Source organism: Marmota monax, unplaced genomic scaffold (assembly GCF_021218885.2).
Source record: "Marmota monax isolate L192 unplaced genomic scaffold, Marmota_monax_Labrador192_F-V1.1 WCK01_AAM20220418_F8-fsc00001, whole genome shotgun sequence".
NCBI classification, from domain to species: Eukaryota; Metazoa; Chordata; class Mammalia; order Rodentia; family Sciuridae; genus Marmota; species Marmota monax.
Genome location: NW_026693777.1, coordinates 16880856 through 17025034, shown reverse-complemented (window position 1 = coordinate 17025034; position 144179 = coordinate 16880856). Strand labels below are relative to the sequence as shown.

The 144179-nt window shown below is 42.9% G+C and overlaps 1 protein-coding gene and 1 pseudogene across 5 annotated transcripts; one reads left to right on the top strand and one right to left on the bottom strand.

Annotated features, from left to right (window-relative positions):
- The first annotated feature begins 26766 nt into the window (after positions 1-26766).
- On the top strand, positions 26767-134090 carry Susd6 (sushi domain containing 6). Of its 5 annotated transcripts, none has more exons than XM_046461145.2 (6): positions 26767-26786; positions 79006-79207; positions 122867-123064; positions 124099-124237; positions 127663-128090; positions 130011-134090. In XM_046461145.2, the coding sequence occupies exons 2-6, from the start codon at positions 79087-79089 to the stop codon at positions 130034-130036; spliced, it is 912 nt and encodes a 303-aa protein (XP_046317101.1). In that variant the 5' UTR covers positions 26767-26786; positions 79006-79086; the 3' UTR covers positions 130037-134090. The 5 variants fall into 5 exon arrangements, with proteins under 5 accessions (XP_046317101.1, XP_046317100.1, XP_058440521.1 ...); XM_046461144.2 differs by lacking the exon at positions 26767-26786 and adding an exon at positions 28249-28503; XM_058584538.1 differs by lacking the exon at positions 26767-26786 and adding an exon at positions 55220-55238.
- On the bottom strand, positions 75014-76831 carry LOC124104606 (cyclic GMP-AMP synthase-like; annotated as a pseudogene).
- Positions 134091-144179: the final 10089 nt, after the last annotated feature.

The window sequence follows — 144179 nt, the reverse complement described above, 5'->3', positions numbered from 1 at the left end:
TCAGTCATTCAAATTTATTTGAGTGCCTGCTGTATGCCAATCCCTGGGCTTATAGTGGTGGAGCCCTAACTATCATCATGGAGTTTATAATGGGTAGGGGGAGTCTATTATAAATCATTCCCACAAATTCTGGGAAGCACGGGGACTGCTGAAATCTAACCAGGTACGAGTTGGCCATGGTCTTAGGCTGTGACAGTGAGGAAAGAGAACATAGGAAAAAGTAAAGATATTTATGAGAGAGAGAGAGTCAACACAATTGATGAGTGAGTGAGCGTGGTATCAAAATCCTAGGTTTCTGGCTTGGGCAACTGAATGGGGGTGCCAGGGCAGGTAGCATCACATGTTGAGATGGCAAATGGAGGAGAAAGAGGGCAAAGATGATCAGCTTCACTTCCAACCTGCTGAATGGCTATATCCATCAGGTATCTAACCTAATGCTTAAGAGCACGAGTTTTAGAGTCTATAAACCAGAGTTCAAGCCCCAGCTTGTCCATTTCCTGGCTGTGTGATTCAGAGAGAGTTCCTTAATTTCTCTGAACTGCCATTTTTTCAGTATAACTGGGCAGGGTACATCTCCCTTACAAGGTTATTGCTGAGCATTAAATGATATGAAACATGTTCAGCACATAGCACTGCGGACCCATGGATCTGGCACAACAATGGAAGGTTATTAATATTGTTACTAAATATGGGTGAAATGCTGAGCAAATCCAAGCTTTCTTCTGGTTGGGTTTCTTTGCGCTTATAGATCCTGTCTCTAAACTGCGGTTTCAGTTGCACTGCTCCATTTGCAAAAACTTCCTTTTGTTTTTCCTTTCGTCCTGCAAATCGCAGGGTTTACCTGATGCTCAGCTCTTGGATAAAACTCAGTTAAGAGGCAAGATTTCCTGAAGTCAAATTTTGAAAAGGGAACTCAGTACTCATTCTACACTCTCGCCGGCAGGTGGCGCCCCCCTCCGCGCATCTACTGGTAGTTCTGGAGTCCGTCCTCCGCGGCGAAGGACCGTCTCGAAACTCCTAATCCAAATCTCCTCCGGGAAGGAGGAGTGCGGAATGCACCCGCGGGCCGTCTCGGAAAAGGACTGGCTTCCTCCTTCTAGACACAGGAATTGACTTGAACTTAGGATTCTCTAAAGAGACCATGTTGCCTCATGCGTCGGTGTCCCCAGGCGCCATTTGCAGGCACTTCGGTCCCAGGCTACTTAACCTAACTCGTGCTCTGTCAAATTCAGCTCAGGTGTCGCCTCCTCAGTGAAACCTTTCTAGATTGGCTTTTCAGTCCAGGCTGGAAATCTCTCCTGTGCTTCTACCACGTCCAGTGCATAGCACTTGGGTGGAGGTACCATACATAGGTTTTAATATTTTATCATAGATAACTTTAAACATTTTTTAAAATGGAATAAGCCAGGCATGGTGGTACCAGCAACTTGGGAGACTGAGGCAGAAGGATTGCAAGTTCAAGACAAGTCTCAGCAACTTAGTGAGACCATCTCAAAAAAAAAAAAAAAGGACTAGGGATATAGCTCAGTGGTAAACACCCCTGGGTTCAATCCCCAGCTACCCCTCAACAGATCTAATACTCATTCACCATGTCAGCCTTGCCAAAAACTTAATTTTTTGTTTTGTTTTGTTTTCTTTCCTGGTTCACTCATTAGAGAGTGGCCTCCATGAGAAGAGGACTTGTATCTTATGACATTTCATTTCCAGCCCCTGGGCCTGACATGGATACTCATTAACGGTTTGAGGAACAAGTGGAAGTTTACCCATTTCTCTATTCCTACTCTTCTTCTGTCCTCCATTTTGGGAGGTTCTCTCCACCTATGCCTCAGTCTTTGAGAGACAAGCAGGGACACAGCTATGGACACTCCCAGAAGCACTGAGGACAAAGGGTAGCTTGCCATGACCCCCACCCCACCCCCACCAAACCTTGGAATGTTAGAAACAGTGTAGGACTACACACACACACACACACACACACACACGTAGTCAGATTTTTACTTCCTTCCTGCCTGCCCGCCTGGCTTCCTTCCTTCCTTCCTTCCTTCCTTCCTTCCTTTTTTCCTTTTTTCCCTTTTCTATGAATTTGGCAAGTTACGAGTCTCATTTACATTATTTGTAAAAATAGAAATTATATTTGCAGATTGGTCGTGCAGACACCTGATGTTTGGTACATAGATGGTGTGCAATAGAGGGTGCTTTCCTTTCCTGGAGTTTTATGTTGATTTTAGGCACATGACTTCATCTCTGTGGAAGAAAGGCTATTATTCAGTATGCAGCTGGAACAATGCCAACATGGATCTTTGGAAAACATGAGCTTTCCCTGCCCAGGCGGAGGAAATGGAATGTCAGTTTTTTCCATGTCCAAGCCCTCTGTATGCAACAAGAGAGGATAGATCATCAGGGCAAAGTGAGAAGGAACTGCAGTGCCCCTGCCCTAGCCCTCCCAGTCTGTTTATCCTTCTTCCATTCATTTGTCCATTTGTGCCATCCTGTATATACTCAGGTGCCCACTGTGTGCAGGCATGGGGTCAGGTGCTGGGACTCCGTGGTGAACAAACAGGCTGGGCTGCTGCCCTTGCAGAGCGTGCAGTGTTGTTCGAGAATGGGGATGGAGGGAGAGACAGATGTATGTTGTAACAGCCCTAACTGTAATTTCAGGAAGAGCTATGAATAAAAGTGTGGGCCATGAAAGGGAGACTGGAGGGCTTCCTGAGGAATTGACATTGAATCTGAGATATAAGGGCAAATGAGAGTCAGCTAGGCAAGTGTGAAGGAAGAACAAAACCCTGGCATTATCCCACTCCTTGCTTTTCCTCTTTGCCCATCAACTTGTAGGGTGCTCATGTGGGTGCCAGACCCAGAGCTCCCTGCCACGGACTTCTATGGAGCCTCACCTCCCAAACCTTCAGCCCAGCCCCTCTAGGGATGAACCATTCCTTCTCAAATGGATGCAGGAATGAATCTTCTCACCCAAGAAAGTTGCTCAAAATGACAGTGGAGAAATGTGGTTCCTTCAAGGAGCACTTGCTGTTATGGTTTGGATGTGAGATGTCCCTCAAGAACTCATGTGAGACAATTCAAGAAGGTTTAGATGAACAACCAACAATAAAAATTTTTAAAAAAAATTTAAAAATTTAAAAAACAGAAGGTTTAGAGGAGAAATGATCGGGTTGTGAGAGTCTTAACCCAATCAATGAATTACTCTCCTGATGGGATTAATTGAAGACGGGTGGGGTGTGACTGGAGGAGGTGGGCATTGGGGGCCTGGCTTTGGGGTATACATTTGTATTTGGCATGTGGAGATCTCTCTCTCTCTCTCTCTCTCTCTCTCTCTCTCCCTCCTTACTGATCATCATGTGAGCGGCCTCCCTCGCCGCACTCTTCCACCATGACGTTCAGCCTCACCTCAAGCCCTGAGGGAATGGGGCCTGCTGTCTGTGGATTGAGACCTCTGAAACTGTGAGCCCCCAAATAAACTTTTCCTCCTCTACAGTTGTTCTGGCCAAGTCTTTTAGTGAAACAGCTGACTAAAACACTTGCCTTCTACTCAAGGTGTGTAGAGACAAACTATCTCCAAAGAACAGATTCTAGACACTGAGAATCTCGGGTGCTTTCTGGCTAATGTTTTGCTGGCTCAACAGTCTTCTCAGCACAACCTTCTGCCCTGTGCTGTGATTTTTCTTCTCTTCCCATATCACGGCACTCCTTAGCCTCTCCCCACCAGAGATATCAGGCCACAGTCTGAGCCTGCTCTTCCTGCTTTGGCATGGCCAGAGGTCAGGGCCCCGATCAGGGAGGACACACAGGTATTCTATTGCTGGGCAATAGACCCAGCCCAGCCAAGGGCAAAGGATGAACCTGTTGTCATCCCTGGGTGTGGTCAGCCAGTAGATGGTCTGTGGTTCTCAAAAGGAAAATAAGGGACCGCCAAGAATAGAGCCAGGCTGCTTTTATTTTGTCCTCTTTGCTCATCTGGCAGATCAGAGCAATCACAGGCAAGAGCCCGGATCCCCTTCATGGATGGTATGGGAGAGCATGTGCCCAGTCAGACTGTCGCCATATGGTGTTGCATCTAGTGACAGAGCTGTCCCAAATGCTATGCTGTTTAGGAGTTTTTATCACAACTTGGTTAAAGATAAGGTGATCAGAGATGACACTAGTCTGGGCAGAGAGATAAAAATAATTTTACCTAGCATCTATATGTCAGGCACTCTTCACTTTGCCATAAGCTTTTTAAAAATTTAATTCTTATGATATCACCCTAAGAAGTAGGAAAGATTATAGTCTCTGATTAACAGAAGAGTAAACAGAGGAGTTAAGCAACATGCCCAATGTCACATAGCTAGTAAGTAGTGAGAAGGGCTTGGAAAACCACCTATAGCTATTCACTTACACTGACAAACTCCATGCACCCACCCACCCATCTACTCATTCACCCACTCATTGCCTTATCTACCCACCTTCCATCCATCCATCCATCCATCCATCCATCAATCCATCCATCATCCACCAATCTAACTATCATCCCCTACTCACCCATCCATCCACTCATCTATCCACCTATCCATCCATTCATCAGGGCCAGCAGTCTCTGAGGTAGAATAGACAAGGTCCTGCTCTCATGGAACTTACATCCAAGTGAGGAAAATGAGAAGAATGAAGTCAAAAAATTAAAAAGATGATTTTGTGGAAATGTTATAAAGAATAAAGTGGGATAACACAAGAAGGCACTTCACTAAATGGCCAGGGAGATGTCTCTCAGGAATTGATCCTATAGCCTCAAGGAGCCTTGTTGGGGCAGATCTGGGGAAGGCCCTTAGACAAGATCAGCATTGGCATCTTTGAGAGACAAAGGACTAAGGGATTTAAAGTTTAAGGGGTTCTGAGTGACCTGGGTCTCTACGCGGAGTCCTAAGAAATTGAGATCAATATTAAGTCATGCTTAGACTCAGAGCCACAATGGACTTAGCAAGGGACTCTGTGGATTTGCCTAAACTGGGAATGCAAGAGAGACTAGAGCTCATCAGGCCAACGCACCATGACTTTAACTTGCTCTGACAAAGCAGCATCTGTAATGGAGAAGGAGATGGCTCTCTGCTCTTCCTGCTAGTCAGCCCTCACCTGGATATAGGTGCTTGCTCTGGGCACTTCCAACAGACAAGTTATACAGTTACACCTAAAGAATTGCCACCATGTGAAGAGCAGGAGGGCCCGAGAAAACACTTATTCCAGACGGAGAGGTGGGCAGCATGACAGCTGCCTCCAGAAGGACTTAGAGGGGATCATATTTCTTTATTTTTATTCTTTTGATAAGATAAATATGGGCAGACAATTCCTAAAATAGGAAAAACATGTATAAGAAAGAGAAATGTCTTTTAATTCCATTATTCAGAGATAATCCCTGACAACTTGGCAGAATTTCTTCCAATACTTTTTCTAGGCTTTTTAAAAAATGTCGCAAAATCGTTTTGTGCATATATATAGTTGTGTTGGGGTGTGTGTGTGTGTGCATGCACACCTGCACATACATTCACATCTATAAAAGCAGTGGAAGAGAATGGTCAGAAGTAGGCTCTAGAGCATCTGACCTGGGCTTCAGTCCTGATTCTACCTGTTGTTACCCGCATGACCCGAGAAAGGACCCTGTCTCTCATCTCTCTGTCCCCTTGTGGATACTGTTGGTGTCTACTGGGAGTAAATGCACTAATAGTAATTGTAAACATAAAAACAGAGCCTGCACAAACCTAAGTTATGTAATATTTGATAAATAAGTAAATACTATCATATATATGTGTATATATATATATATTTTGTGGGAAGGAGGGTGGTAGAGGGGACATTGGGGATTGAACTCAGGGGCACTTAGCCACTGAGCCACGTTCCCAGTTCTCTTCTTATTTTTTATTTTGAGACAGAATCTTGCTAAGTTGCTGAGCAATCCTCAAAAGACATCTCCCTGGCCATTCAGTGAAGTGCCCTCTTCTATGATCCCATTTATTGTTTATAACATTTCCACGAAATCATCTTTTTAAGGATTTGAACTTGCAGTCCTCCTGCCTCAGCCTTCAGAGTTGCTGGGATTACAGATGTGAGCTACCAAACCTGGTTTAATACCATTCTCTTCTAATATTATATCATAAGCATTTCATATTAATAGGATATCATTATGTAATTCAATCATATAGTTTTAACATAGTTTATTTAAATGTTCCCCTGATATGAGACATCACTTATATGTAATGGTTCACTGTTTATGACTGGTGATCATCCCATGCCAATCATTTGGTCTATATTTCCAAATGCTGTATTCAGATAAAACCACAAGAATGGAATTACTGGCTTAAAGGATATAAAAATCCATGTTCTATGGATTTTTATTTTACTTTTTACATTAAAAGGATTTTTATCCAGGAATAGTGGCATATGCCTGTAATCTTAATAACTAGGGAGGCTGAGGCAGGAGGATCACAAGTTTGAGGCCAGCCTCAGCAACTTAACAAGACCTTGTCTCAAAGTAAAAGAATAAAAAAGACTGGGGATATAGCTCAGTGGTAAAGCACTCTTTGGTTTAATCTCCAGTACGAAAATATAAATATAAATACACACACACACACTCACACGCACACACACACACACACACATATATATATATACACACCAGGGATTGAACCCAGGGATACTTAACCACTGAGCCACATCCCATCCTTTTTTACTTTTTAGTTTGAGACACAGTCTCGCTAAGTTGCTTAGGGCTTGCTATTGCTGAGGCTGGCTTTAAATTTGTAATCCTCCTGCCTCAGTTACTAAACTGCTGGGATTACAGGTTGTGCCACCACACCCAGCCCAACAGTATTGTCTTGATGGTGCTTTTAGAGATAATCAATGCAAACAGCAGATAAATGTATATACAACCCACACTTTTTTGGGGGGCTGGAACTGGGCATGGAGCGCTGAGCCCCATCCCCAGCCCTATTTTGTATTTTATTTAGAGACAGGGTCTTGCTAAGTTTGTTTGTACCTCGCCATTGCTGAGGCTGGCTTTGAACTTTCGATCTTCCTGCCTCAGGCTCCCAAGCTGCTGGGATTATAGGCGTGCGCCACAGTGCCTGGCACAACCCCGTTTTTAAAAATCAAAAATTGATATAGTTTCAACACACATCTTTTCCTTTTCAGCTAATAAATATTAGAGACATTTCCTATTATTATGCAAAGAGCTTTTTCATGATATTCTCATGCATAGTATTTCTTGTTAAGGAAAGACAATTTAACTGTTTTAGAGATGCGTGTAACATACCAATGATTCTGTTTAACAGAACTGTGCTCTGGTTTACACCTACCCTTTTATAACCCAGCTGATCAGTGAAACCAGAATTAAAATCCAGATCAGCTCAAAGCCATGTTATTTCTGCCATGATGTAAAACGACTAGGTAACAGTGGTTGTCCCTGGAGAGGGGACCAGTTGCAAGAGAATAGCCCTCAGACCGTGCTGAGAAGATCTGACAGAAAAGGACCTGGGCCAGCTGGTGAGGAAGTTTTTAAATTGTATCCTCCAAACTGGTTCTTGGAAATGTGGGAGGAGTCCTCCAGGCAGAGCGGAGGTAACCTTGGTGGGTGGGGAGGGGCTCGCTCTCCCTAAGGACAGTGCTTAGTGAGGTAAGGACAGGGCTTACCTCAGTGCTGGGCCAACACCGGGCTGAGAGCCCAAGGCAGAATAGAGATCACCTGAAGAGCAACCTGCATGCATGTGACTGGCTGGGAGATGACACAGTCTCCACGGGCTCCCGGGGCCCCTGGGGCCTCTGGTATTCCTTCCAAAGGCTGCTTGTTGCAAGTCCTATGGGGTGTGGCATGGAAAGGAAGCAGTGCCACACCAAGTGATGTAGGAGTTACAGGACACCTATGAAGGCCTTCCTGAGGTACAGAGATCGTCTTTGTCCCAGCCGGGGTTGCCTTCAGGAGCCCCAGGCCTGTGCAGTTTCATGGGACTCTGAGTTTAATATACCTCTGAGCTTAATTTAATGTTCTGTTTTTCCATCTTGAACTTTTCTTTTCTTTCTTTCTTTCTCTCTCTTTTTTTTTTTTTTTTTTTGGTGCTGAGGATTGAACCCAGGGGTGCTCTACCGCTGAACTACATCCCAGTCATTATTATTATTTTTCATTTGTTCTTTTTAGATATACATGAGAGTAGAGTGCATTTTTTATTTTGAGACAGGATCTCGCTAAGTTGCTAAGGGTCTTGCCAAGGTCCTGAGGATGGCCTCAAACTTGTGATCCTCCTGCCTCAGCTTCCTGAGTTGCTGGGATTATAAGTGTGCATCACCATGCCTGGCTTCATCTTGAAATTCTTAATAATTTTTTAACAAAGACCCCATAGTTTTATTTTTTTACTGGACTCTGCAACTATGTAGCAGGTCTTGTTCCTGTACTTTACAGGAGAGTGGTAACAAGGGTTATTTTGGCCATAACCTTTACAGGCAAGGCCTTGAATCTGCCTGGGAGCCTCCTAGATTGTTTCCAAGAGCAGATGTGGGCCCAAGAGTTCTTTGCCTACAGAATAAGGGGGAAGGGCAGGAGGAGGTAGACCAGAACTCTGGGAAGCCTTTGAGATCTCCCCACCCTGATTTCTCACCTACTTTCTGCCCCACTGCACAAAGATCCTCAGGGGAAATGTGGTCAGCAGCCAGCATGCTCTGGTGCACACAGAGCAGGAGCCAAGAGATTCTAGGCTAGTTTCACAAGGTGAATACTCAGTGTTTCTAGAAAGGCCTCAGGGGCCCACTGGGAGACGAGTATAAAGGTTTTTGAGGGCTGGGAGTAGGGGAAAGGGTCTGGAGGTCCAGCGGTTGGGTTCTGAGGCCAGAGCAACCCAGAGGGAACTTGGGTCCTTGAGTTTGATAAATTGTTCCATGGGGCCTGGGAGACTTCGTCAGGTGTTCTTTGCTTGCTTACTTGTTTTTGTGGTACTGGGGATTGAACTCAGGGGCACTCCACCACTGAGCCACATCCCCAGCCCTTTTCATTTTTTATTTTGAGAAAGGGTTTCACTAAATTGCCAAGGTTGGCCTTGATCTTAAGATCCTCCCCGCCCTCAGCCTCCCAAGTCACTGGGATTACAGATCAGTGCCTCTGTGCTTAGCCATTGCATTATTAATAATGTAGTTTTCTCTGCAAAATTACTATGACCTTTGTCAAATTACTTCTTTTGGGGTTTTTGTTTGTTTTCTGTGTTTTGTTTCTTTTTTTGCAGTGCTAAGGATGGAACTAAGGTCCCCTTATCCTCCAGTGTACCCTGCAAGCACTCTCCCACTGAGCCACATCCCAGCCAAATTGCTGCTTCTTTTTAAGCATCCATGTCATTAACTGTCAAAAAAGGCCTTGTCCTCTTCTGATGCACATTATAGAGCAAAACTTTAGAATAATCCATGACGAGCTCAGACTGCTGTCCTGTAGAAACAGTGTCTTTATTAATACCATCACAAAATATTTAAATGCCCCATAAGCTAGATGGAAAGGTGCATTCATAAATACTTCCTAACTCCAAAAGATAGAAAGGTGCACTTGAAGACACTCGCTCCTTAACTCCAAATTCCACAATATACTGCTAGAACTGACCACAATTTCTGCCTGAGGGTTAGTGTCAAAGTTGAATGTTAAATGTGTAAATCACGCCTGTCATCACCTCAAGGCTGTACAGAGCCTTCGGGTGCTGGGTGGAAGGTCTGGAGCGGGAGCAAGCATGTGCAGGCCTTCCTTTCTTCTCATCTGCACGCCTCCTTCCTCCATTCTTGGCCCTCCCCAGCAACATGGAGATCAAAGCTGTTCCTCAGACCATACAAAGCCATTGCTGGAAAAGCCACATAAATGCTGCAGCTCTTTGCTCACTGGGGCTGGGAGTGGTGCCAGGCCAGAGATTTTGGAAGGGAAATTTTGCAAATGCTGGATTAAGCCTCTGGAGCAGATGTTGCTGGGGATCGAAGGCATTCAAAGAGCAGGGCAAGCAGCAGGCATAGAGTGGGATTTGGGTGGCTCCAAGATCACTGAACAAAGACCTGTAGACACTGCACTGATGGATGGCTAAGGAAGGATGAGCTGTCAGGGATTTCCAGGGGATCCCACTGAGTGCCCCAGGGGACTGGGAATCACAGTGAGTCCTTTCAAGTGTTGAAGAAAGGACACAGAGCCAACTTCCTGAAGCCTCACCCATAGAATGCTTTATGCATGGTCCTCCCTCTCCCAGCTTTACACCAGCCTCCCTGTTTTCAGAAAAATCCAACTGAATGCCTGAAATTTGCAAAGACTTCAGGACTTGAGAAATGGCAGCAATAATGGAGGCCCCAGAAATGCACAGAGAGCCCAGCTATTCAGGCAGAGCTGCTCTTACTGCATCCTGGGACAGGTGATTGGAGGAACCAGAGAGGTAAGCCAACCAGAAGACATCTGTCTCCACAGGCACACCTGGAATGAACAGTGGCTAATTCCAAGCCCTGGGTAACTGAGTCAGGGCAAGGGAAAAAATGAGTGAAAATGAAAGGCCCAGGGCTGGACTCTAGCTCAGGGGTAGAGTGCTTGTGTAGCATGCTTGTGGCCCTGGGCTGGATCCCCATCACTACAAAATTTTAAAAAAGAGAGGCCAGGAGACTTAAAAGGACAAGTTGGACACAGTTGGTTGATTTCACTGTCCTGCTTAAATAAAGGTCTCTTTCGGAAGAGAACTCCTTATGCCACAGTGTGGAGAAGAGCTTTGGATTGGCAGCTAAGCAGACACGGATTTGAATCCTCACTCTGACACTTACCAGCTAGTACCTTGACCCACTTACTTGACTTTTCTGAGCACCCAGGTCCTGTCGCTAAAGTAGAGCTAGTAGTTCCTGTGTCCCATGGTTGCTCTGAATGTAAAATGTTCTTTTAACCAAGATCTTGCACACACATATCATTTATTTTTTATTTATTTTTAGAGAATTTTAATTTTTTTTTTTTTTTTAGTTTTCGGCGGTACACAACATCTTTGTTTGTATGTGGTGCTGAGGATCGAACCTGGGCTGCACGCATGGCAGGCGAGCGCGCTACCGCTCGAGCCACGTCCCCAGCCCGCACACATGTCATTTATTAGAAGCCACGGCCCCACAGTCGTCACCGACAATGTATGTCTAGGGCTGAGATGTTTCATTAGCTGAGCAAATGCTCTCAGCTGTCATTGTTCAACTCAGCTCTAGATCCTGCTTGTTCTTGGGTGGTGACTTCAGAAGCTGCAAAGACATTCCTGCAAGCTGTTGAGAGGCCAGGGGCTTGGATTTCACTGAAGGCTTCAAAAGGTATTTTTGCCTTTGGAGGCCAGTTTCCCTTTACCATGTTTTTTCCATTTATTCTTGGCCTTTGGGAGAAGGGTTTTCATCTTTCCGTTCCCCTGAAATTAATTTTTCTCTGAAAGGATTTCTTACCACCAAAGAAGATCTGGGCCTGTCCCCAAACAATCTGCGCAGGGCTGTGGCAGGCACAACTGGGGATGGTTGGGAGAGCCAGAGGAGGAAGAAGTTGGAGTGAATTCAGGAAAAGCATCAGTGAGAGAACATCAAGGACAGAGTGTGCAGGGAGCTACAGGTGACAGTAGGGGTCTGTAGCTGGCACTACCTAAGAACTGTGGGAACCAGCAGTCCCTGTGGACAGGCTTTTGGTCACAAAGAGATGCAGAGGTGCCACACAGTGGTACACACCTATAATCCCAGCAGGGGGGCTGAGGCAGGAGGATCTCAAGTTCAAAGCCAGTCTCAGCAACTTAGTGAGGTCCTAAGCAATTCAGCAAAACCCTGTCTCTAAATAAAATATTAAAAAGGGCCAGGGATGTGGCTCAGTGGTTAAAGGACTGTGGGTTCAATCCCCAGTACAAAAAAAATATATATATACAAATGGAGAGTAGGGTGCAGAGCAGCAGCCCTGTGGAACTGTGCAGGAGATACTGCCGATGTGACACTTGGCCTTTAGAGACCTCTAATCCCCCTTTCTACATGCCTTTGATCTTTTTATTTTATTTATTTATTTTTGGTGGTACTGAGATCTAACCTAGGACTTGTTACACCTAAGCTATGTCTCTAGTCCTTTTCTTTTTAAAACATGTTTTAGGGCTGGGGATGTGGCTCAAGCAGTAGCACGCTCGCCTGGCATGCGTGCGGCCCGGGGTTCGATCCTCAGCACCACATACAAACAAAGATGTTGTGTCCACAGAAAACTAAAAAATAAATATTAAAAAATTCTCTCTCTCTCCTCTCTCACTCTTTCTTTAAAAAAAAAAAAAACATTTTTAATTTGAGACAGTGTCTTGCTAAGTTGCCGAGTCTGGCCTTGAACTTGTGATCCTCCTGCCTTTGCCTCCTGAGTAGCTGGAATTACAGGCATGTACACTGAACCCAGCCACTTCCTGTCACCTCTAAGAGGCTAGGGAATACTTATGCTATCTGCTCTAGGCCCCATCTCACGTGCTGCCTATTATTCCCTAGCACCGAGCCAGCTTCCTGGGCATCTGCCCTGAGCAGTTGTAAAAGATCTTGAGTTCAGAAGGACCTTGCCAGCTCGGCTGTCTATCTCCATTTTTAAATTCTTTTATTTTTGTCATCTTGAAATTCTTAACCATTTTCTTGGAGACAGGTCAATGCAGCGGAGATAAGACATGGGATACATGCAGGGTGGGGCAGGCACCAGGAAAACAGTGCCAGGTAGCCCACACACATAGGCGTGCCTGACTGCAGTCTGAAGCACTGCTGGGCCCACATTGGGCCCTGCTACTGAGACATCAGCAGCAACCACAGGAGGGAGGCTACACAGGGGGCAGCTCTGGGACCCCAGTAGGAAGTCTGCTTCTCTGTCTCTGGCTGTATAAATAACTCAGGTCTAAGTTGCAGGAAAGGAATTGCTGTTCCTGAGGCAGTAAATGTTATTAGTGAGTTATTACAAAACAAGTGTATATGTAAACATTGCAATTCAGCATATCAGGAAATTATTAAAACTCTTCAAAGAGTTTAGAATCTTTCGTTTTGAAAAGTGCTGCAAAATTACAACAAATATTCGTAGATTTAGAAAGAGAAAGTAAATTTAAAGGTCAATGCATTCAATGGAAAAGAATATTTTCCTAAGAAATCAAAAGTACTTTCATGCAATCTGTGACTTTACATTGTTACTCATGTAAAACTATTATCCCTATCACATTTTATAAGTAGGGTTTTTTTTGTTTTGTTTTTGTTTTGATACCAGGGATTGAACCCAGGGGGACTTAACCATTGAACCACATCCCCAACCCTTTCTATGTTTTAATTTGAGACATGGTCTCACTGAGTTGCTTAGGGCCTCATAAGTTGCTCAGGCCAACTTTAAACTTGCGATCCTCCTGTCTCAACCTCCTGAGTCGGTGGGATTACAGGCATGAGCCACCATACCTGGCTAGGAAAAATATATTTTTTAAATTTTTTTTATAGTTGTAGATGGACAGAATGCCTTTATTTTATTTGTTTATTTTTATGTGGTGCTAAGGATCCAACCCAGTGCCTCATGCATGCTAGGCAGGCGGTCTACCGCTGAGCTACAGCCCCAGCCCAGGAAAAATATTTTTAAAGGCAAAAACTCTTTACATTCTAACTTAGTGGCACCATTTCCTGCTCTTTGAACAAGGGCACCACAGTTTTATTTTGTACCAGTCCCTACAAATTATGTGGTTAACCCTCCACTCTCAAAGTGCCAGGAAAACTCATAGACATCTATATTTCAGAGTTCCTCTAAAATCCTTTCAATGGCGGATTTTGCCTGTCTACTGGCTTTTTTTTTTCCCCCACAAGTAGGGCATCTGGCAGATAGAGGCCCTGGATACAGCTAAATATACTACCATGCACAGAATTGCTCCCACTAGGACTCAGCCAGTCCAAAATGTCATCAGGCCCCAATTGAGAAACTTTGCTCTAGGGTCTTGTTATACACCTGCCCCACTCGATGGTGGCATGCCTGGTAGACTGTTTAAGAAACAACCTTCAGGCTCCAGCCTAGACCTACTCCATCAGAACCTACATTTTAACAAGATCCCCAAGTGATTCCTGTGCACTAGAAACTTTGAGAAGCAGCAGGCTAGGGGATGCAAATCTCTAACGATAAATTTCGGCCATGCACCTGGTGCACACTAGTAATCCCAGTGACTCGGGAGGCTGAGGCAGGAGGATAGCAAGTTTAAAGCCAGCCTCAGCAACTTAGGGAGGCCCTAAGCAACTCATCAAGGCCCTGTCTCTAAATAAAATATTTTTAAAAAGGGGTGGGGATGTAGCTTAGTGGTAAAGTGCCCCGGATTCAAACCCTGGTACATAATAATAATAATAATAAATTTCAGACATTTGGAGGAGACCTCTTCCGCTTTTTCAGAGAGACAATGGTAGGCCAGCCCTACAGGAACCCTGAGGACCACGTGGTTCCTGCTACTTTCTTATGTTTCTTAGTCTTCTCCTCAGGCCCTCCCAGGCATAGGGTAGGCAGGCCCTGGGTATAAGGACCTGTGAACTGTGTGCCACAGCACCTCAGCCCTGGTGCCCGGATGTTGAACTCGTACTGACGTCAAGCAAGCATGCAGAGCAGAGCAGGCTGGTGTCAGAGTTGGGAACTTTTTTCTTTTTTCTTGTTCTTCTTCTTTTTTTTTTTTTTTTTTTCTTGGTACTGGAGATTGAACCCAGGGGCACTTTACCACTGAGCTACATTTCCCAATACCTTTTTTTCCTTTTCTTTCTGTTTTTTTTTTTTTTGAGACAGGGTATCTCTAATTTACTGAGAGCCTCACTAAATTGCTGAGGCTGGCTTTGAACTTGTGATCCTCCTGCCTCAGCCTCCAGAGTCACTGGGTTTTTCATGTGTATGCCACCACCCTGGGCAGAGCTGGGAACTTTCAGGCTCTGGTCTGTCTCCCTGCTGTTCCCAGGCCTCCTCCTGCTGCAGCAGGCCTGTGTGAGGAATTGGTCCTCAGGCAAGCCTCATCTTGAATGGTATGGGCCTTTAAACACTTTTCCCACCTTATTAAGCCCCACTTATCTGTTCCTCCCAAAGCTGCCGGTTTTCTCAGATTCCGTAGCTATCAGCAGACAGACCTGTAACAGGGCTCCAAGCTGTTAGGAAAAGTAGCCTAAGGTCAAGTAGGGGCTGTGGCAAACGCAGGACTCCTGACCATACAGATTCAGGCCTGCTGTTGACAAGCTTTGCGTTTTTCCAGAGAAGCAGAAAAATCTAGGTTTTTACTATATAAAATCATCTGATTTTTCAAAGACTGGCAAACAAATAAAAAAAAATTACAACAAGCCACAAAGCAGATCAAAGCCCTCTGCGGGAGGCTGGGGCCTGGGAGAGCCATTCTGCTGTCCCTGGGCTGTGTAAATACTTTTCTGTGGCATTGTTTTTAATCTGTGGACGCCTTTGTCTCCCCGCTTAGCAACTTGAGAGCAGGATAGGGAACAAAAGCAATCCTCAGCTGTTCTTGTGCATGAAGGTTTGCAGGGTTCTGCTACTGACAGTCAGCTCTGGTCATCCAGGTGTGACCAGACAGACCTTAGTGTCACCCCTACAGGTTGTTTGGACATCTGTGGGAATGTTTTTGATTGTTGATGATGTGGGCACTCTTGGCATTTAGAGGGTGGGGTCCAGGGAGATACAAAGAGTATTCCGCACTTATTTTGTGTTCACGGTGTGCTAGGCACTGATCTGAGCATTTTAATGAATGAGCTCATTTAATCTTCATGACAGCCTTACCCAGCAGGCACCCCTGCAATCCCCCTTTCACAAACGGAAGGAGGACTAGGCCTGCAGGAGACAGGTGAGCCCTACCCAGAAAAGAACCATCCTGTGTTTCAGATTTCTGCATACCCACACTGGATGTTTATGTAGAATCATCCCTCCGAACACTCTTAAGATCCAAAATACAACTACCACACATCAAAGGAAGAAAAAAAAATCATAAACGATTCGGTGTAAAAAATTAATTGGCTTTATTTTCAAGTCTAGAAACAGGCAACCCTTCATCAAATAGAATAAGGGTTCTATTTTAGAACAGAGAAAGTTGAGTTTTGAGAAGGAAAGAGCTAAAGAAAGCAGAAACAAAACAAAAAGTGAACCCATCATTTCAAAGTTGCTTTTCTGGTAAGGCAGGGGCAGGGAGACAGAAGAGAAAAATAACTGATGGGATAACATCAGGTTACTTTTGTGTGGGTCTGTCTGAGGATTAAAGCAGAAGGAACTTAATTGTCATGCCAATTGATCCCCCACCACCACCCGATGAGGATTAAAGCCCAAAGATATAAAGCATTAGCTTGAGTGACTCCATTTTTTTTAGTCTGGTCTATTGGGACCCAGTGTAGGAGCTTAGTCTAAAACAGTAGCTCCCTGTAATTTTCTTTTCTTTTCTTTTTTTGGAACCAGGGATTGAACCCAGGGGAACTTTACCACTGAGCTACATCCCCAGCCCCTTTTATTTTTTTATTTTGAGGCAAGATCTAAGTTGTTGAGACTGGCCTCAAACTTGCAATTCTCCTGTCTCAGCCTCCTCAGCCTCCCCAATCACTGGGATTAGAGGTGTGCTTCATGGAACCTGATCCCTCCCCCTGTCATTTTTTAAAAATATTTATTTTTAGTTATAGGTGGACACAATATCTTTATTTTACTTTTATGCGGTGCTGAGGATGGAACCCAATGCCTCACACATGCTAGGTGAGCGCTCTACCTCTGAGCCACAATCCCAGCCCCCTCTTCCTGTAATTTTTATCTAACACATGTAAACTGCAGAAAGTGTGCTACACTTTTAGACTTTACAGAGAACTCACTCTTTCAGAATTTTACCAAACCTGCAATGACATTGCCCAATGCAGTTTTTGTTGAATGAATAATTACATACTTTTAAAAAGTACACAAATCATAAATTTACAGCTCTTCAAACTTTTCCCCAAACAAACGTACCTCATAACTAGCACTCAGATCAAGAAGCAAAACACATGGAGTGTGGGGGCACACACCTATAATCTTGGCTATGCAGGAGGCTGAAATAGGAGGATCCCTGGAAGTCCATTTCCCAGCCACAGACCCTTCTGGAGGTAGCTACTGTCCTGACTTCTAACACCTTAACTTTGCCTACCTTTTACCTTGAGATAAATGATGACAACATAAAAATCAAAATGTTTCAGAATGGTCAAAGAGAGAGAAAAATATTCTTTTCTAAGCTGTAAAGATTTTTTTGATAGGGATAAATTGCCACATAAACCTATTGTCAGAATCTGAATCTCCCAGAGGGAACAAGTTTCTGGAACCAAATGCTTAAAACCTGTTAAATATTAGATTTGCCAGTTTGCTTCTTGATTGGGACATTTCAAGGACTTAAACCCTGGTTTCCAAACTGAACACAGCTCAGTCCTGCTTATCTTCCCCAAAGAATGCCCATTTTCATTACAGAAACTCAGGCCTATTTATCCTTTGTGGCGCACTTGCCTGTGTTCCCGATTTGCAAATCTAATCTGCACCCAAATAAAACTGTCTGCTTTTACTTTAGCCTCATATATATTTTTTGGCTTTCAATGGAAACATGTAGTACATATTTTTTTGTGTGTGTGTCTGGCTTCTTTGAGAATTCTATTTATGAGGTTCATTCATATTGTTGTGCAAATTGGAAGTTTGTTCATTCTTACCTGCTGCATACTACTTCATTGTATGGATATACCACAATCTATTTATCCACAATACCATAATGGACATTTGGGGGTATCTCCAGGTTTTAGCTGTTATGAATAACAATGCTATGACCATTCTTGTACATTCTCACTCTTTTGGTAAGCATATGCATTCATTTGTTGATTTATAAAAATTGTGTAAGCAGTTTTTATTTTATCTATGATCTTCATTTCATGGTAGTAAGAGGGATGTCATCAAATATTTGCTTCCAAAGGGAGCACAGACAGGTTCCGAGGCAATGGTTGGGACCCTATGATTTGAAGGAAGTGCTTCTGTCCATGGCCCATTTGTCTATCCCATAAGAGTTGTCCCTGTGGTCCTACACTCCGTGACTGGGCGCACTGTGGCTGTGCCCTCTGGAGGAAGAGGCTGAAGACAATCTTGCCATGGGCCTGAGAGCAGTGCCCTGCATTCTCACGCTCACCACTAGAGGTCAGGCATTCACAAGGCACTGGGACTAGCCGCTGCTTCTTCCGGGCAGGCTTCCTCCCGGGCTGGTGCACCTTCACGTCCCCTGGTATCAGGATACAACTCTATTGGGGGAAATGAGAATATAACAAAAGCCGGGCTCTGTGGGACTGGCCTGCAATCTGGCGGGGCCAGAGACTCGGGGCTGAGGCAGGAGGATCCAAAGTTTGAGGCCAACCTTGGCAATTTAGTGAGACCCTATCTCAAAACTTTAAATGAATGAATGAATGAGTGAGTGAGTGAGTGAATGAATGAATAAATAAGTAAAACCAAAAAAGGCTGGGGATGTAGCTCACTGGTTTAGTGCCTTTGGGTTCAATCCCTAGCACTGCCAAAAAAAAAAAAAAGTCTTTATACTGCATTTCAATGGTACCAATATCAAACATTTATCTTTTTCTTTGTGTGTGCATGTGTGTGTTTTCCCTTTACTGTGGTAAAATGTGTATAATATAAAATTTAACATTTTAACTATTTTAAGTGTACAGTTCAGTGGATTTACGTTTTTCACATTATTATGCAACTATCAGTATCTTTCACCTCCAAAACTTTTAATCTTCCCAAACTGATACTCGACCCATTGATCGCTAAATCCTCATTTCTGTCCTTTCAGAAATTTTATTTTTTGCAATATGATCCTTGATTGGAGTCTTTATAAATAAACTAGGTATAGAAAGCAATTAATAAATAATTAGAAAAAATATTTTTAATTGAAAATTAAGATTACATATATTTGTGGTATAAAACACTGTTTTTTATATGTTTTTACAATAAAACATAAAATTATTAAGTTAGGCCAATCAATGAATCTGTCATGTCACCTCACATATACATTTTTTATGCTGAAAATTTTAAATCTATTCTTTTAGCTATTTTTTTCTCTACATTTATCTTATTGGTGCAATATAGTTATACAGAATTGTGGGATTTGTTGTTACATATTAGTACATGTACACCATAGATCAATATAATTTGGCCAGTATCACTCCCTAGCACTTCCTTGGTTCCTTTCTTCCTCCCAACCGCTGGACCCTTTCTTCTATTCTACTGATCTTTTGCTTTTCATGAGAACCCTCCCCACCCCCTTCTTTTCCTTTTTCATCTCTAGTTTTCACATATAAAAACATCAAGACATTTCCTCTGGAGTCTGTGAACTTACCTTTCCTGTTGCATGGACAGACTGGGGGTATGGATGCCTTGGCAGGGGTGGGGAGAGGTAATCCACCAGCCCCCTACTGTTACTCATCATGACCTTGCTGATGAGTTCAGCTAGCCCAGGGCCACTGGTGCTGGGTTCACCTCTTCTACTATTCCTGCGCATGGGTTTCTGCAGAGGCACCCTGGGAAGCTTTCAGTTTCCAGTTGTAAATGTTTCATATTTCAGTTGTAAATGTTTAACAACTTGTTCTAGGGTGGAGGCTGATTTATAGCATTTGGTAGTTTCTGTGGTGTAAATACTTCTAGGCTGTCAACCTGATGTTACTGAATGTGGAGTTGGGAAGAGATGATCAGTACCATAATATTACTATCTACAGTATTCCTAGCATACAGATAAAATAGATGTAGAGCTGGGTGTGGTGGCACAAGCCTGTAATCCTTGGCTGAGGCAGGAGGATTCCAAGTTCAAGGTCAGCAACTCAACAAGACCCTAAGCAATTTAGTGAGACATTGTCCCAATATAAAAAAGAAAAAAGGACTGGCTCAGTGGTTAAGCACTCCTGGGTTCAATCCCCAGTAGAAAACAAAACAAAAAATAGATGTAGATAACTTAAAAACTTAAAAATAGATGTAACATATATAATACCACAACACAGCCATTTTTAAACCCAGACACATGGGAGGATGAAGTAGGAGGATCACAAATTCAAGGTCAGTCTACACAATTCAGTAAGACCCTGTCTCAAAATTTAAAAATAAATAAATAAATAAAAAGAGTTGGGGAACCAGGTGGTGGTGCATACTTACAATTCCAGCTGTTCTGGAGGCTAAGGCGAATTCAAGGCCAGCCTTGGTAACTTAATGAGACCCTGTCTCAAAATAAAAAATAAGGGATGGAGATGTGGCTCAGTGGTAGAGTACTTGTACGGCATGTGCAAGGCCATGGCTTCTATCCCCAGAAACACACACACACACACACACACAATGTAGTAAAATAATTAGGAAGTGATACATTTTGAGTATTTATTATTTTAAAATTAAAATTTATTTAATTTTATTTGTATACAATTTTTAAAATAATTTTATTTGTGTACAATTTTTTAAATAATTTTATTTTCAAATTTGTAGACAGGGTCTTAACTAAGTCGCTGAGGTTGGCCTCAAACTTGAGATTCTCCTGCCTCAGTCTCCCAAACAGCTGGAATTATAGGGATGAGCCATCACCTGACAACAATTTAATTTTTTAATGAAGGCTGTGTTTAACAAACAGCTCACAAAGATCTTGGAAGTTTTACAATTGGTTCTTTTAAAAAAATTTTTGGTGGTGTTGGGGATTCAACCCAGCGCCTGCTCCTGAAATATAACTCTAGCCCAACAATTGGTTCTTTTTTTTTTTTTTCCATTTTTGTGCACTGGGGATTAAACTCATGGGCACTCAACCACTGAGCCACATCCCCAGCACCTCACTTTTGCTGAGGCTGGCTTTGAATTTTCACTACTGTGCCTGGCTCCAACATCTGGTTCTTGAGAGATGGTAGAAGCAGCTTCCAAAATACTACTGCAGGTAACCTTCTGTGTTTGTTTTTTTTTAAATCACATTTGTAGGTTGGGGTGTAACTCAATAGTAGAGCATTTGTGTAGCATGCATAAAGTCCTAGGTTCAATTCCCAGGACTACAAAACAAAACACAAAAATCACATTTTTTTTTTTTTTTGCAGTGCAAATCATAGTCAGGAATGGCCCTGCTCCGCAGTAACTGTAGCCTCAATCTTATTTTTAACCTTTATACCTCAATTTCCCTATCTACAAGATGGCAAGATGGAGGTAATGGTATCAAAAACAATCATCGTTTGTTTTTTTTGTTTGCTTATTTGTTTTTTGTTTTTTTTTAAGAAAGAGAGAGAGAGAGAATTTTTTTAAATATTTATTTTTTAGTATTCGGCGGACACAACATCTTTGTTTATATGTGGTGCTGAGGATCGAACCCGGGCCGCACGCATGCCAGGCGAGTGCGCTACCGCTTGAGCCACATCTCTAGCCCCGCTTATTTGTTTTTTGATATTAGAGATTGAACCCAGGGGCACTTACCACTGAGCCCCTCTGCCCTCCGCCCATTTTTAAAATTTTTTATTTGGAGTCAACCTCAGAGTCAACTTAGGGTCTCACTATGTTGTAGAGGCTGGCTTTGAACTTGTGATCTTTCTGCCTCAGCCTTCTGAGTTGCTGGGATTACAAGCATGCACAACTGCACCTGCATGACCTATTTCATAGATTATTGCAAGAATTACATGAGATCATGTATATAAAGTCATTAGCACAGTGCCTGGCAGACAATATGTACTTAATATATTGGCATCTCTTTGTTGGGGTGCTGATTAACATGGCTGAGAATAAAGCTACACTTAGGTCTTATCATCACACCTTCAAAATACTCTGACCAGCCAAAAAGGGACCTGACCCTCCTGGGCCAGCCAACAGGTCCTGGAGCCAAGAGCCCTTGTGAGGCATGGTGGCCCCAGTTTCCTCTGATAGTCTGAAGGAGGAGGCCACCCCATTCCTCCATTCACCAGCTGCTCAGAGCTAGCAGTACCAATCATGCAGCCTTCTTCTCACCATTAAATCACAGGAAAATGAGCCATCAGGGCAACTCTGAAGAAGACAGTCACCAAGGGACTGCGGTGTCATATGCTCTGGAGCTGTGGGGTGGGTTTCTGACTGGGTCAAGAAAGGTCTCAGATCATTAGCTGCCCATAGTCCCTTCATCCTTACACCCAGGCTGTCTCCCAGAGTCCCTGCCCAGCCCTTGTGCAAAGGTAATCCGTTTGGCTGGTCCCCAGGTTCCTTTTTTTTTTTTTAACTAGGGATTGAACCCACCCAACTTTTTTTGCAGGGGTGGGGAGATAGGGTCTCCCTAAGTTGCTACCTATGTTGCTGAGGCTGACTTTGAACTTGCAGTCCTCCTGCCTCAGCCTCCCAAATCACAGGGTCTCACAGGTTCTTGACCAGCTCTAAGGATTGGTACCTTGTTGATGATGCTGGCTCGAAGATTCCGGTAACTGCCTGAGCTTAGGATCTTCCTCTTCTGGAGAGGGAGCTGCCCCTGAACTCAGGCTGACTAAGCCCCACCCGGCCCACCCATGCTGGACTCTGACTTGCTATGGTAAGGGTGGACTGAATACTTCTACCTCCCTGGGGTCAAGTGAGTTTACTTTGAGGGCTGCCCAAGAAATCTTGAACTGAAAGAGAAACTCATGCTAATTCCTGGTGAGATCACACAAGCCAGTCACCTGCTCAGTGCCTTGACTTCCTTATAGGTAAAATTGAGGGGTCATAATGTCTCCTCATTTTGGGGATAAAACAAGCAGATAGGCTAAAAAAGCACTTTCAGGGAGATCAAGAGAAACATAAGGAAAATTTGGGTTATTTTTGCGATTTTTGTTGGAAATAGGAGGGGCTATGTGGTTTATTTGAGTAAGTGTGACCTTTGGTACAGACAAACAAGAATCAATTCTGGTTTTGCAACATACCAGCTATGTGGTTTTTGATAAGGCACAAACATCTCTCTGAGCCTCCCATGTAAATTGGTGTTGATGATACTTAACATGGAGGATTTTTGCCAAAACAGAGGTTACAGAGATTAAGTTCCTACCAAGTACTTGGCACACAGTAGGTACTCTATAGATTATTATATGTAATAAGCATAGCAACAGAGGTACCACATATTTATTCTTTTCTCTCCCTCATTTCTCAAGGAATCAAACTCCTCCGTCCTGCTTGTAGGTGGTAAAGCATGCATGATCCTTATTAGATTCTCAGGGGATGAAGAAGCACACCCTGCCTCCTGACTTCCTACAGGAGGGACCAACTCATCCTAGTTTGCTGAGACTCTTTTAGTTTTGCCACTAGAAGTCCCACATCCCTAGGACCCTCTCATCCCAGTCAAATTGGGATGGTTGATTCCTCTACTTGCTCCCAGCCAGGGCTAGGCTAACTCCTCTGGTGTTCTCCTGTGCTTAGATTGTGAGCCTTCAGATTTGTATTGGGGGCTGTGGGTGTAGCTCAGTGGTAGAGGGCTTACCTAGCACTCCTGTCCACTCCTCATAGGCCCAGGGTAATCCCCAGTACTGTCAAAGAAAAAAAAATGTATCAAAGTTCAGGCATCTTAAATCCTTTCACAGTAAAGCAAAGTCTAAATAAATAAGTGCCGCAGTCCAGCTGCAGCAAACTAACCAGGGGGTGACGAACAACTTGTGTACATTGATACAGCAGGAGTGGGAGCCGTTTATTGTAGGACAGGAGGGGTATATATACATTTCACACAGCTTATCTTAATTAACATAAACTAGATACAGCAGTCAACCAATAAGGAATCTCCACACTTAATGACTCGATGGCGTTACTTCACAAACCACTCCCTCTGGCAAAATGCCAGGCGCCATCCTGACTTGTTTACAGACCCTAACATTTCCCCCTTTTGTTTAATTTAAATAACGACCATAATGGTTTTTACACAAACACCATAAGTAATCTGCTACAAGCAGAAGGGGAGGATACAAAATGCCACAATACCAAGCCAATTGATGGCTCCAAGTAAGGAGCCATCAATTGGCTTGGTAAAATTGACTTTGGAAAAATTATACCAGCAATGACACCGTTAGCAAAGATACCAAGTTACAATTTGTTGTAGATTACAGTTTGTTGTCTCAGTTCAGGTAAAGCAGTGTCTCAATAGATTAACTCACAGTCCAGGTAAATCACAGTCCAGGTAAGTTAGCAGCTAGCTTGATCTGAAGTCTCGTCTGGTTCTCAGCAACACCAGAAATTCTTCCACCCTCGTCTTTATCAGCACTGGGACGAAGGTAGGAACTCCGGCAATGCTGGCTAAAGAAAATCCTGTAGCATTCCACTAAGAAAACAACCTTCTGAACAATTTAGTACATTATTTCAAGGTTTTTTTTACATTTGAAATAAGCCTTAATAGTGCTCATTACTCATCAGCCTCCAGGTGTGGGAGAACCATTGTAGTTATTGACATTGGAAATGATCAAACTTCAGGGAGCCCCAGATGGCCCCGGGGCCAAGTCAGGTGCCATCCTGACTTGTTTACAGACCCTAACAAATAAGTAAAAATAAAAAAATTAGTTTTGGGGATGGGGTTGTGGCTCAGTGGTAGAGTGATCGCCTAGCATGTGTGAAGCACTGGGTTTGTTCCTTAGCACCACATTAAAAATGAATAAATAAAATAAAGGTATTATATGCAATGACAACTAAAAAAATTCTTAAAAATATTAGCTCTGGTCTTAAAATTCATTACTAGGTATAAGTAACAGAAAACAAAACAAAACAAACAAAAAATCAAGCAGGGTTTGGTGGTGCATGCCTGGAATCCCAGTGATGGGGAGATTGAGGCAGGAGGATCACAAGTTCAAAGTCAGCCTCAGCAATTTATTGAGATCCTAAATAATCAGGCATTACCCTGTCTCTAAATAAATAAATAAATAAATAAATAAATAAATAAATAAATAAATGGGCTGGGGATGTGGCTTGGTGTTTAAACCCCCCTGGGTTCAATCCCTAGTACCCCCTGCCAAAAATAAATTATGTAGCTACATATTGTATGGTTCAATTTATACAAAGTCTCAGAATAGGTAAATCTATAGAGATAGAAAGTAGATTATTGATTGGAATGGTAGGAAGTGGAAGGTAGAGAAAAAGAAGGAAGAACCTCCTACAGTTTCTTTTTGCAATGGTTGTACAACACTGGAAATATACTATAAACCATTGAATTGTACATTTTTCTTTGGGGAAGGGTAATTGAACCCAGGACATCACACATGCTAGGCAAGTGCTTTATATCACTGAGCTTCATCTCCAGCCCTTTCTATCTTTATTTGGAGATAGGTCTTGTTAAGTTCACAAGGCTGGCCTTGAACTTGTGAACTTTATGCCTCAGTCTCCTGAACTGCTGGGATTATAGTTGTGTGCCAAATTGTGCTGGCAAATTGTACACTGTAAATGAATAATTGTACATTTAAACTGTGGTCTGGTGGCATGTTAGTTATATTTCAGTAAAATTGTTGTGCTTTAAAAATAGTTTTAAAGATTTTAGACCATTTTTTTTAATTAAAAAAAAATCAGGGCTGGAAATGTAGCTCAGTGGTGGAGTGCTTCTTAGCTAGGTGGTAGAGCACTTGCCTAACATGCGTGAGGCCAGGGTTCTATCCCTAGCACTGTAAAAAGAGGCAAAACGACAGTTACCTCTCACTTCAGAATATCTAAATCAAATTATTCTTAACATTCACCTTGGGATATCTCTTCAATGGGATAAAAGTTATATCTATTCTGGCTCAGGAAGTACCATCCCCATTTTGCAGATGAGAAGAGCAAGGCCCCATAAGCAGAAGGGACTTTGGCTTTGGTTTATAAGGGGGCAAGTGGAACCTCAGGCAGGAGGGGCAAAGGGCAGGGAAGAGGCTGGTGTGCCAGTGTATACTGAGGGAGTAGAAACTCACCCTTTTGCTGACAAGGGAGAACAGAAGGAAATGCACACTGAAGTGTGAGGCTCAACCAAAGTACCACTCCTTTTGGTAAGTGGGGAGGGCATTCCAAGTAGAGGGGAACAGCTGGGCACAGGCTCTGAGATGTGACAACAGTGGCTTGTTAGAGACCAGTAAGTGGTGTGGGGAGGCTGGAGTCTGGGTATATGGAAAGAAGGGAGAATTTGGGCCAGATTTTGGGTAGCACTGGACTCTTGGTCCTAGCTGGGGAGTTTGTGGTACTGGGGGCACTCTCCCATTGAGCTACACCCTGACACCCTGCCCTCCCTCTATTTTTCCTAAGACAGGGTCTCACTAAGTTGCTCAAGCTGGCCTTGAACCTGTGATCCTCCTTCCTCCTGCTGGGGAGTTTGGTTTCATCCTGTGGGCCTGGGTTTCAGGGGAGGATTTTAAGTAGTGATTAACAGCTGTGTAGGGTCTCAGAAGCCATTTTGCAGGTTTTGCATGAGGTCACCTGTTAGTGGTCAAACTGACTGTGGTGCAGAGTCAGGGAATTAGCTGTTTTCCTAGATAATCTGACCTGCATGTTGATGCCTACTTTTTTCTCTTCCTTTTTTTTTTTTTCTCCTCTCCATTTGTCTTCTTCACTTATTCTTCCACCCTTTCCCCTTGTTTCCTTTGTCCTTATCCCTTTCCTGAACCTTGCATGGGCCCTGGCCCTGAGCTGTTCCAAGCCTGGGCACAGGTTTTGCTGAGCTTAATTCTGATATTTGCTTTTCAACCCCCTGATGGTCTGGGCAGTGTAGCTCCACTAGAGGGAGGAAATGAGCAGGAAAGGAGGGTGTTCATCTTGCCCAAGGAAGAGGAGGAAGAAAGAAGGCAGAGCAAGGACTGTCCTAAGAGAAAGGTAGCAACTTGCTTCAGGTTGCTGTGGGGCCCAGGTGAGGGCTCTCTTGGGAATGTGTGTGTGTGTGCTGGGGAGAGGGCACCGTGCTTGCTTTGTTTGAGCTTCTTCAAAGATTCACAGCCCTGTTGATTCACAGCCTGAAAGCCTTTCTCCAGAGGCCTTGAGGTGTTGTATTCTTGCCAAAGGGCATCTGGCAAAAGAAAAAAATACCTGGGGGTGTAGCTTAGTGGTAGAGTACTTTCAGAGCATGCGTGGAACTTTGGTTTGCATCCTCAGCACTACAAGGGGAAGAGGAAAAAGCAAACACATCTGGGAGGATAGGCCTGCCTGATCCAAGCTGCTGTAAAGGCATAAGTGTGTGGAGTTTAATGCGGCCTCTGCCACTGCTTTTCAAGGTGGAGTGCCACCTCAACATTTAAAAAAAGATTTTTTTTTTAGTTGTAGATGGACACAATACTTTTTATTTATTTATTTATTTATTTATTTTTATGTGGTGCGGAGGATCCAACCCAGTGCCTCATATACGCAAGGCAAGCGCTCTGCAACTGAGCCACAATCCCAGCCTCCACTTCGACATTTATGGAGCACCTCTGAGAGGCAAGGTTCAAGGGCCTCAGGCAAAAGATAAGTTTGTCATACTCCCTGACCTCAAGGTGCCAGGAGCCTTGTAAACACATAAACCCAAGAAGCATCTGTAGTGAGAAGTCGCCACCACATGACGTAGCCATACAGTGCACCAACTGCTCACTTAGGATTTGATGGAGTAGCCCTAGGAGGCAAGGCTCCGGAGGGGAAAAATAGCTAGGAGCGTGGTGGGGTTCTAGCCGTGGCTCTGCCAGTCTTTGCTCTAAATTTCAGTTTCCTTAACCTTGAGATCCATCCTGTGCTTTTAATATGCTTGAGAGATCACTTGCTCATTAAAAGAGAAGCCTGAGGCTGACCCCAGATTTATTGAATCAGAATAACTGGAGGTGGGGCCCCATCTGTATTTCCACACCCACCCACCCCTCGAGGCAATTTTGAGGTTAGTAGGCTGCTCACCAGAGTTTAAGGAGTACTGCTTTAATAGGGGGATAATAACCTGCTTCAGAGATTGGTCAGGCGAGCTAACAAGGCAACGTGCGTAAAAGTCTTGTAAACCGAGAGCAGCTCACTTCTTTGCAAACGATAGTAATTCAATAATCTAAAATAACACGTAAATAATAATAACAGTACAACAATTGGAGAGCGCACTGCAAACTCTGTGCAGTCCGAATAGTTACTACAGCTGATCCACACCAGCTCACTCAGAGGGGCTGTCCCTTTAAGGCACCCCCATCGCCGTCTCGCCTCTCGTGGGGCGTCAGACCCGGCTGGCGACGCGTGCGTGCGAAGCCTCTTCGCGGGTCAGTCGCGGCGGCGCGACGCCGGCGCTTGTTGCGTGCGCGCCTGGCTCCGCCCCCTCCCCGCCCCTTTCCCTCCTCCCTCCGCGGGGCCTCCCCCGCCCGCGCGGTACAGCTGGGTCAGTGACGCTGGCGCCGCCGCCGCCGCCGCCGCCGCGTTCCATTCTCCGAAGCCGGCGACCGCCTCGTTGCCTCCCTCCCTCTCGCCTGCCTCCTCCTCCCGCAGCGCCGGCCAGCGCAAACTAGACAAGGGCACGCGGGGCCTCGCCGAGACCCGAAAGGGTTGCAGGCTCGCGCAGCGACGGAGTGGATCCCGCGGCGCGGAAGCTGCGAGTGTCCCCCTCCCGGAGGTCTCCGCGCCGCTCCCGGGTGAGTTGTCACCGGGGCCGGGGCCGGCATTGTGTCGCTGGCGCGCTTGGCCGGCTGTCAGGGGCGCGGGTGGGCGCGCACCGCCCGGATGGACGCTGGTGGGAGCCCTGACCGTCTGCTCCCCGCGACGGCCTGCTGTCACCCGGTTGTGAGCGGCACCGGCGGTAGCCCCGCGCCGGCTTGGCCCGGCCCGGCCGGGTCCGGCGGGACTGCGGGGTGGCGGTGTGAGGTGTACCGGGCTGAGAGGGGACCGGACGGCTGACTGGAGGTCGGGCACTTGGTGCCCGCACTCCGGGCAGAGCCAAGAGGGCCAGCGCTCTTTATCGGGTCGGTACAGAGGGGTAGGCGGAGGCCCTCTTTTTATTACAGTTACTCTTTCCCTCCCTCCGAGTAAAGCTGCAGGTCCTGCGCTGGGCAGGGCAGACTTAGCGGAGGTGGATTTCCTGAGGAAATCGTGGAGTCGCCTGTGCGTATGCGTGAGCCTTCTGGAGCCCCTGTGCCTCTCATCCGCTCTTTAATCTAAAAAAACTTTTCTTATTATCTGGGCTGAAACTCATCAAAGCCACTTCCTGTCTTTTTTTTTTTTTTGTGGACATACATATAGACTTCCTTTTTTAGAGATTGGTTTTTAGAGACTTCAAATATTAGTGTGAGTCTGACTCTCCCGCACGATGGTGGCTGTGCAGCTGCCAAAGTGGAAAAAGTTACCTGTAACGCGATTGGGAGGGCAGATGGTAATGGGAACTGTAAGACTCAGGAGAAAAGAGGCATCAAAAACAAGTATTTGGCTGGTTCAAGGGAAATTCATCTCTCAGCAAAGAGGCCTAATGTTGCTGTTGCCACAGAATTTTTTTTTTCTCGATGGCAGGCAGCGTGCAGGGCTTTGTTGCTCTTGCTAACGGGTTGTTTGTGCTCTCTACAGAGGTGGGGAAGATTACCCAGTTCAATTTAACCACATTGAAGGTATTTACTTCCTTTTTAGATCTACAGAGTGGGGAGTTTGTCTTTCCATCCTTTTCAGTGATTAGTGCACTTCTTTACTGTTTGAATCCCTTTGGGTTAAAAAATATGTATGAACTTTTTCTGTCTTGGGAATTCCACACCCAAATTGTCACCATCTAGTGGAGGCTAGTAGAGACATGCCCTTGGCACTGAGTTCTGAGTGTTCTGAGCTTTGCATTTTTTTGTTAGATGCATATTCAACAAGAAATGAAGATTTTTCTTATAGTTGGATATTTCTCCCCCTCAGTTAAGGAGTATTTTAATAAAGCAACAATAATAGCAATAATGTGGAAAATTTTTTGACTTACTGTGTGCCAAGTTTTTTGCTGAGAGTTTCACTTTTCATTCTCATTTAATAACAAATTTTCGAGGTGACTATTGTCTCCCCATTTTTTTCGATTGAGACCAAAGCTAGACAAGTTAAATAACTTGCCCAAGGTCACTAAGAGATTTTGGAGTCTTTCTAGAACTTTCTTGCACAATTACTTCAACCCATTTCTGAGATTATGTATATCCTTAACACTCCAAGATACACATATGGTATATTTGCACAACACTTATTCATTTTCACAAGTATTTATGTGATACAGAATGTTTGCCAGACACATTCTATACTAGGTGTTGGGATACTGCAGTGAATAAGACAGAACCCAGTCATGTCCTCATGGAGCTCACTAAGTCAACTTATTTTGGTTTATGTTGTTTGCTTTCCTAATGGCCCTTTGCTGCTTAAGAAACATTTGCCCAATAAGTTAAATAGAAGACAGTATCAATATGAAGCATGTAGATGGGATTCTGGTCTATAGAGTGAGTTCTTGGATACTGTAAAAAAAAAAAAAAAAAAAAAAGGTATATGAAACATATTCTCACCTGCTACTAAAAAGTCTCAGGTCTCCAGGGGATCAGTGTTTAAACCTGAGAACAAAGCCACTATCCAATGGCAGAGTTTTACTTAATTGCAGAGGCCAGCCTTCTCAAAACCGAGAATTTATCCCACTGAAAGAAGAGGAAGATAGGTAGAATAAGGTGCTACATGCAGGCTAGCAGGTGAGGAGACCTCAGCACTTTGCTTGGTTTCCTGGCAGGTGTCCATGGTGCTGTGATTGAACTTGTGCTCTTATGTAATGGTGCATCTCCTGGCAGGGGATTTCCTCCTTGGCTGTTGCTGGGGCAGCAGTTCCTGCTGCTCCCCTCCTCCTCTGCATATACACATACATTTATTCTCCTAAGGTAATAATTCACCTGGCTTCTAAAAGTAAGACTTCTTTCAAGTTTATTGTTACTAAGCATTGTTTCACTTCTGCAAGCTTGTCCATCCCACAGATAAAAACTTGCCTTTTGTTTCAGAACTTTCCTTGTGTTCTTGATCCATATTCTTAGCTCTCCTGACAACCAGGTTACTGCTGGTATCCTCTGTGGACTCAGAGAAATACAGCAGCTTTACAAAACAAACAAAAAGGAGGAACATAATATTCCTCATTGCAGCAACAGGGGAACTGGGAGAATAAAACACTTGCTGGTAGAGAGGAAAAGCCAGAGAGCACAGGCTCTTGTCTTTCCCTTCTAGTTTCCCATTTACCAAGGGACAATTCATGAGAGACAGTGGCTGGGCCATTTGCAGATCCACTGGGCCAGGTTGCATAACTGCCATGCATAGAGCATTTTACTGAACTCCTGAGCTGACATGCAATCTCCAGGCTGAAGCTGACAAACAGGATTCATTTTCCCTTCTCTGTCTGCTTAGACTCTAGGGAATTCTTGTTTGGGGAGCATTCTCTCAAGCAGTAGGAGAATGATGAGAAGGAACAAATAGAGAAACGAATTCTGTGGCTTTTTTTTTTTTTTTTTTAACTGTTAAAGCAAACATTGCTCTCTTGCAGACATGAGTATTGAGGATTAGGACATTTGGGTTAAAGGAAGCACTTAGATAAATGCATGTGTGATGAGAAGAACACCCCTCCCCCCAGTTTCTCTTCAAATTCTATAGTCCCTTTTATGTTGGTTGCTGTAACAAAATACCTGGAGAATCAGGTAATTTATTAAGAATACAAGTTTATTTGACTCATAGTTTTGGAGACTGGGAAGTTCAAGAGCTTGATGCTGGCATTCTGCAGCATCCTAGGTTATCACATAGTGAAACAGCAATCTTGATAGCTTGGGTCTCTTCCTTTTCTTAAGCCACTAATGCCATCATGGAAGCCCCACCCTCATGACCTCATCGGCACCTAATTACCTTCAGCTACCTACACCTTCCTGTCCCACCTTCAGATAGCATTAACATATAAATTTGAGGTTTAAGATTCCAACACTTGAATTTTTAGAAGACACATTTAAACTAGAACACCTATACACCTCACTGTAGTGAAGTTTCATTTAGTGGACTAATCTTTTAAAAATTCATGTTCTTAAATTATGTTACCACATCATGGGATACTTAGAAACTAGAGCAGTGAGAAATATTGCCTGTAATGTGGGAGGGCTGTTTCTCTGTTGATGGGAGCAAACGCTGTAGCTTGAGGTTGGGGTTGGGGTTGGGGACTTTGTGATGGGTATTTGAGGCTGTTAATAGCTTTGGATCTGAGATCCAGGAAGCAATCAGGCAAGCCTCCTTCAAGCATCAAGGTCTGCTCACTGGACCCTGGCTCAAATTCAGTGTAATCATTGTTCCCTTGGATGATTGTAAATTCAGGAGTATTGTTGTGTATAAACCTTTTATGTGAGAAGGTAGAGGTTCTGGTAGGCCCTATATATTCTTCCTTCTTGTGCTCATGATTGTGTGTAAGGTTCCCTTTTTCTTTCCCTTTCATTTTATTTATTTATTTTTTTTGGCCTAGAAACCAGCAACGCTCTCATCCTGGTTCTCACTTGAGTGTGGAAGTCTCTGTGCTGTAGACCTCAGCAGCAGCACTGGGCTAGGTCACTGCATCTGTGAAAGGCCAGCTGTGCTACTGTCAAGGTTGGGGTGAGCAGTATCTCTGAAGATACTGAGTATAGTAAGCAGGAAGTGCAACTGCAGCGAGATCTGAACTGAGAACTAGAGTCTGGTGTTCTTGTGATGTATTCTCCCTCCCTGAATCTTACATCTTAAAAAAGGAAAACAGCCACCCTTAATATCTGAAGGCTGCATGCCAAGAATTCATGCAATACTCCCGAAACAGGATATTACTGAAGCATTTTCTCAAGCAGAAACAGATGTAGTTCCCTGTTACTGTGGCCATTGTTAGTAGATCCTTAAAATTACCTGAGAGTGTGTCCCCTAATGTGTACGCTCCCACGCATGGCAGTATTTCATTTAATTTTTTTTTTTTAATAGAGCCCCATTTCTTGATTTGGGTAAGTTAGCCTGGGATTCCTAATGACAGTAGTAGATTGTCAGTAGGTTTGCAGACTGCATAGGTGGTGACTGACAATTCTTTATTACTCAAAAGAGAATCTTCTACAGTGAAAAATTAAATAATTTAGGATTCTTTTCTCTTGCAATTGGAGATTGGAAACAAAATCTCAGAGAAGAGACATGAATAGGGACTCTTTCCTGGCCTCATCTTAAGTACTCTTTCTTAAGGAGGAGAAACATCTATCTAATCTTTCCAAATATAACTTAGTTGCCAGCAGTGACTTGTCTTCTCCCATAGAAGTTTAAGATCAGAGTGTGGAGCTGCTTAATTCCCCCCCCCCCCCCGCCCCCCACCGCCAGCTAGAAGGATTCAGCTTCTAACAAGGCCAGTAAAAATGGAACTGGCTTCTGGGACTGGGCTGTTTATCCTTCTTTGGGTTGTTCTTTGATCTCGATAAACTAAGTGGGTGGAAATTTGAAAAAGAACAAGATGGTTTTGCTTATTTTGCATTTTATTTATTTATTTTAATTGGTTGTTCAAAACATTACAAAGCTCTTGACATATCATATTTCATGCATTTGATTCAAGTGGGTTATGAACTCCCATTTTTACCCCGTATACAGATTGCAGAATCACATCGGTTACACATCCACGTTTTTACATATTGTCATACTAGTGACTATTGTATTCTGCTATCTTTCCTATCCTCTACTATCCCCCCTCCCCTCCCCTCCCATCTTCTCTCTCTACCCCATCTACTGTAATTCATTTCTCTCCCTTGATTTTTTTCCCTTTCCCTTCACATCCTCTTATATGTAATTTTGTATAACAATGAGGGTCTCCTTCCATTTCCATGCAATTTCCCTTCTCTCTCCCTTTCCCTCCCACTTCTCGTCCCTGTTTAATGTTAATCTTTTTCTCATGCTCTTCCTCCCTGCTCTGTTTTTAGTTGCTCTCCTTATATCAAAGAAGACATTTGGCATTTGTTTTTTTAGGGATTGGCTAGCTTCACTTAGCATAATCTGCTCTAATGCCATCCATTTCCCTGCAAATTCCACGATTTTGTCATTTTTTAGTGCTGAGTAATACTCCATTGTGTATAAATGCCGCATTTTTTAATCCATTCATCTATTGAAGGGCATCTAAGTTGGTTCCACAGTCTTGCTATTGTGAATTGTGCTGCTATGAACATCGATGTAGCAGTATCCCTATAGTACGCTCTTTTAAGGTCTTCAGGGAATAGTCCGAGAAGGGCAATAGCTGGGTCAAATGGTGGTTCCATTCCCAGCTTTCCCAGGAATCTCCATACTGCTTTCCAAATTGGCTGCACCAATTTGCAGTCCCACCAGCAATGTTCAAGTGTACCCTTTTCCCCACATCCTCGCCAGCACTTGTTATTTGACTTCATAATGGCTGCCAATCTTACTGGAGTGAGATGGTATCTTAGGGTGGTTTTGATTTGCATTTCTCTGACTGCTAGAGATGGTGAGCATTTTTTCATGTACTTGTTGATTGATTGTATATCGTCCTCTGAGAAGTGTCTGTTCAGGTCCTTGGCCCATTTGTTGATTGGGTTATTTGTTTTCTTATTGATTAATTTTTTGAGTTCTTTGTATACTCTGGATATTAGGGCTCTATCTGAAGTGTGAGGAGTAAAGATTTGTTCCCAGGGTGTAGGCTCCCTATTTACCTCTCTTATTGTTTCTCTTGCTGAGAAAAAACTTTTTAGTCTGAGTAAGTCCCATTTGTTGATTCTTGTTTTTAACTCTTGTGCTATGGGTGTCCTATTAAGGAATTTGGAGCCTGACCCCACAATATGTAGATCGGAGCCAACTTTTTCTTCTATCAGACACAGAGTCTCTGATTTGATATCAAGCTCCTTGATCCATTTTGAGTTAACTTTTGTGCATGGCGAGAGAAAGGGATTCAATTTCATTTTGTTGCATATGGATTTCCAGTTTTCCCAGCACCATTTGTTGAAGATGCTATCCTTCCTCCATTGCATGCTTTTAGCCCCTTTATCGAATATAAGATAGTTGTAATTTTGTGGATTGGTTTCTGTGTCCTCTATTCTGTACCGTTGCTCCACCCGCCTGTTTTGGTACTATTGCTCTGTAGTATAGTTTGAAATCTGGTATTGCTATACCTCCTGATTCACACACTTCCTGCTTAGAATTGCTTTTGCTATTCTGGGTCTTTTATTTTTCCATATGAATTTCATGATTGCTTTCTCTATTTCTACAAGAAATGCCGTTGGGATTTTGATTGGCATTGCATTGAACCTATAGAGAACTTTTGGTAATATCGCCATTTTGATGATGTTAGTTCTGCCTATCCATGAACAGGATATATTTTTCCATCTTCTAAGATCTTCTTCTATTTCTCTCTTTAGGGTTCTGTAGTTTTCATTGTATAAATCTTTCACCTCTTTTGTTAGGTTGATTCCCAAGTATTTTATTTTTTTTGAGGATATTGTGAATGGGGTGGTTTTCCTCATTTCCAGTTCAGAAGATTTGTCGCTGATATACAGGAATGCCTTTGATTTATGCGTGTTGATTTTATATCTTGCCACTTTGCTGAATTCATTTATTAGCTCTAGTAGTTTCTTTGTAGACCCTTTTGGGTCTTCTAGGTATAGGATCATATCATCCACAAATAATGATAGTTCTTCTTTTCCTATCTTAATGCCTTTAATTTCTTTTGTCTGTCTAATTGCTCTGGCCAGTATTTAGATAACTGTATTGAATAGAAGTGGTGAGAGAGGGCATTCCAGATTTTAGAGGGAATGCCTTCAGTTTTTCTGCATTTAGAATGATGCTAGCCTGAGGCTTAGCATATATAGCTTTTACAATGTTGAGGTAAGTTCCTGTTATCCCTAGTTTTTCTAGTGTTTTGAACATAAAGGGATGCTGTACTTTGTCGAATGCTTTTTCTGCGTCTATCGAGATGATCATATGGTTCTTTAAGTCTATTGATGTGGTGAATAACGTTTATTGATTTCCGTATATTGAACCAGCCTTGCATCCCAGGGATGAATCCTACTTGATCACGGTGCACGATCTTTTTGATATCTTTTTGTATCCGATTTGCCAGAATTTTATTGAGGATTTTTGCATCTAAATTCATTAGGGATATTGGTCTGTAGTTTTCTTTCTTTGAAGTGTCTTTATCTGGTTTGGGAATCAGGGTGATATTGGCCTCATAGAATGAATTTGGAAGTTCTCCCTCTTTTTCTATCTCCTGAAATAGATTGTAGAGTATTGGTATTAGTTCTTCTTTAAAGTTCTTGTAAAACTCTGCTGTATATCCCTCCGGTCCTGGGCTTTTCTTGGTTGGTAGTCTTTTGATGGCTTCTTCTATTTCCTCACTTGATATTGGTCTGTTTAGGTTGTTTATATCATCCTGACTCAATCTGGGTAGTTCATATGTCTTAAGGAATTTATCGATGCCGTCACTATCTTCTATTTTATTAGAGTATAGGGTTTCAAAATAATTTCTAATTATCTTCTGTATTTCTGAATTGTCTGTTGTGATGTTGCCTTTTTCATCCCGTAAGCTATTAGTTTGCGTTCTCTCTCTTCTTCTCTTTGTTAGCGTGGCTAGTGGTCTATCAATCTTATTTATTTTTTCAAAGAACCAACTTTTAGTTTTGTCAATTTTTTTGATTGTTTCTTTTGTTTCGATTTCATTGATTTCAGCTCTAATTTTAATTATTTCTTGCCTTCTACTGTATTTGCTGTGATTTGTTCTTCTTTTTCTAAGGCTTCAAGGTGTTGTGTGAGGTCATTTATTTGTTGGCTTTTCCTTCTTTTAAGGAATGAACTCCATGAAATGAATTTTCCTCTTAGTACTGCTTTCATAGTGTCCCAGAGATTTCAGTATGTTGTGTCTGAGTTTTCATTTACCTCTAAGAATTTTTTAATTTCCTCTTTGATATCTTCTGTAAACCTTTGTTCATTCAGTAGCATATTGTTTAATCTCCATGTGATGTAGGATTTTTCCTTTCTCATTTTATTATTGATTTCCAATTTCATTCCATTATGATCAGATAAAATGCATGGTAGTATCTCTACTCCTTTGTAATTGCTAAGATTTGCCCTGTGACATAATATATGGTCTATTTTTGAGAAGGATCCATGTGCTGCTGAGAAGAAAGTGTATCCACTTGATGTTGGGTGGTATATTCTGTATATATCAATTAAGTCTAAATTATTAATTGTATTATTGAGCTCTATGGTTTCTTTATTCAACTTTTGTTTGGAAGATCTGTCCAGTGGTGAGAGAAGTGTGTTAAAATCTCCCATGATTATTGTGTTGTGGTCTATTTGACTCTTGAACTTGAGAAGAGTTTGTTTGATGAATGTAGCTGCACCATTGTTTGGGGCATATATATTAATGATCGTCAAGTCTTGTTGGTGTATGGTTCCCTTGAGCAGTATGTAGTGTCCTTGTTTATCCCTTTTGATTAACTTTGGCTTGAAGTCTATTTTATTTGATACAAGTATGGACATCCCTGCTTGCTTCCGGGGTCTGTATGAGTGATATGATTTTTCCCAACCTTTCACCTTCAGTCTGTGTATGTCTTTTCCTATCAGATGATTATTTTGCATTTTAAATTGTAGTAGTCTGAGCAAACTGATTGAGGGGGATTGAATTCTCCAGTGACATTGTTTTCAAATCTTTGATGCAGAACTTTACACATCAGTGAGAACTGACAGATCTAACAGTGCCTAAATTTTGTGTACATATACTACTGCTTTAAAAAAAAGAAAAAGGATCCTCATTCTTAAGCCTCACTTCTATATCATGTCATTGTGTTTTACAGGGAACTTTACCATCCCCAATAGGAGTCTTTCTTATCAAGTGAATTTATAGTTCTTAGAAGCTTTTCCTTCCTTTGTGAAAAATTTCATGCCAGGGTTCTATGCACCTGCTTCTGCTAGTCTGGGAAGCCAACCAGCAATGTAGGGAGGAGAGAGAGACCTTAACTGCAGCGAAAATGCAGGGCTGATGGAAAATGCTCTTTAGCACAGCTTTCACAGGCTCTCACAGGTGGACCTTGGTTACACCTGAGGTTAAAAAATACAGATCAGGCTAGATACCAAGAGGAGCAGATGGTACTGCTGAGTGTGTCATTTCCTCTACAGGATCTACCCCTGAGTGATTTTATATCATACCAAACATCTAACTAGAATAATGCAGCAGTGTGTCTTCTTTTGCCCTTGTCCTAATTGGAACTAGTGTTCATGATTGAAAGCAGGTCTTCCTTTGCCTGCCTCAAGATTTCTACTAAAAGCTCTTGAAAATGTACACATGTAGGTCACCTAATTATTTTATCAGGGAGTCAAAATGGTTCTACTCTGGAGAGACATTTGGAATAGGGCACATGCCCTTTGTCCAACAAGATAGTCAAAAACAAAGAACTTGAATTATTTTTTCTGGGTTTCTGTATCTGCTACCAAGCCCAAGTATTAGTCCTTTCAGAAAGCTCCCCTGCATGTGTAAGTGTGTGTGAATGTAGTCATAATTTTACTGCCAAATTCACACTGCCCCAAATTTTGGGATTTGGAGCAGACCCTGCCTCTTAATATAACTTCTGTTCCCAAGTCCTAGGAGTTTCAAAAGGCTAAGTGAGGTGACGTGACACTCTTATCTGAAGATTCAAATTCTTGACTATAGGTATCTAGTTGCTACCAAAATTCTTGCACAACAAACCAATTATGTAAAAAGAAACACTGTAGACCCATGAGATGTTAAGAGTTGGCAGAATGAGACTCAGCGGATTGTTTTATTCTACCTTCTCATTAAAAAAAAAGAAAGAAAGAAAGAAAAATGGGCTATGAATGCTCAAAGCTGACTTGTCTGAGTGTTGAAAGGACCAATGGAAAAGCCAGGTTCCACATTCCTAGTGCTTTTTCTACCCTAGTGTGATCATCTTGTTTCTCTTTCTCTGCTGTCCCATGAAAGAGAACTGTGAACCTAACAGAGTTTGTGGTTCATATTATTTTGAACAAAATTTGTGTCTTTTCTGTGATTGTGGTTTTGAGTTGAATAGTTGAGGTACAAAGGGAACGAGTCTTTAAGGTCAGTTTGTCTCAGGGAGAACTATTCTGGCTCTTTTTCGTTGGTACTGGGGAATTAAACTCAGTACTTGAAACTTTAGAATGTGCCAGGCAAGTGCTTTACTACTGAGCCACATCCTTAACTCTTTTTTTTTTGGAACCAGGGATTGAATCCAGGGGCTCTTAATAACTGAGCCACATCCCCATCCCTTTTTATTTTTTGTTGAGTCAGGGCCTTGCTGAGGCTGTCTTTGAACTCTCAGTCCTCCTGCTCAGCCTCCTGAGCTGCTGGGATTATAGGCATAGGCCACCATGCCTGGGTCTTTTTTTAATTTTTATTTTGAGACACAGTGTGTCTTCTTTTGCCCTTGACCTAATTGGAACTAAATTGCTGAGGCTGGCCTGAGACTTGGGATCTTTCTGCCTCAGTTTCTCGAGTTGCTCAGATTACAGTTGTGTGCCACCATGTGTGGATTACTGAGAACTATTCTTAAAATGGGTGCAGTTGTACCTAGGCAGGGCCTCTTAACTATTTTATCTCTATGCTGTGCTTCTTTGCAATTCAAAGTACCACCTGACTTCAGGCCAGTGAGATATGTTCTCTGCCATTTTCCCCTTTGGGTCCCTCTGGCCCAGGTGGGACAGAGGCAAGTTCAAATGAACATCCTAGGCATAGTAGTATTGTTGAGGATTGTCTGAGAAACAACAGGAAGCCATCTGGGAGAGCTGATTCTATCCTCCACCCCCACTCTTGCCTCCACTTCACCCCACCCAGCCCCACCTAACCCCTTGAATAGAACAAAATCCTCTCAGTTGCAATTCTTACTTCCTCAGGCTTATTTTATGTGGAATCAGCCAGTCACTCAAATGCAGTGTGAATGCACATCTCTAACTGTATGTTTCTAACTACTTAGGAAGGAAACAGGTCATATATGCTGGCCTTCCTTATCCTGGAAAGCCAGTGAGCACAGTTTTATGTTCAGTGGGTGCTGCTGTTTCATTTGGCATGCTTGAGACTTTACTAGAGAATCAGTGAATGAATGTTGGCTGGTCCACTTCTTTATCAATCCTTAATTTTCCATCCCGCCTCCAGATAGAAACTCTGCCGTGGGAAGGCCATCTCCCTCCTTGTTTCAGTCCTGTGGGGATTTTGCTTGTTACCCAGGATGACAGCAAGAAAAACGAGCTGTGGGTTTCATAAGAGTTCATCTGGCCATCTTTTTTTCCCTTTTATATGCACCCTCAAGTCATGATAATTTGTGAGTTGATTATCTGGTTGGGCTCTGATGCTGGGCTGGTGGGAGGTGAGTAGATGGTTGCTGCAGAAACCAAAAGGAAGTAAATCTAGTCATTTGTTTGGCATGTCTTTAGTGAATGCCTGTTCTGGGCACTAGGTATACAGGTGTGACAAAGAACAAAATGGGCACAGTACTTGCCTGCATGGAGTTTGTGGTCTGGGGAATACCAGGGGCTAATTTGAGACGTGCTAGAGGATTCTGCTGGTGTGGTGGTGCACACCTGCTGTGTGTAGTAGACTCATAGCCTGACTGCTCTGGATTGTGCATGACTTCTGAACACTAAGCCTGCGGTCACCCTGGAAGGGACAAGGATGATTGAAGAACTATCCCCTTAGCAAACAACTTTCCATTCTCTGGAGTGAGCCAGTCTAGGAGTTTGGTCTGTCCTGAGGATTCCTGCTGTTCAGCTTTGCTTAACCAGTCAGATTTTAATCCACGAGTGCTTGGAGGCCCTGAATATATTTTTTTCTTTTTCTTTTGAATTAAGGGAGAAAAAGCAGGTGAGAACCAACAGTAAAAATTGGAAAGTAGACAGGATGAATAGCTTGAATTCTTAAGGGAATCCTTTCTCCTTCTGTTATCTCCCCCAACCTTCAGTTTTAGATATGAATATTTATTTGTGAAATCTCTTTTCCTGTTTCTTTATTTCTATGACTTTATAACTCCTTGGGGGCAGTTAAGGGCCTAAGCTCCTAATAGACATAAGTCCCCCTGTATTTTACCTTTCTGGGTAGCTATGTCTGTGGTAGGCCCAGGTTTCAGGCTGACATTGGAAGTTCCCTAAAGTCAGTGACTGTCTTGTTCACTTCTTTGTACCCATTTTTCAATTAATAGGTTGATTAATAAGTGATCAACCAGGTGTAAAGTCTGGGAGGGCAAGTTGACACTGAGGTGCTGAGTCTTGATGGCAAGGAATGAAACAGTGGTATTGTTGATAAAATTTTAAAAAGGAAAATATTTGAAGGAAGACTTGATTTGAGTGAAAAACAAATACAAACAAGGAGGTAAAAAGCTTTTGGAATTTGCCAAGTTCACTCTGGTGGCAGGAAAAGAAGACTGTTTAGGAACCATGGTGTTTGGAAGTAAAGGAAAGAGGAGATGTTAGAAATCGTCCAGAATGTTTTAACCAGATCATAGACAAACTGCAGTGCCTCTTAAGTGTCATGGTGAGAATACACCAGAGAGGCATTTCTGCTAATTTTCATGTACAGATCTTTATTTCTAAAATGTTTTAGTTTTTGTAAAAGCTTCAGGAGGTATCAGTCACTCCCTAAAACTAAGTTACACATTTGCCCCTGGAGTTTGGAGAAGTAAAATATATTTTATGTCCAGCATGAATCCACTTACAGGCAGTGAATATTAATATGGGATGGCTCCTTTCTCTCTTTGTTCTTCAGCATTGAACTCTTTTGGTGGCACTTCTGTTATTTATGGAATTATAGAATATAATTGTGTGGGTCATCATCCCCTTTGATGGCCTGTGTATGCTTTTTTAAAAGCACATCTTTGAAACAGGAGCTGTTCTGTACAAATGCTGATATGTATTTCTAAGAATTCACATGAGCAGTAGTAGAATGAAGAGCCTTTGGTGTTAGTGTCACCATCCATCAATAGACGAGATATTGATGTTATGTTAGTGTTATGTTAAGGTGACAAGGTGAAAAATTTTTCCAGCAATGCATTTGAACCTCATTTTTTAATTGAACAAGTATTTATTGAATGACCTCTACCATATAATTATCTCCCCACTGTGATTCTTTGCAGTAGACAGTTTAATACTTAATTATACATTTTTGATTTGTTCTCCAAAGTTTTGGTTAGTCTTTTCTCTTCGTAAACTTCAAACCCCTTGAGGATGATTTAAGTTTCTTCTGTGTTTAATATGCAGGCTGGATTTCTGTATTAATATCAGCAAAGATTTCTTCATATTACAAGATGCTTTCACTTAAGACATCTCACAAATAACAGGTGATCTTCTGCAACTGTGGGTTCTGAGTCTGCAGATTCAAGCAACCTTGAATTGAAAACTTTTTTGGGAAAAGGTTGTGTCTGCACTAACCAACGTGTACAGACTTTTTTGGGGGGTCATTATTCCCTAAGCAGTTTAGTGTAAAAACTATTTTATAGCATTTACATTATATTAGGCCTTATAAGTAATCTAAAGATGATTTAATATATATGGGAGGGTAAGTGTAGATCATGTGCAAATACTACACCTTTTTATATAAGGGATTTGAGCACCTGCAGATTTTTTTTTATCCATGGCGATATTGTTATCCCTGTGGATAATAAGAGGATAATTTTAGTCCCATATTTCAAATGGGAAAAAGAAGATCCAAAGTTGGCAAACAGTAGGTATTTAGCAGCTACTGTACTTGTATAGTGGGGATGCTGAGTCATCTGGGGCTCAAACACTAAATCAAACATTTGTAGCTCATACTGGGAAATGGGGAACCTCTAGGGATTGCATACATGATAAACTCACTTGCTGAGAAACAGCAATATAATAACAGTAGTTCCTTTCCTATTCCCCCACCACTATCTTAACAAAAATCAGTATGCTTTTGTGTACTTATGGGACAAAACTGAATGTCTACTAATTTTTTTTTTTTTTTTGGCACTGAGCATTGAACCCAGGAGTGCTTTACCACTGAGCTGTAGCCCCAGGTCTTTTTTTATTTTTTATTTTGAGACAGGCTCTTGGTAAGTTGCTGAGGCTAGCCTCAAACTTGGGATCCTTCTCTCAGCCTCACAAGTTTCTGGGATTACAGGTGTGAGCTGCCATTCCAGCATACATGTATAAATTTTAAATGGCGGTCTTCTTATCCTAACTGAGGAAATGTGTTCCTGTACAACATAAGAGGTCTTTATTTTTATTCTTTTGGAGGAGGAGGGAAAGACCATAGGGACAAAACCTTTTTATCCAGAAACATGTGTAGCTGACAGATTATTAGAGGATCCAGATGGAAGTAGAACAGCAGGAATTCTGAGTTCCTTGGTGCCCAAGGATTGTGCCATGGGAATTTTGAGCAGCTTTGGAAGCTTATTTTGAATCAGGCATTGTTGGAATCTTTGTCCTAATTGTTCTTCTGCAGGTGTGTTCTGACTTAAGCATCAAGGTGAGTCTAGGGCCCACTCTTGAAATGCCTCCATGCTATTTCCAGATGGAAACTGTCTTTGCATCAGAGTCTATGGGCTCCCAAAGATACTTCCTTGCTTTTGCTTTTGGCATCAGGAGCCCAGTAGCTCCTATAGGCCAGGTTCCTCTTTTTTATTGTACTGCTCTTTTTTTTCAGATCCCCAAGAAGAGCTTATGTAGACACTGAAGAAGTTAGCAATGGAGGGACTGCCTCACCCGCTGGCAGCTTGGAGCTGAAGGACTGTAAAGCAGTGCTAATGCTCTCGGGCAGGGATGTGCTTGGATGGTCTGTTTTTCCCATTTAGTTGGGAGAGTGGAGGAATAAGGCTGGCTGGGCCTTGCAGTTTACCCATTCCTATGTCCAGTGAAAATGGACAGAAGTGGGTACTTAGTTGGAGCCAGTAGCTGGTAGTGGGCTTTGAAATTAGAGTGATCCTGCTTTCAGCCTCATCTCTGCTGCTTACCAGTTATATAACCTTGAGCAAATTTAACCTCTTTGAGTCTCAGTTTCATCATTTGTAAAATAGAAATGGGGTGTTAACACTACCTATTTCTAGAAGGGTAGCTACCAAAATATTAATGATTATCTGGGTAGGGAATTCTTTGTGAAGATAAGGGGAACTATAACTGCTTAAACTTCCTTTTTGTATCATTTGAATTTTTTACCTAGGATTTGGCATACAGTAAGTGCTCAGTAAATTTTAGTGTTGTTACCTTCATGACTATGCTTGAAATGTGGTGGGAGTCTTTAAAGTTACTGAAAGTGAGGCATAACATAATTAGGTGACACTTTAGAGGTCTGATGTTGGGTTATAGCAGAAGTGGTGCTTGATACCCAGTCAGTGCATGCTTTGTCAGAGTGGAGGGTGGCAAACCCAGAAGTCCCAAAGGTGTGCATGTAGGAGTCTGGCCAGAGTTGCAGACTTGGAATGCAGCAGAGCACTGCTGATCTGCACAGAGGGGTTAACAAGGGTCAGTTTGGTGGGGTGGAGGCCAGCCTTGGACCATATCCTTACCCTGCTTTCCAGGGCAGATGGCCACATCCTGAGTGACTAAAGGGAGGGGCTTGTTTCCTCTCCTTTTTCTTCCACATCCTTCTGGTTGGTAGGTGACAGACTCCCTGCCACAGCTCTTGTTGTGATTCAGTTCTCTGAATTGTCACATTCGGGACATTCAATTCTGGCCTTCTCTGTGAGGCTGTCCCTGTTCCTGTGACACCCACATCACATTCTTTCCTTCCTTTATCCTTGCGGGCCTGCAGAAGACAAGTACAGCTTTTCTAGGGGAAGGCCTCCCTCTCCATCCACTTTGGTGCTGCCATGATGGCTGACCCACTACAGTGACCATCTGCCTGTATTTAGGGACTGAATGGTGGAGCTAAAGCCATTCTTGGTAGAAAATATGTTCTGAACTTCATTGTGGAGTTCTGTATGTTCACATTTGGAGAAGAAAAATCTTTGAGTGGTTTTTACCCAGTGTTGTTTCCAGAGAAGAGATTTTCATCCCCAAATACAGCCCTGGAGTCAGAGCCAATTAAGCCCCAGCTTCCCACTGTGGGTTTTTACAGTACACTTCTCACCCTTGCCCTTTCTGTTCTTTTCATATGAGGCATTTTCACATTTGCCCTGTTTCCTTCCTCCTTCACAGGGGTCCTGAAATACTTACCAGTTAGGGAAAATACAGACAATATAATGCCAAAAGTTTTGCCAGTCTGTGCTGTGAACTCTACGAAGGAGAGTGCAAATTTTTATAGATTCTCGCTTTTGATTTCTTTTTTTTTTTTTTGTATTGTTCATCTGTGTTTCAAGTACACCCTTTGCCAAATTTGCTAATAGCAGTGGTTAGCCAACCCTGTGGTCCATTTTTCTTTGGATTATCTTCTCGTTGTGGGTATTGGGTTCATAGTTCATTATTTCCCAGCAGGATCTAAAATGTATAGGGGTCTACCCTTGAGTCACCCACCCTTTTATACGCAGTGCTAACCAGGTGACTGTACCTCTTTAGATGAGTCTGTTCTCACTTCTGTTGGCTTGGATCTTAAAAACTTCCTGGAAGGGACCTTCTTTTTCTTAGCTAATTGTAAAATAAAAATCTTCAGGAGAGAAACCACCCACCTCTAGTGAAAGCTCCTCAAAAAGACAAGTTGTTCAATACCTTTATCATGTTTCCCTAGTATTCATCTGGGTTTTGAAGATAGTTTTGCTTGGCCTAATTCTGGTTTTAAGGGTGATGACTGAAAATTTTGGAAGAAGTGATTTTATAAAAGAATCGAGTTCTGTATTTATCTTAGAGCTAATCATGGGTTTGCAGGAGCAGCTTCAGGACACCAGGGAGAGAAGCATGGCACACTGCCTTAGAGCTGTCATTAAGGATGTCACCTTTTGGGAACCATATTGTAGGCAGTCCCTAGCCTATGTAAAGTCGTGCCTGTGTCTTATCAGAAATGAACCAGATGGTATTTCCAGTAAAATTGGCAGATGTTCTTTAAGAATTAATTTTAATTTTTTACATGTAAATGTAGAATTATGGAACTCTTGCTTTTGGGATTTTGGTCATGTTGTGGAGGGGTTGCCCTTACCTTACAGAGATGTAGTAACTCTTAACTCTGTTTTCCCATCCTTTCTGATTACTTTTTCCTCTCCAAATGGGTAATTTGTTGGAGAGAGGTACAAAGTGTCGAGTCTTTTCTTTAGTATTAGTTGAAGATTGCTGATGGGACCAGGTGCTGGCTACAGTGACTAAAGTGGCCATCATTTGGTTAAGACTTTTGGATTTAGCATGTATGATATCTAGAAAGAGTGACTGTATCTGAGTAGACCAGAAAAGGAAGAAGAAAAATCCCCTGGGAGTGGGACAACGTAGGAAGTATTGAGTGCCAAGCACTGTGCTAGGTGCTTTCCCTAGGTAGTGGTCTTTACTTTGATAGATCAGGACACCAGGCTCTGCAATATTAAGGGCTGCAATTTACTTTGTTGAAGCATGGACAAGGTTGGAGTAATTCCAAAGCTTGTGTTTCTTTCATGGCAGATAAAGTTTTTGTAGATTAGAAATTTGATATGGGGGACGAGGTGGTGAGGGAGACAGGAAAACAAATGCCTGGATAAAGGTGGGTGGTGCAGGGGGTGGGGAGCTAGTATAGGGGTGTGTGGATTGAATTGTCCTGCTGAAGGGTATGGAAAGGAAAGATCAGCAAAAACAAGCTAAATGGAAAAAGAGACGGTGAAGTGTGAGGCGTCTCTTTGAGGGGGTACAGCATTGGATGGTGGCAGTTCTTCCCTCAGGGGCACCCCGGGGTTTGCTTGAGGCTCACGACTAGATAGCTTCTGTATTTAGGCAGGTGGCAGTTGAGCCCCCACAGGAAACCTTTTAATCCCTGGTATTTATAGATTGGCTTGTGCTCTGCTGAAAGGCATCTACCATTTCAGTTACCAAGGCAGCATTATCTGCTTTTGAAATGCCTCTTTATGGATCCCCATTTGGCCCAATGGGAAGGTCTGGGGAATGCCCTGTTAAATTATCCTGATTCCCTGTTGCCCCAGAGGTCATGCCAGGACAGTTCTGACATTTCTCTCTAAGTAACCTCTGGCTGCTTCCTTTCCTCTCAGGGATGAGTTAGAGTAAGGCCTGGGAAAGGTAGCCCTCTTGTCTCTGTTCAGGTTGGCCAGGAATGCCCAGGAATGATGATTTTGGTTTGTTTACAGTTTGACCAACCCTGCAGTCAGTCAGTGGAATTATGGAGTACCTGGTAGTGTGTGTGTATATGTTGGTTGTATACAGAGAAGACCGAGACAGGTCTGTAGCAAAGAGGGAGACTGTTGTGTGATCAGCCTCTACAGCCCAGCTACTTCCTTTTCCTTGCAGAGGGAAATGTCCATAAACTTTCAGTCTTATCTAATTTACATGGTTATTTTGAGAATTGAATGTAGTCATAAGGAACTGAGACTGCTTTAGAAAATATAGAGCCCCAGATTCATACAAAAGTCTCAATCTAAGGTAGGTGGATAATAAATATGAACATGTATTGAATGCTTTTTGTGGGCCAGGCACTGTTCTTAGTGCTTTACATATATTAGTTTATTTAATCTTCACAGCAGCTTTGAAGTAGGTCATTTATTTGTACCCATTTGACAGTTAAAAGAGGATTTTAAAAGTTTGCTTAGCATGACTGGTAAGTAGCAGGGCCAGTTCGTCTGAACTCTTGACCACATGCTGCAGCCCCTGTAATAACCATGTGGAAGTCAAAAGAATTGAGGTAGGCCCACCCTGAGGGGAAGCAGCAGCCCCCGCTTACACTCAGGAACTGGAAAGGAGCAGAGGAAGGTCAGGCTGGTGCCCAGTAAACTGACAGCATTTCTGCACAACTTAATTCAATTACTGAAACTGTTTCAGGGCTTGGAGCCATCTTTCTTGGAGAGTAATAAAATTGAAATAGATAAATTAAGTCAAGGAGGAAGGACAAAATTGGTGAGCTTACTTAGAAGGACGGACATTTCCTGATGCTAACTAAAGTGCTGAGCGGCACTACCTTGGAGTGCCTGCCATCTTTAATCATTTTACAAATGAGGACAGAGACTCCAGCAACATGCTTTCGTGTTTAGACTCTTAAAAAGCACATTTCAAAAACAAAATTAAAAATTGTCTCCTCTAAGCCCTTTTCTATTGAAAATTTTCTTAAGAATATCTGAATTTGGGGCTGGGGATGTGGCTCAACTGGTAGCGGGCTCGATTCTCAGCACCACATAAAAATAAAAAAAATAAAGATGTTGTGTCCGCCGAAAACTAAAAAATAAATATTAAAAAAACTCTCTCTCTCTCTCTCTTTAAAAAAAAAAAAAGAGTATCTGAATTTGGAGCTGGGATTGTAGCTCCGAAGTAGAGAGCTCTTGCTTAGCAGCTGCAAGGTGCTGGGTTTGATCCTCAGCATCACAAAGTAAAGGTATTGTGTTCAACTACAACTAAAAAATAAACATTTTTTAAAAAGAATATCTGAATTTGACTATCAACATGCAGTGTATCCATTTTGAGCAGCTATTTTCCAGAGAAATCAAGCTTATATTTTTGAGGAGGTCTCTAGCTAGGTATTTCAGATGTGAAAGACTGAGAACAAACAAATATGCATATCATGGGAAAAGCAATCTCAGACTTATGCCTATAAAGACAGCTCTTGAGGTAATATCTTTGAATTCTTTTTTCATTTCACTCCATTCTGTCAGTGGCTTTAACATGCAGCACCTTTGACTGCAAAGTGATTATCCAGCTTGTTAGCAGTTCAGGGGAGTTACCCATCATGTAGTGACCTATATTCCCAAATCTTAGAGCTATCTCAGAAGTCTCCTAGAATGCCTTAGAGCAACTTCTCTCTAAGTGTGCTTTGGAATCATCTGGCCCATCTTATACCTTCAAATATCTGTCCCCTTGAGGGTGGGACCCAGGCTGCTTGTGTTCAACAAAATTTCCTCTGCCTGAGTTCTGAAGTAGATCTGGAGGAGGGTGGATAGCTTTAAGTGTCAGTGTGAACAATTTTCAAAACTTCCTGTTTTGTTTTTTTGTGACGGTGCCTCCTAGTTCACAATACATCCAGAATGATGGTAACATTTAAAATGAATTACATTATATGACATAGAATAAATTTGAACTTCTACCAAGATTGCATACTTTGGGGTCAGACTGCTCAGTTTGAAATTTTAGCCTTATCCCTAGGGAAGCCTAACATGAGAAATGCTTGCCATAGCAGATATTCTCAGGAAACCTCCTGGTTTTAATTTTCTGAGGTTCCTGTGTGGAAGAATATAGCATGACTATTATGGGGTTGCCAAACTCTGTCACAGGTGGGAGGAAGTACTTGTTTAGAAAATGTCAGAGAATCCATCAAGTTTTTATAACCAACAATTTGTTCTTCATTTATTTCCCCTTATGCCTGTATAATATAGTTAGGAAAGGGCCAGATTACACTTTTCTTTTGTAAAGAAGCACATCTTAAACTTGTTTTCTCTGGGAATTGATTTTTTTTTTTTTTTTTTTTTTAGAAATCTCTCTTGAAAAATATTAGGAAATGCAGGTTAATCAGAGCTGTTTCATAGATGGTCCCTGTTCACCCTGCTTTTACACTGCTTCTCTCTCTGGTCTAGGATGGTCAGGGATGGCAAAGTGGCTGACAGGGTGTTGGGCTTCCTGGTGGGTGGGGTGGACTTCATTACTAAGAGCCAGGCTGACCCTCCAAGGGCTTATAGCTTTTTGCCACCACAGCCCTATTTGAGCCAGGTACTTTAGAACATTTATGCCCCTGTGTGTCCTCTTCTTTCCCCATGGAAATCCATCTCCCTGTTTGCAGTGATGCTGTGTACTTGGAAGTGTTTTGTCCTCGTGCATGTTGACACTGACCTGATTTTGTGCTGATTTTTCACACAACCAGGCAGCAAGGGGTAAGGGATCTGGGGCTTCTCTTTTCTGTAGGGATTGGTTCCGGCTTTCAAAGTGGGTACTGAGTCTCCTCCCTTCTCCTTCACTAATCGCAGCTGGGGAGGCTGTGACTAGGATGGGAAACTCATTGCGTAAAGAGAACACTTCCCTCATGGTTTTCAAAATGTAATGCTTCCTTCCCCTTTTCTCCTCTTCCCAGAGTAAGAGCTGCCAGTAAAACTGTAGTGCAGGACTCTTGAGATGTGTTTATAAGAGTGTGATGGACAGGAATTGTCAATGCCTTCCTTCCTTATCTTTCCATCGACCTCCTTCACCCCCTGACAACTGGGAATTACAGGAAATCACGGCTAGCATTAAAAAACCACAGGCAGATGGGAAAGATGGAATGTGTTTCTGTCATTCCCAGAAATAGGCAGAATGACCGAGCTAACTGACCTTAACATTTGGTGGTCAGTGAGCCAAAGCATTGCCTGAATCTATGGTACCATCTGGGAATGAAAATCTGAGTCTTCCTGCTCGGTCTTGCACTCCTTCTGAGCCCCTCAAGTCTGGACTGTTACCAGCCCCTGCTACCTTCTGCAGGTTCTTGTTAATTGGTTCTGACTGAACCTTGCCATCCGACATGGCCTTCCAATTGCTTTAGTCTCTCTTACCAGTTAGTGTTTACCTCTGGGGGACTATGTAAGACAATAAAGCCCTCAGTATGTGGGAGGTGACGATGCTGTTCCTTTCCCTGGTGAGGTCCTCTTTGAAGGCCTTAGTAAATACTGTGGAATTGGATTAGGTTAGGTTTCCTGCCCATGAACATTATTGGTCCCTGAAACTACTGACTGAAGGCTGAATTTCTCTGCCTGTTTTTCATAGCTGTGCAAACTGGCCTTACCTTAAAAAGTCAACTGAATACTAAAAACTTTGTGTAATAACCAGAGTCTGCTAGGTGGCAGAAACTAGGAAAACCAGTAAGAATTGTTTCTTGCCCTGAAGAATTTTAGAATGGAATTTATTTTCTGCACACCTCTCCTTTTCCTACCACCCCACAATCTGGTGTACTTACTTCAATGTTTCTGCCCCAGAAAGAATGTTTGTTTGTTTGTTTGTTTATTTCTGGGAATTGAACCCAGGGGTGCTTTACCAGTGAGCCATATCCCTGGCCCTTTTTATTTTCAAACAGGGTCTCATTGGGTTGCTGAGGCTGGCATCAAATGCTTAATCCTCCTGTCTCATTCTTGCTAAGGATTATACTTGTACACTGCGGTGCCCATCTTGAAATGTTCTTTCCTAATATTTTCTCCCTCTTTTTCGGCTTTCAAAGCTTTCAGGTCCCATTTCCCTTCCTTCCTTTTTTTTTTTTTTTTTTAAGACCCTCTTTCATTATCTTGGTTTAATCAGTTTTGCTGTTCTTTATTTCTTTATTATTTTGTCAAGAACTCACAAGTAGCTGCTGCTTGTCTTTCCTTATTTTCTAATTGTTCATATCTCACAATTCAGCATTTGTTGCACTTACATAGAATACTGAAATAGATATTCATGTGTACTTGGGTGTGTTGGTTATTTTAGGACCTTGGGAACCAAGACCTGAGAAAAAATAGGGTAGGTGGGATCAGACTTGTGCCCCAAAAGGTCATCCCACCTTGAGATTGTCCTAGAATTTGACTAGAGTTCTTGGGGAATGGTGTTGGGCATCAGTCCTCTGTTTGATCCAGGTTTTTTGTGTGATGCATCACCTCAAAAGGTGGTGTGAAAGCTGGGCACAGGGAAACTTTCATAATTGAAGGGAATGGACAGTTAGAGGTAGGAGGTAGTGGATTTGTTGGGCCGAGGATTTGATTTATTTGTATTACTGGCATTTGTATTGATTTCTCTGGGAAGTTTGAAGATTTAATTATATTCTGCAATTGTAAACATTTTTCTTTACCTTTGTCATTTTGCTTATGTTGCATTTTTTTCTTTCAATAATAGAAGCTTGCACGAAATTAAAAGTAGTGCTCTCCACTTTTGACTTGGGGCAGAGTTAAGTTTGCTGACTTTACCCCCATCCTTCCATTCATTTCTCACATCCACCTAGAACTGCGGAACATGTTGGTAATCTCTGTGGGCTGGGACCAGTTTCAGCCAGCCTAATTCCTTGATATCAGTTTAAACCAGTGGGCACATCTAAATTTACTGGAATTCTAGATGACAAGTATTGTTGCAAAGGCAAAACCTATTTAATTCTAACTTGTATAAAAATAAAACCAGCTATCAGATTAAATTTTCTTCTCACAAACTTTCTCTAAGATCCATCTTAGGATCTTTTTTTTTTTTTTTATGGCAAATGGGTTTTAGGTAGCAGCCCTATTGTGACGGAGGGAGGGATAGAAGAAATCGGTGGAGTCCCTAGAATCCTGAGCTCTTAAAAATTGCCGTTGCTTTTGGAAAGTAATGAGTGCAGAGGGCCACCTGTCTCAGGTTTGTACACTCTTCTCATTCTGTTCTCAACTAGTAAATTTTGTGGTCTTAATCTGACTAAAAAGATATTGATTTAGATTTATCTGAATGTATGTAGCAGTTTAATGAAGTTCAGTCGTTTGATGATGATGGCAATGATAGACACTCAGTAACAGGTACATTGTTTGAACTGTGAATAAATGCTTTCTAAGGAACCCAAAAGAAATTTGCCAGCTCATTTTTTATGTGAGGGTCTTAGTGTCATATAGGAGATAATGCAGCCCTGAGGGTGGAGAGTGCCCAAGTGTTGCACTTTAAAGAAGTACTTTAATAAAGTTGTGTGTTTTCTATTTGAAATAGGGTGCTGCTTCTTTTGAGAAAGCCTTTACAATAGTACAATGGTTCCTCTGGAACTCATAGCAGGCTTCTTTTCCCACCCTCTCCTGTGTTTACATCTGCTTTTTTCCCCAGGGGAGCATTCATCTGTTCTAAAAAGCAGAGAGAGAAAACAAGAAGTTCTCTGAAAATCAGAACTGTATTTGCCTTTTAGGAGGGTGAGTTCAGAAAGGATTTTTGAAGAGGAGGAAGTGTGGTTGTAAGTCATCACACACACACACACACACACATATACACACACATTCATTCTCTCTTGCTCTCTCACTCCTCCACCCAGATTTTTTTGCTTCTTTTGGAAGATGTGAAGGAGTTTGGGACACAGGGTACACCTTTGACCCCTTTGTTGTACCAGACAAAACATGGCTTTTTAGCCCCTGAGAAAGTCAGTCCTTTTGGTAAGCCACTTTATTTATTTATTTATTTTTGGTGCCAGGGATTGAACTCAGGGGCACTCGACCACTGAGCCACATCCCCAGCCCTATTTTGTATTTTATTTAGAGACAGGGTCTCACTGAGTTGCTTAGCACCTCGTTTTTGCTGAGGCTGGCTTTGAACTCTTGATCCTCCTGCCTCAGCTTCCCAAGCTGCTGGGATTATAGGCGTATGCCACTGCACTCAGCTGGGAGGCCACTTTCTTGCCCTAAATATCACTGGCTGATGTTGACCTTAAGGCCAGGACCAGCCTTTGCAAAATGTCTTTTTTTTTCTTTTTTCAGTGCTGGGAGTCCATCATCCAGGGTATAGTGCATGCTAGGCAAGCACTCAGGCATGAGCAAAGGCCTGTCTTTGGTGATTGCACAGGAGTGTGCAGAGACAGCATCTGAGGATGTTTTGGACAACAAAGATTTCTGAGCACTAGGATGTTCTCATCACACCCTTGCTTCAAGGTCTTGAAGCTGAGGCTCACCAGGCAGTAATGGGTTTGTAAGTGGTTTTAACTCTAGTACCCCTTAGCTTCTTTCTGTACAGTTTTAACCAGCTAGCTGGGTGTTGACATGTATCTTTGCATTTTTATGAGCAAAGGAGAAATTCTACTTTGGCAGTTGAATAATTGCATCTTCTATTTAAATCGTATAGGCAGTTATACCCAAAGCTAATGAATGTTCTCTTCCACGCTACGCATGGCCTGATCCAGCATGTCAGTAGGCTGAGGGCTGTGGGGATTGAGGTGACAATAGGGCAGCTGGGTCCTCATGCTCCAGGGGCTTGGACCCCTGGCTGCTGGCCCACCCCAAAGAGTAGGCCAAGAGGAAGGCTGGCAGCTTCCCTGAAGTGACTGCTTTTCATAGTTAAGTTAGTGTGACCAGCCAGAGGAGGGGGTGGGCTCCTGGGAAGAAGGTGGGGGAGTCTTAATTATGCCTTCCTGGTTTGGCACACCCCAGTCTTGCCTTCTCTTCTGTACTGGCAGATAGTTTCCCTCAGCTCTCAGAATAATCATCCCTCATTTCTGAGGGGAGGCCCGTTTCTGCTAATACTGTATATATGTGCACACACAGAGCCTACCTCAGGTACTGTTGTGTGTGCCTTCTGCCTTCCTTCCAGAGAGTTGGGTAGCCACTCATTTTCTCATGAGCCACTTCTGCCACACTGATGTTACTGGAGGCCTGTGCTGCTGACCTTCTCTTCTAACAGAGGACTGGATGGGAACCATTACTTGGATGCTCAGAACAGACCTAGCAGTACTGGTGCCTCCTGTGTATCCCAGAGGGCTCTGGCAGTGGTCAAATTCTGTTTGGGAGATAGCCATAGGAACTTTGGAACTAATTATAAATAAATAAATAGATAGATAGATAGATACAGTTAGGAGAACTGGGTTCTGATTTAGCCATTCATAAGCCCTGTATCCTGGGGCAATGTTATCCCTCTCCTCTCTAGGGCACAGTTTCCTTTTTTTTTTTTTAAAGAGAGAGAGAGAATTTTTTTAAATATTTATTTTTTAGTTTTCGGCGGACACAACATCTTTTTTATTTGTATGTGGTTCTGAGGATCGAACCCAGGCCGCATGCATGCCAGGCGAGCGCGCTACCACTTGAGCCACATCCCCAGCCCATTTTTTTTTTAATATTCATTTTTTTTTTTAGTTTTGGGCAGACACAACATCTTTGTTTGTATGTGGTGCTAAGGATCGAACCCGGGCTGCACGCATGCCAGGCGAGTGCACTACCGCTTGAGCCACATCCCCAGCCCAGTTTCCTTTTCTTAAAATGGATAAGTTGGACTTTACAAGATGACCCTACAGTTCCTTTAGGCAGAAATGATTAGGATCCCATGGCAAACCAGGTGTCTGCTACTGGTGAAGGTGACCAGAGGCAGCCAAGGCTGGAACATTTTCCTTTTTTTTAATTTTTAATTTTTATTTTTTGCCTCCCAGCTTTGGCATATGTTGTTTATTCTTGCAATGTTCCCCCCCCATCCCATTCCCAATCCATCTATCCCTCCATCCATTCCTTCATTTTTCTCTCCCTCCCTTCCTTTTTTTTTTTTTTGTACTGGGGATTGAACTCAGTAGCACTTAACTACTGAGCTACATCCCCAGACTTTTTATTTTTTTATTTGAGACAGGGTCTTGCTAAGATGCTTAGGCCCTTGCTGAGTTGCTGAGGCTGGCCTTCAACTTGGAATCTTCCTGCCTCAGCCTGAGTTGCTGGGATTACAGGTATGTGCCATTGTGCTGATTTCCAGTCCCTTTCTTTACCTACCTCTTCTTTACCTGGCTAACGCTTTCCTAAAACCAGAGTTAATTTAGACTGCTGCATGCCCCCCTATTGGTGTGAGTGCTGACACATTGCCCCGTGCTCAGCACTTCCTTATAGTATAACCGAGATTAGAATTTGGGGATATGGAAAAATAAAGATATACTGACTCGGGGCTGGGGATGTGGCTCAAGCGGTAGTATGCTCGCCTGGCATGCATGGGGCCAAGGTTCGATCCTCAGCACCACATACAAACAAAGATGTTGTGTCCACTGAAAACTAAAGAATAAATTTAAAAAAAAAATTAAAAAAAAAAAAAAGATATACTGAATCTCAAAAACAAGAACCCAGAACTGGTGGAAAGCAGGAAACATCCGTGAACCTTTAAAATACAAAATAAGCTGTTAGTGAGCAACCCAGCCTATGGCCTTAACCAAAGTCTTTGGCCCTTGCCTTGACCTATGTTCTTGCCTGTCCCTGCCACAGAAAGTAACATGATCCAAGAGCAACACACATAAACTGGCACTAAATTGTGTAACTCTACTTGTATAAGTCCAGCTCCTGGTTATTGTCCCTCTGTAAATATTAATACCCCAGACCAAGGGATTGCGGTCTTTCCCTCTGGAGATGGCCCATATTCTCCCTTGAATGTGTATCTGCTTTCTTAAATAAGTGTGTTTGTGTCTTGGATTGGCACATGCTGAAATTCTTTTCTGTCGCATATGCCAAGCATCTCACTTGTTCTGAGTCAAGTCCCCCTCTCCAGGAATTCCTCTGATGACATTACCATCTGTTTCCTTGCTCATTTTGACCTTAGCATTAGCTTCCGGAGGGCCGATTGTCTGCTGTCACCAGTTTCCCTAGTAACTGGTACTGTGCCTGAAATGTGGTATATACACAGTAAATGTTAAGTGAATGTGCGACCCCTCCTGGGCCAGCACATACCAGTTCCCATTGTGGGGACTCTGCTGGATCCTCCCTCAACCCCAGCTTTCTCACTCCACTCAGTCTCTCTTTCTGAGTTGTGGGGGGGTGTTTGGGAGAACCTTGGATAATGCTGAGCATTGTTTTTAAAGTTGTGCTGGACAAAGCACTGGTCGAAGTTGCCACCCCCATCCCCAGGGCACTCAGTGGGCCTTGACTTTATCCTGCTCCTTTCTGTCTTCAGCCCTGGGGGAGGGGCCTGCTGACTTGTGCAGACTGCTGTCCCCAGCCAGCTGCCTGGGGCTGGGCCATCTGTTGCTGGTGGTGAGTGACCTTAGCAGGGGAGGGAGTGGGGATTATGCTGCAACCTCACCTCTTCCAGGGCCCTCCTCCATGGCAGGGTCCACCCCTTTCTCTCTACATTCTGCCTCCTATTCCAGTACTCTGTTATGCTCACTTCCTCCAAGTCTAGGTTTTCTTCCAGATGCTGTCCACCCCCCACCCCAGGAGAACCCTTGCTGTGTTTTTCTTTGCTCAGAGTGTGTTCTTTGCCCTTTTGCTCTAGTCCCTGAGAATCTTTATGTAATAAGACAGCAGCAGCAGGGGGAAGAAAAAAACTTTATAGATATGAAACTTTTTGGACCCCTATTGATCTTTGTTCAGATAAAAATGATGAGTCTCTTGCTGGCAGAGTTGGTACCTTTGGGTTCACCACCCTGTTTTCTGTCCCTCCTGGGGAATCTTTGAATGGCAGGGGTGGGCTGATTGACTCACTTAGAAAAGGTGTAATTCAGCTTGTGCTTCTCTAGCCTTGTGTACAGGGGGAAAGTTCGGAGATTCTCAGTGTGCGGCTTGTGGTTCCTCCCCCAGCTCATCGCGTGTGTGTGTGTGTGTGTGTGTGTGTGTGTGTATGCACGCACACACACTTGCTCAGAGAGGTAGGATTAGGGGAGAATGTAGATAGAAATAGAAGCCATCTTTTTTTTTTTTAACTAAATAACAAAGTGACAAAGCAGGAACTAGAAAGTCAGCATACCCTAAAGTAGGGCTTCCCAGACTTTAAGGTGCATATGAATCACCTGGGTAATCTTACTGAAATGCAGATTCTGATTCAGTGGACCTGGGATCAAGGTGAGGTTGAGGTTTCTAATAAGCTGCCAGGTGATGCCAATGCTGTCTTTGATGAACTACAGTGTGACTAGCAAGGCCCTGTCCTTACTCTTCCACCTCTTAATACTTGATCAAAGAGCTTGACATGAGGAATGAAGGGGAAAGACTAGTTCTGACTTTCACATTTTAAACCTGAAGGCCTGGGCTGATTATTGTCTGCAGAGCCTTTTCCTGGGTTCCTCTTACCAGAGTTCCTGTCTTCTCTGCAGTTCTTTTGATTCAGTTTGATTTCCATGATATAAGAATCTCTGTCCTCCAGAAGATGGATGTGCTAATGCACAAGACTGGATCCTGGCCCCATCACTGTGGTTCATTATAAGTAGATAAGACCATTCCTAGTAGTTAAATTTTAGAATTTTACAGGTGGAAGTATTCTTACATCATCTTTTCTAACTCCTCCAGTTAGGAGGAAAATGGTCCTTGGGAAATGGTCCCAGAAAAGTTATGTGACATGTCCACAGTCTCAGTGGCAGAGCTGGGGCCAGATGTCTTCATTCCCAAGCTCCTCTTTCTGAGAGACTGTAAGCTTGAGTTTGAGGCGAAGGATCAAAATGTTGGCTTGTGGACCTGGTAGTAGGATAGAAGGCTTTCCAGTAGTGTGAGGGAGTTGCACTCTTTGTGCATCACCAAAATAGAGCCCCGACATCCTGCAGCTCAGTATTTATTCACTTAGGTCAGGGTTCTCAGCTGCAACACTGATGACCTGTTGGGACTAGTAATTCTTTGTTTGGTGGTTGTGGTGGTGGTGGTGGTGGTGTGTGGAGGGGACACCGGGGGACTGTCCTGTGCGCAGGAGAATGTTTAGAAGCATCCCTGGCCTTACCCATTAGATACTACCCCAGCCCCCATCACGTTGTGACAACCAAAATATGCTGCTGTGTGAAGAATCCACACAAAAATTCATTTAAAAAAAATGAATCGCCACCTTTCATGGCCCCTCTAGGATGTAGAGCTCCAAGCTGAACTCTGAACTTGGGCATTTACTGAGGCAGAGATTTTGCAACCCTGGGCTGGATTACATAGCTAAGAACTGAATATTTCTCATTCACATCTGAATTATTCTTGTCTGTCACTGTCAAGGAGCATTCTTCCATTTTGACAGAAAGCTTTTGTCTGAACTTGTAGAGACCAGAAACATTGACTAACAGATGTCTGTACTTGAAGGGAAGGAGACCTACTTATACCTGACGTGGGTAGGCTACCTCATTCCTTATAAGTTTGTGTGCGTGTGTGTGTGTGCGCACGCACGCGTGTGTGTACTGGTCATTGAACCCAGGACCTTGCATATGCTGACAAGTGCTCTATAACTGAACTACATCTTAAAAATTTTAGTTTTGAGACAGTGTGCTAAGGCTGGTCTTGAACTTGGGATCCTCCTGCCTCAGCCTCCTAAGTAGCTGTAATTATAGGTGTGTGCTACCACTCTTAGTTTCGTTCTTATTTTTTATTTCTAAGTTGACTTTATTCTATGGTGAGGTAAATATTTTGTTGGACCTTTCCTGTCTCTTTATTATCACCATAAGACTGCAAAGGACGGTGAGGTCTGCACTATTGTGAGGAAATAGGTAAATTCCTTTTATGTGAGCCTAAAAAGTTTTTATCCCTTTTTATTCTTCAGCAGATACTGGACTTGCAAATATATATGTATATTTATTTATTTATTTATTCTAATTTGTTATACATGACAGCAGAATGGATTTCAATTTATAGTACACAAATGGAGCACAATTTTTCATTTCTCTGGTTGTCCACAAAGTAGACTTACACCATTCATGTCTTCATACATGTACCTAGGGTAAGATGACCATTTCATTCCACCATCTTTCCTACCCCCATGCCCTCTCCCTTCCCCTCTGTCCCCTTTGCCCTATCCAAAGTTCCTCCATTCCTCCCATGCTCCCCCTCACATCCATTATGGATCAGCATCCACTTATCAGAGAAAACATTTGGCTTTTGGTTTTTTGGGATTGGCTAACTTCACTTAGCATGATATTCTCCAACTCCATCATCCATTTACCTGCAAATGCCATGATTTTATTCTCTTTTAATGCTGAGTAATATTGTGTGTGTGTGTGTGTGTGTGTGTGTATGACATGAGGAATGAAAGAGATGTGTGTGTGTGTGTGTGTGTGTGTATCCATTCATCTGTTGAAGGGCATCTTGATTGGTTCCATAATTTAGCTATTGTGCATTGTGCTGCTATAAACATTGATATGGTTGCGTCACTGTAGTGTGCTGTTTTTAAGTCCTTTGGGTATAAACTGAGGAGGGGGATAGCTGGGTCAAATGGTGGTTCCATTGTAAGTTTTCTAAGGAATCTTCAAACTGCCTTCCAGATTGGTTGCACCAATTAGGACTTTAAGATATTTTAAAGCCACTGAGTCAGCACTAGGCCTCCTTAAAAATATTTTGGCCCACAGAAAGCATTAGGGATGGAATGGAGCCTCCATTGTCTCTTGTCTTGCATGATTTCTGATTTTAAGTCTGCTGTAGCTCTTCATTCCTCTGTGTGCCTTGTCTCTCTCTCCCATCCCATCACACTTTTAAGGTTTTTGTTCATTACTGGTTTCAACATTTTGATTGTGATGTGCCTTGTGTCTGTCTTTTGTGTTTCTTGGGGTTTGATGAGCTTCTTAGAGATCTGTGGCTTGATAGTTTTAATCAAATTTTAAAAATATTTGGCCATTTTCCCTCAAAATACTATTTCTGAGCCTTGCTACCTTTCCTTTACTCCCCCCTCCAGTCAGATTAGTTGCTTAATATTGTCCCAAGGTTCATGCCATTCTTTTTTCTTTCTTTCTTTTGATTCTCAGTTTTCTTTTTTCCTCTATGTATACCTTTTTGGACAATTTCCAATGCTATATATTCATGTTCACTAATTTTTTCTTCTGCATTGTCTAATTTTCAGTCAACTTGATCCTATATACTTTTCATTTAAGAAATTTGTATGTTTCTCTGAAGAAGTTCAGTTTGAATTTTCTTTGTCTTCCATTTCTCTCTTGAACAGGTCGAGTATATTTTATAATAGAAATTTTAATATCCTTGTCTACTAGTTCTAACATCTGTATAATTTCTTGGCGTATTCCTATTATTTGATTATCCTCCTAATTTTAGATCATGTTTTGTTTCTTTGCATGCTTGTTAATTTTTTTTTTTTAATTGGAGTCCATACAGAGTAAGTTTTACCTTGCTTATGTGCTAAAACTTTTTGTTTTCCTGTAAGTATGTACTTTGGAGCTTTGTTCTCAGCAGTTCAGTTACTTGGAATCAGATTTTTTTCAAGACTTATTTTTATGCTTTGTTGTGGCTGGTTCAGGACAGCCTTTGGTCAAGAGATAAAATGGTCCCACTTTTAAGCCAAAACTCTTCTTGAGTATTCTAACCAATTCTCTTAGGAAATTTTTCCACTCTGGCTGGTGGCAACATGAAATATATCTCTCTCTGAGCGAATTCTGGGAATTATGCACCTAATTCCTTTGGTGGTTATTTCCTCATGGGCATATCCAAGTCAATAGTAGGCCAAAAGCTTAAAGGGATCCCTCTGCCAATCTCTGAAGCTTTTCTCTTTGTAGCTTCCTCCTCTCGGTTACTGTGCCTGCAAATTCTAGCCACTTTGACCTCTCCAAATTCTCAACACACTGAGGTTACTGAACTCTTCAGGTCTCTTCCCTCTGTAGCATGGGAACTTGGGGTTGTTAGCTGGGGTACTACCTTTCCCTTTTCACTGCCTTGTGTTGCCTGTTGTCAGATGTCTGAAAATCATCATTTCCTATGTTTTACCTGGTTTTCTATTGTTCAAGAAAGGAAAGTAAATTTAGTCCCTGTTATTTTATCATGACTGGAGATAGAAGTCCCTTAGATTTTCACTTCAGACCTTGAATGTTATTTTTCTCTTGTGTTCATTTGTTGAAACATGGACTCATTCAGACAGATTTATTGAAAGTTCACCCAAGTTCAGATCATGTCAGGTTGTCCAACAGTCATTGAATATCTGCTATGTCTGAAAAAAATGGCATGGCCCAATATCTTGCTATATGTAGTATAATCTGTTACTTTACCTGTATTCTGATGCTGTATTTTCTTAGCATGAGACTGGGCTTGTGTTTCCAGATGTTATCCTGGGAAGCATGTGACATATATACACTTGGAGCCTTCTTCCTGATTGAGGTCCCATTAAACTTGGGGAGCCAACTGAACTCTTTTTTGGTCCTAATTGATGAGCAAACAGCAAGTGCTTGGCTGACTGCCTTTCCATGAGTCAGGCCCAGACAGCCCTGTGAGGGGCAGAGAAGAGAGCATTATGTCTGTATGGTGGGCCTTACTTACCTGGCCTTACTGTGTTCCCGATACAAGAGACTCTGATAGAAATTAGTCCAGAAGCCCTATCTGGAGAGAAATATCAAAATTCTTTCACGAATTTATGATGTTTCTTCCTCATTGGCTCTGCATCTACCACAACCCCTCTTAACATCTTTAGAATAATCCCTGGACTTTATGAAGTTCTTTTGGTGCTACTGCCTGAATTTTGACATATTGGGGATTACTTTTGGCATCTCTGAAGATTTAAGGGAATACCCTTTGATGTGAATTAGTTTCATTCTTCGGTTCCTGAACTAGGGCCTCAGGAACTGAGGAGGGAACTGAAAGTATGATTGGTGTTAGAACTAGAACATGTAGGATTTGGTAGAGGCACTTTGTTGTACAATTAGGAGTTATATAGGACATAGGAAGGGGTCGGGATATGGGACTAATCAAAGGGAAGGAATAATTGACAAATTCTTACTCTGGTTTTTGCCTGGGCTTCACAGTTTACCCTTAACATTCTATAACAAGATTGGGTAATTTGTAAGAAAGAGGACAGGAAGAATCATGATTTGGTTATAAATTAGGAGACTTACTGGAACTCATACAAGATGGAGAACATTTGGAGCCAGAAGATAAGATTCTTGTTTGGGTGAGTGTACATCTCATTGGGGTTGTTAAGCTTCAGTACATGGAGGTGGAGAACATGCTTCTAGACTCGTTAATTTGAACCTTAGGAGAAAATACTCAGATGACGTTTGAGTAGGAAGAAGGGAAATGGCAGAAACTAGAACCATATTTTTGGAGAACCTTAAGATCTGAGAAACACTAATGGAGTCACTAGTCACTAGAGTCACTGCTTTAACTCTGCCACTAGAGTGACTCTTTTTTATCCCACTAGTGAATCCTGCAGAAGATTTTGCAATGTTGGATAGAGAGGCCTTTTTTTGTTTTTGTTTTTGTTTTTGAACACCAAGGAAGCATTCAGCTCTCTGATAAGCACCAAGAAAGCATTTAGCCTCTCACTAGCTTTTGCTACCCAGAATGTGTGAAAACCTTAGTTCATGTTAATCTATGGGTTTTCTCTGACCTGTCTAGATAGTTCAGGAAGCCTTAACTAAAATCATTAGGTTAACTGAGAAGACACAATTGTAAGACTAAAATCCACTCTAGCAACTATCCAGTATGTTTTCTCCCTTTGTTTCTAACCCCTCCTCCTGAACAGTTTTGTTCTTATTATGTCTACTTTCTCATTTTGAATTCATGTTCAAATCAATATGATCTGCCCTCACCACTCTAATGAACCTAACTGCTCTTGATGGGGTCACCAATGATCTCCTAGTGGCCAAATCCAACAGGCCTTTTAAAGTTTTTATCTTACTGAACCTTTACTGTATTCGCCACTCATCCCCATATCCTCCTTTGAGTTTCTGCCCGTCCCTTAGCATCTGTGATGCACAAGCTCCTGGTTTCTCTGTATGTTCTGGAGTGTCTCTCATGGGTTTTCCTTCCTCTGTATTCCTCTTACAAATTATTGTTCTCCCCAGAATTCTTTTCTTGACTCTCTTTTCTTCTCACCTCTTTCCTATGTGAGCTCAACTATTTTATTTGGTTTCAACCTGAGCTGTCCCTCAAGCTGAGTGCTCTTAGGGTTTTATACTCATTCCTAATTTGTCTACTAGAACTTTCTACTGATTATCCTTCAAGTACCTCCAACTCAGCATGCTCATGAATAATCTGAACCAAGTTCATTATATTCCCTGCCCACATCTGCTTGTCCACCTGCATTCTTTTTCTTCTGTGGTAGCTTCTACCATCTAGTCAGTCACTTGAACCAGAAACTTCAGTATCTGCTGTGCTGTGGTTTGAGTGTGTCCCCTAGAATTTATGTGTTAGAATTTTAATTCTCAGAGTCATATGTTAATGGTCTTTGGAGGGGAACCTTGGGAGATAATCAGGATTAGATGAAATCATTGAGGATGAGAGCCTGTGATTGCACTGGTGGTTTTCTAAGAAGAAGAGGGACATGAGTAAGCTAGGATGTGTGTTAATGGGCTGCCTTGGGACTATATAGAGTCCTCACCAGCAAGGACTCACCAGATGTGGCCCCCTGACCTTGAACTTCCCAGCCTTCAGAACCAGGAGCTTTCTTTTTTTTGTACTGGGGATTGAACCCAAGGGCACTTTACCATTGATCTGCTTCATCCCCTGACCTTTTTATTTTTTTATTTTTTAAATTTTGAGATAGGGTCTTGCTAAATAGATGGAGATTGGCTTTGAACTTAGCTATCCTCCTTCCAAGTTACTGGGATTACATGTGTGCTCTATCACACCCCTCTTAAACCTTTATCCTTTATAAATTACTCAATTTGTGACATTCAGTTTGGCAATAGAGAATAGACTAAAACTATCCTTTATTGTTTCATTCACCCCATTTTTTTTTTTGGGGGGGGGTGTATGTGTGTGTGTGTGGCCTTTTTTTTGGGGGGGGGGTACTGGTGATCAAACCCAGGGCCTTGTGATTGATTAGAGGCAGGCACTCTGCCACTGAGCTATCTCCCCAACCCCCATCCTATTAGTTTTTGACATTTTCTATAACATGGCACATCAAGGGCACTGCATTAATGAAAAATTGAATGAATGAAACAAAACATTTATTTTTTCCCCTGAATTTAATTACAGTTTAGAACTTTGCCCTTGGTAAAACTGAATGCTCCTGGTTATACTGTAACTTTTGAGAAGGGCATTTGATCTTTGACCACATTAATGTTACATTAAGGGGCTGGGATATAGCTCAGTAGGTAAAGTGCTTGCCTTGTATGCACAAGGCCCTGGGTTCAATCTCCAGCACTACAAAAGAAAGAAAGAACGAACAACAAATAAATAAAGTTTTAAAAAAAAAGTTACATTAAGGATAAGATTTTTTTTTTTTTTTTTTGTACTGGGGATTGAACCCAAGGTACTTTACAACTGAACACATCCTCAGCCCTTTTTATTTTTTGTTGTGAGACAGGGTCTTGCTAAGTTGCTTAGGGCCTTTATAAGTTGCTGAGGCTGGCTTTCAACTTGCAATCCTCCTGCCTCAGCCTCACAAATTGCTGGGATTACCTGTGTGTGCCACTGTACCCAGCAGCTTCAAGAAGACTCTTTTTAAACCAAAAGAGTTGGTAGAGGATTAGTCATTAGAAATGGGTGGGTTGTGTTTTAGGGCTGCCCTAAGGAGCTGCTCAGAAAATCCTTTAAACGTGAGGTGGCTAAGGTCAGATTGTGGTGGCTCCACGGGTTATTGTCCTTGGTGTTTGTGGGAGCACAAACAGTTCATTGTGGGTGAACTTGCCATATACTGTGGGTTTAATGCAAGAAACAGGCAAGTCTTTTCCATTTTAGCTACTAATAGATTTCCTAATCTTATCCCAATAATTCTAACATAAAGGCTGAGGATATATGTTTAAATGTCATGCTAGTTTATCTCCCTTTTCTTGTCCCTTTAAAAAAAAAACAAAAACGACTTCAAGAATCATAGGATTTGGAGCCAGAGGAGCTCTTCAGGTAGAGATTATCTGTCTCAACCCTGTGTTTTCTTTTTTGAGCCGGAACATGTTACCCGGGGGTCTTACATACTCTAGGTAAGCATTCTACCACTGAGCTATGCTCCCAGGCCCCCCCCCCCACCACCACTTTTTTCTTCTATCATTCTTTTTTACTTAGAATATTTGAATTAAACTCAGAGGCACTCTACCACTGGGCTATACTTCTGAAACTTTTTATTTATTTTTTACCACATAGCTGAGGCTGGCTTCAAGTTTGTGATCCTCCTGTCTCAGTCCCCTTAGTAGTTGGAATTACAGGTATGTATCATTACATTTGGCTCTCACCCTATGTTTTCAGTACAATGACAATAGTAATGATGGATGTGATGACTGTAATGGTAACTACTATTTGTGATGACTCACAGTGTACCAGGCATTATGCTAAGTGTTTTGTGTACATTTCCCTTTAAAATACTTAGAAAAGCCCTGAAATAGGTTTTATTGGTACTGTTTTACAAACAAGAAAGCTAAGATCCAGAAAGGTTGGATAACTACATTGGGAGGAGTAGCCAGTTGTGGTGACTTCCGAAGACTGAGGCAGGAGGATCACTAGTTTGAGGCCAGCCTCAGCAACTTAGACCCTGTTTCAAAATAAAAAATTAAAAGGGCAGGGGATGTGACTCAGTGGTAGAGCAGCCCTGGGCTCAATCACTAGTAACTCCTGCCAAAAAATATATATATGTATACATACATACACATATGCACAAGTAGCTATTTTGCAGAGATGAAGCATCTTGCCTGCTCAAGGTCAATTTTTCTGGTTAGAAGTAAAACACAAGTAGGTTTCAAGTCTCTTGTCCTTGAACTTAGTTGGGTACATAACTTTTTTTGTTTTGACCTGAGGGTTCATTCTCTGTGGTCATTTTGTCTCATTTTTTGCTCTGCTCCTTTTAATTTCAGTGAAATTGAATGAAATAGAGGGGAAGGGTGGTTTAGAGTTGGGGTTTTTGGTGAGATTTTAAAGTTTATTTTTAAATAGGCAGCCTTCCCAGACTGACTGGGAATGTAGCAGAAGGCCTGAGAACCAGGAAGTGACACAGACCTGTTTATACCATCCCACTTGGTGGCTTTATGAAAGCCATCCACAAAGATGGTAAAAGGTAAACATAACTGCAGCAGACAGTTCCCTTGGGTATGCTATTTTTGACCTGGAGGAGGTATTTCCTACACAACTATAAGTACTTTGAACACCAAAATCTAGCTCCTAAATATACACTGAGTGAAAGTATATAGATAGATCTTTCTTTTCTCTGTCTTGTTTGTTTGATTTTGGGTGTGTGTAGGGGGATGGTGGTATTGGGGATTGAACCCAGAGATGCTCTACCACTGAGCTACGTTCCCAGCCCTTTCTATATTTTATTTTGGTACTAGGGATTGAACCCAGGGATGCTTAACCACTGAGCTATATCCCCAGTCCGTTTTTATATTTTATTTAGAGATGGGTCTTGCTAAATTACTTAGGGAATTTCTAAGTTGCTGAGGATGGTTTTGAAACTTGTGATCCTCCTGTCTCAGCCTCCTAAGCCACTGGGATTACAGGCATGTGCCACCACACCTGGCTTATTTTTTAATTTTGAGACAGGGTTTTGCTAGATTGCCCAGGCTGGCCTCAAACTTGTGATCCTCCTGCCTCAGCCTCCTAATTCTCTGGGATTACTGGCATGCACTACCACATCTGGCTGATTCTTCTTTCTTTCTTTTTTTTTTTTTTTAATCGTAGATGTACACAATATCTTTATTTTATTTATTTATTTTTTAATGTGGTGCTGAGGATCAAACCCAGTGCCTCATGCATGCGAGGCAATCGCCCAACCACTGAACTACAACCCTAGCCCCAGATTCTCATTTCTAATTACCAGACAGCAACAGTCAGTGGTTGGTTCTAGGCAGACAGAATGATTAGTTCCTGTACCCCAAATGTTTTTTGTGAATTGTTCTTCTGTTTCTTTATCTTTCAGGTAGCTCTCTACATCTAAAACACTGTCTGATAGCCCACTCTAAAGCGGGAGTTGAGGTCCGGGTCCAGTCAAAAGTTTTCCATTTCCTCTCTCCCCTGTTGCCCTCTGAAGTCTTTGTTCCTATCCCCTTTGTGTTCCCATAGCGCACTCTCTCTCTCTCTCTTTTTTTTTTTTAAAGAGAGAGAGAGAATTTTTTAATATTTATTTTATTTTTTTTTTAGTTTTCGGCGGACACAACATCTTTGTTTGTATGTGGTGCTGAGGATCGAACCTGGGCCACACGCATGTCAGGCAAGCGCGCTACTGCTTGAGCCACATCCCCAGCCTCCCATAGCACTCTCTTTTTAAAAGACTTTCTTTTGGGCTCTAGTAACAATTTGAGTACTATATAGATAAATATGTAATTCCTCTCCAGTACACTATGAATTCTTTGAGAATAAGAACTGTGTTCCACTTCATCTCTGAGATCACCCAAACTTTGCACAGAAGACAGTCAGTAAATATTTGCTGAATTGCAATGTAGTTACTGGAAACACAGAGCACTAAGAAGTCAGTTTGAGCAAGCTAGCTTCATGGTCTTTATTTGCAAAGTCAGTACTGGAGCCTGTTGATCTTGGCTCTGTTGGGAACCAAGCAGTAGGGTGTGATCACACGTAAGATCTATCTCTAGGGTTTAGAAATTGATTATAGTCACTTGTGCCACACATCTGTTGTGCTACCTAGCCAAATTTGAGGATTTATACCCTTTTTCCTCTTGTTTTATTATCTGCTGCTGCTTTGTCATCTTGTGTTTTTTATATAGATATGTCTTCTGGGTTTATCTTTTTTCCCTCCATGCAGCAAGTGTTTATTGAGCATTCTAGAGCATGGGCCTTGGAGAGAAACAGAGTTGATGGTCTCTGCAGGCGTTTTTACCTGTGAGTGTATGGCGACCAAAAGCTCAATAGCTCTGAGTGGGCTTCAGGGAGTGTATGCTTGGTTGTCCTGTTCATGGCCTGGGTGTTGATGTATGGGTTCAGAAGAGCCTCCTAGGCTATGGGCTAAAGGGACAGGTTTTCCAAGAAGAGATGGACTGGAGGTTGACCTTTTATTTGGAAAACAAAAGATCAGGGAATCCTTTTTCATAAGGAAAGCAGGAGGAGGAAAAACTTACAGATCCCTTAGATTCCATTTACCCAGAGCATAGGGATATTATCACCTATTTATTTAATGAGGGAGGAAGTTGTGTGTGTAGATATATTCCCTGTGACTCTCAGACACTGTAGTAGAGTCACAAACTGTGTTTAATTTTTGGTGGAAGAGGGATAGTGCTACAAGCTTTAAAAATATTTTGGAATTTGTTGGAAAAGAATCTGGAACTACTTGAGTGCCCATATTTTCAGACACCATCCACCATCTCATATCTGTCTCTTTTTCATCTCACAAAATCCAATGAGATGGGTACCATTTATCCAGTTTATAGATGGGAACTGAAATTAACTTGCCTAAACTACCCAGTTAATAGTATTCATCAGACCAGAGATTCTGGACTGGTCTTTCAGACTCTTTCCATGATCCCAGCCTCCTTGAGCTATTTAGTTGAACTGTTTCCTTTTTCAGATGAGGAAGCAGAGACATCGAAAATGAAGTGTTTGATATAGATAGTCAGCCTATTAGTCCATGTGAAGTTGGGCTGACGGAAGTGGTTTCCTGCTTTCAGGTCTGAAATGGATGGCAGGCTAAATTCTGCTCACAAGTGCTCAGTCTCCTCTCGTTCCTTTCTCATATTGAGCCTGTCTTCTGTCCTTCTTTTGCCTCTTGTTTTCTTTCTCCCTAGGCTCTTACAGCTCTGCTGTGATCTTTGTGTGTGTGTGTGTGTGTAGGCTGGATTTTTTGTTAGCATTTGTTATTTTTGGAAAGCACTTTAGGACACTGTGTACGGATAGCCCATACAAATGTGCTGATGGATTGATTAAACTCTAAGTGGGAAAGTGGACTCTTCCTGGGTTTGCTGCATTGCAGAGAGAGATAGATGCTAGGGATTGGTCTTACAAGATGAAAAGGGAAAGGGACACTCTTACCAAACAATGAGAATATTTTTAACATTTCTTCCTTCTAGTCAGAATTTTTGTTGACTTATTAGAGGAAATACTTTTGGGCCCCTCCTATTCCCTAGAAGACATTCCATATTCCTTAGAATGGAAAGGGCCTTTGAGGATCATCCAGGTCCACTCCTGAGAACCAAGAAGACTGGCTGACTTGCCTGAGGCCAAGCTACTGCTTAGTTGTAGAGCTGGGACCTGGTTCTGCCTCCTACTTACAGCTCTCTGTTGCAGTCATCCTGTTGTTAGGCTCTAAAAAAGAGGCGTTGGTGGAAGAGTCAACTTAGGGAGGGCATGGTAGTGGGGTCTGCCTGGAGTTCTGGGGGAATAATGTGGAGGGAAAGTGTGATGATGCCCAGAGGGTGCCGTGAATGAATCTGGGGAAGACAAGAATGCAAGGAATATCAAGCCAAGAATGTAGCTCAGTGGTGGAGCGCTTTCCTAGTGTGTGTGAAGCACTGGGTTCAATCCCCAGCACTGGGGAAAAAAACAATTCAAGAAAGTGTCTGGCACCCTACAGTGGTTTAGGGGGCTTTCGAGGAAAGCTGAGGGTAATTGAGGGTGGTTTTTTTTTTTTTTTTAAATGATTTGGAGGGTGTAAAATTTCAACAAATTTTATGCCTTTGGGACTAAGCCGGAGATTGAAAGGAAAGAGAGAAGGTTATGTTCTGTCAAAGGATCTCAAATTCCAGTAGAAGAATTTATGGCTGTTTAAACACTGAGGTGTTAATGGCACAATGGAAATAGGATAGTAAGATTGGAAGGAAGTTGGTTGCAGTGGTATGCACCTATAATCTCAGTGACTTGGGAAGCTGAAGCAGGAAGATCACAAATTTGATGCCACCCTTAGAAATAAGGTTGGATTTGAACAACCCACAATAAAAAATTAAAAAAAAAAAAAAGAAATAAGGTTGGAGATGTAACTTAGTGGAAGAGGGCCTCTAAGTTCAATCCCCAGCGCCCCCCACCCCAAGTTTGGAAGGAACCATAGATCCAGAGGGGAAGGAAAAGAAGGCATCTACAAACCTAACTTTGGTCTTTAATTTTTGTGGGGGGAGGGTAAGAGATATTTAGATTTTTTTTCCCCCCTTTAAACATGTAGCCTGATAATTTTAGGGAAAGTGAGAGAAGAGAGAAAAGACATTAAAGGGAAGAAATGGAGAGGTAAGGGAGGGTCTGGTTACACTTTGGTCTTGCTAGTTACTTCTCTTGTCATTCCCTTCTGGGGAACTTTGGACTTCTTGTCCTTATACTCTGAGAGATGTAATTAGCTGGTTAAACTTTTCATATTTCATGAACTGATCTTTGTTTTCTCCCATCACATGGTAGCATGGGGGTTGATAAAGATGGTTGATGAAAGGAATAAGCTCTCTTCTTCTAGACTGTCACCATGACTAACCACCACCCAGTTTCTGGATTAGTCTGAGGCATGAAAAGGATTTTAGTTGCTTTTGTCTTCCTAGTTTCCTCTCCCAATTAATGGATAGATGAGCCATGGGTTAGGAAGATTTGTCCTAATAATTAAATGTAGAAAGGCTAGCTTCTGCTACCATCTGCTTGGTGTGGGGATACATGCCTCTAATCCAGCAGCTCAGGAGGTAGAGGCAGGAAGATTTCAAGTTCAAAGCCAGCCTCTGCAACTTAGCAAGACCCTGTCTCAAAATGAAAAGTAAAAAGGGCTGGGGATGTGGTTCAGTGGTTAAGCACCACTGGGTTCAATTCCCAGTACTAAAATAAATAAATGGGAACTGAGGCTGGTTTTACCTGCTCAGCATGTGGGAGCCAAGCTTGACTGAATCAGACTCCACTTGTCTCCACAGAGGAGAGCTCACCTGTACCTCCAGCACTACTGTGGTATTCTCTGCAGGGATAGACTCCAAGGCAGCCAGGCACAAGGGCTGAGAACATCTGGGCCCTGGCTGCTTAGGGAACAGGGTGCCATGGTTGTTTCTTGGCTGGCACTATGCTGCTGCCACCTCCCTAAGCTAAGAGCCAGTTTTGAATGTGACTCTAGGGTACCTTAAATCTTAGGTTGTTGGGTTAACCTGGAAGCATCTGTGACAACAGCAAGCAGTAAACCATGTGAACTTTGGGCTTGAGTTGCAGGTTCTCCTTAGCACCAGAAGCCTGCCATGTTTGGCATCATTTCTCAGATAGCCCTCTCCTCTCCTGGCTTCTGGCTAAGACTATAGATAGATGCTCTGGGTCTTTCTAATTTACAGAGCATTTCCTTGCCTTTTGTCCCTTCTTTTTTTTTTTTCCTGGTCCTGGGGATTGAACTAGGACCTTATGCATGCAAGGCAAGCACTGACCTATATCCTCAGCCCTGTCTTTTGTCTCTTCTGAGCCTCACTAGAGTCTAGTATGATAGTCAAAACAAACAGTATCCTCACTTTCAAACAAGGGAACAGAGGTAGAGATGAGATAAGTGGCTTCCTAAAGGTCAGATCCATGGCTCAAGGGCAGTGTGGACTACAGGGCTCAGTCAGTCACCCAGGTTTTGCTGTTCTAGTTCACCAGTGGGAAAGGCTAGCTTCTGCTACCATCTGCTGTTGGGTCAGCAGCACTCATTCCCAAGAAAGAAACCTGTAAGGGTGAATGCAGGTTTTCCTTGTCTCCGCCTCACCTGTGTTTTGGAAGGGAAAGCCAGCTGCTCCAGGAAGCCATGGGTTACATAAAGAGAAGTGAAGAAGCCTTGGAGAATTCTGTGGCTGAAAGGCTAGAGAGCCTTTAAGACCAGCCAGCTGGCTGGTAGCAGCTGCTTTTGACCAGTGACGAGTCCTTGCTTCCCCAAAGTTGAAGTGTAACACCAGAGAAGCACGCCGAGGCAAGGTCAGAGTAGAAAGTAGAAGTTTATTAAAGGACAGCAGAAAAGACTTCTCCTGGAGGAAGAAGGGGTCCCAAGAGGTGGAATCCGAGGAAGTGCGGTTGTCTCTCCATTTTATAGTTTCTTTCAGTGATGGAATGTAGGTGGGAAGGGCCTAGGGGTGGGACACAAGTGGGCCAAAGAAGTAATCTGGTCAGGAAGGACTTCTGAGTCAGCACCCTCAAGTTTGCTGGGGGCTGTTCATTAACACTTCTTTGGGATGGGCTATCTTCATGTTTACTGGGATGGGCTCTGGCCTTGGGCTTTTTCCTGGACTTCATTAACATTCCATGAGTTGTCCTGCGTTTCCTGGAATTCATTCTCAACATGGCCTCCATTTTAGATCTTACTCGATATTAGACCTGATTTACCTAACTACTACTTAACTACGCTGACTACCTAACTTTAAATCTGGCTTCACTAGGCCCTCCTTTTTGCACATTTATAATTTAGATGTTATATTCCTGCAAAGAGTGCTAGCTTTGAAAATGAGACTTAAGTTTCCTTTTCAGTGATAACTTTTTAAAATTAGAGGATGTGGTCACTAATGTACCAAAAGAATACTGAAGTGAAATGGTTTCTTCCTTCTTTTTGAACAAAGTTTGAACCTTAGTATTTTTCTAGGGATAATGAATACCCACTCTTTATTTTCTGTGGTGCTAGGGATCAAAACTCAGGGCCTCAGGCATGCTAAGGAAGCTCTCAACCACTGGGCTACATCATCCTCCCCCCCCCCCTTATTTATTTTAAGACAGGGTCTCTAAGTTGTTCAGGCCAGCTTCAAACTTACTATCCTTCTGTCTCTGCCTCCTGAAGTAGCTAGGAATATAGCTGTGTGTCATCCCCCCCCCCCCCCCCCCCCGCCCCATATGCCTGGGCACACATGTGATTTCTAAGAACAGATTCTAGAAGAATTGATAGAGAATGTGTGCATTTTTTGACAGATGTTATTAAGTTGTCCTCCAAAGAGGTCCACATTGATTACAAAATAGAAATTTAAGACTATCATTTGGGCACCGACCTCTTTTCTCCCCACTACCACCAGTTCTCTAAAATCACTGCCAGAGTGACCTTAAATGAATTTGATCTTGTAACTTCCCTGCTTATCATCCTTGTTAGCACCATCTGGTTGTGTTTGGGGGGGTGCAGAGGGTAGCCTTAAGACTTCTCAGCTGAACTCTGTCCTTCTCCTGCCTTCTGCCAGGAATGTTGGCTCTCACAGTATTTTTTTTTTTTTTAATTTAAAACCTCGTTTACTAGAAGACATGAAAAAAGATGAAGGCAGCCCACATGGTAGAAGTTATGTTGCATAGGCAACAAAGGATAAGTACCCAAAACACATAAAAAACTACAAAACAATGAGAAAAAGGTAAAGCAGTCCACAAGATAATGTGCAAAATGCACCAACAGAAAAAGTTAATGAACATCAGTGCCTCCAGGTTGAGTGCTGCCTGAATATAGAGGAGAGTCATGTTTTTCCTCACACCTCTTCTCTGAGTTTGGTATCATATGTATTACCCTCCAGAAGCAATAGAAAAGTATTACTGAAAATAAAAATAAATAAAAGTACATAAGTTGTTTTATATTTAGCTACATGTAGTAAAATATCCTATATTTTCCTATATGATTATGTATTTCCTGAGATATGTAGAGATAATATAAAACTTATATTTTCATTTCCTTCTTTTTTATCCTAGCATATAGGACCAGTCATTGCTTCCAAATATTCTATGTGTGTATACACACACACATACACACACACGTTTTTATGTGTGGTGATAGAGATTGAACTCAGGGCCTCCTGCACACTAGGTAAGAACCACATCCCCAAAGTCATACACACACACTCTCTTTTTCTTTTCTTTCTTTCTTTGTTTCTTTTTTTTGTTGTTGTTACTCGGGATTGAACTCAGGGGCACTTAATCACTGAACCACATCCACATCCCCAGCCCTTTTTAAAATTTTATTCGGAGACGAGACAGGGTCTCACTGAGTTGCTTAGTGCCTTGCTGTTGCTGAGGCTAGCTTTGAACTCTTAATCCTCCTGCCTCAGGGTCCTGAGCTGCTAGGATTATAGGTATGCACCGCTGCCCCAAATACATACATATATTAATATTTTTTTTAGTTGTTGATAGACCTTTATTTATTTATATGAGGTGCTGAGAATCGAACCTAGTGGCTCACATATGCCAGGCAAGTGCATTACTGCTGAGCCACAGTCTCAGCCCCCCCAAATATATTTTTAAGCTTACCACTTTTATGGAAGCAGTGATCATTTCTACTATTGTCTCTCACAACCTTCCACATACCTGTGCTAGGTGAGAACTGGTATTCAGTAAGTGCTTAATGAATTTAATTGTGGAGGATATGTATTTTATCCTTTTCCCACTTTCTAATCTGGTAAAGTTTTTATTTCTTAATTTAATTTTATTATTTATTTTTTTAAAATTTGAGACAGGATCTCCCAGGTTGCCCAGGCTGGCACTGAACTCCTGGGCTCCTCCTGCCTCAGTCACCCAAGTAACTGGAATTATAGGTATGAACCACAGTGCCTGGCTTGGTAAAGTTTTTAGACTTTACCCATTTTTTAAACTAATCTCTTTTTTAGGATTGTCAATCCTTCACACTTTATCCATAATCCTTTATATTAGGGTTATGACAAACTGAGAACCGAATAGTTATTTATTTACATTCATTGTGGTCAATCATTGTTGTGATGATCCCTAATTACTCCAGTCACTTTAATTCTTGATTTTTTTCTTAAAATAATAGTTCAAGATTCATTAAAAATTGGAAATCCATTATTTCTTTCATATTTGATTTGCTTTAACAGAAATTCTTCTTTTGTCAATATGATTTGGAGAGAATAAATACAGGAATAAAATAATGCTCAAGTTGTTCTGTCCTGAGACACTCAAAAAAGAATGTCACACAGTTATCAAAGCAGAGTACTAGGTCTTTGAGGTGCCACTGACTGCCCTGTGGGTTCTGGGTATATACATGTAGGAAGGCAGTTTGCACATGAGAAGAACAGAATTTATCCAGTTCTTTTCAGTGTTCAGGCTTTTTTTTTTTTCAGCTGTCCCAAAAGGAATTTCATTAGTTTTAAACAATCTTTCCTTCAACATTTCATTCCATTAGTTTCATAACATATTTTAGTTTGCGCATGGTTTTTCAAAATATCCTTTTCAATATGCGAGAAAGATAGCTGCCATGTCTCTTCTTGAAAACCATTTTCTTTTTTTTACATGCGTGGGTATCAGGTAAAATGGCTCTTAATTTGCTCCTAACTCTTGTTCCAAGCCAGTTATTGATGGGCAGACCTTTTTGGGTGCTAGCGGGCTAGTTACTTTTTGATTCCAAAGTGAGAATTATATCCACAGATATTTCTTCAGATTCTTAATAAGAAGTGTTATAGCAGGGCTCCATTGTCTTTTCCTCTCCACAGTGACATCTATATCTTCAATGTTTTTTAAAAAATTTCTTCTTTAATGATTTTCCTAAACTTTGACAGCATCTTAGAAGCTGATAATATTTCCTCTTCTAAAACTGCTTCAGAGAATTTCCTTTGGGATTTCTTTTGAACTTCACAAAGCAGTGAGCACCACTGTTACAATATTTTTCTAGCTGAATTCTGGGAACTTTCAGTTTAAACATGACATCAAATTCATTAGGTACAGAAATCTTCACCTGCTTGTAGTAGCTCCTGGTCCCCAGCAGGATGACACTTTTGAACTCATTTTTTTGCAATCTCTGAAGTAGGTGGCCTCTGACCTTGTTCTGACATGACTGCGGCTGAGATTTCCTTGTGCCTGAGCCTCAACTTCTCCAGCACAACCTGGGGCTTCCAGCTGCACAGCACCTCCTCCCTCCTGCCCAGACTTGGGGCTCAGACCGGTGTGCAGGAACAAGACACTTCCGTGGGTTCAGGCGGGGGGTCTCTGTTGGGGAAGGAGATTGCGCCTCCCTAGCTGCAAGACCCTGCCCTGGGAGAGGGCGGACCCCGGGCAGCAGGAGACTCCAGTGTCTCAGCCAGAACACTCTCAGCTCCTCAGCTTGGCTCTACTAAAGCCTGGGGGTGGTGCACCTTTCATGCAGAGATGCCTTTTTGGAGCCGGCTCTTGGCGCACGTTCCTGCAGTGCTCTTGGTCTGTAAGCACTGCGACTCCCGGACTGAGCTGCTCTTTGCCACGTTGGGCTGGGCGGCCTGGGGAGTAGAGGACACTGGTAGGGCTCTGTCAGGGTGACCCTTGTACCTTTCTCTGAAACCTTGGGGGTGGCAGCTCCCCCTTTCGAAGTTCTCTGAGTGGCCTTATCCGAGTAGGGGGTCCATGCCTAGTGCTGTTGCTAGAAAGAAGAGTTGACTGGGGAAAAGGCCACAGGAGGAGGAACTTGTGATGACGGATAGAAATGAAACTTTAAAATGTGGCGCAAACACAGCGTCTGTGGCCTGGGAACTAGCACTTAGGGGAAACCCACACCTGGAGGTCACATGGAGCCACGTGCTCACCTGATCCACTTGTTTTTGATCCCACCTCCTCTTTTCTCCTTTTTTTTTCCCACTAGACACATCCTACACATGTAGACTCAGTATCCCCTCCTCTGAGTAGTCTTTACTGATTGCCTGCACTTATGCACCGAACACTCAACCACCACCTTGTACATGATCATCCACTCAACCCTTAAATATGTGCTGTGACGTGACATGGCACGGAAAGATAGCATTCTTGATGATCCACAGATTGTTGCCTTGAGGAGATGATGACTGTCTCAAAGGATTACCTAGTGTGACTGCATCTGAAAAGGCAACACGGTGGGGCACATTGCCAACCTGTCACTAGCCAGTTGGAGCCCTAGGCACATCTTTAACATCTTTGGACTTTGGTTTGGACATCTGTCAATAAGAAGGTGGGCTTGATGAGCTCAAACTTCCTTGCCACTCCCATCTTGTTTGTGATGTAATAAAACAGCAGCCAGGGGTTACTGAGGACTTAGAACAGGATAGGCACTTTACCAAGCACTTTGAACCTAATTCTTACATCAACCCTATGAATTCAGTATGATTTCAGTCCCCATTCCCAGATATGGAAACTGAGAATAACTGAGGTTCTGTGACTTGGGTACAAGGTCACAGTAGAGGAAACAGATTTGAATCGAAGCCTTCTGATTCTGCCATTCTAAACTACATAAATGTACACACATTCCACACATTTACACACTCATAGTTTTGTGTATTATTTGAGTCACTCACAGACTGTACCACAGATCACTTCACTAACCACCTGTCTGTAACTTTAAAGGCTCATCAAGTTGGAGTCTGGGTAAAAGCAAGAGATGAAGATGTTGTGGTTAAGTTTTCAGCAGGAATGGAAGGAGGACCAGTGGCTAGCTCAGGTTTTTTTTTGTTTTTATTTTTATTTTGTTTTGTTACCAGGGATTAAACCCAGGGGCACTTAACCATTGAGTCCTTTTTTGTATTTTATTTTGAAACAGGGTCTCACTAAGTTGCCTAGGGCCTTACTAAGTTGCTGAGACTGGATTTAAACTCATGAACCTCCTGTCTTGGCCTCCCTCACTAATGAGATCACAGGTGTGTGCCACCATGCCTGGCCAGCTCTGTTCTTAATCCCTGGCTAATGCTTATTTTGAATATGCTGATAACTGTTCTCCCCTGAACTGAGAGAACTCATGTTACTGTTTATAGTTGCCTTCCCTACAAGGAGCATAGATCTGAGTCAGGGCTTTGGGTGTGGAATTAAGACCAGGTCTGCTTCATAGCTCAGACAGCATCTCAGATGTGTCCTTTATTAGGGCTGTGAATGACAGGCTCCCTTATTTATATGCACATACAGCCTTATTACTAGAGAAGGAAATGTGTGATTTTTTTTTTAAAAGGAAGTATAATCTTATTATTTGGAGTACCTATTAAAACTAGAATATATGAGTAGCTGGCAAATGAAATTGAATATAAGTTAACTAAAATATAGTGGGCCCACATTGTAATATATCATCAACCCAGCTTCTTCCTTGAAGGAATGTAGGAAATAACCATTAAAAGTCTTTACTCTGTTTTTATTTTTTAAAGATATTGGTTTCTCCTCTTTTGGATTCTCTCTGAACCAAAGTAGGTAGCAAGGCTAATTAGCAACTATAGCCTATTTTCCACCCCGTATCACTTTCAAGGACAGCCAACAGACTGTGGTCTCTCTGGTCATAAGTGTATTAGGTGAGTCTTGATTAATTAGCCATTTTTGAGATTCATGGCTGTTGAGTCAGATCCTCAGGGGTTCCTCCTGCCTCTGGCAGGTTAGCAGACAGGTGGGGCCTTGGCTACTACTGCTGCATTCCTTCTCTAGGCGGTATATTTTTCTCTTTAAGAAGATGTGCGCGTGCGCTCCCCCTGTCTTTTCCCTTTTGATTAGTTGAACTTGTTCTGAGTCCAGGTGGCAAAGACAGAGCCTAACAGGTGTAGCCTCTCTGTGTCAACAGCTGCCTTTCTGCTGGAGTCTCAGAGGCTTGTGGTGGGGCAGGGCCCGGCAGTCTGGAAGCCACACTGTGCCTGAGGGATGTCCAGGTGAGCTGGAGCTGTCTCCTAGCCCTATCACAGGAATCTGGCTCCAGAATGGGATGTTGACAACAGTTAGTGTACAGGCCTTAGTGTTTCCAGGCATGGAAAAGCTTCTTTTATACTGTTCTCTTCAGGCAGCAGGGATTCAGTGGTTAGGATTCTTTTAGATTGTATGTGATTATTTGTATGTGATTTGTATGTGCTTGCTTCTAACTTAATGGCAGAAATTTTCACTTTATCCAAGTCCTTGTTTTTTGTTTATTTGCTATAGGTGAATTTACTCCCTGACTGGCATTAGAATTCTTCTGGAATTTTAAATTTTTTCTTTTAAAAACACTTGGACGCATAAAAGATGTGCCATGGCAGGATAGCACCAAAGAGCACCTCAGCATTTGCCGTGGCCTTCGTGGGACATGGAGTGTTCCTTCCACTGGTGATCTTTAGCACCCTGCTTGGAGACGGTCTTGCCTCTGGTAAGTTCCGACCTGCCTTCTGTGTGTGGGAGGGAAAAGACTTCATACCATTGTTTCTTATGGAACCTGGGATACTCTCTTGGCAGGCAGTTTCAGGGAGAGTAGGGAGTTGGGGGCTTTTCTTTTTTCTTTTTCTTTTTTTTCTTTACTTTTCTTGGGAGTTGTGGGCTTTTGTGCTATGGTGTATAGCAAGGAACCAGTCCTTCTTGGGGACTAGTGAACCAGCAGCAGGAGGTGGTGTGGAGAAACTGCTGGTGATAACATTACCTCCCCTCTGCCCAGCTGTTGTTATCATCAGGCAGGATAGAGGTGTAGGACCCAGGGTCTGATGTCCAGGCAAGGAGGAAATGAGCTCTTCAGAGCTCATTTCTAGCTTGCTCTGTGATGCTGAGCAAGTTGCTTTGCTGCTGTGAGCTACAAACCTCCTCAGCTATAATGGGACAATAATAGTTACTACTTCACAGTGTAGTTATAAAGATTGCTAGGATAACATAATAAGCACATAGTGATGGTTCACTCTTTTGGTTTGTTGTCTTTCTTTCCTTTTTCTTGGAGTGAGTGCATAGTTGAGGTATTGTGATTTAGTCAGAGTAGGACCTGGTAACTGACTGCAAACATTGTAATCTTGGGCAAGCCACTTAACCATTCTATGACTCAATTTCTCCATCTGTTACATGAAGGTCTCTTCTAGCTCCCACAGTCTATATTCATGATTCTAAGGACTTTCTGTTTGAAGATGGTGAGCTAGAGAGTCCCTAACAGAAGTTAGAAATATAGCAGTGAGCTCTTTTGAGTTTTTAAAAGGTCCTTGTTGCCTTTGAGGATGGTCAAAAGACCCTTCTAGCTTCTCTTTGTGTGGTCCTCCAGACTTGGCATCCTTTTCAGAGAGGACATTTTCCAGTGTGTCCAGAAGGCTTCTGGGGGATGTTCCAGAACCTTCCTCTGTATCTGTGAGTCCTAATGTTATCACTGAGCTCAGTAGTAATGGTGCCCCTAACAGACTTCCTTAGAAAGACTTATATGACTGGTTCATCAGAGTTTCCCCAGGAAAACACTAGGGATCTTGTAGATTAGGTTCTGGAATGGGTGGCAGGGCAGTTACACGTTGTATAGAGTCCCTATAGTGTACTGCTGTCTTTTCTTACCTTTCTATTAACTTCTGTCATCCATTTACCCAACACATAACAGATAATAGGGTAAGCTCATCTAAATCTTATTTTTTTTCTTCTGAATTATTTGAAGAAATATTTTTGTTGTTGTTGTTTTATTGTAGCCTTCCCATGTATACACCACACATGTATACATTTCCTTTTCTGCTGCCTCTCCTTCCACCCCATTCTGACACCAAATCCAAACCTTTAGTCTCTATCCATGAGGAACCCTGGCACAACCCCCAGGGCCATGATGGTTGGGACCCCATAGTATGGGCATCGCGGTTTCAAAGGGACATAAGACCAGACTATACTAGTGTGTAATAAAACGAAGCAGGGCCTACATTTATTGGGTTACTCCAAAGCTAGAGGAATCCTCTAATCATGGTAATTATAGAACCACAAAGTGTCTTGTACTCACTTCTATATCTCTGGAGCAGAAAAGTTAATAACTACGGACCACAGCCAAAGCTTGCCCTCCATCTGCTTTTACTGGTGGGAAAAAATAAGAATAATAGTATTTCATGACATGTAAAATTAGATGAAATTCAAATTTTAGTGTTTGTAAATAAAGTTTGGAACATAGTAATGCTCATTCATGAATACATTGTGTCTGCTTTTGTGCTACAGTGGCAAAGTAGATTAGGTGTGACAAAGACCATGTGGCCTACAAAACGTTAAGTATTCAGGCTTTAAAATATTTGGTTTTTAATAAAAGAGGTACTCCCCATCCCTAACCATCTCAGAACAAATGATGCTCAATAGATATGTGCATGAATGGAATGACTTTCAGAGCAGGAAGGACTTGACAGGGCCAAGTTGTGTTTCAGAGGTTATGCACTTGCCTAGATTCTTATAGCTCTCGGTAGGGCCATGACAGAACCTGACTTAGTGCCTGGCACACTACTGCAATCCTCCTCTTCCAGAGCTCCTCTGGGAAAACTGCCCTGGAATGTTAGGGAGCAGTATTAGTGGCAGAATGTCAGAAGTCTTCTTTAGCTTTATTAAGCCATCCCACCTACCCCTACCCTCCTTTTTATTGGCTCCATGCTTCACTTCTTCCATTTCCCACCCCATTTTCCATCTACCCACACCTTCCCACTTTCCACCCAAGGTCTGCAATCAATTATCAGGTTCCAGACTGGCTGGATAAAGGGATTATTATTCTCCAGTGTGGAAAAATGTGTGTTTGTAGTGTGGGCTCAGACCAGGATGGGAAAATAGGCTCTGTTGTTTTCTTACCCCTTCCCTATTGAAAAGAATACCCCCCTGCCCTGACACCCAAGCCCCAAGTTTTTTCTGCTCCTCAAAGCAAGGTATAGGTAGGGAGAGAGGTTTCACCATTACTTAGATCTAGTGCTTGAAGTTGCTGCCAATGTTTTCCTCTGTCTCTGGAATGACTTCTGGGGGAGGGAGGTGCCCACCCTTGGCCTAAAACTCAGAGCACAGCTGTATGACTGGGTCTGCCACAAGCAGCATGCCAAGCAAGTTTGCCAGGAAAGCAAGACTCTCAGATACTGGAAAGCCAAGGAAAAGCAGTTGCATTCAGGAAATGCCCCTTCTTCCCCTTCCTGTGTTTCTTACCTGTTCCTTTAGCTACTCTTGAATGCCCATTCTGGGAAACATTTTTTTTCCCCCTTAGTACTGGGGATTGAACCCAATAGTTTTCTACCACTGAGCTATGTCCCCAGCCCTTTTTATATTTTCAATTTTATTTTTGAGACAGGGTCTTGCCAAGTTGGCCGGGCTGGTCTTGAATTTGTGATCCTCCTGCCTCAGCCTCCTGAATAGCTGCATTAGTGTGCACAACTCCAAAAACATTTTACATGGGGTGCTTGTAAAATACTTAGCCTTCTTCCCCAGTGAGCTTTGGTAGACCCTAAATGTGCTCATGTCCATGCTCATTTTGAGAATTCCAAAGGACCATAGGTTAATGGACCTCCTCAGGGTGGCAACTTGCCCACAAGTCTCTGATCATAAATAGCACAGTCATGCTCCAGTCATGGTATTAATCTCAGGTTGAATAGAAAAGAATTATGTGTTAAGGGCATTTTGAGAGTTCTGGGGTAGAAACAGCTCATATTGCAGGACCAGTTTCCATACTATTTTGTTTTATCTACAATTTGGGATTGAGAGTTGTAGCAGAGAAGGTGTTAGAGGCATTGACCAGAGGTCCAGTTTTTCTGTTGGTCTTTCCTTTAAATGGGGAAAATTCTTGAAGATTCCTTTTTAGTGGCAAAGGAAATATATCTTATTTTTCACATCCAGTCACACCATGCAGTGGGAAGAAACAAGAATTAAAAATAGATGTATGCACATGCTACACAACTTGCCTTTCTTGGACTGGGGAGGGACTAGGATCCTAGCTGTGTAGCAGCCTCTCCCATGTCTCACAGCTCCTTTACCTGCTATAACCTTAGGTGAATCACTTGACCTTTTCATGCTTCTTACAAAATAGAAACAATGATCCATCCTTAAGAATGTTGTTGCACAGTTTAATAAAAATGATTGGAGGGTATTTGGCATGTAAAATATGCAATGTAATTCCCAAATAACAACAACAGAGTTGGTATGTGACCTATTGTTGAGTCACATCGTTCAGGAGCCTTCATGCAGATGACGTCCTTTCCTGTCATAAAAACACAACTGAGCCAGGCATGGTGGCATACGCCTGTAATCCCAGGATTACTCAGGAGGCTGAGGCAGGAGGATTGCAAGTTCAAAGCCAGTCTCAGCAACTTAGTGAGGCCTTTAGTAACTCAGTGAGACCCTGTCTCTAAATAAAATACAGAAAAGGCTAGGAATGTGGCTCAGTGTTGAGCACCCCAGGATTCACTACCCCGATACAAAAAAAAAAAAAAAAAAAACCAACCCACAACTGAATATGCAGAGTCACTATTTGGGTTGAGGGTAAGGAATTTAGGAGCAGGTGTCAGATTTGACCAGTGAGGAAAGTTGATTGTTTCAGGAATCCCCTTTGCCTTCCATAAAGCTCATGTTTGCATAGCTTGATGATCTCAATCCAGCAGGCCCGCTGACTCACATAAAAAGCTTTTGCTTTGCATTCTCTCTTTCCCAAACATATTTACTGAAAAAACTCAATATTTTCTTTGTTTCTGATTTTTCTCCCCCATTAAAATGTAGCCATGACACATTGGGCCATGTTAAATATCAAGGGAAAGCATCAGTATTCATTTCTGTACAACAAAATGAAAAGGCCAGTCACTTAGTTTTATTTGAAGATGGAAAATCATGAGAACCAGGTTCTTTGTGAGATGATGTGGTTTTCACCCTCAGCATTACCATGGCAGAGAAATACTGGTGGACATCATGGCTCTCCTCACCATCTGTGAAGGGACCTGGAGTCAGGTGATATACACTGAACTGTAGGGGCAAGACAGATGAGAAACTCACATGTGTAGCCATCACTTAGGTGTTAGGTTCTGTACTATTGCCCCGATGTAAGCTCTTAGAACACATAGGCTAGGTGGTCATGAGACATTTTACAAAAGAGAAACTGAGGCAGAGATGTTAGATTATTTACTTGGAATATCATTGTAAGTGGTAGGGCTGGCTGGGGTTTATGACCTGTATCTTACTCTGCTGCTCATTATCTTTGCTGGAACCATACTATATGTGCCGAATGGCAGGCATCTGTTTCCTGATTGAAGTGCTCAGCCCTGCCTTCAGAGGATTATTCTGACAGAGGAAAAAGACCCTGTCTGAGCTGGATGTGATAGCTCATGTCTATAATTCCAGCTACTTGGGAAACTGAGGCAGGAGGATCCATAAGTCAAGGCCAGCCTGGACAATTTAGTGAGATTGTCAGCAACTTAGTGAAACCCTGTCTCAAAGTTAAAAACAGAAAGGGCTTAGTGGTAGAGCACCCCTGGGTTCAATCCATAGTACTGCCAAAAACAAAACAAAAAAACCCCCAAATAACCAAAAAACAAAACAAACAAACAACAAGAACAACAACAACAACAAAAACCCTGCATTCTTTCCTCACGGTTAAAAAAATATATAGGAGTCATCCCTGGGTTACCATGTTTCTTTCTCTAGTTATTTCTGTTCTCATCCACAATAGCCCTTGGTTGTTTGGTTCCACTTCGGGCACAAGGTTTGCCAAGGCACTTCTATTCTTAGAAAGGAACAATAGGGACTATAGCAAAGTGTTTGCTAAATGAGGATGTAGTTCCCAAAACATCTGCAGAGCATCTTCCTGTCAGCTGCAAACCCGGCTGACCAAAGTGATGTAATCTCTTCATGGGATAATTAACCTGTGACTATAAAAAGACTTGGGGATTGTGGTAGGAGGCTGGATGTGTCATTATAGGGCTTGTTGAACCCTGATGTCTTGAAAAACATTGAGAAGTTACCTTCAGCAGACTAATTGCAGTACATTACAAGTACATGGTACTGCCCTTGACAGTAACTTTCTAACAAAAGAGCCTCAGAATCTATGAAACTCCACACTTACTTGGGTCTCATTGGGGTTAAACCCCTCATCAAACACAAATTTGGAGAAGTGGTGTTTCATTACCCTAGTCTAACCTGCCAACTTGGATATTATTCTTACCTGTCTAACTCTTCCAGCAAAAGAGATTCACTGGGTGCTGCTAATAAAAAATTAGGGTTGGTACTCTAGGTAGGTTTCCAGATGAACTCTTTGCATTAACTCTTACCACTAGAAGATTCCATTCTGCAGTGTCACTCAGAAGTGTGAGCCTAAACAGCTCTCCCATTCCAGGTGGCCCTGCACTGGTATGGCTGGTTGCCAGGACTATGGCCAGATTAGAAGTGACCTTGGCCAGTCTTATGTTTAGCTTTGGGGCCCAGAGAGACAGCAGCATTTAAAAACAAACTTTTCTTTTTTTTGTTAGAGCTTCATTGGATTAATCCTAACAAACTCATACATGCATGAAAATCAGTTTCAGCTCACGATTCCCCCATTTTCCTTCTCAGCCTCCCTCCCCTCCCCCATTCCTCTTTCTCTACTCTGCTTGACTTCTTTTTGCTCATGTATTAATTTATATTTGATGATTATTCTATTCGTTTCCCCCTTTCCTTTTTTTACTTTAGCCTTCTGCCTATGAGAAAAAAAAAAACATTCTATCTTTAAGTTTCTTGAGTTTGGCTTATTTCATTTAACGTGCCATTCTCTATTTACATCCATTTACCAGCAAATGCCATAATTTCATTCTTTTTAATGGCTGAGTAGGAATCCATTGTATATGTATACCACAGTTTTCTCCATTCATCTATTGATGGGTATCTGGGTTGATTTCCATAATTTAGCTATTGTGAATTGTGCTATTATAAACATTGATGTAGCTGTGTTGTTGTAATATGCTGATTTTAGATCTTTGGGGAAAATACCAAGGAATGGGATAGCTGGGTAATATGGTGGTTCCCTAGTTTTTTGAGGAATCTTCATACTGCTTTCCAGAGTGGTCATACTAGTCTGCAGTCCCACCAACAATATACAAATGTACATTTTTCCCAACAATCTTGCCAGCATTTATTACTGTACATATTCTTGGTCACTGCCATTTTCATTGGAGTGAGATGAACACTTAAGTTTTGATCTGCATTCCCTGATTGCTAGAGATGTTGAACATTTTTTCATATATTTGTTAGCCATTTGTGTTCCTTCTTTTGAGAAGTTTGTTTAGTTGTCTTTCCCATTTATTGATTGGATTATTATTACTTTTTGTGTGTGTGCACACATGTGTGCTAAGTTTTTTAGTTCTTATTTCCTTTTCTGTGCTGAAGTTTGATGGCATCCCACTTATTGATTCTTGGTTTTATTTCTTGCACTTGGGGATCTTGTTAAGTTCAGTGCCAGAACTTACATGATAGAGTGTTGACCCTATGTTTTATCTAATAGTTATAAAGTTTCTGGTCTAATTCCTAAGTCTTTGATCCATTTTGATTTGAGTTTTGTGCAGGGAGAGAAAGAAAGTTCTAACTTCATTTTTCTGTATCTAGGTATCCAGTTTTCCAGCATCATTTGTTATGAAGCATGTCTTTTCTCCAAGATATGTTTTTGGCACCTTTGAAAGACAATCTTTTTGGGGAGTCAGTGTGAATGAGGGGTGCTCTGGTTGTCGACCTCATTTACCTTACCCTAAGCCAGTTTAACATATGGAAATCTGAACTAATTGGAAGATGAGGGTGAAATTATTTAACTTTTTTTATAGGATTGTCCCTAGAATTTTTCTTCACATAGCTATCTCTTGCCTAGTAGAATAGGATCCAATTCATATACACTTTCAAATAAGCAAATGTCACCTACAGCTTCTGTGGAACCACTGAGATTACTAAATGTAGCTCAATATAGCTCTTATTATGCTTTACCTCCCTGCCTTGATTTTTTTTTTAAAGAGGCAGCATAGTGTGATTAAAAGCACGGGCTCCAGTTGTGCATACTGGCACATGCCTGTAATCCCAATGATTTGGGAGGCTGAGGCAGAAGTATTTCAAATTTGAGATCAGCCCTGGCAACTTAGGGAGGCCCTAGCAACTTAGCGAGACCCTGTCTCACAATGAAAAATAAAAAGGGCTGGAGATTTAGTTCAGTGGTAGAATGCCCGTGGGTTCAATCCCTAGTACCAAAAAAAAAAAAAAAGGCATGGACTCCAGAGCCAGGCTGTCTGGGTTTGAGTATTGCCTCTATTTCTTGCTACTTCTGTTAATTTGGTTAGCTTTCCTGACCACACATTGTTTCCTCAAATGGGAATGTAATAGTGCCAACTTGATAAGGGTTTTTTTTTTTTTTTTAGGATTAAATAAGATTCTTGGAACATTGCCTGGTGCACAGAGAAGTAATTTCATATTGGAAGATCAGATTCTATCTAGCATCAGATGATACTATGCTATACTTCTTGCTTTGATGATGCCACAGTTAATTGATTCAGACAAATGCAGGATTAGAAGATGCTCCTTGTTCCTTCTGTATCTCTTGGATTATCTGATTTAGTCTTCAGTACAGTACTGAGTAGAGTTAGATTGGTATTTCTGTGGCTTCCTGGATTTTCTAAATTCTCAAATTCTACATGTAGACATTCTACACATGACCACAAGTACAAAAGAGTGGGTAATGTGCCTTTGAGATATTGATGCTTTGATGTCCACTAAGTGGTCTCACAGTAAGCCATTCTCTTTTGAGAGATTTTTTTAGCATTTCAGGGCTGCTGTTGGTTAGGAACTTTGGAAATCTTCTTTCTTTTTTGAAGAACTAGGGATTGAACTCAGGACCTTGTGCATACTAGGCAAGTGCTCTACCACTGAGCTATACTTGCAGCCCTTTATTATTTTGAAACATGGGTCTAAGTGGCCCATGCTGACCTCAAACTTGCTATCCTCCTGCCTGAGCCTCCTGAGTAGCTGAGATTACAGGCTTGTACCACAGAGCTGGTGGGAGTCACTTTTTGAAACCTTAGATAATAAATTTGAGAATGCCAGGAGCCTGTTTTTTTTTTTTTTTAAGGACATTTATTTCATTAGCAAAGTGATGTGATTGGAGGATTTCATTTTTAAAGACTTGAAAACACATCTGGTAGAATACAACATTGGAATTTAAAAAGAAATCTCTTATGCTGCCTCCATTTGGCTGCACCCCTTTTTTGGTACTGGGGATTGAACCCAGGTGCACTTAACTACTGAGCCACATCCCAGCCCTTTTTTATTTTTTATTTAGAGAAAGGATCTCACTAAGTTGCTTAGGGCCTTGTTAAATTGCTGGTGCTGGCTTTGAACTTGGTCTTCCTGACTCAGCCTCCTGAGCTTCTAGGGTTACAGGTGTGTGCCACTGCATCCTTGGCTTCCCTGGTTGCCTCTTGCTACTTAGCTATAGTAATATTTCTTCTTTTAAGAGCCCTTTTCTGCCTCGATTCATTGGTATCTCCAGAAATGGAAATCTTCCTTTTGTTTGACTTGTTAGCTTTGCTAGTAGCCAAATCTTTGAAAGTACAGTTGTTTAAGCATTCAAAAATTTGGGACAATAAACAGATTCTCTTCAAGATTTCTTCTTTGCAAAGCCCTTTTTTTTTTTTTTTTTCCTTTTTAAATTCATGAAAATATTTTTGTCATTGCAACTCTCATAGGGTTGGGAGTGCAAAATGGGTTTCAGGAAGATATAGCTAAGTGCAGTCAGGATTAGAAAATAATTCTTCTGCAGCCTTTGTTATGCTGAGTAACAAGTGACATTCTATGAAATACAAAGGGCCATATCAGTTCTTCACCTGTAGTGGACATGTCTCCTCCAGAGAGGTCCAGACCTGTATGTTTATTGTCACTGGCTTTGAGTTCTGTCAGTTTGGTCTTGTTGACTCTGGAATTGTGGAAGGCACAAGAGAAACATTGAGATTGTTGCAGATTGGACTGGTGGGCATGAAAGAGCCTGTCTTGTGTTTCCCGAGTGTGGGACTAGGCCCAGAGAGATTTGTGGGCTAGCAGGAGAAAAGCCTTGGTTCTCTCTTCTTCCCAGTTGATCTTACTACTTTGGAGGGCAATTGCAAAAGATGCAGTAATGTCTTGAGCCAGTGCATTCCACCTAAAGCTCCTTGATGACTATATGCAGTCGTTCAGATGTGCTGATATGTAGCATTTGAAATTAGCTGGAGACTGCAGTGGGCTGTGTGGCTCTCTGCTTTATTATACCCCCATCCCACAGGAGATCCTTTTGGTCTCTGAGCTTCAAGGTCTTCTCTACACCCTACTCTTAGTCTTTGTTCTTGGTTCTTGCTTTTTACTTTTGGTTCTGTATAGGTTTGCCCATAAGCTCACTGAAGGCCAAAACAAAGTAGCTCCTTTGCTGCCAGGCCAGTAATCATCCCAGGTGAACCAGGCAGGCATGTCCTGAGGAAAGTGTACCATAGGTGGGGATACACCATAGAAGGAGTATGCAGAAATATGTCTCATCCTCTGTGTGAGGAGAAGCAGGACCAACCTGGGTCTGCTTGTTGATTTATGGCTCCTGATGAAATCCTGTTCCCACCCTTCTCAGAATTAAGAAGCATATGAAATGTCTTCATACTACAGGGATGAAGGAGATGGGGCTTTTCTAGGGAAAAGGAGAGGACCTAGGCAGGCTGACAGAATTTAGCACAGAGCGTGATAACTTTATCACAGAGCCTGGGTGAGGATCTTAGGACCCAGCATGGGCCCTGTTTGGTGATGAGAGAAGAAGGGCCTTTATTGCCAGTGCAGTGAAGGTCAGGTGGAGGATAGGTTAAAGCCGTGCTGGCTCTGACCATATCCTCATGTTGGAGAGGGACTGGGGAAGCAGCTGGAATAGGTTTGGCTTCACTTCCTCACCCACTGCTTTTGTAACTACAGTACCCTCTCCCTCTGTTCCTAATGGTCAAGACTAAGGGGACTCATTCCCCTTTCCTTGAACATTAGCAACTTCAAGCCTGTTCTTACCATGTTCTTCCTATAACTAGAACCCTACTTCCTCCCACTTCTTTCATACTTCTTTGTATCCTTCAGCCTATTTCTGAATCAACTCCTCTGTGAGATTCACCCCTGTCTTTAACACTGTGGTTAACAGGATTGAAGAGAGTAGGCTTCTGTTGTACTTTTTTGAATGGAATTAACAGGAAGTCCTAGTCCTGATCCTTTCTCTTGGGAGGATGTCCTAGAGGTTTTCCTGGCAGAATTCTAATGCCTAGAATCTTGACTCTTTTTGATTTGAGGGGATTGGGCAACTTGCTAAGACTTTGGGGAATTGCAGTGTTGGGAATCCTGAGTCCTTTGTCCTGCAAACCATGAAATACAAACCTTATAAACTTACTGCAAACTCTAATGACCCAGAGTTGCCAGGGTCACTGTGAGACAATTGGGTTTGGTGTTTTCATAATTAGCATTAAGTCTTTCAGCAAGTGTGTGATGACATAAGGTGAGTAGAGAGGGCAGTAGAAGGTATGTAATGACAGGGAGGGCTTTCTGGGGACAAAGTACTAGACTGGCTGTGGACAGAAATTATCACATATATATTTGCCCGCACATCCCACCTTCATCGGCCTGTGAGAGAAAGGCAGTGACAGGCGGGAGCCATGTTTTGTCTGCTTTGGAAGGAAGGCAGAGCTCATCGTGCAGCACAAGTGCTTGGTGAGCTCCTGCTGAGTGCTGAATTTGTGCTGTTGCTAGAACTATGGCGGTTCCATGTGCTACCTGCTATGGTCAGGGAAGTCATTTTCCTGTTCTGGAATAAAGGTAAGAGGGCTCTTGACTCAGATTGGGATGGTAATGAAAGGCTTTTTCAAAGGAGAGAAGTCTACACCAAGATTTGAAAGCAAGAAGGAGTTAGTGGTCAGGGGCCACAAGATGGCACAGGAAGATTAAGAATGCAGTCTTTTGGGCCAGATGGCCTGGTCTGAGTCCTAGTTCTGCCATGAGCGTGTTGTGTAATTTTAAGCTAGTCCCCCGAACTATATGTCCTCAATCTTCATATCTGTAACAGTGGGATGGTAACATATGTACCACACAGGGTTGTGGTGAAGGTCAAGTGTTGCAATATTCATCACTATTCTTGTGTGGGGCTTAGAGCAGAGAGAGGAGAGTTAGTTTAGTGACCTCTCTCCTTCCCTTGGAACTTGCCATACACTTGCGTTGAAACTTTGGGAATCTAGTATACTATATCCTCTAACTGATTTCCCCTTGCTCTGTGAATGAATGTGTGGTCTCCTCCGCTTTGGGGTGTGTGTTCAGAAGCTGGTGTTTCCAAAAAAGAAAAATGAAGTCTAGCCTTAGCCTGGGAACTCAGGGATTTAGGCTGAACATCACCAGAGGCACAGTTTGGGGAAGCATCTATAAAGGTGGGATTCTGCTAATGGGAGGCAGGTCCTCCTCACAGCTAAATTGTCAGAGTTGAGGAGGAGGAGGAAGAACAAGCTCTGCTGGAGTATCCAAGGATCAAAAGATGAAAGCAAAACAAACACTAGTTAATGAATCAAGGGGTTAAATGCATCTAAACAGGGAAGTCAAAGGTGTTAGGGGAGGATGTTAATTTTAAGTACAAGTTGTGGGAGAAGATGGGGATGCCAATAGCAGTCAGCCTCCTATTTGCTCATAGGACAGGAAATGACAGGCTGGTGAGGTGGTCCTTCCAGTGTGTTTGAGGGGAGAGGCTGGACAGGCAGCCAGAGCCCACATCTTTTGCCCAGCCAATCTGTGGGAGACATGTTTGACAAGGGCTTCTTATTTCCCTGACCCACTCTGCAGGGTCCCCTGTGGTTATTAGTTGGCGTCAGGAATTCCATGGGGAGGCTGGAGGGCATGGGAGGTTCTTAATTGATTGGGGAAGGGAGAAGAGTGGAGGAGCAGCTGGTGTCGGGGCTGTGTGGCCAGATTCCAGGGTTCATGGATCTGCTGGGGTAATTGGAGAAGGTGGGGTGATTGGAGAAACTGGAGTGAGAACTGTCTGTGATTTGATGTGTTTGGGGGTGGTGGTGCAAAGAACAGTTGTGACTTCCAACAGAGATGGGTTTCAGATTTCTTTAGAGTGGCTTTCGCAAAGGAATCCATTCTTTGCTCTGTTGTTCTCTGTATCTTGTTGTTAGGCAGTTTAGAGGCTTTGCAGTTTGACTAGTCACTTTATGGCATTCAGAGAATTGGTTGTCAGTAATGGCAGGCCTTGGCTTTGCAGGAATGGCAAAGATTGTGAATAATGGGATTAAGTGAGACAATATATATAAAAGTGTTGATTGAACAATCAGTGAAAGTATATTCCAATGGAAGGGATTATTGTAATTTTTTTAATATCAACATCTCTTTTCTGAGTTATTCAAAGCACTTAGTTAACATTAACTGATTAATCCACCATCCATTCTTGAGTGGGATGCTGGCATTCAGTTGTCCCCTTTGTATACAAGATTAGACTAAATTTTCCAGCACAGCCCCAGATCTTGAGTTTGCATCCCAAATATATGAAGTCTATATCTGGAGTTTAGATTTCTAAATGTGATGATTTCCTTATTTCTGGGAATAAAGAAGACAAGAGGAGAAAGGGAGGGATCATAAAAAGAAAATTTTCTTCATGAATAATTGGTCATGTCAGACAAGGGTGTCATAATCAGGGGTTTTAGTGACCCACCTGGAAGACTGATGTTCATTCTCCTCTGAGAAACTACAGAGATCCTATTGGGAATGAGACCTGCCATGGGCTGGAAAAGCAGAAGGCCAAGAAAAGTTGTTATGGGAAAAAGAATAGAGGAGCAAATAGGGCCCTGGCATATTTCTTAATTCTGCTCTGTTAAACTGGACATGTCAGGGGACCCAGAGCAGATTCAGTGGTGAAATCCCATGGGAATGTGTGCAGTAACCTCCCTGAGGGTCTGGTCCAAGCTAATTTTGCTGTAGAACAAGTACATAGCCCAGCTTGACAGGATGGGATTTAGGGAGAGGAACCTCATGCCAAACTTCCTAAGCCCATCAGCTTACCTGTGATTCTTCTGGAGGTTAGTCTAACTAGCCTAGAGTTAGTGGAGAGTCCTGTTTTGCTCACATAACCAGGTGAGGTCCTTTGGGGTCATCAGGACTTTCCCCTAAGCCCATGTTTTTTAGCCTCTAGTCAAGGTTTAAAGAGCAGTTCCATTGTTACCTTGAGTGCTTTCTTGAACCAGGTCTTGAAGCCTGGAAGTAGGCGGAGGATGTGCTGAGTCAGGAAGCTGTTTCTTCCTCCAGTGGCAGCTATGCGAGCTCCCAGGCTTAAAATTCTAGAGATCTGAATGAGGTTTGAATATTTACATTTCTACTGTGTTCTTCTAAAAACTCAGTAGAGAAGTCAATAGAAATGCAGCAACAGCTGTTGCAGTCTGGAGACCACACTTTAGTAACCACCAATTTACAGAATTCATGATTTACACAAACCTGTCTGACCTTTTTCAGAATAAATTTTGATAAGGTGGGACAGAGTGGTGGAATCTTAAACTCAGTGAAGAGAGAGGTGGTTCAGAATAGGAAGCTGCAAGTGGACCAACCTAATTTTAAAACTGGAAAAAGGCTAAATGATTAAGCAGGAATCTGGAAGATCAATCTCTTACCTTTTCAGGGTGATTTAGTCTTTGCAGACTATCCTAGAGAGAAGAGCCAGACATGATCAGCTCCTGGGCTAGCTAGGTCACCTTGGGCATTTCCTCCCTCCACTTACCTCTTTGGCAGCAGTGAGCTCTAAAAGACTGTATTTTAGGGAGCCTTTTCTCAGCTTTGTCTCTGTGGTATGAAGAACAGCAAGAGCCTGAGGTGGGATCCTAGGCATCAGCCCCAGCACTACCTCCAGTAAGTTCCTCACTTTGCTCAGGAGTGATGATCCTCTGGGCTCTGTAATACTAGGACGGTTTTTCCCCTCACAGGGTCAGGTTGCCTGTGACTTGCTTCTAATTTTTTAATTTTAATTTTTTCTGTGAGAACTGTTGGTAAGCAGTACCAAATCAGAATTCTATCCAAAGACTGGCTTGCCAGTTGTGAAACTACTTGTGCTGCTTTCCTAATACCTGCCTCTGTCACATCCCTGCCCCTTTATTCAAGATGATCATCACTTACTGCAAGGCTACACAGGCTGTCCAGGATGCCCAGGACCTGTTTCACAGTCTCTGCTGCCTGGCATAGTTTGGCTCTTGGTATGCCATGACAGAATAGGGGCTTGTATCCAAGTACCTCCTTTTCTTCCTGCACTACTTTCTCCCTTTGTAACTTGGTCCAGTTGTTTTCTGCTGCCTCCTCCTGTTCATCCTTACTCCCTTCTCCTTCCTCTGCACTCATCTTAATTCTTCAGCATTCTGGCAGAGCTGGCCAAGTGTGTGGAGTGTGTTAGGGATTGAGGCATGCAATCTTTGATAACCAAAGACCCCTGTATAAGCCACCGGTGTAAAGGGTCCCTCAGTCTTATTTCCCTTCTCTTTCCTGCCCACTTCATCCAGGGTAGCTGTGAGTTACAGAATGTTTTGTTCCGGGAGAGTTTCCTGTTCTGCAAGTCAAGTTTGATCCCATTTTCTGCGTTTATTTCCTGCTAGAACCTGACAGTGTTTGTACTGGCAAGCTAAAGGACTCCTCGCTTGGAGGGAATTAGCAGGCTCTGCCTCAGAACCATTGTCTGGCCTTGTCTTTCTTGCCTGTGTCTGAGGGGGCAAAAGGAAAATCTCCCAGTCATCATTAATTGTCACTTAGCCTCTCTGATCCAGCCTGGGCAGCTTTGAGGCAGCTCAAGCACTGACTAGTTTGAGATCTTTGTTGAAACAGGGAAAGACTGAGATTGTTTTTAATTCATTTTAAGTAAAAGCATGGGCCTTTTGATGATTCCATTAATTTCCTTCCTCATGAACACCCTCCTGTTAGCAGTAATTTGAAATCCTAACTGTTCTTTACTTCCCCCACCACTGTGCTTTAATCTGAGAGAGCTGGATATTGCACTCTGCTGCTTCATTTACTGCAGAATGGTTTGAAGCCGATTTTAATGTCTGGCTTCGGCAGTATTTCCAGTAGCTGAGACTGTTCCTGTGCTTAAATTCATGCCCACCTGGGTTCTCAGTCTTACTTGCCTTGCTCCTTCCTGTACTATTGCTTGGTTCTTGGTATGCTTGATAAGTGGTGACAGGGGTGTGAAAACTCTTTCTTGTTCTGTGTAGTATATGTGCAAGCTTTGCATCACCCTTTTTTGGTGGGGAGGGAGGTATTAGGGATGAAACTAGGGTTGCTCTACCACTGAGTTACAAACTCAGCCCTTTATTATTTTTTATTTTGAGTCAAGGTTTTGCTAAATTGCATGAACTTTTGATCTTCCTGCCTCTACTTCCCAAGTAGCTGAGATTGCAATGTGTGCCATTGTGCTAGCTTCACCCCCTATATTTCTCACCCAGTATTATAGATCATCCAGGGTTTCCCTGTCACTTAGTACGCTGGTACTAAGTATGCCCCTAGTACCTCCTCTGGGCCTGGGTAGGAATGCAAAGGCCTAAGCAGGTGAGCTTCCAGTAGAGCAGTAACTACACAGAGACCTGGGCCTTGTTGTCCCTGGGCTGTCTTTCTGTGGTTCATGGTTGCAACTCTTGTTTTCTTGTGTTTTTTTCCTTTCTTGACTCTAAAAAGGAATAAATAATATGAACCATCTCTTGAAGCCTGAGAAATAACAGATAATAATGGTTGTGATAGCTAACCAGTGACAACTGACAGGATGTAATTGACATTGACAGTTGACAAAACTAGAACAGGAACCTAGGTCCTTCTGTTGCAAATCAAATACTTTTGGTACTATGTTGTTCAGTTGGTTTGGTTTGTTTTTAACACTGACTTCCCATGCCATTGTCTATAGAATTGTTTCAGCCACTTAAGTGTTAAGAACTCCATTATGTATGCACTAGGCCCTTTGCCAAAAAGGAAGGACTTACAGTCTAAAGAATGGGGGGTTCAAAGACTGTACATTTTAGTACCCTGTAAGTTGGTAGGTACTGAATGACTTCTATCTAGGGAAGGCTTCCAGAAGAGCTGAGACTTAAAATTTGGGCCTGATCTGAAAAAAACAAACAAGGGAGAACTAGGAAGGAAAGTTTTGGTTAGTATTTAATTGGGTACAGAAAAGGTACTGAGGTTTGGTTCTTTTATCACACTTATAAGACCATTCTCTTTAGGGTGATGCCTCTCCATCTTGCCTTTATTTATTTTTTTAGGTACTGGCAATTGAACCCAGGGGTGCTTAACTATTGAACCATATCCCCAGCCCGTCCCCACCCCCCACACTTTTTTTGAGACTGTGTCTCACTAATTTAGGGCCTTGCTAAGTTGTTGAGGCTGGCCTCCAACTTGTGATCCTCCTACCTCAGCCTTCCCATTGCTGGGATTGTACAGGCGTGCTCTACCACACTTGCTTTACTGTGCTTTTAAAATCTGATTCTCATACCTTATGCCCATGAAGAACCATTCAGTAGATCTGGGGTACACCAGCAATCTGCATTCTTTCAAAGTTTTTTAATATTATGAAAGCCTCCTAGCACCTCAGTTCTAAGTAGAAGAAACCAGGTGTACAGATTTCATTTGTTCCTTTCAAAGGCAGAAACTGTTTGTTCAATCAACTGTTCCCATAGTTACGTGGCAGATGGTGAAGGTGGTCCATGCTGAGACACACTGTAATCCAAGGGCATTCTGGTGCCTTTCATGTTGCAGGAAGCATTAGGGATTAGGATTCGAGTTTACCACAGAAGTCCTGCTTCTGAGTCCTGATTGGGTTTATGGTGAAACCAAGGAGGAAAGCAGGAGTGGGTAATAAAGGATATATGTTAAGTTGACTGACAAGCCAGGTCAGTCTGACTGCCAACTTGACTTGAAGGTTGGTGGTGAAGCCATTGAAGCTGAGTGCCTTTGGACAAAGTTGTGGCCTGCTCAAAATTACTTATGTTATTCCAGCAGTTTAAAAAAGTGTTTTTTACAGATACTGTTTGTTGGCTTAGCTTTCAGATGAGTGTGTTTGGAGAGGGGGCAAGTGAGTGGGTAAAAACAGGTCTATCTATAACATTTAGCAGCCTTGATGAATTTCAGTTTTTCTGTCTGTATTTTGAGACCAAGTAGGATCTAGGGTGGTTGTCAAGATTAGAAAATGATTACCAAGTTACCAAATATGTTTTTTTTTTTTTAGTTGTAGTTGGACACAATATCTTTAATTTATTTATTTATTTTTATGTGGTGCTGAGGATCAAATCCAGGGCCTCGCCCATGCTAGGCAAGCACTCTACCACTGAGCCACAACTCCAGTGTAACAAATTACGTTGTTAAGAAACTATTTGCCTTAGTTTGGGGGGCATTGTAAAATAACACAGATGAAAAGAACACTTAAATGTGTAGCATAGTTTAAGTAATAATCACTTTAAATGTCACTTCAATTTCAGTTTTTTTTTTTATGAAAAACATTTTTAAAATATACAGATTAGAGTTTGGCACAGTGGCAATGCCTGTAGTCCCAGCACTAGGGAAGCTGAGGATAATTTGAGTCTAGAATATTGGGGCTAGCTGCAGCAAAAGAGCCAAGACCCTGTCTCAAAGAAAAAAAAAAAAGACAACAGGCTGGATGTAGTGGCACACACCTGTACTCCCAGTGGCTTGGGAGGCTGAGACAGGAAGATTTCGAGTTCAAAGCCAGCCTTAGCAACTTAGCAAGGCCCTAAGCAACTCAGCAAGACCCTCTCTCTAAATAAAATATAAAAAGGGCTGGGAATGTAGCTCAGTAGTTAAGTGCCCTGGGTTTAATCCCTGGTACCCCCCCAAAAAAGTCAACAGACCCATATAATCATACCTGAATATTTGCCACCCAGATTTAATATTTTGCCATATTTGTTTCAGATCTTTTCCTTCACAAATAACCAATATCCTAAGTTGATATGCATCCTTCCAATTGTGTTTCTATATTTTTGCATACTTAAAATATACATGTTTTAAAATGTAGTGACCTTCCATAGATCCTTTTCCCTCAACATTGTTTTTGAGATTTGGCCATGTTAAATGTTTATTTAACAAAGAGTGCAGCATTCCATTGATTATTTATTATATAATTATAATATTGAAACTATATTTAAGCTAGGTGCGGTGGCATATACCTGTAATCCTAGTAGCATGGGAGGCTGAGGCAGGAGGATTGCAAGTTCAAAGCCAGCCTCAGTAACTTACCTGAGCAATGTTAGCAAGACCTGTCTCAAAATTAAATATAAGAAAGGGCTGGGATGTGGCTCATAGGCTAAGCACTCCTGAGTTCAATCCCTGGTACCTCAAAAAAAAAACCCAAAAAACCTATATGCACACACACACACATACATACATACATATATTTAATTATAGTTCCTAGTTATAAATTATAACTTACAATTATATATTATGATATAATCATTCTCATTGGTGGCTATATAGGTGACTCCAGTTTTTCACCGTTACCAGAAATGCTGCAAAGAACAGGCTGTACATGTGTCATAATCATGTGTACAAAACTCCTGTGGCATATATCCTTAGCAACAGAGTTTCTGGGTTGTTGGAAATGCACAATTTCAACTTTTTTGCATTTATGCCAAATAGCTCCCCAAAGTAGTTGTACCAACTTACACTACTACTGATGTTTAAGAAATTCTTATTTCTCCACATGCTTTTTGTTGGCAGCTGGTATTATTAGATATGGATTTTTTCCTGTCTGATGGACAGGAAATGAAATCTCCATGGAGCTTTAATTTTGTATTTCATTGGTTATCTCTTCCCAATTTGTAGACTAACTTTTTTTATGACAGTGGTTCTCAGTGGTCCCTAAGATCCTTTCAAGGCATTAACAGGGTTCAGACAATTTTCTTATTGACATTAAGATGCTGTTTGCCCATTTTTTCACTTTTTCTTTTATGATTTGTTTTATTTAATTTACAGAGGCTGTATGATGTCATGATCTCTCTAATGTTAATGAATTTAAAGAGACAGTCTCGCTGAATTGTATAGGCTGACTTCGAGGTCCTGGCTCAAGCATTTCTCCTGCCTCAATCTCCCAAGTAGCTGGGACTATAGCACATACTACCACAACTGGGATATTTTTCTTTTTCTTTTTCTTCTTGGTACTAGGGATTTGATCCAGGGGTGCTTTACCACTGAGGTACATCCCCAGCCTTTTTCACTTTTTATTTTGCAACAGTGTTGCTAAATTGCTCAGACTGGCCTCGAACTTGCAATCTTCCTGTTTTAGCATTATGAGTCATTGGGATTACTAGGGTGTGTCACTGTGCCCAGTTGGCATCTATAAAAAAGATACACATAAATATTTTTTCACAGTGCTGCGAATTTATAATTTTTAATAGTTTAAAGAACCCTGAAAGGCTGGGGCTGTAGTTCAGTGTCTACCGCCTCACATGTGTGAGGCACTGGATTCAATCCTCAGTACCACATAAAAATAAGTAAAGATTAAAAAAAAAAAAAATCCTGAGAACAAAGTGTTTTTCACCACTGCTGTTTTGCATTGTTAATTTTATTAATATTTTTTTGTCTCCTTTAAAACATTCCTATCCCAAATTCATAAAGACTGGTTTTTATCTTTTCTTTCTTCTTCTTTTTTTTTTTTTTTTTTTGGTACCAGGGATTAAACCCAGAGGCACTTAACCACCACATCCCAGACCTTTTTTATTTTTTTATTTTGAGACAGGGTCTTACTAAGTTGCTGAGGCTGGCTTTGAACTTAAATCCTACTGCCTCATCCTCCCGAATTACAGATGTGTGCCACTGCCTCTGGCTTTTATATTTTTCTTGAGAAATGTTAGAATGCATTTTTTAATGGTTGGCACCTGCCATTTCTCAGGCCCTTCAGCCACTAGGAATAGTTTGTGTATGTGTGTTACTGAGGATTGATCCCGGAGCCTGCAAGCTAGGCAAGGTCTCTACCCTCTGAGTTACACCCCCAGCCCAGGAATAATTTTAAAATTTTATGCTTTCTCAAAAAAACACTCTAGAGCCTATCCTTATAATATAAATTTTCTTTTTGGTGGGGAATGGTAGTAGGGTAGGCACAGAGTTAACCATGTTCTCCAGACCATCTTTGTTTGTGAGAGTCTCCAAGCATTTTATGGAATATAGCAGTCTCTCCTTGAGATGTTGTATGCCCACAATTTGGTCCTTGGGTTCACTGATTTTGCAACTTGCTGTCCAGAGGTCTAGAACCTACCATCGACAGGGATTGCATAATCAAATCCCTTCTCCAAGGTCCCCAGTTGCCACTTCACACCCTAGTTACTGGAGAGGCATTAATACTCTTAGTGTTGGTGGTGTCTATGCTCAAGTGTGTGGGTGGGCAGGCAGACATCAACTGTTAATTGCAGACAAAGATATAAATTGATGGCCCCCTCCAAAGAAAAATAACATTGCTGATATCCAAGAGCTCGTCATCTCTCATTGGTTTTCTTGTCTCCAGTATCCTCTCCATCCCTCTCTACAAAACTGCCTTCTGTGGTGCTGCCAGAACAATTCAACATCTCAGACTTGTCATGATACAAACAAAAGAAAACATACTCAGTTCTTACTGTGAGACTTGTGGTAAGGTCTGTACTGTGTAGGAACATGATCTTAGCTGTACTTTCAGTTTTCTACCCAGGCACTTATTGTTCCCTTCCTCTACCATGGTATGTGCCCCCTGTGCTTTGCTCGTGCTGTTCCCTTCAACTCCATTGTTGCTCCCCAGTTGTCTGCTGGGGAGCTCCTTTTTGTCCCTCATATCCCACTGAACTCAACAAGTGTGAATTCTGAAAGGACGATTCCCTTAGTCTCTTCACTGACTCAGCCTTTCCAATTAAAATGAAGCCTTAGAGTTAATTTCTGTCTTTGTTTCACTTGTAGCTTTGTTAGAGGAAGAAAGCTGACACATCTCTACCCATTCCCGCAAGTTCCTTCCCCATAAATTCTATTTAAAGGACTGGCCCCTGTCATATGCAGCCCAATTCTTTAGTGGCTAAAAGAGAAGGGGATTTCTTTTTTAGTGGTCAAGGAGCTGATATACACATGGTAATAAATTGTCTCCCAGCACATCTTGCCTGCGGGGAGAGAATGCACTGAACAGACTGAGGAAAACACCTAGTCTTTTCCCTTCCCCACCACCAATTCACTTATTGCTCATTTAGAAAAATAATAAAAAGGCATCTGGCATATTTAAAAAGTGGTGGATGAGTTGTATAGACTTCAATGTTGCCTGTAGAAAGATCCTGCTCGGGGAAAGAACTCTAGATGGTGCTCGTTTTTCTCCTGTTACCCCACCCCACCTCATGTCTCCACTTTAGCAGCCTAAAAAAGCAAAACTTTATAAGCCCTGGAAATCTGTTAAGCATGCAGATTAGGCCAGTTAACTTAAATTTTTTGAAAGAGCTTTATAGCAGAAATTCACATGAAAATGGAGAAAGAAGGCTCCTGTTTGAGTGGTCACAGGCTAAGTGGCTTCAGTAAGAAGGTGGGCTAGAGAAGGGGAGGGCCCTTCAGGGGAGTTTGTGGAAGACTGTAACCTTCATTTCAAAGAAAGAATTAGCTTTTTTGAGCATCTTTTGTTAGTTCTTGAGAATGGTAACCATAATATAGGTGGGGAAAATAAGATAATGAAAGGAGGGAAAAGTTACCACTCAATGTCACTGTGATCAGGGAAAGGCAAGGATTTGATCTGTTACACTCCACCGTTTAGTCCGCTCAAAACAGTCTTGATGGAGAAGGGTATATGCCTAAGAAGTGTGGTCTGAATCTTTATGAATGCTGTGTTGCTGGGTTAAATTCTGTGTTGACTGTTATTGAAACATAGATCTTCCTGTGGACATGGACCTGAGAAAAAAATCTCCTTTATGGGTGGTGTTTTTCTTGCTTTCTGCTTGAAGAGTACTGCCAGTGTTGCTATAATATTCAGTTAGTAGTGGTTTTAAAAGTGAAATATGAGGAATAGATATGCCTTGCATTTTGAGTGGAATGCTATGAATTTTCTCCTTCTGCCCTAGTTAGCATTTGTTTCCTATTCTGAAACTCAGAAAGCTGGTACATTTCCACTCCTTCTCGTACAAGTTATTTCCCCATAAATTCTATTTAAAGGATTGACCCCTGTCATTTTGCAACCTATTTCTTTAGTAGTTACAAGAAAAGGGAATTTCTTTTTTGTGGATGTAAACATCCTAATAAACTGCCTCAGCGTATCTTGCCTGCAGGGAGGGCATGCAGGGAAGATATATGTGAGAAAACAAACCTTATAATCAAACCCAATATATGAAATATAATTACCCCTCCCCCCTTTTTTAATGAGAGTGGTTATTACAAAAGGATTTTACCATTTTCCAATGGAGTCACTACAATTGTGTTTATTTATTTATCAACTTACTTTATTTTGTGGTGCTAGGGGTTGAGCCTGGGGCCTCATGCATGCTAGGTAAGCAGTCTACCACTGAGCTACATCCCCAGCCCTATGCAGTTGTTTTTAAATAACAAGTGCTCTGGTGTATCTAAAATGATTGCATTTGCACCCAACTTTTTAGATCACATCTGTCATGAAAAATGAAGCAGGGAGCTCAACCCCCGGGGGCACCTTGGACAGTATCAAATGCAGCATTTGATGGAGCTGGAACTCTGACATCTAGAGTTCCACATCTGTCCTATGGAGCCGCCTCCATTCCCCTGCAGCCTCATCTCTCCTCACAACAATCTTTGCCAGGGATGAAGGGCCTGGATAGGAATTCCTTTCTCTGTACCCTGGCAGGGCTGTTCTGTTTGTTTTCCAAGAAGACTTTTTTGCACTTGGGGGATTTTTTTCTTTCCTCTTATGGGAAGTTGCTTCATCATTTCCCAAAAATATACTGTACCTCTTGTTTAAACAGGGTGTCCTTCAAGAGCTCTAGAGCCTGCAGCAGGGGTGGGGTGTTGTGAAATCCTTTGTTCAGTCCTTTGATGCAAGCTGGAATGTGGGCTCTGTAGGCAGAAGTCTCAGAGTTTGCCAGAACTGGATCATGAGTGGAGAGCAGGGAGAAAGGACTCCTGAGAAACAAGAGCTAAGGTCTTTTTAAGCATTTGGATTCTCCATGCTATGAAAAATTTAGCCCATTTGGATACAGTCTGCATCAGGTATTTGTCCAGCGTCTTAAATGTGCCCAGAATGGTGAAAGTGGGTGCTCTGCCTTTTTGAGGAATTTGTGGTGGCACTCTGGAGAGGTAAGACCCACTCACATTTAGAAACAGTGAGCGTAGTGTTGCACTAGATTGCTTTAGTTCTGAGATAAAGGAAATTCCTATCAAAGAGGGCACTGTGTCCATCCTTGTATTTGGGTTGTATTTGACTTGGTGGAAGAAGAAGGGGAGGATATTGAGGGAGAGGAGGAAAAGAAGAGCTGAGAAGAGCCGGAAGACTGAGCGAAGGCCAGTGGTGGTAGATTTGTGGAACTGGATGTTGAAGAAATGGAAAAAGCCAAAGTGCAGAGAGACATATCCAGCAGAAACACTGAGATCAATAAGGAAACTGACAGCCTTTACAAGATTCTGAAAAGAAAGCATCTTGAGGAAGATGTATTCTCAGGGAAGATGAGACTAGGAAGGTAAATTGGAATATGCCTCCGGGTGGGCAGCAGGAGGGAGCCCCAGCTCTGTCCATAACTTGGAAGGAAGGCATGCAGTTAGGCACTGGAAAGGTGTAGCCTTGTGGCAGGCTGCTGCTTTTGTCTTTTGTTTTGGGTGAGCATGGTCTCACAGTGGCTGTGTCAACTTCTCTGGCAGGGACCTAGCTTCCTCTGAGGCCAGAGGTTGTGCTGGCTGAGTAGGATAAGCTGTTGGGCACCACCCTCACAAAAGCTGTGACCAGGTCTGGTTCCAAGTGGAAGTGACATCTCCTGGTGGGTCCAGTGGGGTCCAGCATAATTATGTCATTGTAGAATGAGATTTGCCAGGGATTGCTGCCTACGTACATGCTAGTGATATCAGTCACCTCCAATCTAGTGAGCAGTAAGAGTGCTGTTTCCTCAAACCCTTGCCAGTGTTCAGGGGCATTACTTTCCCCTTGTGCCATGTACCACCTTGAAATTTTAAATAAGAAATTTGGGTAATTTTGCATTGTGAGTAAAATAAAAGAGAATCAGTCAAAAGTATCCTTCTTTAACAGAGTATCTCACAGTTGCTCTTGGTAAAAAATGGATATTGGGAAAATAAATTTTTATTGAGAGAGTTTATCAGTGAAAACAAATAAGTATAAACATATTATTCTTACCCCAACATCTATTAATTTCCCATAGAAGTGGTGAAAGTAAATAATGCCAGCTGGAGGCACTGCCCACAGAAAGTGAATGACAGTTTCAGTTCTGGCTCTTGTGCCTGGGCAGGGTTGCCACTCCCAACAGACCCACCCCAGGTGCCTGGCACAGACCCAAGCATGGCCTGTAGCCCTGGGAAGTGAGTGGATCCTCTTTGGGGATCAGCCCAGCTTGTTGCCAGGCTGGGGTGCAGAACAGGCCAAGGCTCTGCTGCTAGCTATTATATTCTTTGCTAAGGAGTTTGGGGCTCTCATAGTAGAAGAGATAGGTGCTAAGGAATAGCATTAACATTCACCTTATTACTGCCTTTAATGAAGACCAGGGCTTTCTTCCCCTTGTCTTAAAAGTTGCTGTTTAGATTGCTGGTAGACCATTCCAAGGTATTTGTTACCATCTAGTAACAGGGTGTCCCCCTAAAACATGCTTGACTTTTAGTGGCTTTGTCTGCATTGTGCAGAATTCCCAGTGGAACTTTTTAGTTTTCTCTTTCTGAGCCAGGAAGATTGAAGATTCTTGGGAAGTGTTGAGGGAGAAAGCCTCTGGTCCAGAGTTCAGAATCCATTGCTCTGTAGCATCCATGCCTTTGGTGGATGGCTTTCTTTGGCTTTGCAGGAGATTGACTGCAAGTACAAATGGATTGGCCCTAGAGTAGTATGGGAGGCACCTTGATTCTGTTTACTATAGGCCAAGTTGATTCTGGTTGGGAAGGAACTGTTCTGCTATTGATGTTATTCCACTGCATGATCTGGCTGGAGGCATCTGCAAAGAGTTTTTAGGGCCCTGATTGCAGGTTTGATAGATCATTTCCATCAACAGGGTATAGGGGCTAAGGAAATAGGGATGAACTGTCACCCTGAGTAAGAGGCTCATGCAGGTACCAACTAGCTTGACTTCCCTCAGTGCAGTGCTGAAAACTTCTGGGCTTTGGATACAGGCCTGGCTTCTGTGAAACATGGGTATGTGTATGAATGCCACCGATAATTTGTCTTGGACATGTTCCTCATTTGCATGTGGGCCTCTGTAAGAATATATTTCCTGTAGGGTCACCAAAATGATTCTGGGCCTTTGGGTATAGGGAAGTGAGGGGCCAAGGACCCTAAATTTAGTAACCTTGAGGCAATTCTAAGGCAGCATGGAACAGTCTACTTCTAAACATTTGTCTTAGGAACAACCTGTACTGTGGTGCATTGTAAATTGACACCCAGTCAACTTTGTATAACGAATTTGGACTTTTGTGTGGCAGCTGAGGAAAAAAAAACTCTTAAGTGGTTGTGAGGTGTGGCTGCCACCCAGCCAGTGGTACACTCTGAGCAATGCTATCTGCTCCATTTGTGTCACATCAGGGACTTGAATCATGGGACCTTTATTTTGAAAGGCTGAGTTGAAACAGAAAAATGAAATTTCTGATAGTAGTTATAAGAAGGGTAGGTCTTTTAAAGATGACATAATTGAGAGATTTTGGAATTTGTTGAGCATGGGGATATATATAGGATACTCATTGACCAGGTTACTAGCCCTACTCAGCTATGAAGAAGAAAAACACAATGAAAGAAAAATGTCAGACAGGGACTGGGGTTGTGGCTCAGCCATAGAGCGCCCACCTTGCACGGGTGAGGCCCTAGGTTCGATCCTCAGCACCACATAAAAATAAATAAATAGATAGATAGATAGATAGATAGATAGATAAAGGATATTGGGTCCAACTACAACTAAAAAATAAATATTTTAAAAAAGAAAAATGTCAGACATGCTTAGATTACAGTGTTTTAAGTGACAGGATGTAAGCTGGGCCTAGTGGCGCACACCTGTAATCTCAGTGATTTAAGGAGGCCGAAGCAGGAAGGTCGCAAGTTCAAGGCCAGCCTCAGCAACTTAGCAAGACCCTGTTTCAAAACAGTATTTTTAAAGGGATGGAGGTGTGGCTAAGTGGTAAAGTACCCCTGGTTTCAGTCCCCAGTAAACACACACACACACACACACACACGGGTGGGGGGGCAGGATATTTTAGACATTTTGTGTTTGGGGTTTTTTTCTTAGTATACAAGCTTCGTATAGTGTATAAATCTACTGTTTGACTTTGAGGGATCTTTTCAGGGTAGTGAAGAGTCTTCCTGGAACATGCTCTGTTGTGGCTAAAAGGTGTGTAAAAATAAACCCTCTTTATAAATTCAAAAGACTATTCCATAACTCTGAGTCTATTCTCTGGAATACATTACATGTTGACCTAGGATCTCCATGTATTGATGTCCCCCTCCATTGCTTCTGTTATCTTTATTCCACCTAGATACCTTTATATGTCTAAGTGGTTTTAAGCTGTGAGATGAACTTTATTTAAAAGGCTGGCCTGAGATGGGCGCAGTGGCACATGCCTATAATCCCAGGCTGAGGCAAGAAGATCAGAGGTTCAGGGCCAGCTCTGTAGCTTAATTGAGACCCTGTCTCAAAATAAAAAATAAAAAAGACTGGCAATCTAGCTCAATGTTAAAGTGCTCCTGGGTTCAATTCCTAATACCCAACCCCCGAAATAAAAAGCCTGCCTGCTCAAACATCGCTAGCCTTCTCTAACTGGTAAAGCCTCAAGTTTGGGGAGCTAAAAGAAAATCACCACCAAAAAGTAAACCAGCTGTTAAGACTATGAACTTTTTCATGTTCTCTAGTCTTAGTCCCTTACTTTTAGGTACAGAATTATTATGTATGTGCTTTAAACAACACAGATTTTAGGAAAAACGAACTGACATCCCACACCGGGATACCGTTATAATAGAAAAGAAAAAAAATCTGTAATTATAGCAGGCCTCTTTCATGCCTGGCTGGCCACTGCATGGAGTTGATAAGCATACAGAATCTTTCATATTGCTGTTACAACATGTTAATTAAGAGAATTCAGCTGTGGCACCAGCTGGGGATGTCTGGCTTTGTGGAAGATTGCAATTAGATGCTTTATTTTCTATTTTCTTTTTCCCCTTTCAACTTTGGTGGAATGCCTTTGAGTAGGGGCTTTTAGTCTCAGCAGTATAAATACTTTAATGTGCCTAATTATGTAATCATACAGTTATACTCCTCTGTGTACATACACATCATTTTATGGATTCTTATCCCTCTTCTAATACATGAAACATTTAGCCTGCTTTTTGGTTGGAGCCAGACTCCTCTGTGCATTGCAGAGGTAGTTAGTGACTTTCTCTCTGATTATGTCCTGCCCTTCTTGTCTCCAGCTCTCCTCCTAATGGGCGTCTCCTTTATCTCCCGAATAATTAGCATCTCAGTACTTTCTTAGCAAAGTCAAGGTAATTTATAAACGATTGGATTTTATAATACTCTTTCCACTAATTTGCAAATGTAGTCTTTCAAAGTGTACGGTATTATTTTTCCCAGTCCTCTATTTCAGGCAGGCATAGAGCATGAGCCTGGATGTGAGCTCTGCATGCAGGCACAATGCAACCCATTGATTTCTGGCATTCAACTTGTGCATAGAGGACCTGTGACCCCAGCTGTTAGAACCAGGACCTTGGAGCAGCTGGTTTCTGGGATCCAGTTCTCCAGGGATAGACCATCTGCTGCCATGTGAGAGAATCCTGGGAAAGAAAAGATCACAAGACCTCTTTGTGTTCCTTTACTTTGCACCAGCTCCTCCTGTTTTCTTCTTCTCCTCTCACCTAGTAGAACGTGAGAAGCAAGATGAATCAGTACTGAAGACTCACATGATTTCCCTGTTTCCCTTTCCCCACTCCACCCCACCAGCACATCCGGCTCCATTGAAAAATACTAGTTTCCAAGGTAGGCAGGCAGATTTCTATGGCTGGATTCTTCAGTAAATTAGTGCTATAGAGCAGAATTTCGTTTTATTGTGAATAACATGGCTTTGGATTTTAGGACTTAAAAATCCCAACACATTGGGGCTGGGATTGTGGCTCAGTGGTAGAGCACATGCGAGGCCCTGTGTTCAATCCTCAGCACCACATAAAAATAAATAAGTAAAATAAAGATTTTTTTTTTTAAAAAAAGTCCCAACACATGGAGAAGAAACCCAAGATTTCACATTATTTAGCCTTGTGCCCAGGGCCTTTCTTGACACCAGCTTGATTTTCTAAATCGCCATCTATTTCCTGCTAACCCTGGAAACGTGCTACTTCCCACCACAAACCATCTCTTCTTGCTTCTCTGCTTTCTTTTTGCCTTTATCTCTTACTAGTTGGTTCTTCCCGTACTCCTTCATCCTGTGGTTATAGTCCTACTTCCCCTAAGTTGGAGTTCTGATACCGTATCTTCCCTCTTCTCTGGTCTCTTCCCCATTATATTAATCTTTCTTCAAGAACCTCTAGTGGCCCATATTGATTCCTGTTATGGTCACTTACTAGACAGGAGGCTCTTAGAGAATAGAACCAGGGACGTTTTTCATCATTCCACCTGCCTCCTTCTATTGTCTGCCAACGTGCTTTGGTATTTAGTAAAATCTTGTCAAAAGAATAGATGAATAAATGTACTCCTTACATGAAATCTAGAAGATTAACAGAGCAGATGTTATGTAATTATGTAGTTAGATCATTGTAACTTGGTTGGGGCTCCTTTACTGTACCCTCAGAGACACTGAAGTCACCACAAGGATAGACTCTGTATAATTTACTTTACTGTCTTCTGGGTAAAAGTTATATCCAGTTTTTGGAGGACAAGAAATTAAGCAGTGCCAGGTGTAGTGGCACACACCTTTTAATCCCAGTGAAAAAGACAAGGTCTGTAGCCCTGGCAGCTTCAACCACCATCTCCAAACCATCAAAGTACCCACAATCTTTTATTGTCCCTTTTAGTCATTGTCTCTGTCTTATGGTACAGCCAGGCCCAACATACACCCCATAGAATGTACAAAGCTCACTGCATGCTCTGCCCTAAACCCAGTCTCATCTCTTTCTTCAAAAAAGACCAGTTGGACTTCTATGCCTCAACTACTGGTGAGTGCTTTTCAAAAACATGGTGTTTCGCAGGGTTTAGGTCACTGCCCCAGCAGATCTGTGATCCAGCCATAACTAGCTAATGTTTCATTCTTTGCAGATGTCCAGGTCTCTGTGAGTAGCAGTGGCCTCTTGAGCACCTGAGTGAAGCAAACAGTGCCTGGCTCACTGATGATACCTGGCATGGGCTGTTTATTTGGGTCTTTGGCAGAAAGGTTTCAGTGATCCTGTGTCTGGCTGGATGGCTGACCCTCTGATTCTAGGTCACATCCCAGTTCTGTATTGTCAGCCTTCTTTTCACATATTCATCTTAGAAAAATTATGTTCTCAGCTGAAAATTATTCCATGTCTTCTAATTGTATCCTTGGTATCTGTGATCTTTAAATATCTCCATTTTTTTTATAGTGAGCAGAGATTAATAAAAGAAATGGGCCTTTTCTCTCCACTTCTCTGGGAAAATGTAGTTCACTTAGACATGAACCAAGGTGTGTGTGCACAGGTAAACTCCTTAGTCCATATTCTTCTCCAGACAGGGGGAGCTTTTGTCAGTGTACCCTGCCACGTAATTTGCAGGTCTTGGGATAAATGTCCTAGTAGCTTCTTTAATCAAGGAGCTCCCCTGTGGCAGGGAGAAAGGTAAGCCCAAATTCAAATCCAGACTCTGTTACTAAGTAGCCATGAAACCTTAGACCATCACTAAAGTTTTCAGAACCTTAGTTTGGTTTTCTCATCTGAACAAATTGAGTCTTATACCACTTTCTTTGTAGTGTGGGAGAACTCATGAGTGATGATTTTGAGGTGTCAGTATAGTACCTGATGATAAATATTAATTCTCTTCCTCACTTCCACCCATTTGAAAATTTAAAGGTTCCCTTCTTAAAGACCTGCTGTGTATGCTTGGCACAAGGAATTACTATTAGATGATAGAATTGGAAATTAAACCACAACTTTGACCTTTGTACCTAGAAACCTAATCCTCGTTTAAACTCTAAACCTTCAGTTAATAGTCATCAGTTTGTAGTTACCCTCTGAGGTTGGTTGGTGCCTAAACAGATGACTGGGGTCTTCCTTCAGGTGGGGCATTCAGAAAGAACAGAGCACACAGCCGAGCACTTGGTGTAGATGATAGGGTGAAGGAGAGGAAACCAGGTAGCCATTTCTGATGAGAAAAAAATGAACTTCCTCTGCCTTCTCCTCACCCTTCTTGTACCCTTAAGAGAAGCATATAATATTTGTTAACACACATAGAATAGCCTAGCTCCCTAGTTCTGTGGTCACCCCACCTTCCTGGTGGGTAGAGGTAGGGGACAGCTGTAGGCTCTGTTTTTTAGGTCACAATATTGGGACTTTAACACTGAGTGGCCCAGGCCTGGACCTGGAGCAGCAGGATAAAGGAGGGCATCTTCCTGCCTGCCCCTTCTTTTAGCCAATCATGATAGTGGAAGGGGAGTGGGGAATCAGTCACAGCTGGCAGCCTGTTCCCCTAGGGTCCCTGAGCTGCAAAAACAAGGAGAGGTGAAAGGGTGACATGCCATATGGAGGCCATTTGTCAGCCAAGAGCAGCCTGGACTGTACAGCCAAGAAGGGAAACGGGAAGGGGCTGCTTACTGATGAGCTTGAGTAAGGGGAGAGGAAATAAAGATCTTCCTAAGTGCTCATCTTGCTCTGCATTCTGCCTACTTCCTTTCCAAATACCCAGTTATTTCTGAAACAGTCCTTTTCCTTTGTTTTGCCAAAAGCTTTTCCCTACACCATTCCAAAAATAAGAGACAAGAGTATAGTTTGCTATGTGAAAATAAATGTAAAAACTCATCAGTACTGGGCTGGGGATGTGGCTCAAGCGGTAACGCGCTCGCCTGGCATGCGCGGGGCGCTGGGTTCAATCCTTAGCACCACATAAAATAAAGATGTTGTGTCCACCAAAAACTGAAAAATAAATATTAAAAATATGTAATGAGAAAAAGAAAAAAAAAGTGTGTCACATTGGATTGGATAGAGAGAAAGGATGGGAGAGGAGGGGAGGAGTAGGGAGGATAGGAAGGGCAGCAGAATAGAATAAACAATACGATTGATATATGTACATTCCATGTATGTATTATATATCAAATGCATTCTACTGTCATGTATGACTAAAAAAAAAATAAATAATTTTTTTAAAAATTCTCTCTCTCTCTCTCTTCTCTCCCTCTCTCTCTCTCTCTCCTCTCTCTCTTAAAAAAAAAAACTCAGTACCTGTACATGCTAGGCATGATACAGTGATGTAGTTTTATTATTTTTAATTTCTAACTCCATGCTAGAGAGCAGTACCCCCATGGGTATTGCTGTTGAAGAGTAAGAGCTTTGTAATGTTTTGAACAACCAATAAAAAAAGAAAGAAAAGAAAAAAAAATGAAGAGTAAGGCTCAGAGAAGACAGGATGGTTGATAGGCTGAAGAACTGGCTCCTGGGGCCAACCAAGATTCATCTGTCTAACCCTGTGCAACCCCATCCTGTTAGGGACTGTATTTTCTTCCCCTCCCATCTTCCCTCCCTGCTTGCTTTCTTCTTGCTTTCATTCTTTCTTTCTTGGATTGAACCCAGGGGCATTTTACCACTGAGCTACATTCCCAACCCTTTTTATTTTTCATTTTGAGACAGGATTTCACTAAGTTGCTGAAGCTAGTCTTAACCTTAGGATCCTCCTGCCTCGGCCTCCCAAATGACTGAAATTGCAGACTTGCATCTGTGCATCTGACTACAGGAAGTATAATTTCATGGTTAAATACCAATTTAGAGAAAACAAGATAAAAACCCTGGAGAAGGATTCTCTTTGCTACAGGCTGTTATTGACTCATCTCAAATCAGAAACTATTGTGTCCTGTTGTAGTTAAAAACAAGACAGAATTTTCAAGTAGGCAAATTTTTGCAAGTCACAGCACTTTTCTATTAAGGATCTACTATCTTCCACATTCTGTACCAAGCACTGGAGATACAAAAATGAGCAGAACAAGGTCCTGCCCCCCTAATACAGCTTGGATGGGTTGGTAGGTGGGTGGTAGGGGAGTGGGAAGATGGCAGAAGGGCAACCCGTGAGAAATTGCAGAGACATCAATATGGTGGTAGTTTATAGAGAGGAATGAAGATGTTATGGAAACACAGAGGAAGAATAATAAAGTTACTGTTTATTGAACACTTAGTGTGTGACAGACCATTTCTAGGTACTTGACCTGTAAAATTATGGTTAATTTGCATAGCAACCTCACAAGGTAGATACCTTTTGTGTCCTCGTTTTACATACAAATGAGGAAACTGAGGAATAGAAGACCTCCTGAGACTGCACAGTGGATAACCATGAGAGCAGCACACAACCTGGCATCCCAATACTTGGGCCATGCTGGAAGGCTCTACCCTGTGCTGCTCATTAATCCTCTCTGATAATGCCTCTAGGAGGTATCCTGGAGCAGGTGGCCTATTAAGCATCTACTACTTGGAACATTGGAGTCAAGAGGAAAAGCACTTCTCTTTGAATGACCAAGGTTTTTTGTGGCTCTCTCCAGGTGACAAGAGTTTCCATGTTAGGGGCAATAAAGAAAATGGTTCCTCCTCCATGAGGTAGAGGGAGTAGGGAACCCACTCCTAAAATAAGATGGTTGGGCTTTGGGCCAGACCTACCTGTCAGTTGCTGATGTCCTAGAGCAGGGTCTAGGTTGGGCCTCTCTTAGGAAAATGACAGTGGGGACTGAGAGGAGATACAGGGCTAAGTACTTAGATAGCCTAAGCCTTGGCGGTTTCTCCCTGTGTTCTCCACCCCAGCACCAATGCCACACCCAGAAAGTCCCCCCCGCACACAGCATTTTTTATTTATTTTATTAAATTTCTGCCACTGATTTTAATTTTTTGTAGTTTTTTTATTTCAAATTGGTAAAATGACATTTTTTTCTAAAACAGACAATGAAAAGATATTAACTGCAGTCACCATATAATCCTAACTATATGCTAGACTGCTTTAATTGTTTTGCATATATTATCTCATTTTATTGCCAAAGTTCAATGATTTTTAACTCCATTTTGTGAATGAAGAAACTGAGGCATAAAGCCACTAAATTGCCTTAGACTTACACAGCCAGAAAAGAGTGCATCTGAGATTCAAAGGATGAGAAAATGAATCCAGGGTCCAAGGTCTTGAGCATCCTTGAATGCTGCCTCCCAATTATAGAAAAAAATGAACCTATCAAACATGTAGTGTTTACGGTATCTAATTCATGTGGCAACCTACAAATTTCATAGTGGCCAGATGTTAAATGCCTTACCTTCCTGTATTTAGAACATTTAGGAAAAATTAGGCATTTGGGGCAAATAATGATGCAGAGATGCATAAAGGCTTTCTATTAGATGGCATTTATAGTGTGGGTGCTCTTTGCTGTGTTCCCCACTATCCTTTTTGCCTGCATGCTTAATAGCAACAGAGGGAAAGAATTCAAATGCAGTATATTACTTTAATATATAAGAAAATGCCCACATTCTAAAGTCTTAATGTAATGCCTTATTTCACACTCCTAGTTTGTTTATTTATTTATTCATTCATTCTAATCAGTTATACATGGCAGTAGAATGCTCTTCAATTCATTGTACACTAGTGGAGCACAATTTTTCACTTCTCTGGTTGTACACAAAGTAGGGTCACACCATTCGTGCAATCATACCTAGGGTAATAAAGTCCGTCTCATTCTACCATCTTTCCTATCCCCATGCCCCCTCCCCTCCCCTCCCACCTCTTGCCCAATCCAAAGTTCCTCCACTCATCCCATGTCCCCCCATTATGGATTAGCATCCACTTATCAGAGAAAACATTTGGCCTTTGGTTTTTGGGGATTGGCTAACTTCGCTTAGTATAATATTTTCTAACTTCATCCATTTACCTGCAAATGCTATAATTTTATTCTCTTATTGTTGAGCAATATTCCATTATGTATATATATCACAGTTTCTTTATCCATTCACCTATTGAAGGGCATCTAGGTTGGTTCCACAGTTTGACTATTGTGAATTGTGCTACTATAAACATTGACACCCAGAAAGTTTTGAGATACATAGGCTATGCTTCCCTACTTCCTGCCTCCGCCCTGGGGTATGTGAGAAGTTCTGAAAAATGGGATCCTGGCTGGACAATGGGCTTCCTGTCTGATTGCTATGAAGGTTTGTCTCATACAAGGGGCAGGTTGCAAATGGCATGAGAAGTCATCTCACTTCCTTTTCACTGCAACCTGTTTTAGACTTTGGACTGTTGGACTGTAGGAAGGCAGAAGGCTGGGAAAGCTGTGGACAGAAGCAGCCCTGGACTCCTGCCTGCTTTCCTGCTCCCACTGCAAGCCTTTGGCAAGAGTCTGCCCCAGTGACGGAACTTCTGCATGAAGAGAGGTGTCTCTGGCCCCTCATGCCCTGTGCTCAGTTTGAAACCACATGACTACAATGCATTTACAGATAAGCCTCAGAGAGATGGTGAGGCCAGCCACCCAGACAACTTCTGATGGAAATGCAAACGTCAGAAGAGACCTCAGATGTGGTCTGGTTCATGGACTTCATATATTGAGACTGAAGCCCAAGGAGACAAGTGACCATAGCCATTACCCAGATTGTCCTTGTCCCTGAAATCTCCATGCTAAGCTTCCCTTGTCAGGTTTTGGATATTTGAGGAAAAGCCAGATTCCAAGACCCTCTGATGTGCCTAGTGCCATGGAGTGGGAAGCCAGCCTTCTTAGGTTCAAATCCTTTCTGTGCCACTTATTTGTTGGGTAACCATGAGCAAGTATCTTAACCTCTCTTACTTCATTTGCTCATCTATATAACAATGTAAGAGCAGGTTTCTTACAGGGCTTTTATAAAGCTTTAAGGAGTTGCACATATCAGGTCAATAAGGAGAGACTACTGATCTTTTTTTTTGACAAATAGTCCTTGGGTTCTTTTTCTTTCTTTCTTTTTCTTTTTAGACAGAGAGACACAGAGAGAGAGAGAATTTTTTTTTTTAATATTTATTTTTTAGTTTTCGGCGGACACAACATCTTTGTATGTGGTACTCAGGATCGAACCCAGGCCGCACGCATGCTAGGTGAGAGCGCTACCGCTTGAGCCACATCCCCAGCCTGACTACTGACCTTTCTAAAGGAGGCCTCAGAAGAAACCTTTTGACTAAATCAGATGGTCACTCTTTCTCCCCCTTTGTATTTGTCTGGAATGTTCTAATTCTGACTTGCCTGGGAGACGCCACCCCCCCACACCCCACTTGGAGGAGCAGAATCACCTCCCATTTGAACAAGGCAGCTCACAGCGGAGTCAGCTCACTTGCAAAGTAGTTAAGTGTTGCTAAAGCACAGGCATGGGGGCAGGGGTGGAGGGCGAACCAAAGAACCCCAGGAGGTTTTCCTGGTGTCCTGTCCTCCTCAGCAGGCCCAGCCTAACTTCATGGCCAAGATTGCAGTCTCAGAGCCATTGTGGCTGCGCATCCACCACTACCTTTTACATGTTCATCTCAACTCAGCCAGGGTTCCTTGTCCTCAGCTGTAGAATGGAGAGGCTGGAGTGCCTGCTTCATGCAGGGAAAAATTTTTTAAGAGTGCTTGGCCTGGATGGTACATTCTGTTTACAGTAACCACCATTTTCCTTGTCTCATAAATTGCACATTTGAGCACCTTTGTTCTCTTTAATCTCCTTGCCTTTTCCCTGGCTCTCTGCTCCTAATAACCCATTGAGAGTGAAACAGAAATTGGAGCTTAATATACCAAGAAAGGATCTGAGAGCAAACACATAAATAGGGCTTTTCTAAACAACCCTAAGCTTGGGGACCTCAGTGCCAGATACTGTCGTTTTTCCATATCTGCCTTCCCCCACTTCCCCTTTTTTATGGATGCACTATAGTTCCACATCTGCTTTTTAACTGCACATTTTATGCCTCATAGTGTAGTTCTAGATTCTTTCTGCTGTTTTCAGATCCCCAGACCCGTTTGCTGAGTTCTAGCCAGGAACTCCTTCATTAAAACTCTGCTGACCACTACACTGCCCTTACTAGCCCTGTATTAGGCAACTTTCTGTCACTGTGACAAAATACCTGAGAAATTCAACTTAAAAAGAGAAGACTTACTCTGACCCATGAGGTCTCACTCAGTCCATGGTCACTTGGCCCTATTGCTTTGGGCCTTTGCAAGAACTTCATGGCATGTGGTGAGCATAGCTGTTTACCTTATGGTGGTTGGAATGGAAAGAGAGAGAGAGAGAGAGCGAGAGCAAGCGCGCACAAGCGCACGCAAGCATGCACCAGGACCTAAATATCCCTTTAAAGAAAAGAACATCAGAACTTATTCATACTATCTGACTGTAAGTTAGTACTCATTTATTACTGGACCCTGGTCTGGCTCACCTTTTGAAATCTAATACTTAGACAAGAGTTGGTGGGAAGAAAAATCAGGTTTATTTAAAGACTAGCACCCTAGAAGATGGGGAGAAGCGATCACCTCTCTTTATCCCAGACCCCAGGCAAAAAACAAAACCTTGGGGACCTCAGGTATATGAAAAGGGTATTATAGAGAGGAAAAGAGGAGGTTCAGGTGCCGCTGAGCATGAAGGCTGCATACTGGGCAGGCGTATATCTCCCCACCACTTTCTCTGTTGTGAACATTGCAGTGGATCTTGACCTCCTGAGCCTAGTCTAGTCCCTGTAGTTCCTTAGGGAAACATTACTTTTCTGCAAGTTAAACTTCACAGCAATTTGCATTCTCTATGTTGGCTGATGTATAGAACTAAAGAGTAAGGAGGGACTTACATACTATTCTGATGTAATCTGAAGGTCACCAGATGTTCTATTTTATAGAAATCTCAAGAAAGGTTATTTAGCAGTTAACATCTTAATCATTTAAGTGAAGCTTCTCTAAAATAACAGCAGAGGGTGAAGGGCAAGTAATTTTATAAAAGGATAGCTTGCGAAGGATTAGCTATAACCAGCCTTTCCTCTTTTTCCCCCTCTCTTACCAGCCCCTGGTAGCCACTGTTCTGCCCTGCTTTCAATTTCTATGAGATAAGCTCTTCAAGATTGCACATATGAGTGAGCTCATATGGTATTTTTCTTTCTGTGCCTGGCTTATTTCATTTAATATAATGCTTCCAGTTCCATCCATGTTGTTCCAAATGACAGGATTTCATCATTTTTATGGCTAAAGAGTATTTGGTTGTATATGTATTCCACATTTTTTTTTATTCATTGATTAGCTGATGGACTCTTGGGTTGTTTCCTTTTCTTGGCAGTTGTAAATAGTGCTATAGCAAACATGGGAGTGGAAATGTCTCCTCAACATACTGGTTTAATTTCATTTGGACATAATTGGGGGATTGCTGGATCATATGGTAGTTCTATTTTTTTATTTTTTTGAGTGATGTTTTCAATTTACAATGGGTTTATCAGAACATGACCCTATATTAGTTTAAAGAGAATATATTATTAAAATAGATTTTACTTATTTCCTTTCACCTTTTTAATATGGCTACTGGGAAATTTAAAACAACCTCTGTGACCCACGTTATAGTTCTATGGACTGTGCTGTGCTAGGATGTGATTTCCCTCCGTTCCTTTCTCCCCCACCCACCTTAGTTTGTGCTCCTGTCTGTCTGTCTTTTTTTTCTTTTTTTAATATTTATTTTTTAGTTATCGGCGGTCACAACATCTTTGTCTGTATGTGGTGCTGAGGATCGAACCCGGGCTGCACGCATGCCAGGCGAGTGCGCTACCGCTTGAGCCACATCCCCAGCCCCTGTCTGTCTGTCTGCTTTACCCTGGGCTGTCATCCCTCCCAGTTGCTAGATAGTAAGATTGTTTGCCTGGAAGGACACCCTGGGCTAATAGAGAAGCTCACACTCAAGCACTTATGTCAAATCATTGATTTACCTTAGAGTTGGCAGTAGTGTGTGTGTGTGTGTCCCCTCTTTAGATCTTAAGCTCTTGGTGGGTATGTGGTTCTGCCACACTTAACCTGTACAGCCTTCCTAGGGTTTGGGTGGAGAAGACCCATCTTTCTTTTCTCTTCTTTCTTTCTTTTTTTTTTTTAGTTGAAGATGGATACAATATCTTTATTTATTTTTATATGGTGCTGAGGATTGAACCCAGGGCCTCACGTGCACGGTGGGCACCCTACCCCTGAGCCCCAGCCCAAGACCCACTCTTTCTTGTTTGATGGATTTAAAACCCAGCAGGGACATTTACAAATCTGCAGTTTGGGGAGTTAGGGTTTGGAAGAACTCCTTCCATGAATTCTTAGGAAAGCTTTTCTCTGGCCCTCCTTTCTTTCAGTATCTTCATTAAACACCTATTTCTCTGTGCTCCCCTGTGTCCTAAATGCTAATACACCCATGCTTTTGTCTAAAACTATGCATCTCAGACCTGTGAGTGAACACTTGACCCAATACATTTTCTGAAGTCCTCAGTTCCTGTTTAGGACTCTAGTGTTTTCTTGATGATGTCTAGCAGCCAGAAACCTCTTTTGTTGAGTCTTCTGAAAGTGCACTAGACATCAGATTTTTCAGAGGCTCTGGGAGTGCATACTCCCCACATCTTGTTTTGAAGGGACCGGAGTATTTGTTCCTTTGTTAAACTTAACACTTTGACCCCAGGGCCTTTCCTGGAGCTTGTTTTACTATGCTTGTTATGGAATGTTATAAAACTTTGTTTTGTTTGGCCTATTCCTCCTGGAAGACTGGGCCCTGAAACAACAAAAGCACAACACAGAAGGGCAGATGAGGCCTGTGAGAAGGGTGTTAGGCTGAGGTGATTCTAAGGTGGAAGTCTGGCCAGGTTATCTTGCTTCTCTCCCATCTGCATCTTCACAGTTGACTGGATGGACTCTCCCTGAATGTCTGTTGTGTGCCAGGCACCCTGAGGGATTGTCTCCCCTCTCCCTGTGCACCCAGGGGGCCCAAGTGCCTGTGGGAACAGTGAAATGCAAAGAGGAAGCTAGGAAGAGAAGTTTTTGTTGTTGTTTTTCTTTTCCCTTTTCTTTTCTCTAATACCTGGCTTTCTCCCTCTCTTTTAAAAATTATGGGCATTGCCATATCAGATGAGTTCATTGTCCTATTGGGGTCAAGGAACTTGAATTCCTTCTGTGGACTTGAGCATCAGAGAGAACCCAGTATACAGATTGTTAGCCTCCGACCCAGGATAGTGGTGGCTTTTGAAGCCGCTGATTTATTTGCTGTGTGGGTTTTGCTCTTCCTTGATGTTTTTCCCTTTTCCCTTTTCTGTTAATCCCAGGTATCACTGAAGGGGTCCACTCCAGCTAGACTCTCCCACTCTGCTCTTTGGGCAAAAGAGCCATGTGTGCTTGTGGTGTCTTAAAATGCCCTTGTCCTTGTTTATTTCTGACCTTTCTAATTTTTTTCTTCTTCCTTGAACCTGGGATAGCAAACATCTTATGACACTGGCCCTGACATGCATATTTTCTTTGTGGGACCTTCATGGATAAACATAAAAGAGTTTGCGTACTGAATTTATTTAGTATATAAGGTTTCTATACTGTAAAGAGACTCTGCTGCCTCTGGTCCACCTCATGTAGGGTTTAACACACATTTTCCCACTTCAAACTGCCACCTCTCTTCCTGATGAAATGAAAGCCTGTCTGAGGTGCCACTTCCTCCCAGAGCCACTGTGAGTTTCCCCACATGGGATGCAATCTCTTCTGCTCTCAGCTTTTCCTCTCTGGCACATGAATCACATTCTTTGACTTGTGTCAGGATAAATCTGTATGCAGAGTATCTTTGGAAGGATGCAGTAAAGTCGGTGTGATGCCTTTTAGGGAGAAGAGCTGAACAGCTAGGGCACAGACGAGGGGCTTGCTTTTGGCTATATAGCCTTTCTTTTGAATTTTATACTATGTATGTATATACACACATATATATTATACATACTTCCCATGAAATATATAAATATATATTTAGATATATTAAATATTTTATATTAATATAGTATATATTTACATATGTGTATGGATTTTCCCCAGGAATTGTTTTTTGGTAAAAGTATTATTTAAATAACAAAAACTCAATCTGTAACACATTACGAGAAAACATTGGAGGGTATGTTTTATAACCTCCGAGTAGGGAAAGTGTCCCTAACCAAGGAGAAACCCGGAAACCATGAAGAAAATGATTTTTTAAATGTATGTGTGTGCATATCTGTTATATCCCTATTTGGCTACTAGTGCCAGAAGTGCTTTTTATCCTTATTCAGAACTACAGCATACTGATCCCTATACAATAATCAATAAATATTAGCTGAATTAAAACTAAATTGAATTGCAAGTTGCTTCATTGTAGACCTCATTTTTTTTCACTTATTAAAATGAGTGCTAGATGACCTCCAGGGTCCTACTCAAGATTCTGTGGGTTTTATAGGCAGAAACACATAGCAGAGCAGAAGCGGCCCTTCCCGGTGAGAACCGCGCTTTCCCAGCATACTGGCCCTGTCTTTGAGTCTTTGCTGTTCTCAGGAAATGAGCTAATTAGACACAATCTGAGGAGAGCCAGGGAGTAAGTCTGGGAGGTCTGTGACAGCCTTGCTGCCCTTATCAAAAGAGGGAAAGTGAAGGGGTAAAGCAGTTCATGACTGCTAGCTCTCTGAACAACTTGGCTCTCCTGTCAGGACTCTGGGCCAGGTATACCATGGGGAGATCAGAGGTGTGTTTTTTAAGGGAGCTGAGTAGCTTATTTGGGCTCATCTCTTAATTTCAGAGAAACTGCCAGACTCTGGATCCTTTGGCATCTGTGCTAGCTCTGTTTGTTAACAGCTTTTTGAAAATAGTAGGTCTGGGTGGACAATTTAGTAGTAGAGTGTATGCCTAACATGTACAAGGTCCTGGGTTCAATTCCCCTGCACTACCAAGAATGAGTAAATGAAAGAAAAGAGAAAATGGCCTTCGCTCCTCATCTTCAATTATATGTAGCTTTAGCCAGTTGCAGTGGCACACACCTGTCCAGTGGCTTGGGAGGCTGAGGCAGGAAGATTGCAGGTTCAAAGCCAGTCTCAAAAATTTAGGGAGACCCTGTCTGTAAATAAAATATAAAAAAGGGCTGGGGATGTGTTTAAGTGCCCTTGGGTTCAATCCCTAGTACCAAAAAACAAAAGCAGTACAGACCAATGATTTGTAGCTTGAAGCAGAAAACTGTCACCTCTCTTTGTACCTGGAATCTACCTCCAACCCATTTGGCAGTCAGCCTGCTAATAACATTCTGGACTAGAGAAAGGTGGTACTGGGAGAGGCTATAAGGAGTTTGGGGATGGGAGCAAGCCTGCACCTTATCTTGGATAGTCAGATACTGCCATGTGACTCCCAGCCACTCTGGGCCTGTTAGAGGAAGTAAAAAAAGAGAATGACCATTCCAGTTTTCATACAGATAGATGTCTATAATATTCAGGATTGGGATGGGTTATGGTCAGTAAAAATGAATTTACTTTGGAAGAAGCTCAGTCAGTCTTGCATTTTAAGATATTTGGAAAGTTGAAATTCATGGGTGCCTGGCCATCCTGCCTTCCCACAGCCCACCCTTCCAAACATTGATCTCTTAGTGTCCTCATTGGGCCCCTCTCATTTTGTTGGCCCTAGCGTCCAATGTACTGTGTGGAGCTTCAGTTTTGCAGTCTGTCCCCAGGAGAATGAGAGATCACACTCTTCTTCCTGCAGGCTACTCAGACCTTCTAGGTCCTCTTAAGTTATTTCTACAGCTTATCTAGGCCAGGGTACCACCACAGGTAGGCTCCACTTGCCATCTCCTTAACTGACAAGTTTGAAGGGGTGAAAGGAAGGTGACCTTGACACATACCCCCCTTACACGCTACTCTGCTCCTGGGTCAAGAGTAGGATCTGCTGGTGGAAAGAACTCGGGTTCAGAATCAGAGGACCTGACTCTGCTCCCAAGTCTGCCTTCACCCTGCCTTGAGTTTGGCTAAAAGTCACTTCATTTTTGTGGGCCTTATTGTTCTTATCTTCAAAGCAGAGAAATGATATCTACTACAGTTGTGAGGCTAAACAAATAAGACAGGAGGTGAAGGTGCTTTTAAAACTAGATTGTTGTGTGGACAGAAAAATATGGGACATAACTGTGGGATAGAGACAAGTGATACCAGAGCATGGAAGATGCACAGGGCTTGGGAAGCCTACCAAGAAATTAATCAGAAATTCCCTCAGAAGCCAAAGCATTCTTCTTATTCCTCCAAGTTCTTTCTGACATTGATGTCAGAAACAAGGCTAACGTTGCCCCCTTGGGCTAACAGTATTGAATCTCCTCTCACTCTGAGTCAGAACCATGTTTCAAACTGAGAGTGGTGGCACGTGCCTGTAATCGCAGCATCTTGGGAGAATGAGGCAGGAGGGCCTCAGTTTTAAGGCTAGCCTGGGCAATATAGTGAGATAAAAAATAAAAAAGGATTGGAGCCAGACAAGGTGGTTCAGACCTGTAATCCCAGCCACTAAAGAGGCTGGTAGGTTTGAAGTCAGCCACAGAAACTTTCTGAGACCTTGTCTCAAAATAAAGAATTACAAGGACTGGGGATGTAACTCAGTGGTAAAGCACCATCTGGGTTAAATACCTAGTACAAAAAAAAAAAAGCAGTATCTCCTGTGGAGTTATGGATACAGTTCCCTGAAGACAGTGGGGAGGGAGAGGGAAATGTTGCGAACAGACAGACTTCCCTGTCAGTGGCGACCTAAATTCCAGGGTTCCTGTTGAGGCCCTCAGAGCTGTGTCATCAAGTGGAGACACCCCCTGAAAGCTTCACTGCTCTCTCTGTCTTTGCAGTGTGTCCCCTGCCCCCGGAGCCAGAGAATGGTGGCTACATATGCCACCCCCGGCCCTGCAGAGACCCGTTGACAGCAGGCAGTGTCATCGAGTACCTCTGTGCGGAAGGCTACATGTTGAAGGGTGACTACAAATACCTGACGTGTAAGAATGGCGAGTGGAAGCCGGCCATGGAGATTAGCTGCCACCTCAACGAGGGTCAGTCTGCAGAGGAGAAGGGGTATTCTGGGCCTCTGTTTTCTTTCAGCTCCTGGGAAGTGGCACCTTCTGCCTTCAGAGAGCCTTTGGCTGTGCTGCAGCACAGCTCTGCTTGATGCCCTGCAGCTTCCCTTCCTTTGGGATTTCATGTCTTTGTGGAAAACATTGGGGTTGCTGGTGCATGTCCATTAGATTCCACTGAGTCACCAGTGGGCTCCCTATCTTTACCGAGGCATCTACCCTGCTATGTAAAGCTCCTTTGATGTTTAGGATCTCTTATTTGCCTAGCCAAGTGCTGGTGACCTTTGACCATGTTCTGCTAGCACAGTGAGCGCAATGCTAACACCTTCTCCAGTGGCTCTCATTTTTCCTTGAATGGAAATGGACTGTTTTTGTTATGGAGCTATAGTCCAGCTAGATGGATGCCCCCTCTCTTCTCCTGCCTCCTTCTCTCTTGCATGACAGGAAAATTCAGCCACCTAAAGAGAAGTGAGTGTCATATGCCCATCTTTGTGTTTTATACATGGGCTTCTAGACCGGAACACATGGGGCCCATGACAAGCCAGAGAAGAGGGGGCACCAGCCTGATATTTAGAGCCAGAGCTGTGGGACCTCATGGTAGAGGCTTGTTGCAGCTCAGTTCTAAATTACCCTGCCATGGAGGGGAACATGGGTGACTCAATAAGTTGGAACATAATGCCCATTTTAGTGGTTGGTGTTCATCAACCTACTACTGAAGGCAAGATCAGAGTGGTTTATAAAAGTAAGATCTCCAGGGTTAAGTGAACTTAGCATCAGATGTATTGAAAAGGCTGGAAGTGAGGGAAATTTATTATTCAGGAAACAGAAGGAAATGTTTCCTTTCCAGTAGCACCATACATACATAGGCCATCCACATTGTCCTTTTGAAAAGGTGCAGCCACTGGATGACTCTGGATGACTTTCTGCAGGTGACATTTGACTGTATCAGCTTTGGGGCTCATGTTTTATGTGTCTGGCTACAAAATGATTCTGACAATGGCTTGTTTTCATAGACAAAGAAACCCACACATCACTCGGGGTTCCCACACTGTCTATAGTGGCTTCCACTGCCAGCTCCGTGGCGCTCATTCTCCTCCTCGTGGTGCTGTTTGTGCTGCTGCAGCCAAAGCTGAAGTCTTTCCATCACAGCAGGTGAGCCCAGCACCTCTGGTGCTGCTTTGGGGCAGGCAGCAAGCATCACCATGGGTGCTAGCCTTAACTGGCCTTGGGAGGCTGTGGTTTACCAGGTCTGTGTGTCCTAGGAAAATGGATGGGGAGGGCCCCGGTTTGCCTGGCATTGTGCTTGATGCTTTGCATATATTATCTCAGTCCTCTAGGAACATTGCAGTTGAGGGAAGAAACTGAGGCTCAGAGAGATTGAGTTGTTCGTTCAAGGTCATACCTTTAGATGAGAGCAAAGCTGATGTTGGTCCTAAATCTGTTCTGCTCCAAAGCCATGTTATTTCCCTGTCCTCAGTAGCTCTCAGAGTGTGGTTCCAGAAGTATCATCACGGGGTTGTTAGGAATGCATATTTCCAGGCCCCACTCCAGACTAACTGAATGAGACACTCTGGCGCTAAGGCCCAGGGATGGGGTTTCCAAGGCCTCCAGATGATAGTGATGCACACCCATGTTTGCCAGCTACTACTTTCTGTACTCTTGGCTTTTACTCCTGGGTGTATCTAAACCTCTCTTGCTAAACATTCTGATTTATTTGGTTTAGCATGGGACCCTGATGTACAGAAAGCTTCTCAGTAGTTTTATTGTAGTTTGAGAACCACTGCATTGCACTATATAAGAGACCAAGCAAGTAGGTTTCTTGTCTGCCTCCATCATTTTCCTTTTTCTAGTATAGTACATTATCTATAATCCGTGCCAGACTGAATGGGGGAGGTGGTTGGGGTTGGGGGCAGCCAGTGATGGGGCCCTGATGTATGTATCCCTGATGGCAGACTTTCCCCCGTGGGCTGTCGCAGCTCTCCAGGTTGCTCGTCACCCCCTGTAGGTGCCTCACTGCCTCTTGAATACATCTTTTATGTTCATTCAGTACTGCATCAGTCACTGTCATATTCACTGACAAGAAGAGCCAAGCTAAACCACAGTCTATGAAATACTCTAGGTTTGGAACTTGCAGATAACAATCTGGTTAAATTTAGTTTCTGTGTCCTGCATGTGATTTTTTCTTTCTTCTTTTTATTTTGCTTTGGAGGGAGGGGTAGCAGTTATTTTTAAAAGTTGTTTGTTTGTTTGTTTTTTGTACTGGGGATTGAACTCAGGGGCACTCAACCACTGAGCCACATCCCCAGCCCTATTTTGTATTTTATTTAGAGACAGGGTCTCACTGAGTTGTTTAGCACCTCGATTCGAACTCATGATCCTCCTGTCTCAGCCTCCCAAGCTGCTGGATTACAGGCATGTGCCACCACACCCAGATAGAATAGGGGATTTTAAGGAAACTGTTTCTTGAATGAATCAGCTATTTCCACTTGAAGTCACACTGATCTAGCATGCATTTCATTTAGGTCAAGGAATTTTCTTTTCTCTATATTTAACTACTAAGCTTATTAAAATAACCACCCTTCTTTTTTTCCTGACCTGAGTAGAAAGGAGATTTGATTTTCATTATGGACCCCATTTAAACTTTTTACTATATACATATTTCTTTTTAAACCACAAAAATTTATTTAGAATAGCAAATGACAAGCACACACCAGTATGCACGCTGCTTTCTATCCACCTTGCCATCAAAGTTTCTCTTCCTTCCAAAACCTCTGAGTACTGTTAAGGATGCCACTTCTCTCAATCCTAAGGGTGTGCATTATTTGAATTAGCATGGATTTTATCTGCAGTTTCACGTAAGAAACTTGAGAGCTACTAACAACAGTGAAGCAACACTAGTTTGGTCGATCAGCAGATTGTAGTGTGATGAGCTGAGGAGACAGAGCCTCACCTGTGTGGCAAAACTTGGCAAAAACTGGCCTGAATCCAATCTTGAAGAAATGGTTAGACACATCCAGATTATGGGACATCCCACAAGACAGCTGGCCTGTATTCTTCAAAAGATATCAATTCCATAAAAGAAAAACTGTAATGGACTATTCTAAATTAATGGAGATGAAAGGAACAGGGCTGCTAAATGGAGTGCATGATCCTTAATTGGGTCCTGAATGAAAACAAAAGGGACTGCAGCTGAAATGGATGTATTTTTGGCTAGTCTGGGGAATCTTTATTACAGCGTTACACTGATGTTAAATTTCTGGCATATGCTGTTGCAGCAGTTGCATAGGAGAAATGGTGCTGAGGAGGTACATGCTACATAATGTGCCTTACTTTCAGATGGTTCCAAAACAACGTATGTGTATGTGTATGGCAAAAGTGTCTGAATAAATTGAATTAAAGAAATCAGAGACATACCTAACACATAAATTCACCCTGTATCCCATTCATATAAGAGCAAAAATGTGCATAACTAGTGCTGAAAGATTCATAATAAAAGGTTCATATTTAGACAAATAAAACTATTAAAATAGAAAACAAAGGAGTGATTTCCAAGCAAGTCGGGATAGTGGTTATTGTGGTGGTGAAGAACAGGAGCAGCTGGGGCAGGCATGACTTGTCTAGAGTATGGCAGAGCTCTCTTCCCACCAAGGGAGGGATGTGCATTTTTGGAGCAAGCCGGTAAGTTTTGTGAAGTTTGTGAAGTTAAAAAAAAAAAAAAAAAAAGAATAGGAGTGGGGAGTGATTGAGTCAGAAGATTGTTCTTCTGATTTCCAGGCTGGTTTTTCATTTCAAGACTATAGTGCTTCTCTTTCTTTTTCTCCTCCTTTCTCCCCCCACCCCATCCTTCCCCCCTTCCCATTCCTCTTTCTAACAGCTTTATGAAGATATAATTTATATCCCATACAACAAACCTTTTTAAAGTGTACAAGGAAATGGTTTTTAGTATTTTACAACATGTGCTACCATCACTCTGTTATTTTCTTACCCTAGCTGTGCTGGCTCTATTCCTAGGTCTCTAGGCTCTTGGCTTTTGCACAAAAGTCTGGGTGCCTGTGTACCCACAGGTTAAGAACACAATCTCTGAAAGTGGGTGAAACTAGATTCAAGTCTCAGGTCTCTCTCTGACTGTTGGGCAAGATACTTAACTTCTGAGCCTCATCTGTGCCACCCCACCTTCCCCCAGTACTGGGGGTTGAACTCAGCACTCTGTGCTCACTGAGCAAGCGCTTATGACTAAGCCACATCCCCAGCCCTCTTCCGCATTCTTGGTGGACCACTACCTGAGAGCTTAAGTGAGGATCCAGTGTGGTAAAGTGGGGTTTTTTTGAGTGTTTTTGTTTTTGTTTTTGTTTTTTGGCAGTAGTGGAGATGGGCCTAGGGCCTCACACATGCTAGGCAACTGCTCTACCACTGAGCCACACCTCACCCCTGCCAAATGTCTAAAGCATATAATGCTATGTCTGGTACATAGTAAATGCTCAAAATTTGAGGTTTTTGTTGGTATTGTGGTATTTATTTACTTATCTGGGTGTTTGTTCTGATTCTCTCTCTCTCTCTTTTTTTCTCCTTCAATCCAGGCGTGACCAGGGAATATCTGGGGACCAGGTCTCCATTATGGTGGATGGAGTCCAGGTCGCACTACCTTCATATGAGGAAGCTGTGTACGGCAGTTCCGGTCATTGCATGCCACCCGCTGATCCCAGAGTGCAAATTGTGCTGTCAGAAGGGTCTGGGCCTAGTGGGAGGAATGTGCCGAGGGATCCACAGCCGCTGGGCCAAGGGGCCTGCTCCTCTGCAGGTGGAGAGGATGAGACCCCAGGCCAGTCTGGACTATGTGAAGCCTGGGGCTCCCGGGGCTCAGAGACTGTGATGGTGCATCAGGCAACCACCTCTTCTTGGGCAGCAGGCTCAGGGAGCAGCCGACTGGCACACAAAGAAGCGGCAGATTCCGAGAATAGTGACATACAAAGCCTTTTATCCCTCACATCGGAGGAGTACACAGATGGTAGGTAGTGTATGCTAAATGGGAACTATTAGCTATTTAGAGTCCTTGCTAGGAGTGAGGAAGGACTGTAGGCCTCTAATCATTGGTGTATTTTCAGCAAGGAAAGAAAATACCTAGGGCCTTAGCCTACAAAATAGGATTTCATCCTCAGAACACCAGGGAGGACTTTGAGCTTTCTGATTGGAGACATGTCACTGTTGTCTGTGAATGCTGATAGACTAGAGTCTCTGATGTTGTTGATGGGCTAAATGAAAAGGTGGATGTTCAGGGTGGGGGGCTATCCTATTGTTGTAATTTTTAAGTTCCCAAGAGGTCAGGAATGACAGGGAGACTTGGCCATTGCAGACAGTAGCTTAATTCTGAGTATTTGGGCTGGGATATAAGTAGCAAAGTGCTTGCAAAAGAAAAGACAAAAACAAAATAATCCCACAAAAAAAAAAAAAAAAAAAGAGTATGCCTGGTTCTGTGCTTCTTAGTTTCCTTGTTCTATCTCAGTTAAACCTACAGTGATTCTGAGAAGTAAATATTATTATCCCAAGTTTACAGATGGGTAAATAGGCACAAGGAGGGTAAGTCACTTGCCCATTGGTAAATGACAGTTGGGATTTGAAACCAGATGGCTCTGGCTCCAGAACTTGTGTTTCTAACACTACTATGCCATGCGGCCTCCCAGGTAACTCCCGGGTAACTCTAGCTCCTTTGTAGCAAACCATCTAGGAAGTGAAACTACTGCTTCTTTACATTTCTGCATTTGCTGGAGCCTAGAGAGTTTAACCTTGGGCTTGAGACTTTCACTTTATAAAATAACTTTGAGGGAAATCCCAATATAGTTCAGGATGCAGACTAAGCCTAGAAGTTTCCCTTTCAATGGCAATACCCTCTGTACTCATAAAGCCTTCCTCAGAGAGCCTGAGAGGAAACTTCATACCTCCTCGGTATCCTGGGTAGAGTGTCTAAAAGTTAAAAGTTTTTGATATCATGTTTGCAGTTTCCCAACTATCAATAGCTTGCATTCTTTTTTCTTGGCTGGCTAGAGAGATGGCAAGGGACTCAAATAGTTGACCCAGGTTTGGATAGGGGGACATTGACTCCCTGGACAGTCAACCACATGTCTTAGGGGATGTGTCTAAGAGCAAATTGCATCCCTTACTCTAAGGAGCCAAAGAGGTGCCCTGCTCTCTGCCCCCCTTGCAGCCTTTCTTTGTTTAGTATTGAAGAAGCATTTTTGAGAGCCCATCTTACTCTTGGTACTGGATGAGATTTCTGAAGCAACACAAAGAAATACAAAACACACTCTGTTAATGGAATGTTAGTCAGTTGGAAAATATGGTGGGGACCTGTACTAGGAAAATAATGGAACTAGGAATTTTAGGATTCTCATCGAAATGAGGGGATCAGTAAACACAACATGAAGGCTAGTGAGTTTGTGGCAGGCCAGGCCTGAGCTGTCTAGGACTGATGGTGTCAGAGGATGTCCGGAACCTCAGGCACTGGCCTGACACTGCCTCCCACTGATAATATGAGAAGACCAAAACCCAGAGAGGGGTGACTGTCCAAGGTCACACAGTTGGCAGGTGGCTTTAGGAGGAGATGAGAATTAAGCAAAACTTTGTGGAGGGAGGGTTTAGGAGAGAAATGGAAATGACTAGAGCAGCAGAGCAAAGGCAGAGAGTAGGTTCAAATTGTTGGACCCAGAAGGGATTTGAATACCAGGCTGAATGTTCAGTTTATTAGACAGTAGGAGGGATGAGCCAGAAAGGCTTATAAAAGAAGCTGGGGATTTTTGACTACCTTAAAGTGTCTGAGTAGGACATGTCTTTAAACCAGGGGCTATATGGGAGCATGGAGATGGGGTCACGAGTGCTGTGGAGAAACCCCCTTGGGATAACCACTGTCCTTCCCCTCCTTGTCTTCCTGCAGATATCCCACTGTTAAAAGAAGCATGAGGGCTACCAGCAGCCTTTCTCCTTTTCTGCAAGGGTCCTCTCTGCCCTTCTTCCCTCTCCCACTGGGTCTGAGCACCCTGTACTCTCCAGCCACCCCACCTGGACACCTGAGCTGCCACCTGTGTATCTGTGTGTCTCTGAAGGCCTGTAGGCCACCTCGCTGGAAACTCAAGGAAGATTCTCGCCATCTGCCTGGACAGCTGGAGGAGCTGGCTTTTTGCCCTGCTCAGCCTTCCCATCTGTCGGGGACATATTTGAATGTGCTGGATCGAACTCTCCCTTTTCCTAAGCTTTTGGGTCCCTTCTAGCCAGCTCTCTGGTGGCAGCCCCCACAGTCCTTGTGGGCCTGAGTGCCACCGTGTTTACTTGTGCCTTCCCTCACCCCTTCAGTTTCCTATCATGCAGGCATGTTGCTGTCTACAGGCCTTAATGGCTGCTGCCCTTGCACACAGGGCCTGGGCCTGGCATTGGTGCCCCTTGCAGGAGCAGATCCAAGAGTGAGCTCTCAAGGCAGGAGTGGCTCTCGCTGGGGCAGGAGTGTGGGTCCCTGGGCTTGCCTTGAGCTGACACTGGTGGCACATTTCCTTGACTGAAAATGGAGGATTTGGAAAATTATGCCAAAGCTGTCCCGGCACCCAGTTGTCCAGCTCAGGTGCAGCCTCCTCACTCTGTCAAGTTGAGAGTTTCCAGAAACATCCAGAAGATCTTGAGGGAGAGAAGGAAGGTGACTGATAATGATCTTCTTCCTAATATGCAAGTTCTCACTTCCTGCTTCCAGATCAACTGCTTGGGCCACTGCTTTTCTGCCTCCCTGGATAAGGGGAAGTTGCATGCTGCCTCCTGGGCTTTATCTCAGGCAGCTCTGGCTTCCTGGATGCCCACAGGGGCCTGAGGCACATCATGTCTAGGGCAGGAGAGTTGCTAAGATGCCATCAAATGCTCATCTGGTCACTGGCAGTCTGGGCAAGTTGCCCCTTTATGAGTTTGTGGTGATGGAGGGGAGGCCAGGAGGCACAGACCAAGTCCCCAGTGGCTGCAGGCAGCTCCAGCCCAATCCTGAGGATCCTCCTCACCACGGTCATGTGCCTTAGTAACTGTGCCCAGGAAGTGGCCTGTTCCTGCTGCACCACTGCTTTTCCTACTTCTGCCCTTTCCTGCACCCCTACACAAATCCTGTCTGACAAGCCACACCTTGTCTTCTCTATACCCTAGGGAAGGGCTGAGAAATGGTTCGCAGCATCCCCTGGCCTAACTGGCTAAGGTAGGCCAGCAAGTGCCCAGTTGCTTGGCTCCCAGGGCCCCTTTAGACTGAAGCCTGGGTGTAGGCCCTTGAAAATGGGGCGGTGGGGGAGTGTTCCAGCCACTGCTTCCAGGGTCCCCCTTCCCCCCATATTGAATGCTAACAAGGCTGGGCAGATGAGCTCCAACTGGCTGCTACCATCTTCAGAAGATAGATGTGGCATTAAGGAATGTTTGCTTTTGCTTTTTTTTTTTTTCCCCCTCTGAAGCACTGGGGCTGGGAAACTTTCAAGCTGACCCTGTGCTGTACCTCTGCTCCTCCCCTGACCTCTGGGGTAGTGAAAATATTAAAAGGTCCAGTGCATTTTCAGTACCTGACTTAACAGGGTTAGCTCCAGGTGTGGGTGTCCTTGAACAGAGGCACAGCTGCCTCCCAGCCCACCACCCCTCTGCCTCCACTTTCACAACGCACTTTACTCCCTGGTCGTGGTCACTCCCGGCCTCCTGCCACCCCTCGTCTTCCTTCCTCTCAGGGTTAGGGCAGTGCCTGCTGGCCACTCCCACATGTCCCCTACCCAGGAGCACCAGCTGCTGCCTAGAGTCCAGGCAAGTGTAGTCAGCTGGGAATGAGGTGGAGAAGGTGCTAGAACTAGAAGGCTGAAGCCTGAGGGAGATGAGACACACCTCCCAGGAGTTGCTGGCATGCCCCCCTTTCCCAGGGGTCCTGAGGCCCTCAGCTGCATTACAGACCCCGGCTCCCTTGCGTCCACAGTGCCGTCCTTGTCTTCTTCCAGGACAGAGCAGGGGGAAGTGAGTAGGAGGGGGCTGAAGTCTCACTGTGGAGCCTTTAGCTTTTATTTTCCACTCTTCCAAAACCTGGATTCTATTCTAGAATATTTTTTAAATAGAAGATCCTACCCTTTTCTACCTGGTTACTCTGGGTTTTTGCCCCTTGAGAGATTGCACTTTTTGTTTGGGGTTTATTCAGCCACCTAGGTGACTGGTGTGGCCCTTAGTAAAATGAACAGCCTTCCTTCTCCTAATGCCGCCTTCCCTCTCGCCATGCTTTGACACCGCTCTGGGGATCACAAGCCCAGGCTTGTCTGCCTGGTAGGAAAGTAAGAAGCCTGAACAAGTGGGCCCACCCCCTCCTCAGGTCTGAGGAGTCTCTCTCCTGAGGCTCCTGGGCTTGTGCAGGCATTGCGGCTCAGCCTGTCTTGCTGCTGATGTCTGGATCAGTTTCTTCCTACAGTTAGATTTCTCTTTCCCCCAAAGCAAATCTTAACCATCAGCCATGTGCTACTTGTTCCTGGGGCTTCTGGGCTTTGTCCCTTGTTAAGGGGGTTGGGGACTCCACAGCTGCCTTGAGGTGGGGCCTGGCTAGAAACAGGGCCAGTGTCACGTGGCAGGCTGTTAGGAAAGAGGCTGCCGAGAGCCTGGAGCAGATGGGAAGAAAGAAACAGCCACAGCCCTGCTTTCCCGAGCTCATCTCTAGGGGAGTCCTGCAGACTTGTGCAGGAGAAATGGTCAGCACCAAAGGACTTATTTTTGTTTTGTTTTGTTTGCACACTTGACTGACTCAGTGCAGGTTTTATATCCTGGTGACTTGCAGTCACATTTTAGCAACTTTCAAGAGCCAGAACATGGTGAAAATCATTTAAAATTTCCGTCCCTTCCATGCCTTAGTTTAGCAGGTAGGCTCTGTCTTTTGCCATTTCTGTATTTCGTGTGCTGTGTTCCTGTTTCACTGGATGTGAACTGTGAAATGGGCCGAGTCCTGGCCACTCTGTGAGTTTGGTTTTATAACGCATTTCAGTGTACATTCTACAAGCACTCCGTATGCAAACAGAACTTAAACGAAGATTGTCTTCCCCATTCAACTTGCCCTCCTCCTCCCAGCCCCAGCTTTAAAGTTCTGTGGAGAAACCAGACGGCAAGAAAGACAAAGGTATATGATTCCTGCTTCATGAGTGGTGGCATGGGGATAGATGGCACTTGCCCTTTTCCTCCCAATACCCACCGAGTGCTCAAACCACTTGCTTCCTACATAACAATGTTGCTTCCATTTCTGGGGAACATCCTTTCATAGAGAATGGAATATGCTGCAAACATTTCTAGATTTTTTTTTTCTCCCCCCTTCTCAAAGAGCAAAAAGGGGCTGGAAGGGAAGTGACATACAGGCTTCACAGCTGAATTCCAGGTTCACATGCCAAGGACAGCAAGGCTAAGACCTTCTTGTGAGCCTGTGGGGCCTGCTAGGCCTCCTGCAGGGCTTGCAGAATGTTTTTCTCAACAGATGTTTGGACTGAGTGGTATGGTAGCTGGTTTGCTAGAGGGAAAGGTGGCAGGCCCGGCTTTGCTGGAGAGTGACTCTTTAACTTCCATTTGGAACCCTAGTAGAATTTTGAACAAAAACCCCAGTGTTGAGCCCTCTGCCAAGCAGCAGAGTTAGCCAGAGGGGCTGCAGGGCAAAGCACTTGGATTGCCAAGCAGGGAGGCGAGATGGTTTTGGGTTGTATGGCAGTGCCCACACCTGCCCTGGCTTCTTAAGATTGTTGCGCCACTCTGGGATCCTTTGCAGAATGGTACTCTTGTAATGGTTTAAAACAACACATGCATAATCGACTCTGTGCAGGATGTCACTCAATCAGTTTGGGTTTGCTTTATTTTATTTTATATATATATTTTTTTGGTATCCTGTACATTGCAGTGGGTGTGAAGATAGTATTTTAATATTTGTACAAAGTTTAATTTAATTTTAATTGTTCTATGTATATAACTGCATTTCTAAATAATAATAAAAAATTCTTATGGAGGCAGTTGTGGGAGATGTGATCCTTCCAGAGGATTTTTGCAGAAACCCTAGAGTGAAAAGAACAGATATAAGTAAGAGCTCACAAAGGGCTGAAGCACTGACTCTGGGGCAGGGTACCTGGCAAGACCGATGCAATGGGGAGGTGGTGTGCAGCACCACCAGCGTCATGGCCTCATTCCTTGTTCAAGCGCTCTCAGGATGCCAACCTCTGTGTTCAAGCTGGAATTCAGGAGAAGACTAGACATTATGTTTTGGGCCTATGTGGACTGCCAGATGTGCTGGGAGGGCAGACTGCCACAGAAGCACAGTGAGTGATGTGATCAGGAATGCCCAGGGCGTAATGGGCAGCCAGAGAACTCCTCTGGGATGGGATGGCATTTAGGCTGACATGCAAAGGGCCAGTAAGTGAGGTTAAACAGCAGGACACTACCTGTGCACAGGTGCAAATGGAGTAGACAGCACATTCTGTTCAAGAAACCAGAAGGATCCCTGTGTAGCTGCACTGCAAGGCTGGGGAGACAATGGCTCAGAAAGGGCTGTGGGAACTGAGCACAGTAGTGAATATCTGTGATCTCAGCAACTCAATATGCTGAGTCAGGAGGATCACAAGTTTGCTGCTGGTCTAGGGAACTTAGCGAGAACCTGGTTCAAAATTTAAAAAAATTAAAAAGGGCTGGGGATGAAGGTCGACGGGAGTGTCCCTGGGTTCAATCCCTGGTACCTTCCCCCATACCTACACACACACACACACACACACACTCTCTCTCTCTCTCTCTCTCTCTCTCTCTCACACACACACACACACACACACACACACACACACACAAGCTGAGGAGGGAGGCAGGGACTAGGATGAGGGCCCTTACCAACTGGGCAGGGAGGGAGTTTGCACTAAGAGCAATAGGAGGCAGCATCTTAGCAGTTTTCAGTGACAAAGTAGCTTAGCAAGATCTGCAGTTTGGGGAGCCTTGCCTTTCAGAGTCTCTTCCAACCAGTGAGCTTCAGGGAGATGAAAAACTAATTTCAGCACAGGGAAATGGCACACTTTTCACCAGAGGGAAGTGCTCTCCTCTGGTGGTGAAGAATGGATTTGGGGGGAATAAGCATGGAGAGAAGATGGTAATCGAAGAGATATTTATTAAGTAGATAGAATCAACAATTTTTTATACCTTTATTTTGTTTATTTTTATGTGGGTGCTAAGGATTGAACTCAGGGCCTTGCATGTGCTAGGCGAGCGCTCTACCACTGAGCCACAACCCCAGCCCCTAGAATCAACAAATTTGTTGACCAAACTGGATGTGGAAGAAAAACAACACAACATCACTGCGGAGAGTGGAGAGGAGAGGTCTGCTGTTCACTAAGCACTTCATCAACTTAAAACTAATGGTGATGGGGCTGGGGCTGGGGCTCAGTGGTAGAATGTTTGCCTAGCACATGTAAGGCCCTGGGTTCGATCCTCAGTACCACATAAAAATACATAAATATATAAAGATATTGTGTCTATCTACAATTTTTTAAAAAATTGTTCGCGGGGGGGGGGGGGGGGGGGGGGCTGGGATTGTGGCTCAGCGGTAGAGCACTTGCCTAGCACCAGCAGGACCCAAGTTCGATCCTCAGCACCATATTAAAAAAGGCATTGTGTTGTGTCCATCTACACCTAAAAAATAAATATTTTTTAAAAACTATTAAAAAATAAATGAACAGATTTTTTTAAATTAATGGCAATTGGCTGGGTACAGTGGTGCACACCTATAATCCCAGCAACTCTGAAGGCTGAGGCAGGAGCTTCGCAAATTCAAAGCCAGCCTCAGGAACTTAGTGAGACCCTGTCTCTAAATAAAATATAAAAAAGGACTGGGGATGCAGCTCAGTGATTAAGCGCCCCTAGATTCAATTCCTGCTTTCAAAAAATAAAAAAAATAAAAATAAAACCAATGGTGACAATAGCTGATACTTCTTAAGAACTTCCTGTCTACCAGGCAAGCTTCTGTGCACTTTGTGTGTGTAAGCTCATGACGGCCACACAGTGACTCCAGAGGCAAGTGCCTTTATTGCCTGTATCCCCTTGTCAAATATACTGAAACTCGGGAGTGGAGAGGCAAAATGGCTTTTTCAAGCTGCAACCTTGAAAACCCAGGTAGGTCTGCCGGGCTACCATTCCTCCCTCATCAGGCACTGCCTGCCTCTCTCAAGGGCCTCCTGGGTGTTACCACCTCCCTTCTGCCTTTCAGAGTCTCTCCAACCAGTGAGCTTCAGGGAGAGGAAAAACTAATTTCAGGACAGGGAAATGGCACACTTTTCACCAAGAAAATTAACTCTTAAAGAATGGTGGTGTTGGGGAGGAGGCTTTAAGACATGCATAAAATGATAAGAAAACTTCCTCCACAAGAAAAAAAAATTAAAAGGGAAAAACTCTTCATGATGGATGTGTCTCCTCTGTCCCTGGAAACAAGTACAGACAGGTGTCCCTTCAGGTAAGGAATGCTGGCCCCATACAGAAAGGAGCCGAGAGCCTGGGGAAGAGAGATTGTCAACGCAGGGTCAGTCCTTCGCCTTTTTCTTGATGACAGATAAGGCGGGGCAAAAGTAATAAAACCTGCAGATCAGCGAGGGCAAAGGGCTGTCTGAAGTGGTTGACGCAGGTGTGAAGAGCTTGGGTGGAGAAAAGAGGAATCTCCTGCCCTATTGCAGAACCTGAAAAAGTGGAGACCCCAGACAACAAAAGCACAGTCTCATAGGTCTTAGACAACCGAAAAATAAATACACAAAAGTAACACATATTCATTTCAGATAATCTAGGAAAAATATTAAAACCACTCATAGTACCACTATGGTACTAGTAATGTATTATATATTTGCCTCTTGTGAGAGATCACTTTAGCTGGGTAAGGTGGTGCACATCTGTAATCCCAGTGACTCAGGAGACCAAGGCAGGAGGATCATAAGTTCCTGACCAGCCTCAGCAACTTAGTGAGACCCTGTCTCAAAACAAAAAGAGCCGGGGGTGTGGCTCAACGATAGAATGCCCCTGGGTTCAATCCCCAGTACCACCACCAACAACAAAACTCTTTGGTAATATTTTCTGTGGATTTTTTAAAAACTTTACAATCTATTGTATTCACAAAACAATCATCAGTATTATTTTAGTGACTATGTATATTTGTAATTGGGATTTTAAAGTTGTCAAAAATTATTTTTTCCTTAGGATACAGTCCTGAAAATGAAACTGCTGGATCCAGAGATATACATTTTAATGACCTTTAATATACCACAAACAGCCCACCCTAACAGTTACTCCAAATTATATTCTCATTGTCAGAGTGTTTCTTTTCCTACAAGCTCACCAACATTGGAATACTGGAGTTGAGATTTTAAAAATAACAGTTTAAAGAGAATGGTATTGTTTTAACTCACTCCTTTTTTTTGTTATTCCTGAAACTGAGTATTTAAAGTATGTTTGCTCAATCTTTGCAATAAAGGCATCTTGGAAATTGTAAAAAAAAAAAAAAAAAGTCCAAATTTGAGATGACAAAAAGTCAAAACAATGATTCACAGTGATTTCCGATCTCAATTCTAAGTACCTTTGTATGTTAAAAAAAAAAAAAAAAACTGCAAGGATTGTAGCTCAGTGGTGGAGCATTTGCCTAGCAGATGTGGGACCCTGGGTTCTATCCTCAGCACCATATAAAGATAACTAAAATAAGGGTCCATCAATAACTAAAAAAAACCCTGCAAGCTGCCAAGAGAAAGCAGGCTGCTACCCCAGGACTTGAGATGGAATTATTACTAGCCAAGTTTTCCCAATGGGGTTCTATTCCTGCTTGATTAAGGGCAAGCACATCTTTGACTGGGGTGTCCGGACAGCATCTGATACTGTCTTGAGAATTTTTCTTGGGAAAATTAGCCAAGATGGGTTTGGATTTACACAATGAGGAGACATGGGCACCAAAGCTTAAGTGTGTGAGTAGAGTGGGGGTGTTTGGGATGGAAGGGGATGACAACAGGGAGATGCAATCTGGGCAGAAGCCATAAAAGCTTCCATGCCATCAGGAGGGCATCTGATCTGGGCTCACAAACATGGCACTTTGGATGACATTTCTGGAAAGGGCAAATATCTTGGCGCAAGAAAGAGGAAATGGTAATGGCTTCCAAAACCCTACAGATTTCGGGGAGAAGACAGGGCTGAGTCAAGGGAAGCATTATGCTTGCCTGGGAGAAGCCATGGCAGTGGTAGGCACCGCAGACCCATCAGTGGGAAGGGAGCCGAGGAGCGCAGGAACTCAGGGGGATGGTAGGGACACATCTGGGAAGCCAAAGGGCAACTGGCAGCATAGCTTGTACTGAGCATTCCTATGCACCAGGCACACTTCTGGGCTCTTGGGCTGCAGGATAATTAATTCTAACCTTGTTTTTGTTATGGTGCTGGGGATCAAACCCGGAGCCTTGCGCATGCCAAACAGATGGTGCTCTACCACATCCACACCCCATCCCTTGGCTAACCCTAACTTTGTAAGAGAAGAAACCAGGCTCGAAATCCTAAAGTGAAACTTTGTATCATGAGGTCACACAGCTCTGAAACCATGGGAATTGGGGCCAACACGACTGTCTCACAGTCTAACAACCAAGAACACCTGACTGGCTGAAGCCACAACACCCAACTGAGGCAGGAGGTACCAAAACCGCTCAAATGATTGCTCTTTCTTCTTCTGAAACTTTCCATGAGTCTCACTTCAGTGTTAGAAGCAGAAAAGAAAAGAAATCACAAGCCCCCAGTAGTCATTGGTAAAATGTCCAGTTTTACAAACACTGGATACTGATGTGGATGGCTACATGCTGTCCCAGGCCACGCTGCCAGTTGGCAGCAGAGCTGGGCTGAAATTCTAGGCTCCCTGTCCAGGTCCAGTACATGTCCCAATCCAGTATGTGTCCCACCACCTTCAGCAAGGCTACTCTTCTGTTTGGCTTTTGAGTGCAACTCCATGGTCATCTCTAACCCAACTTCCTGCTGCAACCTGAGCAGCCACTGCTCATTGCTCCAGGGGACACCATGCCAGAGTGGCTGGAGGACACCAGAGGATGAACCTCCTCAGGCCAAGTTCCAAAAGGCCCTCTTGGCAAAAAATCAAACTGTCTCTGGCCTAGGGAGCTCTTCTCTCCCTTCCAGGTTTCTTCAGACAGGAACCCAAAGCAGGAGGCAAGAAGGAAGAGTCCCCACCTAGGGAGTGAATGCATTCCAGCCTCTAAGATCTGTGACAACACTTTCATTTTAATTTCTGACTCTTCTCCTCAAGGCCAGATCTCTGGACCTTAGGCTAAGGCTCATCTGCAGCCTGGATTAGGGAAAAGGGAGGTGGGGCGCGATGACACGACACTGGGTGACAAGCAGCCTCTATCCCCTGTGTTGTGTTGGAAGTGGAGGATTTTTCTGTTCCTGCTGGCCAGAGGCAGTGCCAGGGGGGCCCCACACTGGAGCTGGCTGGTCTACCTTCCCAGCAATGACCCAGAGTTAGGGAAAGGAACCTGCCCTCAACCCCACCCATGCAGCCAAGAAGCCCAGTCTCCATGGAGAGGGTCTCAGGGTCTGTCTTCAGGAAAAGAGATGACTGGGGTCAATGCAGTTGAACCTCAATAGAGATACTGGTCTGGGGAAGAGTGGTATGGGGTGTCAGCCAGCCTAAAGCGTCTGTCACACAACCTCCCTTTCTCTGCCCTTTCCTGATGTTTGCTGAGCACCTGTGAGGGTCTCAGGACTGGGTATGGTACCTCAAAGATATGATCTTAGTCAATCAACTCAGTCACTCTTGCAAGACAGACATCAGCTTGCGCATGCCTTTAACCTCAGTGACGCAGGATGATTGGAGTCCCAGGTTAGCCTGGGCAACTCAGTGAGACCCTGTTTCAAAAAATAAGAAGGAGGGAGGAGATACAGATCAGTGGTAAAGATCCCCAGTTAAAACCCCCACCACCATTTCCCTTATTTTACAAGTAAAGAAAGTAAAACTCAGGTTCAGGAACGGCTCAAGACCAGAGATGTGGTGGAAAATCGACTGAGCTGGGATTTCAATTCAGGTGTGCCACCCTAATCTCTTGACCCACATTGCTCACCAGTTCACCTCTTCTGTGGCCAGCCTTGCTCCCTAGAAGTATCTTCCAGCACCTGACCCTGTCCCACCTATTATCTTGTCCAAGAATTCCTCTCAGGGATTCCTAAATCCAGGACATCAACTCATTTACAACATCTCAGTCTGAATGCTCAGCTCTGCCTCAGCAGTCAGATGGATTCTGAGGCCCTGGAAAGGTCAGGGCAGCCATGAAATACTGGCAGTTCCTATCTGCTCTCGGGGCCTCACTGCGAAAGGTGGGGGTTGTCCTGGAGGATGATCTGTTTTCCCAGGTCTTCCCACCTCACCTCAAGATCTAGAACTGGGGGTACTTGCTAGACTCTTATCTGCCAAACAGGAAATTTCACCTGACTGGGGACTTGGGGCAAGACATGACACATTCCTGAGCTAGACCTGGGTCCCTCCTCTAAGGTTGCCCGGTGACATAGGAACAATAATGACACAAAGGAGTATCCCATCACACACTGCAGACTTGAACAGCTGCCTGACATTTCAGATTTCCCAAAACCCGAGTGTCCCTAGAAAATTTCACAGCATAGACCTCCTGGGCAACCTGTTGGGGCAGCTTTGACTTTCTAAGCCTGCGGTGGCAGATGAGTCTGGATCTCAGCTTGGCCGGTCTGACAGAAGGTTTGACAAGGTGGACAGCCCCATGGAGGAGTTGACCTGGAGAAGCAATAGCACGGGCTCTAGCAAAGTCAGCCTGTTTGCAGATAAAGTCTGCTGGCTGCTGGCTAGGGCTGAACATCTGAAAAGATCTGGGTGTAGGAAGGAAAGTCTTTGGCTCAACACAAACACACCAGGCCTGGGGCTGCCTCCTTTCAGGGGATTGTCTCTTGAAGCTTTTGAGCAGCTGAGCTGTAAAGATTTTGTAGCACTTGGGGTGCTATAGCCTCTCTGTAGGATAGCCACTCCCCACTTCTGCTTCATTGTTCATTCATCCATTTATTGAGTCATTCAACAAACTATTTATTTACCTGACATTACACAAAGCCTCATACTAGGTTCTCAGGATACAGTGATCAATAAGACTCAATCTTGGTCCTCAAAGCTTTTGGAGACTAATAGGCTAGGCATGGTGGTGCATGCCTATAATCTCAGCGGCTCCGGAGGTTGACGCAGGAGGAGCAGGAGTCCAAAGCCAGCCTCAGCAACTTAGGGAGGCCCTGAGCAACTTGGCTAGTCCCTGTCTCTAAATAAAATATAAAATGGGTTGGGGAGATGGCTCAGGAGTTAAGCACCCCTGGGTTCAATCCCTGGTATCAAATAAAAAGAAAAGAAAAAAATATCTAGCACAAGTTTAAATTGGAACATTCTCTGTGGAGAGCAATTTGGCAATATCATTCCAAATTACAGTGTAGCTCATCATCCTCTTTTCTTCTCTTCGTGAATTCTTAAAGACATTCAATTCATTCTTAAAGACATTATGAGGGGACAGAGGCAGAGTTTCAAATTCAGAAAGGGAGAAAGATCTCCAAGGCAAACTCATCCAAACTAAACAGAACGAACCCTGCGATGCCAGGTTGGGATCGGAGGTATGGGCATGGACTGATAGTTTTCAATTACATAAAGTGACATAGAATAGCTACAGAAGTAATGTGGGCAGGCGTGCACCCACACACGCACATGCACACACAGATGCCCTTAGCAGCTCTTTGGGTGGGTGGGAGCGATGCCCTGCCAGAGCAGTGAGTATACTGAACATTCACATCATTGCGATTAAAGACTATTTTCCACTGAAAGAAACCAGAGCACCTTGGAGAAGTCGTTAATTCCAGAGCTGAAACAGAAACCCTATGAGCCCTGAAGGTCTTGTATCAGAAGCAAGAAAGTGCCTCAAGAATGATGCACATGTACCCAAAGGAATCCAGCTCCAAGGTGCTTCTCCTGGCCAAATAAGAGAGGAGTTGATCATTGAAATAATGATAACAGTGGTAAAATCTGTTGAATAAAAAAGGAGACCGTGCGTCCATATTAATAAACTTCACATTGGAAAAGCCCAGCAGATATCACTTCAATCAAGAAGAAATATCAAAATCATCTACCACTTGATAGGATACACTAAGAGAACCCAATGTCTCTTTCATGCTATTCCTAAATTTAATCTTGGGAGAAAAAACAGAGAAATCCAGAGTAGGTGATCTTTTAACTGTCAAGGTCATGAAAACCAAGGGAAGACTGAGGAACTGCTCTAGACGGAAAGAGATTAAAGAGACAGGAATTAAAGAGAAATGAAACTCATGATTCTGAATTGGATCCTTTGCCAGAAAAGGTGTAGCTTATTGGGCCAAAACTTGAACTGGTTGTGAGGATTAGATGTAGTAATCATCACTGTTAATTTCTTGATTTGATAGGCTATTTTGTGATGATGTAGGATAATGTCCTTGTTTGTCAGAAACACACATGAAAGTATTTGGAGGGGATTAGGCCACACACTCAAATGGTTCAGGAAGCTTCCTGCAAGTTTGTGATTGTTTCTAAATAAAATTAGTTACTTTTATTAAAAAATATAATGACTTACGCTTGACCTGAAAATTCTTAGTTTTTTCCTGATGCTATAACACAATCTCTCAGACTGGGGTAATTTTGTTTTTTTCTCCCTTGGTATCGGGGATTGAACCCAGGGGCACTTAATCACTGAGCCACATCCCCAGCCCTTTTTATTTTTTTATTTTGAGACAGGGTCTTACTAAGTTGCTTAGGGCCTCCCTAAGTTGCTGAGGCTGGCTTTGAGCTTGAGATCCTCCTGCCTCAGCCTGCTGAACTGCTGGGATTACAGGCATGCGCCACTACAACTGGCTAGACTGGGTAATTTATAAACAACAGAAATTTACTTCTTATCGTCTGGAAGCTGAGAAGTCCAAGATCAAGGCCCTGACACAGTAGTATCTGGTGAAGTCCTAGTCTTTGCTCCCTTGTGGCATCCTCATGTAGTAGAAGTTGTAACAGAGTTAAACACTGTTTCCTCACGTGACAGAAGAGATGCAAGGGCTAACAGGACCTAACTTGTTCCCTGGGGACCTTTTATAAAGGCACTAATCACACTTATGAGGGATTAATGACCTCATCACCTCTCAAAGGTCCCCCCCTTCTAATACCATTACCTTGGGATTTACATTCCAACATAAGAATTCTGTAGGGACATATAATTAAATCCTAGCATTCTACCTGCGAGACTTTTTCCTACAGATATCTTTGCTCATATGTTATAAATTATTCACTGCAATTATTATTTTTTATTTTTTATTAGTTGCTCAAAACATTACTGCAATTATTTAATGAAGCAAAAATTTGAAAATAACCTAAATAATCATCATCACGGGCTTGTAAAATACATATAATACATACAAACATAAAATGGATACACAGGGGAAAAAAATAATAAAATAGTTCGGGACCAATCTGCCAAATACATTGTTGTATGAAAAAAATCAGATGCCAAACAGGGTGTGTAGAATGCTCTCATTTTTTACACAAAGGGAACTGAAAAGGAACGTGTTGCTGGGCATGCTTTTATTCGTTTTATAAACACAGGCTATCTAGAAACAGAAGAAACAGTCTCAAAGAATTTTGAAAATGTATTTGATCTCTTGTGACAAGATAGTCATCTGTCTTCTGGGAGGAGACACAGCTCCCTGGAGGCATGTGCTTAAGATCAATAAACAGCCCAGGCACACAATCCCAGCATCTGGGGAGGCTGAGGCAGGAGGATCACCAAGTTCCAGGCCAGCCTCAGCAATTTAGTGAGATCCTGTCTCAAAAAAAAAAAAAAATAGTAATAAAAATAAAAAGGGCTGGTAATGTAGCTTTAGTAGTAAAGAATCCTGGGTTCAATCCCCCAAAGCACTACCCTGCCCTCCCCACAAAAAGAAGTGGTGGACCTTGCCCAGGAGGATGTAGGATACTTGAAGGACCAGGGAACAGCCCAGCTGTAAAGGTAGAACCAGAGACATAGAACCCTTCTAC

Bases quoted from the DNA above. Each gene is read 5' to 3' on its own strand.
- Susd6 (XM_046461145.2), top strand. From the start codon at position 79,087: ATGTGCCATGGCAGGATAGCACCAAAGAGCACCTCAGCATTTGCCGTG. The intron at 79,208-122,866 runs GTAAGTTCCGAC...CTGTCTTTGCAG, and splicing joins TGGAGACGGTCTTGCCTCTG to TGTGTCCCCTGCCCCCGGAG. The intron at 128,091-130,010 runs GTAGGTAGTGTA...GTCTTCCTGCAG, and splicing joins ATCGGAGGAGTACACAGATG to ATATCCCACTGTTAAAAGAA.